The sequence below is a fragment of the Thamnophis elegans genome, chromosome 9 (assembly GCF_009769535.1).
Source record: "Thamnophis elegans isolate rThaEle1 chromosome 9, rThaEle1.pri, whole genome shotgun sequence".
Classification (NCBI taxonomy): Eukaryota; Metazoa; Chordata; class Lepidosauria; order Squamata; family Colubridae; genus Thamnophis; species Thamnophis elegans.
This window is the reverse complement of record NC_045549.1, coordinates 150,523-272,418: the sequence shown is the minus strand read 5'-3', so window position 1 is coordinate 272,418 and position 121,896 is coordinate 150,523. Positions and strand designations below refer to the sequence as shown.

The 121,896-nt window shown below is 59.0% G+C and overlaps 10 protein-coding genes across 18 annotated transcripts; 4 read left to right on the top strand and 6 right to left on the bottom strand.

Moving 5' to 3' along the window:
- Positions 1-355: 355 nt before the first annotated feature.
- On the bottom strand, positions 356-15,061 carry RTKN (rhotekin). 3 transcript variants are annotated; one of them, XM_032224488.1, is made up of 12 exons: positions 14,547-15,061; positions 6,939-7,138; positions 6,256-6,317; positions 5,110-5,163; positions 3,938-4,055; positions 3,415-3,636; positions 3,233-3,327; positions 2,952-3,058; positions 2,681-2,806; positions 2,107-2,272; positions 1,721-1,825; positions 356-1,099 (listed from the first exon to the last, which is right to left on the bottom strand). In XM_032224488.1, exons 1-12 carry the CDS (start codon positions 14,655-14,657, stop codon positions 723-725), a joined length of 1,743 nt encoding a protein of 580 aa, XP_032080379.1. In that variant the 5' UTR covers positions 14,658-15,061; the 3' UTR covers positions 356-722. The 3 variants fall into 3 exon arrangements, 2 of the variants coding, with proteins under 2 accessions (XP_032080379.1, XP_032080380.1); XM_032224489.1 differs by lacking the exon at positions 14,547-15,061 and adding an exon at positions 9,406-9,547; XR_004255982.1 differs by having other exon boundaries at positions 1,011-1,099; positions 1,385-1,825.
- Positions 15,062-20,554: 5,493 nt separating this feature from the next.
- On the top strand, positions 20,555-23,976 carry INO80B (INO80 complex subunit B). The gene is made up of 5 exons (XM_032224566.1): positions 20,555-21,302; positions 21,375-21,564; positions 21,681-21,802; positions 22,347-22,522; positions 22,990-23,976. Exons 1-5 carry the CDS (start codon positions 21,239-21,241, stop codon positions 23,452-23,454), a joined length of 1,017 nt encoding a protein of 338 aa, XP_032080457.1. The 5' UTR covers positions 20,555-21,238; the 3' UTR covers positions 23,455-23,976.
- Positions 23,977-26,737: 2,761 nt separating this feature from the next.
- On the top strand, positions 26,738-28,237 carry WBP1 (WW domain binding protein 1). The gene is made up of 3 exons (XM_032224091.1): positions 26,738-26,866; positions 26,948-27,109; positions 27,194-28,237. The coding sequence occupies exon 3, from the start codon at positions 27,196-27,198 to the stop codon at positions 27,757-27,759; it is 564 nt and encodes a 187-aa protein (XP_032079982.1). The 5' UTR covers positions 26,738-26,866; positions 26,948-27,109; positions 27,194-27,195; the 3' UTR covers positions 27,760-28,237.
- A 337-nt stretch (positions 28,238-28,574) lies between these two features.
- Positions 28,575-31,600, bottom strand: MOGS (mannosyl-oligosaccharide glucosidase; the record flags this gene model as incomplete). Its single annotated transcript, XM_032224295.1, has 4 exons — positions 28,575-30,472; positions 30,550-30,740; positions 31,048-31,271; positions 31,357-31,600. Coding segments are annotated over 4 exons (2,379 nt in total), but the record flags the coding sequence as incomplete, so codon positions are not given.
- A 1,776-nt stretch (positions 31,601-33,376) lies between these two features.
- LOC116513256 (programmed cell death protein 4-like) lies at positions 33,377-38,676 on the bottom strand. The gene is given in 14 exon segments (XM_032224259.1): positions 33,377-34,216; positions 34,458-34,530; positions 34,533-34,596; positions 34,709-34,725; positions 34,728-34,818; positions 35,028-35,135; positions 35,791-35,905; positions 36,025-36,071; positions 36,073-36,123; positions 36,214-36,435; positions 37,361-37,474; positions 37,786-37,883; positions 37,977-38,259; positions 38,520-38,676. Coding segments are annotated over 14 exon segments (1,566 nt in total). The 5' UTR covers positions 38,589-38,676; the 3' UTR covers positions 33,377-34,002.
- Positions 38,677-41,711: 3,035 nt separating this feature from the next.
- On the bottom strand, positions 41,712-48,565 carry CCDC142 (coiled-coil domain containing 142). Of its 4 annotated transcripts, none has more exons than XM_032223797.1 (10): positions 48,068-48,564; positions 46,334-47,650; positions 45,473-45,559; positions 45,171-45,329; positions 44,917-45,074; positions 44,520-44,660; positions 43,986-44,100; positions 43,550-43,727; positions 43,270-43,478; positions 41,712-42,929 (listed from the first exon to the last, which is right to left on the bottom strand). In XM_032223797.1, the coding sequence occupies exons 1-10, from the start codon at positions 48,099-48,101 to the stop codon at positions 42,685-42,687; spliced, it is 2,643 nt and encodes an 880-aa protein (XP_032079688.1). In that variant the 5' UTR covers positions 48,102-48,564; the 3' UTR covers positions 41,712-42,684. The 4 variants fall into 4 exon arrangements, with proteins under 4 accessions (XP_032079688.1, XP_032079687.1, XP_032079690.1 ...); XM_032223796.1 differs by having other exon boundaries at positions 41,712-42,935; positions 48,068-48,563; XM_032223799.1 differs by lacking the exon at positions 48,068-48,564 and adding an exon at positions 47,855-48,015 and having other exon boundaries at positions 41,712-42,935.
- Positions 48,566-50,683: 2,118 nt separating this feature from the next.
- Positions 50,684-61,532, top strand: TTC31 (tetratricopeptide repeat domain 31). 2 transcript variants are annotated; one of them, XM_032223802.1, is made up of 14 exons: positions 50,684-50,931; positions 51,890-52,140; positions 52,530-52,613; positions 52,696-52,758; positions 53,023-53,157; positions 53,487-53,603; positions 55,014-55,065; positions 56,279-56,369; positions 58,670-58,811; positions 58,897-59,001; positions 59,651-59,720; positions 59,877-59,970; positions 60,433-60,496; positions 61,062-61,532. In XM_032223802.1, the coding sequence occupies exons 1-14, from the start codon at positions 50,817-50,819 to the stop codon at positions 61,170-61,172; spliced, it is 1,494 nt and encodes a 497-aa protein (XP_032079693.1). In that variant the 5' UTR covers positions 50,684-50,816; the 3' UTR covers positions 61,173-61,532. The 2 variants fall into 2 exon arrangements, with proteins under 2 accessions (XP_032079693.1, XP_032079692.1); XM_032223801.1 differs by having other exon boundaries at positions 60,394-60,496.
- An 8,342-nt stretch (positions 61,533-69,874) lies between these two features.
- On the bottom strand, positions 69,875-73,677 carry LBX2 (ladybird homeobox 2). Its single transcript, XM_032224541.1, has 2 exons — positions 73,353-73,677; positions 69,875-70,450 (listed from the first exon to the last, which is right to left on the bottom strand). The coding sequence occupies exons 1-2, from the start codon at positions 73,675-73,677 to the stop codon at positions 69,987-69,989; spliced, it is 789 nt and encodes a 262-aa protein (XP_032080432.1). The 3' UTR covers positions 69,875-69,986.
- A 25,825-nt stretch (positions 73,678-99,502) lies between these two features.
- On the bottom strand, positions 99,503-104,763 carry PCGF1 (polycomb group ring finger 1). 3 transcript variants are annotated; one of them, XR_004255941.1, is made up of 9 exons: positions 103,632-104,763; positions 103,288-103,393; positions 101,991-102,143; positions 101,227-101,298; positions 101,030-101,135; positions 100,623-100,699; positions 99,948-100,034; positions 99,750-99,830; positions 99,503-99,671 (listed from the first exon to the last, which is right to left on the bottom strand). XR_004255941.1 is itself a non-coding variant. In XM_032223528.1 (9 exons), exons 1-9 carry the CDS (start codon positions 103,725-103,727, stop codon positions 99,624-99,626), a joined length of 783 nt encoding a protein of 260 aa, XP_032079419.1. In that variant the 5' UTR covers positions 103,728-104,762; the 3' UTR covers positions 99,503-99,623. The 3 variants fall into 3 exon arrangements, 2 of the variants coding, with proteins under 2 accessions (XP_032079419.1, XP_032079418.1); XM_032223528.1 differs by having other exon boundaries at positions 100,623-100,656; positions 103,632-104,762; XM_032223527.1 differs by having other exon boundaries at positions 100,623-100,659; positions 103,632-104,761.
- Positions 104,764-118,230: 13,467 nt separating this feature from the next.
- TLX2 (T cell leukemia homeobox 2) lies at positions 118,231-120,105 on the top strand. Its single transcript, XM_032224294.1, has 3 exons — positions 118,231-118,597; positions 119,365-119,602; positions 119,889-120,105. Exons 1-3 carry the CDS (start codon positions 118,231-118,233, stop codon positions 120,103-120,105), a joined length of 822 nt encoding a protein of 273 aa, XP_032080185.1.
- Positions 120,106-121,896: the final 1,791 nt, after the last annotated feature.

Sequence of the window (121,896 nt, the reverse complement as noted above, 5' to 3'; positions counted from 1 at the left end):
AGGGAGGGGTGGGGACATCTGCCTCCCCCAGACTGCAGCCCAGGAAAAGGCAGGTCCTACTCCATCCTGGCCTCCCAGACTCCCCTCCCCCAAAGCCTCGGGAGATCGGTTGCTGGGGGGGGGGTGGAGAGCAGGGTTTGCAGCAGGTCGTTCCTACCCCAGAAAGGGGCTCAGGCGGAGGTCTCTCCGCTCTCTGCCCTGGCAGGAAAGCCCAGCCTCGACTGTAACCACCCCTGTGCCCCCCTCCCTCCCCAGCAGTGGAGCAAGCCCTGCAGAGCCCAGCTGCCAAAGCCCCCCCCCCCCTCCCAGGGACTCTGCCAGCCCCTCCCCAACAGACCCAGCCGGCACTACAGAGGGCAAGTCAACACACTTTAATGCATATCCACAGGAAGGGAGGCTGCCGCCCTCCCGCTTCCTCCTCCATGCAAATCCCTGCCGCCTGAGGAGGGGGGGGGGTCAAGGCAAATGGGGACCCTTGGCCCCTGGCAAGGAAAGAGCTCGGCCTCCCTTCTCTTTCAACAGCAAACCTTCCAGTTTCCTTACAGGGGAAAGCAAGGGGCTTTTCTCCTGCAAAGGGAGTGGTCTGGCTGGGGGGCTTTGCCTCCCCACCACTCTGTAGCCAGCTGCTTCTCTAGCCAGGCCGGCCCCCCACTGGGGTCAGGGGTGGGGAGGGCGGCCTTGGCAAAGCAAAGAACAATGCAGACCCTCCATTCTTGGCAGCCTCAGACCTGGGACTGCAGCCACAGGCGAGGGTTGAACCAGGGCCGGGCCGGGGCCTGCAGGGTCCGCTCCGAGTCCGGAGTCGAGCTGCGGCTGCTGGAGGAGCCTGAGCTGGAGCAGGAGGGGCCACGGGCCTTGGGCGAAGGGGAAGGCGGTGGGCGCCCTGCACGCCCCTTCAGCCTGCTGAGCTTGGCGTCCAGCGAGAGAGTGCGAGGCCGGCCCCAGGGGGGCTGCGTGGGGCCGGTGGTGGAGCTGCAGCTGGAAGCGATGCCAGGCGAGGAGTCCTCAAAGAGAGAGAGCCACACGGGCTCACCCAGGTCGGAGACCCGCCGAGCCAGGATCTCGGTCACCACCTCAATGTCATCGGCCGGCTCAATAGCTGCAGGAAAGGGGGAGAGGGGCTCCGTTAGAGGCCCCCGAGGCTCTCCTGGCTCCCTCAGGGACAGCCCCCACCTAGGAGAGCTGCCGTTCAGCACAGAAGCACTCGGGAAACGGCCCTCTGGTCAGTTGGTGGGTCCGGAGGGCGTTCAGCCACCTATCTACTCCTCCTGCCTTGCTCCCCACCCTCCCCGAGGTTCCCTCCAAGGCATAGCAGCCCTCCTCCCTGCGGCTGGGGGTGCTCGGCCCAGCCCTGTCGGCCCCTCCATCGGAACTGTTACTTCACCTGTCACTGTAATAGTTGGACAGAAGTGCCCGAATCTCTGCAGAGACAGCGTTGTCCTGCAACAGAAGCCCCTCGCAGTTGGAGGGTGGCCCCCCAGCGCCAGGGAGAGCTGGGGCAGGACAGACAGACAGGAGGGACATGCAGAGAGAGGAGAGCAGGAGGAGAGCAGAGAGTTACAGACACAGACACTGGATGGGGGGCAAGAGAGACCCTAGAGGGTGGAGCTGGAAAAGGGGGCAGAAAAGACAGAGACCCTCCCCTCCAGATCCGGGAGGCACGCGTGGCCCTCACTGCCCACACTTCTGCCCAAGGGATGCCAGCCCCGGTCAGCCTCACCCATCTCGTGGTACAGGGATCCCTGCTTGGGCAGCAGCGTCGGAGGCCGGCGCGGAGGTGGCACCTCCACCGTCATCACTTCATCGCAGCAGTGCTTCCATTGGCCTGGGGGGGGGGAGCACGGAGGAGTAAAGGGGGGGGTCACCTGGCTTGTGGGGGATGTGTCCTATGACATCATAGGAAGTCTGGCCTTGGAGCCCCCCCCAGTGTTCTTGGCTGCAGTGGGGAGTGCCCCAGACCCAGCTCAGAGGTGAAGGTTGTGCCCTGATGACCCCCAGACACCAGACCCCCCTGTGTCTTTGGACGGCTGCCCCATCCTCGGACTCAGGGTTGCGTCCAGAGAGACCTGGTCCCTTTACCCCCACCCCCACCCCTCCTCCACTCACTCATGTCGTAGAAGTGCTGCCAGAAGACTTCCATCCAGCGCTGGGCCTCCGCGGGGGACTCTGCCTGCAGCGTGTGGGTCACTTCCTCACCTCCGTAGTGGTTGGTGACTGACATGCAGCGGACGGGGCCCCTGGGGCTCTTCTCGCTGGCCCGGATGCGCGTCTCCTGCCCAGGGAAAGAGGCCTGGGGCTCACCCTGGCTGTGGGGCAGATGCCCTGGGCCGTGGGCTGGGCCAGAGGCAGGAAGGGGCCCAAAGCGATGAGAAACGGCCTCCCTTCTCCCAGGGCGTCAGGAAGGAAGGGAAGCCCAGGAATGGGGAAGGCTGTGGAAGGGGGTTCTGAGTGGGGGAGATTAATAGCCAGGGTGTTTTCCTTGATCCGAAACCTGGCGAGGGAGGGTCCCAGCCCGCCAGCAAAGAGGTGGCATGGGGGCGGGCGAGGGAGGGCAGTCTGGGAAGGTTTGCTCAGCTGACCCACATGGACAGTGGACACCAAAGGGCCTGGGGGCTTATTTGCGTGCGTGCCCAGAGGAGCGGTGCAGGGCTGCCCATGAGCCATGGGGTCCCAGCCGAACCTTGTTGATGGCAATGGTGAAGGCAGCCTCTTCCTGGCCCTCCGCATCCTGGGGGCGCCGGTAGCAGAGAAGGTTGGTGCCACGCAGGACGCAGAAAAGCCTCGGCCAGTCCGGCTGCTCCCCCTGCTGCACAGACAGGCGGCAGCTGCCTTGACGTCCCTTCTCCTTTCCCCCAAGGCCAAAACCTCCCTCCCAGCACCCTGCTCAGCTCGGGCGTAGGGTGGGGGCACTGCGTGTCCCCTGGGAGTGGGGGGCTGCTTCCCTCCCTTACCTGCACTTTCAGGAAGCCCGCCATCACCTGCTCCACCATGCAGCTGGGCTGGGCCACCACGCGACAGCAGAGGCTGCCGTAGAGGGGCAGCCAGAAGGAGCTCTCCTCTGGGGGAGAAGGAGGCGTCAGGCGGGGGCCGAACTGGAGGTTCAGTAAAAGGTCTCCAGCCACTGGCTCAAGCAGGTGAGCAGCCGCTCCTCAGCCTCCCAAGACCCCCAGTCGCCCTGGAAGGGCCCCGACACCAGGTGCCAGGAATGCCCACAGCCATCTTCTGGGCCTACCGTTGCCAGTGATGAGCAGGTCATGGGTGCGAAAGGCGTCCTGGACTTGCGGAAGGCCAAGGTGGGCACAGGCCAGCAGTTGATACTTGGGCCCCCTGAAAAAGAAGGGGCGCCCTGCTGGTGAGGCAGCTGGGGGGACGGGGGGCTGCAGGCTCCCCCAGGTAGGTGAGGAGGGTACTCACGCTGTGCTGGGGGCTGGGGGTAGCAAGAGCGGACTGCACCCCCCGTTGCTGCCTGAGCTGCTCCCGTCCAGGGCAGCCCGCATCTGCTTCCCCGAGGAGCGCCCCAGGGAGCTGCTCAGGCGGCTGGCGAGCTTCTTGGGGGTGGCGCCAAGGGCCGAGTCCTCCTCAAGGGCGGCACTGTACAGCTCAATTTTCAGCTCAAAGCCTGGAGCAGCCTCGGTGCTGGGGAGAGAGGAGGAGGAGGAGGAGATGCCCCACACAGGCTCTGAGCACAGCCAGGATCCCAGCTGGCCGGCCAGAAGCGCCAATGCGACCTTCCAGGGGCCTTCAGGTTTCTTCCTGACCCTCCCTGGGGCACCGATTTTGCCATTCCCACCAGGCCCCGAAACGCCCAATTCCACCCGAAAGGCAAAGTGCTGGGGACCCGTCGGATCTGGAGTCGGGTGGGCCCCCTCCTCCCCTTCCCTGCCTGGGACTGAGGCGGGATTGTCAGTGAGTGGTCAGCCAGGGAGGCGAGGCTCACAAGAGCACCGAGGTCTCAAAGCAGATGTCAGCCAGTGTCCTGTCCACCAGCACCATCTCCGTGTCATAGATTTCTGTGCCGATTTGCAGCAGGCAGAACACCGCGCATCGATGCAAATCTGGGAAAAAAGGAGGAAATGGGGCATTTGGTGCCCCAGCTGCAATACACACACACACACACACACACACACACACACACACACGTGTTTGATCAGCTTCTCTCAGAGTGGCTCCACAGGCGCTGGAAGTTTCAGAGGACTCTTCCAAAGTACGGGAAGGGCCTGCTGATCCCTGGGGAGCAGCGGCTGTTTTAGCCCCGAGTCCTGGGACAGAGCTTAGAATTGCCTTCTGCCTCAGACGGCCCTGTCTTAATTGGCAGCTGTCATTTCTTTTTCCCGTGCTGCACCCATCCCCTCCCTCTCCACTCCTATTCAGCGGCATTCCAACTGAGCCAGCGGGGCATAAAATGCAGGAAAAGCAAAAGCCGCATTAACACTTCCATCCACCAGGGGGCCAAAGCAACCTGCACAAAGTGGACTCTCTACAGCCGCCTTTTCTCTGCCCTGCAAACCCCCCCCCCCCCCCCGCCAGGAAGCAGCTGTCCCAGGCATGGGAGGGGTCCGTGGGGGAAAAGGCCCATTCCCGGGCCCCTCCGCAATGGGACCCCCAAGGGCACTGAGCCCTTCAGAAGGAGCAGGACCCCATGGAGACCCTGAGATCAGCTCCCACAGCCTCCTCAACCGTAATTCACACACACAGCCGTCTCCTTGGAATGACGGGAGCCGAGACCACCTGAGGGGAGCCTGGGCTGGGAAGGGCCACTTCTGCGCACCCTCTTCTGTTCAAATGCCATGCCAAGTCAGACAGCGGACAGAGCAGGCCGGCCGGGCATCTGCGGCATCACAGACATCGGTCAAATAGGGCCGTCCTTTCTTTCTCAAAGGAGATTCCAGCTAAACTCAGCCTCGTGGCAGCTTTGAATCAAATGCTTGTCTAATCACAAAGTGTGATTTGACACACAAAGGAATTTGTCTCTGGTGCACAAGCTCCTTCCAAGCTAGCAGAGCACAGTGCCCTGAGGGAAGTCTGTGGGCAGCTGCTGGGTTCAGTTGGGGAGCGAACGGAAGGGGGGAGGAGACGGACCATGTGGGGAGCACCAGCGAGGGGACTTACCCCCCTTGTTCTTGAAGTATTCCGTGTCCTTCCACATCAGGGGGATCCGGAGATCTGGAAAAAAGGGAAGAGAGCTGCAGACCACGATCTCTAGGGCCACACGTGGCATTAAGGCCACCGATGATGCGCGGCTCGCTTACGGCCACCAAACCCGCCTTTGAGGCAAACTAAATGCAGCGCGGTGGCCTCGTAGGCCGCGACCGGCTCGCTCGGCTTCTGCTCTGCCTGCCTGCTTTGGGGGAAAAGCTTCTCTCCCGAGTGGCCTCCAGTGGGATGGCTGTGGCGAAATTGCCCACCTTCAGCTCAGCCCCCTCCAAGGGACCTCTGCGCTTCCCTGGGAGCAAGGTAGGGAGCAGATCCCTAGCCTGAGCAGAAGCCGGGCAACCGATCCCTCGGGCGAGGCCAGGTCGGGGAGCTCTTCAGCAGGGCCTGCGGGGGCTGCTGCCCCACGCCAGTCCTGGCTGTGCACAGGCTGCGCTTTGGGCTGGGGGAAGCCTCGCCTGCCCCCTGCCCCCTGCCCTGGCCCCACAGGTCGAAGGCACCGGAAGCTGAGCCTGGCTGGGCGAGATGGAGCCGGAATGGAAGGGTGGGATTAACTGGGGAAAAACCAGCATCTCTGCTGGAGAAAACGCCAGTTGCCATCCCTTGACTGGAAGACGGTTACAAAAACGCCAGGGGGGCCCTGCTGGTTTCAAAGGCTGCCTGAAGGGTCGGGTCCACCTGCGGTGCAGGCGGGAACTGGGGCAGGAGGCGAAGCTTTGCCCGGCTTCCTTAGCCCAGATGAGGGGAAATGAAGTTGGGGCAGTGGGGGTCCTTCCTCCTTCAGTGAGATTCTTCTGTTATGCCTAGCAAACTTTTCCTGATTAGCAAATAGGAATGCTAATGAGACTCTCATTCGACTGTCAGGATCCTCGTCTTTCAAAGCCCAAAAGGTGAATTTAAAAAGGGATTTGTTCTCTTAACCAATTCGCTCTCTGAGGCTGGGAAGGCGTGTGCCGCCTTTAAAATACCACGTCCCATGGAGAGGTCAGTGACTGGGACAAGACCCTTCCTCCCGTTCCTTTTCTTGCCCACCGAGAGGCTGGCCTGCATGGGGGGAGCAAAGCTCGGCCAGGCTTGACCCCTGGAGACCAGCCCCCTCCTTACCCGAGACACAGACTCGGCCCCGACATGGTAAGCGACCGTCCGTGGATCCAGCCTCAGAAGGACTACGTTGTGGGGCAGGATGGGGAGGAGAGAGTGAAAGCAAGTTTGATTACACCAACAACCACCACAATCATGAAAAGCCTCTGATACCAGCACAGAGTTCATGGCCCTGGCTGTCCCCAGGCAGAATTAATACCAGGGGGACGGACGTGGAGAAGGGAGTCGTGACCCGTTTTCACCTGGACGAAGCCAAAGGAGGGACTGGGCCGGGGACTCAGGGCAGGGAGGTGGGTGGGTGGGGGGTTGCTCTGCTGTCTGCCCAGCATGGTGGAAGGGAGGTCAGAAACCCTGAAGCTGCCAGGAGGATAGGCTTTCCCCGCCCCTTCCGCACATTCCCCGCTCCCGGGGCTCCTTCCCAGAGACCCTTCCTTGACTGCCTCCCAATCCCCACGGAAGGAAGGGGCAGGGAGGGAAAGGAAAGGGCCGCCAGGGGGAGGGAGCCAGCCGCCTCCCCTGATGCTGGCAATGGAAGGGGGGGGCTCAGCAGGTTTCCATGGCAACAGAACCCAGCAGGGCGTGGGGGGACTGGCCGGGAGGCGGTGGGGGTGGGTGGGAGGGAGCAGCTCAGACTTTCCAGGCTGTCTGCACAACCGACCCAGCAAGGATACCGGAGGCCAACTCACCGCCGAGCCATGTGCTGCATCACCTGCGCCTCCTTCATGCGCTGCAACTCCGCCATGTAGGCCAGGATGCGGCTGTTGCAGACCAGGAGGCTCTTGGTCACCTCCAGCGTCTGCGGCCGCTGAGTGCATGCCGCCAAGAGCTTGCAGGCCCCCTCCCGCATGCGGATCTCGTGGTCAATTCTCTTCTGGAGGTCTGTGCCCTGGGGGGGAGGGGAGGGGACGCGGCTGAAGGTGCAAAGGTTTTGGGGTGGGAAGGGGGTCTTGGGACAGAAGGCTCTGGAGGTGGGTGGAGGAGGGGAAGCCGGTGAGCTGGCCTGGTGCCCAAAGGCTTTAGGGGCCGGTGGGGAGAGAAGTGGCGGCCCCACAGAGCCCCCTCCCTCATCCGCTTGCAGGGGGGTTCAGGGAAGAGCCTGGTGCCATAAGAGCAGCCCCACATCTTTGCCCTCCCTCCTTTGCCCTCCCTCCTTTGCCCTCCCTCCTTTCCCTCCCACTTACGGAAAGGCAGCTTTGCTGTGAAAGGAGGCATTTCACTGCAGGGGGAGCAGGGATCCGAGCCCCCCCCCCCCAATGTCAGGAAGAGACACTGCTATAAAATGGGGGCTGAGGGAGCCCACAGTAGACCCTCCCAGTGAAAATCCTCACCCATCCGGCAGCCTTCAGCCCCCCACCCCAGTCTCATTCCCAGCCCTTTTCAGACTGGGGGGAGTACCTGGCTGGCCATGGGAGGGGGGCAGCTTTTGCAGCTCACCCGCCTCTCGGCTTGGAATGCTGCGGGGGGGAGGGAGGGGGGCAGCTCTTTTTGGGATGCCCCCTTGGCATAGAGGCCAACCCAGAGGAGGGAGGAGAGCAGGAGGGATCGTGACCCCCCTCCCCTCAGAGCCTTCATTGGGACGTAGAGAGGTGCCCCCCCCTCGGAATGCGCTCGGCCGCCCCCAAAGCTCTGGCTATTCCGGCAGCCGCCCCCTCCCCTTCCCCCAGCCCTCACCATGGCCGGCTTCCCGTTCTCCATGCCGCCGGCTCATACCCCGAGGCCGCCTCCGCCCCGTTCGCTCCACTGCGGCGAGCTTTTTCTGCGGGCGGCAGCTGCACCGGCGGGGAGGGGGCGCCTGGGAAGGGGCTGCGGGGGGGCTGTGACATCACCGCTGCCTAAAAATAGGCCGCCTGGGATCTGCGGGGGCCCCGCGAGGAGGAGGCAACTGCAGAGGGACCCCTCCCAAAGCCCAGAGCCGGGGGGGGGGGCTGCCTTCTCTCCCAGCAGAGAGGGGGACCCTCATGGGGGGGGGGGGTGATGGACAGAGAGGGCCCGATCCGCTGAAGGCTGAGAGAGCAAATGGGGAGGGATCCCCTCGGGCATTCGGTGCCAAGGCACAAGGATTTCTGCTCTCAGGCAGGGCAGCCTCCTCCCCAAGGGGCCCCTCCCTTTCTCTCCAGCCTCATCTGCCTCTATTCACCCAGAGACCAGGTGCCCCCTCTGCTGCCAGGACAAAGGGAAAGCAAAGGGGTGGGGAAGCCTCCTCAGCTCAGGGAGGCAGCAGGGAGACCCAGGCCCAGGTTGAAGGACCCCTCCCCCCCAAGGAGACAGCTGTCACCTCCGGCTCTGGGCCCTTCCCTGGCTCAGCCATGCAGTTGGGGGGGGGGGGGTCTGAAGGCTGGACAGCTGCAAGCAGCAAATATTCATGCCTCTGCAGCCATCATGGGGTCATCCCCTCCCCCGAACTCTGTGGAGCCACCTGATGCCCTCTTAGGGTCCCAGGCAAGGTGTTTCCTGATCAGCATTGCCCCTTTCCAAGATCCAGGAGGGCAATGCGAGAGATGCCACCGCCTTCCAATCCTGCCAGCCCCCCACAACTCCTCCGCTGGGCAGCCAAGCAGAAACACGCGGAGTTCCAGGGCTCCGGCCACTGCAGGGCACACGGCCAGGAGGCCCTGGGCAGCGCCCACCAAGCCCGCATGCCCACTGACCTCTCAGGCCAAGGGGAGCGGTAGAAGTCACGGGATGCAGCAATGTCACCAAGGAAGCCACAGGCAAAGCGCACGGCAGCCGCGGTTAAGAGAGCCTAGCCCAGGGAGCCCCGCGAAGGAGAAGGGCCCCTGCCGGAGGTGCCAAGAAGCTGCCGGCTGAGAACAGCACTGCTCCCCTCGCGTGAGGACCGCTGGGGACCCCACCGAGACCCAGGGGAGTCAAAGGCCCATCCTGGAAGGCAGCCACACGGTTGCCACCGAAAATGGAGGGACACATCTGCAAAGTCCATGCCCTCAGTTTGCAGCCCCTCCTTAGAAACGGGCATCTGCAGGAGGGGGGGCTTCTCCCAGGCCCTCCAGTCCTCCCGCAGGCGCCCCACGAGTCACACTGGCGAAATGGGTGACCCTATAAATTGAAATACACCCACCCACAGGCCGACCCACAACCACAAACTCCCCCCCCCCCACCGGCACCCTCTGAAAGCAGCAACGTCCAGCATGGTACCTCCAGGCTGAGGGCGATCTGCCGGATGTAGAGCATGTTCAGGTCCTCCAGGATGTGCAGCTTGTCCTGCATTGCCCCAGGCCCCCTGCGCGCCCCCCTCCCCGAGGCCCACCTGGAGGTGTGGCTTCAGAGCAAAGACCCCCAAGCCTGGCTTCCCATGGAGCTGGAGCCCAGCAGACCCTGGGGCTGCTTCTGAGGCAAGGTGGAGGGTGGGAGATGCCGCAGCCTCACTGCCCCGGCCCCTCTGTCAGCAGATGCCGGTCTCCTGGGCCAGCTGTGGAAAGAATAGGCCCTTTCTTTCGTGCCAGCCCAGCAGCTCCAACGCCCACCCTGAGAACAAGCAGCCACTGTGCCTGAAAGGGCAGGGCTGGGGGGCCCAGAGGCTGCACCCAGCTGCCAGGCAGGGCACGGCCCTTCCCCTCCAGGCTCTGCAGAGCCAACCCCCTGCCAGCCAGGGCCGGGGGGGGGGCTCCCACTGCCCACGCATGGCTTCACCGAAGGGCCGGTTTGGACTGAGGGGCTTTGGGGTGCCCTGGGCAGGCAGATGCTGCTGCCCCCTGCTGACCAGCCCAGGGACTTTCCTCCGCTCTCCGGAGCCGAGAGTGCAGCAGTGGGGGCTCTGCCCCGCTAGCCCTCCCCAGCTCTTACCTCCTACGCGACGATGGCTGCCTTGCTCCTGTCCCCCTACCCTTACCTCCTGGGTCGTCGCAGGCGCTCCATGCACAGGAAATCTGCCTGGCTCCCCCCTCCCCACACCAGCCTTCCTGTTCCAGCTCATCTTACAAGGGCCGCCCCTCCTAGCTGGCTTCTCCAGCAGCCTCGCCTCCCCTTCAGACACGTCCCTCCCTCCCGCCCACCCTGCGATGGAAGGAAGCAGGCGGGTGGGCGGGCAGCCCCTTGTCCCCGGCGATCTCGGCCAGGGGAGCCCTCTCTGCCCACCAACCCCAGCCAGGCACCGCCTTAGCTCCAGCCCAGAAACTCCTCTGCCTTCTGAGGTCCAAGCCCCAGCCAGAAGCCCACCAGGCTGTGCCAGCCCTCGGCCACCAGAGGGCAGCCAATGTCCCCTCAAGGGCCAAGAGGAGAAGCTGAACCCCCAGGGAGGTGCCAGGGGGCTCCCGTGCCCACCTCTTCTGCAACCAACGGCCTCTTTGGGTGGCTCTTCCTGGGGTGCCATCCTTTGTGAGGCAGGGTGGAAAATGTGGCCTGGGCAGGGGAGGGGCTGCCCTTCTCCTAGGGCTGAGCAGATTGGTGGGAGGGGGGGGGGCGCAGGAGAGATCTGGCTATGGATTCCGCAGCCCGAGCCTCCCAAGGGGGTCCTTGGAGATCATTCTTCAGTTAATTTAACCCCCTTTAATATGATCCAAGTTAATGGCCAGCCGGGATTTCCCCAGGTAAGAGATCTGCTCCACAAACTTCCCTTTCCAGCCCTGGGACTGAATGTCTCTATGGAGCTTCTCAGCCACCCAGGTCATGGTTGCCCCAAAGGGGCTTCTTCAAGAGCCAGCTGCATTTTCTTCTTCTTTCCTCTGAAGACAATTCACTTCTCATCCAAGAAGCTTCTTCAGTTCTTCTCCTCCAGAGCTGAAGAAACTTCTTAGCAACAGACATACATCTTCACGGTGCTTTCCAGCCCAACTCTAAGAGGTTTACAGAGTCAACTTATTGCCCCCAACAATCTGTGTCCTCATTTCACCCACCCCAGAAGGATGGAAGGCTGAGTCAACCTTGAGCCTGGTGAGATTTTAACTGCCAAATTGCAGGCAGCCAGCAGGCAGCAGAAGGAGTTCTTGGATGAGAAGCGAAATGTCTTCAGGGAAAAGGAAAGAAAATCCTCTTGGAAAAGCACCTTTGGGGCAGAGCTGGGACTATGAATCCAAAGAGCCTCACCCACCCTGCCCCCAATGCAGACGGTGGGAGCTGTGCAATGGGGCTGCAGGCCTTGCCCGGGTTTTTCCTCCTCCCGTCTCTTTCCTAAAGCGGCCCAGCCTGCCATCTGCCTTTCTCACAGCTTCCGGTTCCCCAGCGCCTTTCTCTGAGCGAATGGCGGCCCAGTTTTTCCCTGAGCAGTTTTTCCCCCTCACGGCTTCCCCCAAATTTGAGCCGCATCCACCATGCGGCTGACTGGGTGGAGCATTTCAGTCATTCCCAGCTTTGACCATCATGAATGATTTTCTATGATTGGCCAATTCACAGCCCACATCTGAGTTGTCCTTGAGTGATCCACCCTGGTCCCAGCCGAGATCCTCAAGGGATCCAGAGTGAGAAAAGGGTCCATTTACCTCCCTCCACCCGGCAGTTCTTCCTCTTTGCCCGGCTTGCAGCCCAGGAGGGAAGAGATACACACCATGGGCCCAGCCCCCACCTCCTCCGGGGCCTGCTGAGACTTTCTGGGTAGATGGGCAGGGCAACTTCCCCTCCTGTGGGATCCAGCTCCCTGTCCTTCCATCCATGCCCTCTATGGGGTTGGACTAGAAGACCTCCAAGGTCCCTTCCAACCCTATTATTCTATGTTTTACCTGCACTGCTAGAAGAAGTTTGGGCTGGACCATATCAAGTACTTCTTGCGCCTAGCAGGAACCTTATAATATCCCTGCACCTTCCCCCCTTGGAAACGGCACCCCCCCCAAGGAAAACCTAGCCATATTTTAACATTTGCCAGTTACCTGCAACCTGGCTGTTTTTCAGAGCATTTGGGACTTCCTGTTCATCATTTTTGTAACATATACAGCATTTGCCATTTCCCTGCACAACTCAGACAGGCTACTTTGAGAATTCCCTAACTTTCAAGTTCTAGGTTTCATCCTGGATCACTTTAAATTCCATTATTCCATATCTTTCTCTGATCCTCATTTTATGCAGAAATCATTTTCTTTTGTGAATTTTTCTTAGCCCCTTTCACTTTCTTCCACCAAGCCTTCTTTCCAGACCTTCTGTTAGCACAAATCTGCACCCTCCTGTTTTGTTCTGCAACGTAATTTACTATCCAGGTGGGTGTGTCCACTTTCAACTTCCATTATTCAGGTTGTAAGGAGATTTTCAGCATAAATGAATCGAGTAAGGATTTTTTTTTAATTTCTATCGTGCCCTTCGCCATCTGAACATACAAGCAGAGGTTTGCTTAAACAGTGAATTTTCTAAGCAGAAACTCCCTTTTCCAATCATCTTAATCTCTTATGACCCCCAGTGGCTCTTCTTCCTTCATATCCATCCACTTAGGACACTTTCTACAATATATTTTTCTTTTCATGCAATTCCTTCCCAACTTTTTTCAGCTGCTCCCTTAAATGCAAGTATCACCAACCTACAGTTTCCTACGTCACAATGATTTTATTCATTTGTACTTTATAGCCCTTCACTTCAACTCCACTCATCAGGATCAGGCACACACACCCCTGTCCCCTTCATATGTCGTCCTCTTTCTCTTACTTCTACAGACAGACAACCAAAGGGTCCTTCTCTCTTTCACCGGTTAGTTCATGCTGTTTACCGTTGACCCAAGTCCAGTCTTCTATGTCATCAGTCCTCATGGGATCAGCCAAAGACGCTGCCCTCCATGCCCAAAGGGGCCCTGGGCCACGGAGGCTATTATCCATTATCCTTTGCAGGAAGTCAGAAAAGATGCAGAGCAGGTGATTAGTCTCAGTGGCAGCTGGGCTAATCATGCATAATTTCCTGTCACAGAGGGACAACGGTCCTCCTTGGGACTTGAACCAGCATGGCACAATCCAGTTTTATCCCAAGCACGCTGACCTATCTGAGGCAAGCTAAATCCTATTCTAACAGACCACCTTGCAAACCATGATATGCTGCCTGGCTTGTACCAAATGGCCCCAACTGGGCTTACCGGCTTCCATAACTGTTAATCTACCAAGATTCCTGCCTGACCAACGCTGGGCCTCAAGGAGCAGTTGGTTCCTACAACATCCAGACGCTGCTGCCCCATTTTATCCGGGCTTCACGGGAACTGCAGGAGGCGGCTAGGCCTGCCAGGGACCCTTCCGCAGCCCTCCAGCCTGCCTCTCCACCGTGACAACAAGCCCAATGGGACAGATGAGGAGGCCCAGAGACAGCTGCACTGTGGCCATGTGCCTCACACACTGGACTACCCCATGCCCTTTTCTGTCTGTGTGGCTGGGAGCCCAAGATACATTTCCCCCCACAATCAGGTGAACAACCTGCGACTGGATCCAGCAGAGGCTCCTGAAGGGAACTTCCTTAGCCTCTGATGGCAGCAGGGGAGAAAAAGAAGCACCGAAATTTGAACGTGACTACAAATAAAGCTCACATTTAGTACCCCCCCCCCCCGCTAGAATTCCTTCAAAACGGCTTCAGGGTTTTACCACAATGAATCTGCTTCTTTGGGCCTCCTTGTCTGGGGAATTCTTCTGCCAACCAAGGGAGAAAAAGCGGCAGAAGGGAAATGGAGCGGCCACGGCGGGCCAGTGGGATCACAAAGCCATCTCAGGACTTCCCAAAGGCCTGGAAACCTCAGCAGTCACCCAGGCAAGAGCCACGTTCTTCCTGCCCCCCAGCCCTGGAAAGGCAGCAATTCCTGGCGTCCCCACAGGCAGCCCCCTGTGACCACAGCTCCTTCTCCCTCCCGCAAAAGCCCCAGGGACGTTGCTCACCTGGGAGCCAGAATCAGGCTGGGTCGGAGCTCTGGACACCTTTCCAGATTTGGGGTGTGTGTGTGTGTGTGACCACACAAGACCTGCTCACCTTCCTCCCAGATCCTCTCCCCAGTCTAGATGGGAAGCTGGGGGGTCGCTGCATCTGCCCACTCTGCGGCCTCGGATCCCACCCAGAGACCCCCCCCCACTCGGAATCGGCGGCGCTCAGCTGAAGACGCGGATTTAAGCAGGCAAAAGCCCAAGGCGGGGGAAGCGGCGCGGGGGGGGGCTTTTCAGGAGGGGAGGGGAGGAGCTCCCGCGGGTCCCCAGAAGGGCAGACGGGGAGGCGACCGAACCCCTCGCGCTTACCCGGTCCCGCTCCGCCCTCGGAGCACCTGCCCGCCTCCCGGAGCCCCACAGGTGGGCGGCCTCCGCCGGCTCCTCGGCGGCCCTGGCGCAGCCGCCCCAGCCCCACGCTTCCCACGGCTCATAGCGCCGAGCGCCTCCCGGCCGGCTTCTTCCCCGCCCTACCTGCTCGGGCTCGGCCAGGAGGCTGAGGCGGAAGCGGCCCCGCCGGATCTCCATCTCTAGCGCGGAGCCGCGCGCCACCGTCGCCCTGCTGCGGTGGTGCCGCTGGAACATGGTCCGGTCGCCGGGCGCTCCTGCCGCCCCCGCAGCGCTCTCGCCCGGCCTCCGCAAGGACTTGGCCTCTGGGCGGCCCCTCGCTTTCTGCCCGGACAGTCCCCGGTTGCGCCCGCCGGCCCACCTGGGCGGGATCGCGGCTCCTGCCCGCCGCGCCCCAGCAGACGGCGCCGCCCCCGCGAGTTCGGCCCGCAGGGAGCTGAGCCGCCCCGCCGAGAGCGCCTCCCCGCGCAGGGTTCAGCCGCTGCCGGGAGGGAGGGAGGAGGTGCCGGCGAGACCGGGCTGCCTCCGCGGAACTTGGTGGCTGAACTCGCCCAACTTGCAACTTCGGAGTCTCCGCTTGGCGCGAGCAGCGACTCCCCGAGCAACTGAAGCCTGTTGGGCGCTCACCGGCCGCCCCGCCCTGCCCTGCCCTGCCCCGCCCGCTCCGGCCCTCGGAAAGAGCGGGGGAGGGCTGAAGGCCGGTGCCTGCAAGAGAAGGGCCGGGCCGCCTGCCCAGAGCCAGCTGCGGAAAGGACTTGCAGCTGCGGGGGGGGGGGGGCAAGTGAGATGCGGTGGTGGCCCCGCTGGAAGACTCCAAAGTCCCCGCCGACAGCTGACAAGTGGCAGGTGGAGGCTGGCCTCCTCGTGCCCCGTTTTTTGACCTTCCTTGCAAGGCCAGCCTCGGCCAAGGAGATGCCGCTGGCTTCTTTGGCCTTGAGGGAGGGGCGGGCTGGCTGGCCCCAAGCAATGGAGCCCCCACCCAAAGACAAGGGCGCCGGATGACAGGCTGTGGATCCTGCCTTACTTCTGAAGGGCTGCCAGATTTTTTAAAACTGCCAGTTTGGCTGCAACAGGATTAATATGAGACGAAGGATCTGGGTTCTTACAAACGCCCTGAATCCTAGCAATGGTGGCTTAAGGGTGACTCTTTTAAACTCAAAATGGAAGAGTGATTTAGAATAGAATAACAGAGTTGGGAGGGACTTGAAGGTCTTCTAGTCCACCCCCCTGCTTAGGCAGGAAACCCTACAACATTTCGAACAAATGGTTATCCAATCTCTTCTTTAAAATTCCCAGTGTTGGAGCATTCACAGTTTCTGGAGGCAAGAAGTTCCACTGATCGTTCTCACTGTCAGGAAGTTTCTTCTTAACTTCCAGGTTCTTTCTCTCATTTATTAGTTTCCACCCATTGCTTTTTCTCCTGCCTTCAGATGCTTTGGAGAAGAGCTTGGCTTCCTCTTCTTCGGGGCAATCCCTGAGGTATCGAAGATTGCTATTGTGCCTCTCCTGGTCCTTCTGTTCATCAGACTAGGCATACCCAGACCAGCCATTTGCAGGATAGGACCCATGCATGGGATGAGTCGTCCCGGTCTGTGGAAACCTGAAAATCAAGGCAGGGTCAGAACTGCAGCCTCTGTTACCCCCAGTAGCCAACGCAGCTTCTTCTGGGGTTCTCTTTACCCTGAAGCTTCCATGCCCAAACCTGGAGACGCCTTTGGCCTCCGGACACCAAGAGGAGAGGCTTGAGGAGGAGGAGGCCCTGCCGGTCTTCTTCATGGGGCCTGGAGGGGAAGCGAGAGCAGAGGGGAAAAGCAAAGTAACAGGGAAGGGATTCCAGCAAGGCTGCAGTGGATCAGGCCTCCGTCCCTTGTCCATCTGGTGACTGACTGCCCAGCCCTTCCTACCTGCCTGGTGGGGAGAGTGGCCGGAGTTGCCAGGTGGCCTTAACGGTTTAATGTACTGCCCAGACCCAGAAATGGGGTTAACCCTGCTGGGCAAGTCCTTCAAAGGGGGAACCTCCCTTCCCCCCCCCAAACCTCCCAGACCTTCCCAGGTGTCAGGCAAGGAAAGAAAGCACCTGGGAGGGGAGGGCTGGGCTCACCCACAGAGCCCAGGGAGGTAGAGGGAACGTGGCTGCACCTTCCCTCCTGGCCTGTGCTGAGCTGGGAAAGTTCCTCCAGTTGGGAAACATCTGGGCCCAGGGCTGGGGCTGGGGGGTGCGGGGGCAGGACATGCCTGCCACAACTTGATCCTGGCTGCCTCTCACCAGGGGGGGCAAGGAGGAAAAAGGGTGCTGCTTTCTGGGTGGTTTCTTGCCAGTCAGGAGGAAATTGTTTTGGGTTCTGATCCACCCCAGGAGCAACGGCGAGTCTCCTGCAGAATCCTTGTTTTTCTGAATGCTCCTGGGACAGGCCTCCCACCCCCACCAACCAGCGAAAGGGATGGACTTTCCCAGGCCAAAAGGGGAGCGGTTGGCCCAGGGGGCAGAAGGCCTCCCAGGGGCACAGAGGCAACCTTGCTCCTTCGAGCCATGGAGCTTTGTGTCAGGACAGCCATGTTGTGAGTGTGCCCAGTACAAGCTCCAGAAACTCCAGATGTGCTTTTCCCTCTGGAGGAAGGCCTGTACTTCTCCATCCCCACAAGAGTTCTGCCCGGTGGGGGAGGAGGGGCAGAGACCACCTTTGGGGCTCCCATCAGAAAGGGCAGAAGGGCAGCCAGCGGTCTTCCTCTCACAGAGAGACGATGCCCAGCAGAGGAGCAAAATGCCAGGCCTCTGTCAGAGCAGCAGAAGGAACCGCCTCCTCTTCAACCTGCTCACTGATTCCTGTGACTGTCCACGAGGGCGGCTGTCCAGGCTCGGACCTCTCTTGGCCAAGCCCCCTCGCTCAGGCCCTTTTGCCCCCACTGACACCCCCCTAGCTGTTTTTGCCCTTCTGCACCGTGTTGATCCATTGTGTGATTATTCGTAATACTTCTGCTTTGTCTTCTAGGGTGACAGGCTCGGATGATCCAGTTGGTGACTTCACCATCTGGGGAACGGAGAGCGCTTCAGAGCACAAAGCCCAGATTTCAGGAAATTGGAATTCTGCTTGTTTTAACATGCATTTTCACTTGGCATTGAAATGACTCTTTTACACCAGGGCATGTTGCAAGTAAAGACTGAAGTAAAAAGAGATTGTCTCTCTCTTTCCCGTGTTTCCCCTCTCTCCAAACTAAGCCTTCTAGAATTTTTGTAACCATGTTAGCAAGAAATGCTCCCGGTGGCCCTTTGTGCAGGCCTGCCTTGGCTGCGCCCAAAGAAAAGGCAGCTGTAGCCGTTTGCCTCACAGTGCCCTACCACTGCGTGAAGGAATGAGTGAATGGCCTTTATGGGAGTCAATGACGAATAAAACACATCTACATCAAAATACAAAAAGTTTCTGTAGGATGATAAAACAATACTCTGTAAGACAACTGGAAGTAGAAAAATAGCCAAAATATATCAATCAAAAAACAATTCAAGTAACTTGATAAGACACTGGATCTATAAAATGCTTGATTTACCGTAATGCTTAGATCCTTAAATACTATTTTAATGTATCAGTATTTTAATATATTACTAGATGTTTAAAATTTGAAATCCTGGAATACTTAAGACCTGTTGATTGGGAAGATCTATACCCTTTCAATACATTTATTACAATGCATCATTGTTGATAGACACCTTCCTAAAATCCTTATCATGCTACATTTGATGCTCCTCTCTTCAACATGCCGTTAGTATTTTTTCCATTTGCCAGCTGATTTTTTGAATACTTTTCTTCAAGAAAATATTTTAGACAGATGCCATCTGGAGCATCTGGAATTTTGCACATCACAGGTCTATGAGTGTGTTGACACCACAGTACAAAATTTCACAGGCAAGAACTTCCACAGCTCTGTCCCCCAGTGGGCAGTCATTCCTGATGGGGAAGTTTCTTATATCCACCTCCGGGATCGCCAATGGAACAATCTCCAAATATGGAAGAGCAAAAACTCTGAGATATTTTGGGAGACCCTGCGTGAGACGCCCGGCTGCTGCTGGGTTAAGTCCTAACTAGCAAGCAGGCTCCCTTGCCGAAAGTGCTCTGATCTTCCTTTGCCCAGACCGATCAGTCTCCATTTCAGAAGCATCTCTTGAGCAATCAGATCCCCTTCCTAAGAGCATTTGGGAGGAAGGGGGGGGGAGGGATAGCCCACCTTGTGCTGACTTCCACTCTACCCTATTGTTCCAAAAGGCACATTCCCCCTGCCTGCCCATCAATGCCAGCAGGACAAAGTCTCCTGGCAGAAAATTCTCACAGCTAAATATGATGGATCCTCATCCCCTTGGGCAGACCTGCATCCAGGCAGTGCCACATTAAGTGCCCTCTGGGTAAGCTCAGGCAGACACCAGAGTTCATATAGAAACTGGAAGAACTGCCTGCAGAGCTCAGAGACAGGATTATTGCAAGGCACAGATCCGGAGAATGCCACAATGAAATTTCTGCTGCACTGAGGGTTGTTAAGAGCACAGTGGCCTCCATAATTCTGAAACGGAAGATGTTTGGCACAACAAGGATTCTTCCAAGAGCCGGCCATTCAATCAAACTCAGCAATTGCAGGAGATGGTCCTTAGTAAAAGGTGACCAAGAACTGAGGTCACTCTGACCGAGCTCCAGAGATCCTGGGTGGAGATGGGACAGAACTCCAGAAGGACAACCATCACTGTAGCCATCTGGGCTTTATGGCAGAGTGGCTGGAGGGAAGCCTCTCCTCGGTGCAAAATACATGAAAGGAGTTTGCACTTGGACTTTGCAAAAAAGCACCTGGAGGACCCTCAGACTGTGAAGGACAAGATTCTCTGGTCCGATGAAAGCAAGGCTGAACTGTTTGGCCTCAATTCTAAACGTTATGTCTGGAGGAAACCAGGCATCGCTCATCACCTGCCCAATATCATTCCAACAGTGAAGCATGGCGGTGGCAGCCTCATCATGCTGTGGGGGTGTTTTTCAGCAATGGGCTGAGGGGCTGGTCAGGACTGAGGGAAAAGCAGCAAAGTACTGAGGGCTTCAGAGGTTCACTTTTGATTATGAGGATCCCAAGCACACAGCCGAGAGAGCCCAGGAGTGGCTTAGGGACACCTGTCAACGTCTTAGAGTGGGCCAGCCAGAGCCCTGACCTGAACCCTATGGAACATCTCTGGAGGGACAGAAAATGGCCGCCCACCAATGGTCGCCATGTAATCTGAGAGGATTTGCAAAGATTGGCAGAAAACCCCCCAATTCAGGTGTGCAAAGCTTGTCCTGTCATACCCAAAACGGCTGGAGGCTGTAATTGCTGCCAAAGATTTCTTCAACAAAGTGCTGAGTGAAGGGTCTGAGTACTTAGGCCACTGTGATATTTCAGGGTTTTTTTTCTTTTTAGTAAGTTTTACAGACATTTGTAAAATTCTGTTTTCACTTTGTCTAGGCGGTACGGAGTGTGGATTAATGAGGAAAAAATGGATTTCAACAACTGTAGAATGAGGCTGCAGCCTAACAAGATTGACAAAGGTGAAGGGGGCCGGAATACTTTGAGTGCCCTATCCTGCCCCTCTGTAATTGGAAATGGGGAAGTAGGGTAGAGGGGAAGGATGGAGGGAAGATGGAAAGTTGGAGGGGGGGCGAAAGAAAGAGGTGTATGGAGGGTCGAAGAGGTACATTGGGTTTCTATTTTGGGGGGTACTGTTGACAAGAGGAATTGCTGTGTTTATTGTTTAATGCTGTATGGCCCCGGTTATGCACAGTATATATGTGACTGTATGAAAATGGAAAATAAAAAGACATTTTGCAAAAGGAAATGGGGCGAAAGGCCCTTTGTGCCTCCTGGAAGGGACGTTTCTGGCTCCCATTTGACAGGAGGAGCCCCTCGAGCAGCTAAAACAGGCAACCCTCCGAAGTCCTCCGCTCCCACAGTCCAGACTCCACCAGCGCTGCCCACGGGGCGGAATTGGGGAGGGTCCCGAAGCAGAGGCCGGAGCCAGCGCCCAATCCGGCGGCAGGCAGGGCCGCCCTCCATGCTCAGCTCAGCACGGCGGGGCTCCCGGATCCTCCTCCTCCTCCTCCTCCTCCTCCTCCGCCGGGAGGGCTCCTTGCGCTTCCTCCTCCCGAACGGAGCCCCCCCGACACACCCGGGGGGCGGGGGGGGGGCAGGAGACCCCCCCCACAGACACACAGGCGGGGCAGGGGCGGCCCGCCTTTCTCCAGGCCTGGCAATCACGGCGCATCGGCGCTCTTCCTCGGCCCGAGCGGGAGGCGCCCGGCGGCAGCGGCGACCCAGAGCCCGGGCCCCCTTTCGGCCTCCTGCCTCGCCCGTCCTAGGCGGGCCTCCCTGGGGAAAGCCGGAGGACCGAGGGGGCCCCGTTTCCCGCCCCCTCCTGCTGGGACATGGGGAGGATTCACCCCGCCCCCTGTGCAGAAGCCAGAAGGACGTTGCGCGATCGCCCGCTTTTGTCCCTGACCGGCCGCCGTCTCGATCGGCTTTCCGGCCATTCCAGGCTTCGACTCCGGCGGCTCGCCGGGAATTCTGGGAGTTGAAGGCCGGAGCTGTGAAACCGATGGAGCTGGGGCCTCTCCCTCCGCGCCTCCCCTCTCCATTGCCCCGACCTCCCCGGGGGCTGAAGCGGAGCTGCCCTCCCGCGGCACCGGAGGAGGAACGGCCGCAGCCGAGGGTCCCGGGGGCGCCTGCGCCGTCTGGCTCCTGGGGGGCGGGGCCTCCTGCCAGGGAACCTCCGGGTCCTTCCGGCGGAAGCGCGGCGGCGGCGGCGGCGGGGGCCGAGGATGAGCAGGCCCTGGCGTCGCGCGGAGGCCCCGGGGGGCGGCAGGATGGAGGGCGGCCGGCGGGGTAAGCGGGGCCCGGCGGGGCGGTCGGGGGCGGCGCTGCCCGGCGGGGACCTGAGCGGCTCCTTCTCGGCAGGCGAGGCGGCGGCGGCGGCGGAGGACCCGGCCGCCCACGGCGCCCACAAGAAGAAGCACAAGAAGCACAAGAAGAAGCACAAGAAGCGGCACCACCGGGAGGAGCCCGGCCTGGAGCCCGCGGCCGCCCTGCCCAAGCCGCAGCTGAAGCTCAAGATCAAGCTGGGCGGGCAGATCCTGGGCACCAAGAGGTAAGCGGGGCTCCCTCTTCCCTACCGGCCGCAGGAGGAGGAGGAGGAGGAGGCCCCTCCGCCACCCCCGGGAGCCTCCGGGCTGAGCTAAGCGGCCGCCGCTCTTCTCCCTGCAGCGTCCCAACCTTCAGCGTGATCCCCGAGAAGCCCCGGTCCCCCTCCCCACTGATGGGGGCGGAGGAGGAGGAGGAGCCCCCCATGGAAGGCGTGCCCATCGAGCAATACCGGGCGTGGCTGGGTGAGAGAGTCTCCTTTGGGTGGGAAGGCGCGCAAGCGGCGGGTCCCTTCCATCCACCCGGAGGGGCTGCTTAGCCTCGCTGGCTCTCCTTGTTGGCTCTGCAGAGCCGCCAGAGAAGCTTCCAGGTTTCACCCCCAGTCAGATCGTGATGGTTTTCCTCTTTTGTCCTTCCTGGCAGGTGCCTGAGGCCTGCCAGGCTCTTCACCCTCACAGTCTGAGGCCTTCTTTGCTAACACCTAAAACCAAACAAGGGTTGAGGGTTGAAAGGAGGAGAGAGATTGAAGGGCTGTGCAATTTGCCCAATGAGAACAGCCCCTTTTAGAGTAGAATTCCAGGGACGGTTATTGCTTGTTGCAGCTGATTGAGGAAGACTTACTGATGTGGCTATTTTCTTAATAAACTTTCTCAAAGGTTTGCTGCCATCTTGGCATCTCCTTGTTGTTCTTTGGTACTCATCCCACAAATTCTGAATTAAACACCAACATACAAATTAGCATCGACACCTCCCTAGCCAGACTCGAGGTGAATCCTCTTCTCTCCGCAGATGAAGACAGCAACCTGGAGCCATCCCCGTTGCCAGAACTTGATCCAGAAACGGGCTTCCCAGCACGGGAGGAAGAGGAGGAACAGCGGTGGCTGGATGCCCTGGAGCGGGGGGAGCTGGATGACAACGGGGAACTGAAAAAAGAGGTGGATGAGTCCCTGCTCACTGCCCGGCAGGTGAGGAATTAGGCCTAGTGCAAGAATTTCCTGTGACCAAGAAGACCGCTGAGCAATGAAGAGGCCCTTTATCCACAGCAGCCTCAGTGAGTTCTCAGGTGGGGGAAGGAAAGGGGCTCTCAGGGGCCCAGCTACTTTACTCGGCAGCATGTCCCCCTCTGCCTCCTAGCGGCCAGGCAGGTGGCTCTTTTCCAGCAAGCCAGGTGGGAAGTCAGCTTCCTTCCTTCTGAACTTCAGGTCCACATTTGATCTGTACCTTCCTTCAGCCCCATGATCCCAGTTACTAGTTTTAAGAGCAGAGGGACATCCAATCTGGGTTGGGCCCAGAAATGAGGATATAGGGTGCGTAGCCAAGGAGGATCTGTACCACACCAAGAAGGCTTTAGTGGAGGCCCTTGGTTGGGATGCCATAGGGCACTGAGTCCTTCCTCTTACCTCTGCATCCCTTCTCCTCTTTCTGTCCACAGAAAGCCCTCTTGCACAAACAGCAGAGCCAGCCCTTGCTGGAGCTGCCCATGGGATACAAGGCCAAGGAGCTGACAGAGGAGATGCTGGTGAAGCGTGAAGAACGGGCTCGTAAACGACGGCTCCAAGCTGCCAAAAAGGCCGAGGAGAACAAGAATCAAACCATTGAGCGCCTCACCAAGACCAGCAAAGCCAAAGTGAAGACGCTGCGCGAGCGCAAGGCCAAAAGCATGGCAGTCCCCACCGTGAGCTACCGCAGTGCTGCCTCTGGGACCACCATCTCTTTCCCGCTGGGAACTTCCCTGCCCGTGTTGCCCTCCCTCCCAAGGGCAGTGCCTCCCCCCATGCCGTGTGGGGTTATTGGCTGCCCCAACCTCAAGCGGTACTCCTGTTCCCGCACTGGGACCCCCCTTTGTAGCCTGGATTGTTACAAAAAGAACCTGCTGCTTCAGGAGGTGCCAGGATAGTCACTCTGGTGGACAGTCGGTGCCAGGGGGTCACCCTGAAGGCCTCCGTGGAAGAGGAGTGCCAGCCCTGTTCCCAGGTGGCTGGGCAGAGGGGCAAGATGTGGGTGTCCAAACAGCCTGGGGACCTGTACGGCGGCCAGTTCAGCAAGAAGCACATCTCTGGCTGTGCACAGTGTGAGCCCCTTGGACAGCTCCTCTTGAGGCAGCGACCGTGTCGGAAATGGAGGCTCTATTCCCTTTGTGCCACTGCAATGGGGAGGAGAGGACAGGACCATGGTGTGTGTGTGTGTGTGTGTGGACTTGGGAGATGGCGCCAGTGGTGACAGGCATTGTTTCTTGCCTTTGGGGGGGGGAGGGGGGGGCTGCTGTTGCTTTTCAGGACAGATGGAAGCAGAAGTTATCTTTGGCATTTGTAAGAAAAGTGGCTGATTACTGGCAGGGCTTCACTCAGTCAGGAAGCCTGCAGGAAAATTGATTTATTGTCAACATTAAAGATGCCCTGGAACTAACTGGAGAAACCCAGATGGGCTCCCCTGTCTTTTCTTGCCCTGCACAGGAGAACGGAGCTGGAAAGCAGGTTAATGGGGTGGGAAGGGAATGGGGAGTTTGCAGTATCCTTCCCTTGCCCAGCCATGCCACACCCAAGTCATCCCATGCCACGCCCACAGAACCAGTAGTAAAAAATTTTGAATCCCTTCACTGCAATGGCAGTGGCTGCAGGGCCATCTGCTTTCCCCCTGCCCCAGGTACCGCCCAGCCCTTTAGTCTAGCATTGCTGCGAGTGGCCATAATCTGCACCCAAGCACTGGTTTCTCTCTTGTGAGGGGCTTTGGATGACCCTGAGCCCTCTGGGTAAAGTTGAGTGTGGTGTCCTGGATTGATGCCAGAGTGGTTATGGGGAAGGAAAGGTTGAGCTTGGGGCGCCCCTTGTATTAATCCTCTCCCTGAACTGTTTCCCAAAGTTGGGGAGAACGAGGCAATCCATGAGGCTGGTGGGAAGGTCCCCTGAATGCCAATGGCAGCTGGTTATGCTTTCTGAGCCGAGGGGTAGGGGAAGGGGCTTCAGACTTGAAACCATGAGAGGTTTACTCCGAATCCCACATCTGCAACAGCACAACTTTGTCTCTGGTAGGTTTATTTAAGGCACTGCTAATTCCCATGATGCCCTGGGTTGCTTGGGGTAGAGGCTACCTGCTGAGGCAGCTCACCCATCAAAGGAGGCAGGAGGATGAAGGGGTTGGGGGAGGCATTCTCTGGGGAGGAGTAAGCTCCAGTGTAAACCTGGCCCACTGGTGAGAGTGGCCTCTTCATTTCCAAGAAGGGATAGAGATTCCTGATAGAGATTACCTTCACTTTTCCCAAAGAACCCCTTTGCTCTGAAATAAATTGAAACTTATATCAGTTTAGGTCAGCAGCTAAGGCAGTGGACTAGAACTTGGCAACTGTGAGTTCTAACCCCGCCTTAGGCACAAAGTCAGCTGGGCTAGTCACTTTCTCAGGCCTAAGAGGTACTTGCAAACACTCCTGAAAAACCTCAGGAAGACTGTAGACAGTCTCAGAGAAGGACGAGATTGGAAGAAAAAAAGTGGAAACTGACACAATATGGTGCCCCTCCCCCACACTATTCTTAATTCCATAGCCCATTTCTCAAAAGAGCCATTTGGACCCATTTCGCACACACAACAACACCAGGATCCGAGGCATGCCCAGCACCAACAAGGGCCGGAAGAAGCTCCACAAGAGTGAGGCACCAGTGAATCAGGCCGGGGCCCCTTTCCATCCCTGCCGTTGCCCTTACCTTCCCAGGCCAGGCAGGGAGGGGAGGGCAAGGGGCCTGTCAATGATGGGACAGTGAGCTGCAGCAGAGGGCCCAAAGAACCACATGTGGCTCTGGAGCCGCTGATTGCAGACCACCCTCCATAGTGCATAGTCAGTGTTTTATTGCCCCAAAGGTGCTTTTTCAAAGGGCAACTGGACTTTGTTTTGTTTAAAGCTTTTCAGTTCTGAATGAATGGTTCCCTTTGGGACAACCATGATCTGGACGACTTAGAATCTCCATGGATGCTTTTGTTGCATGACTTGATATATTTTTATAATAGGCAAACGAAGGAGACATAATTATTTGTATCCCTTAGGACAGGGGGGTCAAGGCCCGTGGGTGCGTAGATCCAAAGGCCCGCCCTGCAAACGGCGAAGGAGCGGCCGATGCCTCTGCCAGGGAAGAGGGAGCTTGGCAGGGCCAACCACGCCAAGGCCTCCTCAGAGATCCCCCACTCAGCCGGTTCAGGTGCCCAGAAGGTTGAGATCCGTGGGGAGGTAGCCGGGCCGCTGCAGGGGAAACCTGGCTGCAGACGGAGCAGGGCCTTTAAGGAAGAAACGAGGCGGAAGGAGATCCTTCTAGCTGCCTCGTTTCCACCGGCAGCGCACCAACCGTCTCTGACGGGAAGCCCCGTGGAGGGAATGGAGCAAAGGCGGCTCTGGGAAACCGGGCAGGCAGGGAAAGGGGCGCCAACTGGGAAGATCGCGGCGGGGAGAGGGGAGCGGAGGGGCGGCCCTGCTCTCCGGCGGCGTCTCTGCTTCAGGTCCCGACTGTCGGCGCCCTCGGGCGTCCGAGCGCCTCCAGCCCAAGGCCGGAACCGGAGCGGCGGTCGGCGGGGGGGGGGGCATTTGGAGCACACAAGGCAGAGGGCCCGGAAGTGGGGGGAGCCGGAAGTCTTGCCTTCTCTCGCCGTCACGGGGCGGCCTGCGCATTCCTCCCTTCCTATTACGTCACTGCCTCTCCTCCGACCGGGTGGCCGGCGCGGCGTCAATCTTCCTGGCCCCGCCCACTCGTCGTCGCCGGAGGGCGGAGCCGGCTGTGAGTGGCGCAGGGCAGGCAGCCGTCCGCGGGGCGGGCCCTCCGCTCGCCTTTGTCTGCTGTTATTAGGGGCGAAGGCGCCGCCGGATTGGGTGGCGGGCGAGGTCGCCGCGCAGCCGATTGGGTACCGGCCCACCCGGGAGAAGCCCATTGGCGGCGGGCGGCGGCGGGGCGGGAGCCGAGCCTGCAGCTATGGCGGCAGCGGCCCGGGCGACGAGGGGAACGGGGCGGCCGAGCGGGATGGTCGGAGAGGCGGGGCGGCGCCCGGACCGACCGTAGAGCCGCCATGGAAGCGCCGCGGCCGCCTCCGTCGGGCAGGGAGGCGCAGTCCGGGTGGGCGCGGCGGCGCTGCTGGGCCGGGACGCGGCAGGTGAGGCGCGCGGGAGGGGCGGCGCGGGGGGGGGGAGGGAGGGAGGGAGGGAGGGGCTGACGGTGCTGCTGTGTCCCGGCAGGCGCGCGAGCTCTGTCCCGGCGTGAGGAGCCAGCCGTACGTGTGCGAGACGGGCCACTGCTGCGGCGAGACCGGCTGCTGCATCTACTACTACGAGCTCTGGTGTAAGCGGGGGGAGGGGGGGCGGTCTGGGGGGGGGCAGCGGCCTCCGACCCGCGTCCGACTCACCGCCCCTCCCCCCGCAGGGTTCTGGCTGCTCTGGACGGTCCTGATCCTCTTCAGCTGTTGCTGCGCTTACCGGCACCGGCCGCGCCAAGTTGCGTCTGCAGCAGCAGCAGAGTCGCGGGAGATAACCTGATTTGCCTCCCACGGTGCCTGCAACTACCCGCCCTCCGCGGGGGAGCTCCGTGAGTGGCCCGCCCTGCGCGCCCGGGAGGGGTGGTCCCCCGGTCCCTGCCGGCCCTGAGCCCCGCGCCTCTCCTCCCTTGCAGGGATGCTGGCCTCCTTCAAGCTGCCGGCCTACGAGGAGGTGACCTGCCGCCCCACCACGCCGCCACCCCCCTACAGCACCGCCGCCCTCCTGGGGGGCTTCAGCACACTGACGCTAACCGGTAGCTCCTCCGCGAACTGCACCAGCTGCTCCTGCGAGTCCAGCTGCCTGACCTCCCCCGGCAGCTCTTCCCCATCGGCCACCGAGGCCAGCAGCCCCAGCCAAGGGGAGGCTGAGAGCGACGGGGGCTTTGGCCGCCCCACGGGGGTCGGCTGGGAGCAGGCGGCTGCCTCCCCCAAGCAGGCCCTCTTCTCCGAAGTGGAGCTCTTTGAAAGTGACTCACGGTGCCTCTCTGAGGGGTCCGACGCCCTGGAAGAAAGTAGCCACACGCGGCACCGGCGCCTGACCGGAGACTCCGGCATCGAGGTGGGCCGCGGCCAAGACGAAGAAGAGGCTGCCAGCAAGGAGGAGGAGGAGGAGGGAGCCCGCTTGTTTGGCAAAGGGCCGGTCTGCAGTCAGCCCGGGGAGTCCCCGGAAGGGGCCGCCTCACCACCGTTGCCTGTCTGAAGGGGGCTCCTGTGCTCGGCTGCCACCCCCACCCCCTCCACCCCCTCAGGGACTGAGCGGCCTCTTGTTCACTGTGGAGAACTACCGCCTTAGCCTCACTTCTCTGCCCAGCCACATGGACGCCTCCTTGGTCCTCTCCTGCCGCTCTGCTTGGGAGCCTTCTGGGGACAGGAGCCCAGAGAGCTTGGCAGCCGCTGGGGCAGGGAGGGGAGCTTCCTGCTCGATCATAACTGTAGTGATAGTGTGTGTGTGTGGTTCCTGCTGTGCTCCAGCTTTGATGTAAGGCATGGCGTAGGCGAAGGCTCGGTCCCTCCCCATTTCCAGGCTGCACCGGGGTTTGCTAGTTGCATGAAGAGATGGCCGTGGCCAACACAGGTTCTGCCCTGGGAGCGGGGAGCTGGCCTTCCCGTTGGCCAGTGTCCTGCCAGCACCTGGTAGCACTGTGTGCTTCTTATTAAACAGACATGGAAAATCCTGACTCCGAGGCACTTTCCATTGTGTGTGTGTGTGGGGGGGGGCACCAATGTAATATCCAGCCACTGGGGGGCTCTGGAGGAGCTGCTCTAAACAGCATAGAACCCATTCCCTTCACCTGCTGGATGAAGCAGGCCATCCTAAGTTGGTTTCAGAGATTCTGTGGAAGAGCGGCTGCTGGGGTTTTTCTCTTTTGGTGTGGGCAGTAACCCACCCACCCACCCACCCACCCATTTCTATAGGGCCATAGGGAGCTGCCTTGCCACCCCCACCCCCTCCTGTCCAGCCATTCAAAAACTAGGGATGCCTTTGCTGCCAAGGCTTCCAAAGGAGGGGAGCTAAAGGTTTTAAGCTTCTCAGCTTTATTTCAATATGAAATTTCTTACATTTAGGCATTGCCACCTCGCTCTCCCAGTTGAATGCCAGCCCGTGAAGCAGGGCAGAGAGAAAGGTCAACAGCCGCATCCCTTTGCCATTCCAGCTGAGCTGCCCAGGGATACAGGAGCATCAGCAGGCTAATCAGTATTCTTCTGCCATCATCAGCACAACCAGAGCTGACCAGCCTGTGAAGGGGTAACACCCTTGCCCCCGGCCTGTGCTGTCGTTATACTGCTCCCAGACGTAGCCAGAGTCCAGGTACTGCTGGAGGACGTTGCCAATGACATTGGTGCGCAGCTCATGGTACAGCCTGGTTGCCTCCTCCCGGTAGGGCCCCTCGACTTGGCTGTAGTGATGCAAAGCTCGCACTGCGAGGTAGTTCATGTTGATCCAGACGGCTCCCCTCCAGTAAGGGGGGTCATGCTCTGTGTTGCGCTTGAGGTAGAAGGGGCTGCTACGTGACAGGGAACGCAAGCCGAAGGGCGTCCACAGCTTCTGCTCGTTCTTCATGTCTGCCAGGAGGCTGCCCAGCCGCTGGGAATCGGGGCGCAGGAGCTGCAGCAGCAGGGGGAAGAGGCTCACGTAGCCGAGGGCCCCTCCCACAAACTGCAACCGCGGTGACTTGCGGACCACGCGGACCAGCCTCGGAAAGGGTGAGGGTTGGCCAGGAGGAGGGGGCCGAAGGCGCTCGCGCTCCAGGGTCACAGCCTGTGTGTGGTTGCCATAGTCTGCAAAAGTGCTCAGTGCCTCCGACCAGTGATGCTGCTCCAGCATTTCATTGTCTGCGAGCCAATTGGCCATGTGCGCGTAGTCGTCCTCCGCTTCTCCCACCCGTGTGGCCACCTCGGCCATCACAGCGGAGGCTATGGCCATCCAACAGCGCAAATCCAGGTGGCGCTCATCTTCCGAGGGGTGGGAGGCCCTGGGATAATCATCCAGCCCAGAGGTCAGGGTTTTAGGGTTTAGGAAAAGCTGAGTGTCCTGGTCCCGGCCACGCCATCGGAAGGTGTAGGGCAAGGGTCCTGCTTGCGTGTGGTTGTACCAGCCGTACCAGCTTTGCAGGCGAGGATAAATGCGGCGGAGGTAGTCCTGCTCCATCGCCCCTTGCCTGAGTAGCTGCTGCAGCACTAAGAAGAAAGTGGGGGGGTTGCCCCCCTGGCTGTGCTGCACCACAAACTCCGGGGGCACCTTGGCCAGGGCTTCGTCTCCCAGGATCTGCTCGCGCGGGATCCAGCCCTCGACATTCATGAGGTCAAACCAGTGAGCTAGCACCTCCTGGCTCAGAGCTGGGTCCCAGCGCGCGAGGAGGAGCTGGTGGAAGCCTTCATCCCACAGGAAGCCCCGGGGAAAGAAGGAGCGGGAGGGCACCGCTGTGAAGAGAGATCCCGCAGGGTATAGCTGGGGGCCCTCTGTGTAGGGGGACTGCACCAGCGAGTGCCCATAGAAGTAGCCCATCCCACCTAGCATGTTGCTGAGAAGAGCCCGGGCAAAGTGCTGCTCCTGCCCGGAGAAGCCCTTGCGGGAGAGGCCAAAGGTCTCCTCAAAGCGCTGCTCAAAGGCGGCCACGTGTTTGTCCAGCTCTCGCGTCAGCGTCTCTGCCAGGAGCCGGTCTGGGCGGTCAGCCACACTGCCCGACTCAAAAGCCACTTCCACGCGGCAGGGCACGGCCACTGTCACCTGGTGAACTAGGAGCTGGCTGCGTAACTCTCTGTCCCCTGCTTGTCCCTGGTACACGTCCACGCCGAAGTAGTGTCGCTTGGGAAGCCCAGGTGGGGCGTAGGAAAACCGCGGACTCAGGCTCGATTTCACCACGTCAGTCAGGCGATGCAGCCCTTCTGCCTTCGCCTGCAGGTGGTTGTACCTAGCGGCAGAGAGAAGGGTGTGGGAAACCTGTGGGAGACCCTGGCCCCTCGCTCCCTGAACAACAACGTTCTGTACCTGGCATAAAGCGGGGTGCCGGCCTCCGTGGTGGGCGGCTTGAATGTCACCGTGAAGTTCCCCAGTTCTTCTGTCTGTCCTCTTATCGACGCCAGCCGACTCTTCTCCTCCATCAGAGGCTGCAGTGTTCCTTGCCCATCGGTGGCCACGTAGAAAAGGAGGGAAATGAAGGAGGGTTTGGGCCCCGTCCTCTAAATGCACAAATACCACAAAAGGAAACAGAGAAGCCCCTTAATTTCTTGCTTCCCTGCAACTGGACCCCCAAGAGGAAAAAACACCCTTTAATCTCTTCCTTTTACTCGGTGTGGATAAGCTCTTTGAGTCACCCGAGGCTGCAGGCTGAACTTCCAAGACCTGGCAGGGCAGCAGCCACGTCACTCAGCCGGAAGGCCACGCAGCCGCCCGCCAGTCAGGCAGGGGAACAGCTGCCACACCAGAAGAAACGTCTCTCTCGGGAAACCCGCCCGAGTGGAACGGGGCCCCTTTCCCCCCACTCACCTCTGGGCGAACCGTCACTCTCCAGCTCCAGTCGCCGCCGTGCTGCCCCCCCGGGCGCTTCACCACCTCCGTCTGCAGGCTGAAGCCCACGTCCTGGATCTCCTGCACCCCGAAATGGGCGCCGTCGTGGAGCAGCCAGCCGTAGCGAGGGGGGCCGTCGCTTTGCTCGCAGGTGTGCCGCAGCAGCACCTCCCTCCCCTCCAGCTGCTGCAGCCACATCAGCCCTGCGGGAAGGAGCCACGCGTGACGGCCGGCGGGTCAAGGGCCGCCACCCCCCCCCCCAAGCAGCGGCCCCTCCCGCCCCCTCACCGGCCACCGGCGAGCGCGGGCTGCGCGTCTTCATGCCGAAGTAGACCTGGGGCCGGTAGGAGCCCCAGAAGCGGGCGGGCGCGGCGGCGGGCCCGGTGCTGCCGGGCGGGAGTGCCCGGGGCGCGGCGTGCGGGGCCACCAGGCGCGCGGCAGGCCCCCACCGGCCGTAGAGACCGCAGCCCAGCAGCAGCAGCAGCAGCAGCAGCGCCGGCAGGAGCAGCAGCGCCGGCCCCGCGCCCCCGCCCGCCCCCCGCTCCCCGCCGCCCGGGACCCCCGCGCGGCCCCTGCGCCCGCCCGCCCTCGGGGGCCACCCGCCGCCGCCGCTCGCGCGCCATCCGCTCGCCCGCCCGCCGGTCCACGCGCCCCTCCGGCTCTCCCGGCAGGCCCCGCGCCGCCCCCGCAGCACTCTGGGAAGGCGAGTTCCTGCCGCTCGGGGCGTGGCCTCGCCATCGCTGGGTGGGTCTCGGAGTCCGGCGCTCTCGGGGTGGCTTCCTCGTGGCCTCCCGTCCCGCAAGAGCGGGCCCTAAGGCCGGAGACGCAACCGACGCTGGAGACGAGGCGGGGAAGCTGCGCCCGGGCATTCCCTGAATCGGGTGCAGGGCGGCGCCTGTCTCCTCCTCCCTGCTGGTGGCAACCTCGGCTGTTGCTTCGGAGGCCAAGGCGGCTTGTTCGGGAGTAGCCCCGCCTTTCTGGAATACGACCCCCCCCCCCCCCGGCCGCCCCCGGTGTTTCTCCCGATGATGCAGGAACAAATCTTAGCGCAGCCACTGATTGACAAAGCGACTAAATTAATGAACTAAGGAAATAACAAAATTGGAAGGGACTCTGGAGGTCCTCTAGTCCAGCGTTTTTCAATCTTTTTTGTGCAAAGGCACACTTTTTTCATGAAAAAAATCACGAGGCACACCACCATTAGAAAATGTTAAAAAAATGTAACTCTGTGCCTATTTTGACTATATATAAAGTAATTCCCACGGCACACCTTCACTATGTCACGGCACACTAGTGTGCCGCGGCACAGTGGTTGAAAAACACTGCTCTAGAGTCCAACCCCTGCTCAAGCAGGAAAGCCATACAATTTCAGACACCCGACTGTCTTCCATTGAGTTAGGAGGCCGTCACAAAAGAGAGGGAGTCACACCTATTCCCTAAAGCCCACAACACGACAAGAAGCAGATGGAAACTAACCAGAAGATTGAGCAACCTGGACTACCTGGGAAAACCATCCGTGACGGCGGCCTTCTCTCCAAAAGCTGCGGGTGCTCCAACACTGGGGGATTTAAGAAGAGATTGGGAGCCATTTTGTCTGAAACGGTAGAGGTCTAGCTGTGTGGAGTCAGGGGCTTGGAGAAGACGACCTCCAAGGTCCTTCTGTCAAGATCACAAGTGATAACATTGCTTTATATCACACTGTTGAGACAGTTTCTGGCCACAATGCAGAGACCCTGGAAAGGATGCAGATAGAAGGAAGCCGGCAAGGGCCCGAGGCTAAATTGTCTGTTGAATGGCATCCCTGGTTGGAGAGGACTAGGGGGAGGCATGGTAATTATCACCCAGGACCTGAGGAATCCTCATAGAGGGCTTGTTCTCCAAAGCACCAGACAGCAGGAGAAGAGGGCAGCAATGGGCGGGAGCTTCTTAGAGAGAGATTCAGCCTAGTGGTATGAAAAGAATGAAACCGCTCATCTCCTGGAGCTGTGGCCACCGGAGGCCTTCAAAACAGACTGAACCCTTTGACTGGGATGGTGTAAGGCTCCTGCCTTGACCAGGGGGGTGGACCATTAGACTCTGGCGGCCCCTTCCAGCCATGTGATTTTATGTTCTAAATCTGTAATTTCACAACTGAGCATTTCATGTGAAAATGGCGTTTCTTTGAATCCAGTCAGAAGTTCCAGTTACACACTGAATCCTGTATTTTGGGGTGGGGGCGTTTCCTTATGTTTGCGAGATGCCACTTGTCCCTCCAAAAACGAATGACCAAATAGCTATTCTGTTTGCAGCAAGAGACAAGATGCCTGAGGCCTTTTGAGTAAATCGTTTATTTTAATTTCTCATTAGACTCACCCATCCCTACCACCTTTGCCTGCAAGACCATGAAACAGTTTGGCACGATTCCCTCCCACACTGACCTCCACTTGCTCTCTCTCTCTCTCTCTACCAGTTGTGGGCAGCACCAAGCAGTAGCAGCTCCCCTTTAGCCAGGGAGAATCTGCCCTGCGGTGCTCAGCTGCTCTCTCAACCCAGCCAACGCCCCCGCCTGCATCTGTGGGTGGCAAGGGGGCTTGAAGGGGTCCTGGGAGCAGGAGATTCTTTGGCTGCAGGGAGTCCAGCTGACTTCCTTCCCCACAGGGCCGCTCTGGGCTAGCCAGAGGTGGCTGCGAGGGAAGGGGCCCCTCCTCTGCCTTCTCAGCCCTGCTGCCGGCAAATGCAAACAGCCCTCCCCACCACCACCACCACCACTGCGGCAGTTCCAGCTGGCCTGAGGCTTCCTGAGATGCATTGCTGGTGGCAGCCGCACTGTGGGAGTAGGCATGTGGCTAATTCCCTGCGGGAGAGGACCCTTCCTCACTCTCCTGCTTCTGCTGAACCACCGGCCCCCATCGGTCAGGCAGAAGTGCAGCCCAGCCTCCCCCCCCCCCCCAGCCTTCAACTGCCCGGACAGAGACCTCCTCCCGCCTTCTGGACAGGCTGCTCAGAGGGAGGGGGGAACAGTGGGGGCTCAGCAAAGGTTCTGGGCTCCTGTTGACTGGCAGGTCTGGCTGGGTTGAAGGCATTGCTGGGGGGGAGGGGGGGCTGAAAGCTTCCAGTTATTGCTTGATTTTGGCCGCCGTCTCCCTCACTGACAAAGCGCTTCCGGCCCCTGAGGAGAAGGAGGGAGTTAGAGGCCTCCTCAGCTGTTCACAGGACCACCTGACCCTCTCCCATCTCAACTGGCTGCTGCCACTTTTGCCCTCAAGCGTGAAGAACACCTGGACCCAACACTTTCGGAAGCATGCCAGGAAGCTGTGATTTTTTGGGTGGGGGGAGGGCGGGGTGTGTCAATCCTTCCCTGAAGCCAACCTGGTTCCCCGTCTGGGCAAAGAGGCTTGGGTGGGACCTACCGGGCAGGGCAGGTGTCTCTCAGCTGCCTGGTGATGACACCCTCCTCAAAGCAGAGATCCACCATCTGCTCGGAATGCTGTGGGCCAGTGGCACGTCCAGACTGATGTCTCCAAGCTCACTGTAGACCCGCTGGAAGCCCTGAGACAGGTGGGGAGGGAGAGGGGGAAGGCTTGTGCGGCAAGGTCTCAGGAGCCACCGCCCTGCGGGGGGGGGGGGCACAAAGGCTCAGTTGGAGCCCTCCGGGTCTTACCCGGTTCATCTGGTCCAGGTCACCAGACCCGTCTGCCACAGCACTTTCAGCAGCTTCACCATCATGGCCACGGCCGTATCTCCGAAGGACTCCATCACCATCACCACAGCCTGGCACGAACATGGGGGTGGGGGATGCATGAGCACACAGCAAGAGTGGGCCAGGCAGGGATTGCCAACCACCAGCCCAGAGGCTGCAAAGCAGACCCCTACGGGCACCGGCGTATCAAGGGGGGCCAAGCTCCCTGGCCAGCCCTGGTCGCGGTCTGCTCCCTCCCCACCAGCTCCAGAGCAGGAGAGCTCCTGCCCCGCTTCTTTACCTCATAGACAAGTTCGTGGTGAAAGTGGGTCACCTCAAGTTGGCGCAGGCAGCGTTCGGCCTCAGAGACCTCTCCAGAGAGCAAGTATTCCCGAAGCAGGAGGTTCATCTGGGGAAGGGGAGTAAGGGGCTGAAGTCCAGCAAAGTCTCTGGTGGAAGTTCTCAAGACTTTTGGACGGCAGAAGACCCCAGGCTGGATGGGTTCTGCCTTCAGGATCCGATTGCTGGAGTCTCACAGCACCCCGCCTCTTTCTAGTTCTTGTGCCCCCCTCCCACTTCACGAGCACTCCGCTTCCCTGCCCAGCCCCTCCTGAGCGGCCAAGGCCCCTCTCCTTTCTCCCAGGCATTTGAGCAGCCCTTCCTGGGCAGGGAGCTGCTCTGTGCTTCACCAGTGCACTTTAACAAGAGATAAACTGGGTTTGGCGCTTGCCAGTTTAGCTATTTCCAGTCTCAGGCTTGGATTCATGAGACAATGAGAACCGTTGCAGGAATTGGTTTCTTATTCCCCTGCAGCTTTGCACTTCACAGCCGTTGCTTCCTAATGCCTGCAGCTCCTTTGTGTGCTTCCCTGAGCCTGGAGCAGTCTCCCTCCCTCCCTCCCTCCCTCCCTCCGCATGCCTGGCCCCAAAGACCAAATTCCTCGGTCAGTCACCCCATCCCGAACTCCATGCACTTGGCAGATGGCCAAGCACCCAAGGGCCACTGGAGAACCCCCGGAGAGGCAGCCAAGGGCAGGCCAAGCGTCCCCACTTCCAGCTCTTCACCTCCTTGGTCAGATGCTTGACTGGCCTCTGGCCACCCCCCACGCCCCACACATTGTCCAGCCGATTGACGTCTCGCTTGATGCGCAGGAGGACGGCAGCCCGATCCAGGGCAGCCCTGCAGGGAAAGGAAAGCACATCCAGCAACCGTTTTATGTGCGTTTTATGTCAGCCCGGGGGGTGGGCCTCCTTCCCTCCCCCCGAGGGCAATGGCATGCACGAGGCCGGCCCTCTCACCGTGCGTGCTCACAGTCCACACGGCCCTTGTAGCGCTCGAGGAAGTTGAGGGGGGAGCGCGTGGTCGGCCACAGCCCGGGCAATGAACTGGCCCAGCATCTGCACAGGCAAGACAAGGGGGCCGCAAGGTCAGGGGCCACGGTGTCCAGAAGAGGGAAGCCCCCCTCCCCCTTCCTGGACAAGACTGACCTGCGGCGCCTCAGGGGTGTCGAGAATGAGGTCGGGGAGGTCGTGCAGCATCCCATCAAAAGCAGCCGCGATGTCCTCAGCACTCAGCACCTTTCCCACCAAGTCGGAGAGCAGGCGGGAGGTCAGCTCGCGATGGCTGGCTTTCCCCTCCAGAGAGAGCACCACGGCCAGCGAGGACACGGCCGCCTTGTGACCCCCCAGGTTCAGATTCCGAAGCAGCTCCTGAGAAAGGAGGGAAGAGGGGCCAGGTGAGGGCTGCGCTTCCGCCACACTAGGTGTGGCCTCGCTGGGACCCCGGGGCCCGTCCCATATACTTCCCAGGGCTTCTGCAAGCAGCAGGGAGATGGAGTTTACTCGTCTTGTGGAAGGCTGGCTGGAGCTGCACTTTTAGTAAAGGCACATTATCTTCAAGATAATCTCACATGATTTATGAGGCCCGTACGATGCAGGGGGACTCATTTCAATGAAAGCCCAAAACACACAGCAGATCAAACTGCTCCAGAGAGTCAACCCGATGTAAACAAACAATTTGTGTTAAAATTCTATCCAATTCTCAAGGTATAAAATAATTTAACTTTTAAAAATAAACCTGTCAGCCTTTTGTGAAGCTTTGGTGTCAGCCAGAGAGCTCCTAAGAACAGCCCCCCCCCCAGAGCCCCCAGAGCCAGAGAGCTGCAACTCAGCTCATTTCAGAGGCCGGGAGGGGCTGCTTCCATCAGCCCTTCTGCTGGGACCCTGCCTGGCGCACGCCTGTGCCAGGAACGCCACCCTGAGCAGTTCCTGACTTCCCTCTCAAGCAGACTCCAAGATGGCTGGACCCAAGCGAGGGGAAAGGGGCTTGGAGGAAAGTCCTCCAAGGCAGCCCCCTGGCCCGGCCCAAAGAGCGCCCCTCCCCCCTCCCCACTTTCATCAAGGTTTTCACTCTTTCCTTCTTCTGCCATCTCAGCTGGCTTTCCAGTGGAATCTCCTGGATCCAGTGGCTGACGGAGTGAACCGGAGTTCAGTGATATCAACTAGAGACAAGCATACTCATTAGAGCCTCTGCTGATTAGACAACCCAGCCCCTTCTTAAGGCTCTGGGGGGGGGGGGGTTCCAGAGGCTCCCTCTTGCAAAGGGCGGGGAGGTTCTACTCCTGCTGAGACTCACCACCACTTCCAGAGTGTCTCCGTGCTCAAAATATTCCATCACCATCGGCTGCACAGTCTTCTCCAAGTCCTCTTCTTCCAGCTCAGGCACCACCGTGGCATAGACAGTCTTTCCCTAAAAAAGCCCAGCAGCCATTAAAGACCCCCACACACACACACCTTCCTGGGCTCCCTCCTGAGCCTCTGGGCCGCCCCCACCGCCATGGCCCAAGCCTGCTTCAGCCGGGGTCTCCAAGGGGAGAGGCCAGGAGCGCCAACCCTGCTGCATAAGGAAGAGGCCAGCAGTGGACTTAAAAGAGCCCCCAATGCAAGCCAAGAGGAGGGGGGCTCAGGGAGGCGGGGGTGAAGGCCGGCTGGGCCTTTTCATCCCTTTCCCCCTCTGGGCCTGGGAGGCTCTTGAACCCCCCCACCCCCCCCAGGCGGTACCTGCGCAGCCTCGTCATAGTTGGGGTCGCGGGCATCCGGCTCTTGGTAGCTGTAGACAAGCCCCGGCGCTCCCCAGACGCCTTTGCCCCCTGCCCCACCTGGAAAGAGGGAGGCGGCCGTCAGGACTGATCTCCGGGCAGCAGCAGCAGCAGCAGCAGCAGCGCCCGAGCTCCGGGGCCCGGCCGACCTACCTTTCTTGGGCAGGCCGCGGCCCTTCCCCATGCGGGACTTGCGGTCGTGGTTCTTGCCCTTCGGGCTGCTGGGCTCCGCCTCCGCCTCGCCCTTTTCTGGAGGGGCTTCCCGGGGGGCGTCGCGGGAGGAGGTCCGCCGCAGCCGCCGCTTCCCCTTGGCCTTCAGCCGGGCTTCGTGCAGCGCCTTCTCCTGCGGGCTCCACGGCGGCGGCGGCTCCCCGTCCAGCCCCTCCGGCTCCTCCGCCAGAGCATCCTCCGCCTCGCCGCCCGCTCGCTCCGGGACCTGCCGGGGGTTGGGGGCGGAGGGGGGCAGGCGGGGGGTCAGGTCGCGGGGGCTCCTGCACGGGGGGGGGGGCGGGGGGGGGTCTTTGGGGAGGGGGGAGCCCGAGGAGCTTCCCGCCCAGAGGCTCCGCCCACCCACCGCTGGCCTTCGGGGGGGGGAGGGGAGGGGGCGGCCAGGAGAGCGGCCAATGGCAGCGCCGCCGAGGGGAGCCGCCCCCGGCCGGACGGGGCCCAGGGCGCGGGGAAGGGCGCGGTACTTGCCGGCGGGAAGGTGCCGCCGTCGCCCCGCAGCAGCTCCCCCGAGCTGGCCGGGATGGCCGAGGCCGACATGAGTCGCGCGCGCCAGACAGACAGAGAGGCCGCCAAGCCAACAGCCGCCGCCACCTCCGCGCCGGAAATGCGGCCGGAAGAGGCGGGGCCGAGGCTGCCGGGATTGGTAGTCCGGCCGGCGTGGCGCTGCCGTGGCTGCCCCGGAAGCCGCTCTCCCTGCGGGGGTTCCTCGGCCTCAGACGCGGAGCGAGAAGGGCTGCTCCGCCGGCTCCCTCCGGCCCTGGTTGCGGCACAGCCTGTTTCCCAGCGCTCTGGGACGCGGTTGTCCCAAAGGCGCTTCCCCCTCCCGGCCCCTTCAAAAGCAGCCAGCTGGGCCTTCCCCCCCCCCCCCCTTGGCGTTTAGCTTCTCATCCCAGAAGCTTCCTCGGTTCTTCAGGCAGAAGGCGAAGGGGGGAAAGGGTGGGCTCGCCCCCCCACCCCGCAACCCCCCCCCCCAGGCGGCCCTGGGGAAAAGCCTGGCGGGCAGCCTCTGTCTCCGGGGCGGTGGAGAAAGCGGGGCCGCCTTTAGATTTAGATTTAGATTTTAGATTTTATTAATATTTGTAGGCCGCCCTTTTCCCTGAGGGGACTCAGGGCGGCTCACATAAAATCGGGGAAGGGGAATACAGACATTAAGATGAGACATATAATAAAATAGTAAACAACATACATTCATCATTCGGGAGGGGAATTATCCTTGTCCCCAGGCCTGACGGGCGAGCCAGTTCTTCAAGGCTGTGCGGAAGGCCTGGACGGTGGCGAGGGTGCGAATCTCTACGGGGAGCTCGTTCCAAAGGGTCGGGGCTACTACTGAGAAGGCCCTCCTCCTTGTAGTTGCCAGCCGACACTGGCTGGCCGATGGTATACGGAGGAGGCCTAATCTATGTGATCTTATTGGTCGCAGGGATGTAATTGGCAGAAGGCGGTCTCTCAAGTATCCAGATCCACTGCCATGTAGGGCTTATGGGTGACTAATAGCACCTTGAAGCGCATCCGGAGATCGACAGGTAGCCAGCGCAGCTCGCGGAGGATAGGTGTTATGCGGGTGAACCGAGGTGCACCCACAATCACTCGCGCGGCCGCATTCTGTACTAGCTGAAGTCGCCGGATGCTCTTCAAGGGCAGCCCCATGTAGAGCACGTTGCAGTATTCCAGCCTAGAGGTCACAAGGGCCCGGGTGACTGTTGTGAGAGCCTCCCGATTCAGGTAGGGTCGCAACTGGCGCACCAGGCGAACCTGGGCGAATGCCCCCCTGGTCACAGCCATTAAATGGTGGTCAAACGATAGCTGTGGGTCCAGGAGGACTCCCAAGTTGCGAACCCTCTCTGAGGGGTATAGGATTTGACCCCCCAGCCTGAGTGATGGAATATTGGTCGAATCTCTGGGAGGGAAACACAACAGCCACTCGGTCTTTTCTGGGTTGAGCACAAGCTTGTTAATCCTCATCCAGTCCATAACAGCTTCGAGGCCACGGTTCATCACGTCTGCCGCTTCATTGAGTTGGCACGGGGCGGACAGATACAGTTGAGTATCGTCCGCATATTGATGGTATCTAATCCCGTGCCTGCGAATGATCTCACCCAGCGGTTTCATGTAGATGTTGAATAGTAGGGGGGATAAGACCGAGCCCTGAGGCACCCCATAAGTTAGGGGCCTAGGGGACGATCTCTGCCCCCCCACTAACACCGACTGCGACCTGTCCGAGAGGTAGGAGGAGAACCACCGCAACACGGCGCCTCCCACTCCCACCCCCCGCAGTCGTCGCAGAAGGATACCATGGTCGATGGTATCGAAAGCCGCTGAGAGGTCAAGGAGAACCAGGATGGAGGAATGTCCTCCATCTCTGGCCCTCCAGAGATCATCGGTCAATGCGACCAAAGCGGTTTCTGTGCTGTAACCGGGTCTGAAGCCTGACTGGAAGGGGTCTAGATAGCTTGCTTCCTCCAAGGACCGCTGGAGCTGGAAGGCCACCACCTTCTCAACAACCTTCCCCAGAAAGGGGAGGTTGGAAACTGGACGATAATTATTAAGGATAGCTGGATCCAAGGATGGCTTCTTCAGGAGGGGTCTCACCACCGCCGCTTTCAATGCGGCGGGGAAGTTCCCCTCCCGAAGTGAGGCGGTGACAACCGCCTGGATCCAGCCTCGTGTCACCTCACTGCAGTTAGTAACTAACCATGAGGGACACGGATCCAGTACACAGGTGGAGGTACTTACAGCCCTCATGGCCTTGTCCACATCCCCGGGGGTAACGTCTTGAAACTCAACCCAGAGTTGTTCAAATTGATCCTCCTGTGCCTCGGCTGGAGCTGCAGGGGTGGAGTCCAAGTCCGACCGAAACCGAGCAATTTTGTCCGCTAAGAATTGGGCATATTCTTCGGCTCTGCCCTGCAGGGTTCCCCCGCTTCCCTTTTGTTCAGTAGGGAGCGGGTTATCCTAAACAGGGCGGCCGGGCGGGACTCAGCGGACGCAACCAAGGAGGCTATATGGGATCTTTTTGCAGCCCTAAGTGCCCTGGTGTATTCCTTGGTGCAGGTGGTTACCATTGCTCGGTTCGCTTCGGACTTATCGGACCTCCAGCGGTGCTCTAGGCATCTCCTCCTCCGCCTTTCCCCCCCTTCGCTCCCTGCCCCTCCCCCAACCACCCAATTTGCCCCCCCCCAGGGAAACAGCTGCCAAGAACTTTGGGGAGAACTTCTTCCCGGAGGGAAGGAGGCAGGACCCCCTGAATGCACCCCCGGGTGGGACCTGGTGCTGCTAGGACCTGCTCGGCCTCTCCTGACACAGAATCCTCCTACCTTTTCCTCCGAACGGATTAAAAGCCTTTTTCTCTTTAAATTCCTAAGAGAAATCTCTCGAGAGATCTCTCCTTTCCCTTAAACTCAGGAAAAGCCTGGTGCTCCTGCATCAGTGACATTGGGGGGATTTGCCAGGTCCAGGCTCGGAGGTTGAAGAGGGCTGCGCTTGTATACTTAACAAATTTAACCCATGTTCTATGTCCGCACGTTGCACCAAACCATAAATTAACCACAGGCTGACTTCATCTAACAAACTCAGCCAAGAAAAGTCAACCCCAACCCCAGATGACACCAGGTTTCCCCAGAGAGAGATGCTATCTATAGGACAAACCACCTTGGGAAGCCGTGAAGTATCTCATAGCCTTTATTTCTTTAGCCTTTCGTCTTTCACACAAGAGGAACGTAGGAAATCAGTGATCCGCTTCTGCCTGGCCAAGATCTCCAAGGGGGATGACTGACAGGCAGCCTCTGAAGCCGGGAAGGGGCTTCCCTGAGTCCCTCAGAGCTTCGGGACTCCTGCCTGAGCTGCCACCCTTCTGCTCCTCCGGCTGCCCAGCCAACAGGGCAGGACAAATGGCGGCCAAAAGTTTCAAACGGACCAGGAACCACCCAGGGCTTTTCGGTGTCCGAGAGGAAGGCCAAGAGGCTGGATGGTCAGGGGCAGGTGGCTCAAAGAGGAAAAGGATTTTGAGGGCTGGGGACAAATGGCGCTCCTTCAGGTCCCTGCCTGAGGAGAGGAAGCCGAAGAGAGGATCAAGGCCGCAGCATCTCTGCGCCTCCTGTAAGGCAGGTTGGGCAGGTGGAGTTTGCATCACCTGTGCAGGGCCCTCCTCCCCCTCCCAAAGACCCCAAGAAGTGCCCCAACTGCACTCGCTAGCATCCCAGGCCCAGATGCCCCCTAAAGGGGAGCGGGTAACAGAACCAGAAGGGGGGGGGGGTCGCCCTGCGGGAACAGCCCCTCCCCTGGCTCCCTGCCCTTCCAAGCAGCCCAGGAGCCAGACCAGTGGTCCCTACCCTGTGCTGCAGCCCAGACAAGCCTCCCTCGTCCTGCAGAATGCCCAGCCGGGACCAGGAATGGCCCCGGCTCAGAGCAAGAGAGAGGCGGCTTCTTGTGAATTTGCTCCTGTACCAAAGTCGGGGGTTGCCCATTGCAGGATCTTGCTCAGAGCAAGGAAGGCCTCCTACGTGGGGCTCCTTCCCACCCCTCCACCCCCACTTCCAGGGAGGCCCAGCAACTCAGGTGCCCCCCAGAGGAGGGAGGGCAGGCGCAGGGCAGGTGCTGGAGGCCCAGCTGGATCCAGGGCGGCTGCTGCTGCTGCTCAGGCCTCCGAAGGGGAGTTCATGCAGGAGAGGGCGGGCATCTTCCAGGGGCGAGCCCCACGCAGCCGCAGTGCCAGCCACTCCTGCTGGGCCAGGCTCAGGTAGGTCTCGGAGCTTGTGCCACCCCCTGGGGCAATGGGGCTCAGCACGTCAGCTGCCCAGCTCTCTGGCCCGGCTCTCACTTCCAGCTGTTCCAGGTTGCTGAGGCTGCCTGGGCTGCCGTGCCAGGACCGCATCCCATCACCTGCGCCTGGAGCAGAGGGGGGGGGGAGGCTCAGCTCAGAGGCAGCAAAGGCCACCAAGCAGAGAGAGAGAGAGCCAGCCAAGGGCAAGGACCCTGGGCAGCATGGATTGGTGGGCACAAAGAGTTCCTGCACTGGGCCCCTGGCTCTCCTTCCCAGCCACGCCACGTCTCCTCAGCCGAGACCCTTCTGTGGCCCATGGCTCCAAATCCCAGTCCGTGGCCCCTTCACTCTGGCCAGTCCACAGTGCCCCCTTCCCCTACAGGGCCAGGCGGAGGAGAGGGTGCCCACCACCCTCCTGCACCTCTGCCCCCCCTCCCCTCCCCACCGGGCGGCACTCACAGCACTTCTGCAGGGCCTCCCAGCTGAGTGAGGACAAGGCGCCCCTGTGGGGCTGCTGGAGGAGGCAGGCGATGGCGTTGTCCGTCTGTTGGAAGACCCGAAGGGAGAGAACCAGCTTCTTCACCTCTGCGGGCAGCTCGTACTTCTCCGACTGCAGGGTTTCGCGCACCAGATCAAAGTCCCGCTTCAGCTGCAGAGCTCCCTGAAGGCTGAAAGGGTCAGTTGGCAAAGGGCGCCTGCCGGCCGGACCAGAAAGGCATCCTCCGACAGGTCAACTTACCTGAACTTGATCTTCTGGGCCAGAATGTGCTCCATCCAGGCTTCCAAGGCGGCCGTTGTGACCCGGCTGAGGACCAGAGCCTGGGAATCCTGGGGCAGCCACCGGACGCCTTGCAAGGCTGGAGCTAGGATAGCTTGAGCTGCAGCCTGGGCATACTCGCTGGCAGCGGAGGGCGGCTCTGCAAGGGCAGGGCGGGTGAGGGCAGGTGCAGTCAGAGGCAGGCAATGGCTGCTCCCCCTCTTCAGCGCCCTGCCCCCCCCCTCCCGAGCCCCTTTGGGTGATCTGCAAATCCCTCCCCACTGCTGTTTGGAGGAGAAGTGGACGTGGAAACCCTCCTGCTGGTTGGAGGAAGAGGCTTGGTCAGCCTGAATGAGCCACCAGTGCCCGGCCTTGCAAAGAGAACCCTGGCCCTCTGCCACCTTCCATTCACGCATACCTGCCTGGAGGGCGAGGCGCCAGTATTTGCCAAGCGGCATGGCCTGTCTGAAGACCTCTGCTGACACGCGTCTGCAGTCCGCACAGAACAACTCCAGCACGTCATTTGCAAAAAGCTGTGGGGGGGAAGGGTGGCATGGGCAACCCTGCCTTATGGCCCTAACACGGCCCAGCCGCAGCCCCGGCCATGCCAGGAGCCCAAGGGCCCCTTTTGTCTTCTCCTTCCTTCTCCTCCTCCAGGCTCAAGACATCACTGGGATCTTTAGAGCCCCCCCCACCCCACCCCGTTGCTCAGGAAATAAGCCCTGGAGAAGGAAGTGGAGAGGACGAAGGGAAGCAACGTGGAGTTCCTGCCTCTGCCAAAACAGCTGGGAGTTCAAGCCTCCTTCTGGGCCTGCTAGGACCAGGGTTCCTGCACAAGAGGGTGGGAAGCCTATGGCAGCATCTCCTGACCTTGCTGGACTCCTCCATGGCCCCACTAGGCTTGTCCAACAACCTTCCTGGGCCACAGTCCCCTCCAAGGCCACAGGCTTACTTGGATGCTGGTGGCTGCCAAGTGGAGTTGCAGGCTCAGCTCCCGCTCCCGATGAGAGGCCACGGGGCCCTGCTTCCCCCCGTCCTCCAAGGCGGCCCTGCTCACCAGCACCAACATCTTCCTGGCTTCCGTTTTCAGCAACTGCAAGAAAAAGCTTCTGTCCTTGCAGGTTACAACAAGGAGCTTCCTTTGGGGCTCCCAGGCCGTCCTCTCAACCACCAGAACCCCCTCCCTCCCTCCCTCCCTTCTTCAGGGACGCCTGGATGTCGAGGCCCATCCCCAACCCCTGTCTTTGGAATGGTGAGTTCCAGGCTCCGTTGGATACGATACAACAGAGGAAGACGGAGGCCAGCTTCTGTCAGCTGAAGGCCAGGAGGGCGCAGCTTCAGCTGCTCACCTGCAGATCCCCTTGGGCCACGAGGAGGAACTGGCCAAGGGACCAGGAGGCCAAGTACTGGTAGGCTTTGCTCATGGTCCAGTAGGAAGAGGCACGGCAGGTAGCCACCGCAAGGGAAAGCAGGTGCAGGTGGAGGCTGGCAGGGACCTGGCGCTGCCCTGTGAAAGATCAACCAGCTCAGCTGGCAAAGCGCCCTCCCTGCCTGCCCCCCCCCCCCCCTCAACACCAAGGCAAGAAGAAGCTGAAAGACCCACCTGGGCCACCAGGGAAAGGCTGGCTCTCCAGGCATCTCATGCTGAAGGCCAGGAGCAGGAAGAGGCTCTGCAAAACCTGCCCTGTCTGGCTGCAGGCCACAGTCGTGGGCTTGGGCAAGCACCTGTCCACAAGGCTGGCGCCCAGAGCGTGGCAGAATCCTGGGCAAAGAGGGGTCGGAATGCAGCTCTCCCCACATCAACAACCCTGATGCCCCCCAAGCAGGATGGGGATTTTCCCGTCCTGAGCCATCCCAGCCCAGGCTGCCCACAGCCCCCCTCCCGATTCTCCCCGAGGACCCTACCTGGGTCCCATTGCCACAGGGCATCACGCTTGAGCAGGCAAAGTGCCCCCTCCTTCAGTGCCTCTGCAGCCTCCGCAGGCAGGCAAGCTGGAAGCAGAAACCGGGATTCACGGTGGCCTCAGTCTGGCAGGGAGCAAAGCCTTTGCCCTCCCCGGGAAAGACGGCGGAGGGCAGGACTTCATGGGGCAGGCGGAGGGTCTAAGAGCAGGCAGGCGGGGCCCTCCCAGGGGACATTCCCTGGCATCGGGGCGGTGGAGGTGGGAGGTCAGAGAGCTGCCAAATTCTAAAGTGTTCATCAAAATGACCAAGATGCGTAGCTCTACAAACTCCATCCTGTCCTTCACAAAGCACACACAAAGGGCCCTGCGTGGATGTCGACCCACACAAGGCGTCAACAGCTCCACAGTCTCCTCCGTGAAAGGCCCCTCTGCCACCCGTAAAACAGGAACTCCGGGCGGAGAATGTCCTTGGAAGAGGAACCACCATCCCCCGGCCAATGGAAACACCCCAACCGAGGGACAGGCATGGGGCAAGCCACATCTCCTCCAGGCGCACTCACTGGGGCTAAGATGGCAGCAGGAAACGTTTTGAGCGTCATATGCTGAGCAAGGCCAAAATCCAAGCAAGAGAAAAAATCCCGTGAAGAAACAAATCTCTCCAGGAAACGGGAGCCCTGCTGCCCAGGCTCCATTTCTTACGCTGTCTGAGTTCTTGAAGGTCCAGCCTTCACCTGGCCAGGGCAGACCTCGGATGGGCAGAGCCAGGGCCCAAGGAGGCATTTCTCCAGCTGCCTGCATCTCCCCCCGCGCCCCCTGGAACCGCCCAGCACGAAGCACTCATCCCCCCCCATGCCTGACTTACCCTCCGCCAGAGCGTCGGTCACCCGTTGGCCCAAGGCAGCCCCGGCTCCCCTCTGGAACTGAGCCCGGTGTGCTTGGAGCTCCAGCTGGCGCACCCAGGAGGCCGACGCCGCTTTCCAGAAGAGGGGCCGGTATTCAGCACAGAGCATCGTGGCCGCTTCAGTGAAAGAGGCATCCAGCCAATCAGGAGACTTCCCCCTGGGCAGTGCGGAATGGGCCAGGCCCTGAGCTGCCTCCGGGTGACCCTGGGGCTGGTCCCACTTGGGCCGGTGCAGGAGGCGGTGTCTCAGGCCGCCAGTGGACGCAAGCAATTCTGGCAGCAGCCCTGTGACCGCCTCCTCCTCCTCTCTGCACAAGGCCTGAAGGTGTGCAGGGTGGCCCTTGTCCACCCCAGAAGCGACAGCAGCTGTGGGCCTCCGATCGCTGGTCCCTGCCTGCTGCCAAGGGAGCAGCAGAGACAGTCTCTCGCCGGCCAGGCATCCTCTTTCAGCGGCCAAGACAGCCAGCACCCTCTCCACAGAGAAGGCCTGCAGCCCCTCTTGCCCTGGAGCCCCAGGCCCCGGCTTGGCTCTTTGCAGGCCCCACTCGCTCAGCCCCTGGTTGTAGCTCTCCAGGCCCCGGAAGGCCTCCGAGAGCAGAGGGGAGGGCCCAGGGGCTGCGTGCCGCAGCAGGGCATCCAAGCATCTCTCCAGCAGGCAGAGGGCCTGCAGGGCCAGCAGCTGGAGGGACCGCTTCATGCGCTGCAGCACCTCAGGCTGCTGAAGCAGCAGGGGCCTCAGCCGGGGGTCCCTGCGCAGGTGGCACTGCAGGCAGCCCCAGTGAGAGGTGTGTACCCGCAGCTCCTGGCAGAGTCCCCGCAGCAGTCGTCCCCCGTCAGTGCTCTGCCTGCCGGCCGGTGTCACAAGGCACCACTCGGCTTCCATCAAGCGGCGCACAAAGTCAGAAGCCGCTTTAAGGCGCCGGCAGTAGTGGCGAGCCAGGCGCAAGCAATGCTGGTGCTGCAGCAGGGCGTAGACTGTCTTGCGCTGACGGGCCGCACTGCTTCCCCTGGCCCAGTAGGAGAAAGCGCCCCTGGCCGGCTCTGGGGCCGCTTGGAGGCCTGTTGTGCGCAGGCAGCAGCTCATCCCCAGGTAGGTGTTGTCCGCTTGGGCCAGGTGGGCCAGGCCGCCAGGCACCTCCTCCTCCTCCTCCTCCTCCTCCTGAGCTGCGGTGCCAGGCTGAGCCAGGAGCAGGTGATGCTGGCCGGGGCGCAGCAGGGCAGGTAAAGGCTCCTCTGCTTCAGGGAAAGGCCTGGCGATCTCTGCCCACAGACCCGACCCTGTGGGGACAAAATGGGGTGCTTACAGCCCCTCCTGGGTTTCTCACCCCACCCCAGACCCCCCCCCCCCGGCCTCCCCGAGGGTGAACGCTCCGGCCGAGGCCCTGGAGCAGGAAGGAAGGCCCCGGGGGAGACGCCCCTCCTCGCTGCCCCCCACCCCACCTCTGCAGGGGGGGCCTCCTGGACAAGCAGCCCCTTCCCCACCTGGCGGGGGAGCCTCCCTGGGGAAAACATGGGGGAGCCCCGCGGAGAGCAGCCCCGGCTCCGTTGCCCTCCCGGCAGAGCCCGAGAGGCGGCCAAGGCCAACGCACGCACGCCGGGCGCCTTCCAAGGTGGGAAGGGGCCGCCCCGGAGTCCCCGCCGCGCTTCAGCCGGAGGCTTCTGGCCCGCCTCCCGCCAGCTTCCCCCTCGGCCTACCAGGCTCGGGGTCCCGCCGCCCGCGATGCTCCATAGCCCGGCGCTCCCTTCCGCGGGGCGCTCCGGAGGGAGAGGGGCGCTGGAAGCCGCGGGACGGCGGGAGCCGCTCCTTCGCCCGGAGCGCCGTTGCCGGGCGGTTCGGCTCCAGGGGCGGGGCGGGCGGCAGTCACGTGCCCGGGGGAGCCGGGAGGCGGAGGCGTCCCCCGGATCTGGGGCGGGCGGGCGGGCGGGCGGGGGGCCCCGGGGGCCCGGCCTGAGCGCGGCTGCCTTCCGCGGAGGTTCCTCCGTGCCCTGAGCGGAAGTTTCCAACGGAGGCTCCGGACAGGCGGAAGGCCAGGCTGGGAGGGGGCGGTGGCGGGATCCCCCCTCCCGTAGAACGCAGCAGCGCCGCCGCCTTCGGAAGCCCCTCCTGCCCCCACTCAGTCCAGGGCCCCCCGCGGTCACCCGGCTGCTTATTTGTGCAAGGACGCCGCTTCCTCCCGTTTCCCCTCTAACCAGCACCCCGTGAGGAGGCCCCCCCCCTCCCTTCCCCACCGCTGCCGGAGCAGCAGGACCTCGTGCATCTCATGCCACGTGCAGGGTGGGCCGAATAACGGTGCCAATCGCACTGGGCGCCTGGGAAACGACCGCTGCTCCTGCAGTTCAGACCCACCTCAAGGATGTGAGCAGGAGCCGCTGAGGCAGGAACCCCCCCCCCCCAAAAAAAAAAAACACACCTCACTTCCCTTGGTTTTTTTTTTTTCCTGTTGGTGGCTGAGTGTTAGGTAATCCCTCCATCTATTCAGCGTATGCTGTGTGCTATGCAGACCCTTTAAATTAGGTAAAGTCCCCAATCCCCCCCCCCTATACCCCCCTCAGTTTCAGAGGAAGCCCGAGAGTGAAAAGACTCTGGGAATCCAACTGGAAGCCCCAGCCTCTCCCTGGGCCTTGAAGGACACCCACTTCAGAGCATCTCTGCCTGGCCTGAAGGTAGCCACTCTCGGAGGCTCCTGAGCAGATGATAAGAAAGGACCTCCTGGTTTCCCTGAGGCTGGCTTTAATGAAGGGGCTGGGGAGGGGGAGTCCCCCCAAGTCCTTTCCCACCAGCACAATTGCTCCTACTTTTGCTCTTCGTTGGATTATCTGGCTCAGTTGTTTCATATCTGTTTTCTTTTGATTTTCATCCTTCACAGTGCCAATTTGAGTTTAACATTTCTGTTCTCACTGTAGTTTAGTATGTTTTCATGATCGCTTGGCATAGGAATATTGTACTAAGTTATGTGTTTTAATTTTATGTATGATGGAAATATGAACTGACTCAGCAGAAAATTGGAGTAGTGTAATTAACAAGGTTTAATCCCGTTACAATAGAAACATGTGAAACATAGGAGAAGGAGAACTCAAAATATTAATATATTCATCTACTAAACACACAGAGCCAGAATGGTGGAGCGATTGAGGCGCCACACTAGAAACGGGAGAGCCTGAGTTTTACTCCCACCTTAGTCCCAAAGACGAGCTGGGTGACCTTGAGCCAGTTACCCGTACTCCCTCCTGTTGCAGGAAGCAGGCAGTGAGGAACTCGGTTAACATAGTGATCTGTACAATCACAAAATAATTTTCAATGATCAACATTTTTTATTCTCTCGGCATTTTTCAGACTAGCAAGAAACAACAAAGCAGGATACTAACTTCCCACACAGATTTTACCAAAAAATAAACATTTGAAACGGCTTAAGGGTTAAAAAAGATGCAGTAAGTCCAAGCAGTCTCAGCCCTGTTTTTCACCCAATCTTCTGCTCCAATGAAGCATATAAACCTCTAATCTAATCATATATTTCAAAGAAAGACAAGAAACAATGGATGGAAACTGATCTAGGAGCGGAGTAACCTGGAATTAAGGAGAACGTTCCTGCAGTGAAGCTGCGGGTGGGCCATCATCACTGGAGGCTTTTAAGAGGACAGCAGCCGCCTCTTTGGAATAAGGGCTCCTGCCTGACTATTCTGATTGAAATGGATCCTCATTTACAAAAGAAAGCGGGGAAAGCCAATGTACAGAATAAGCCCCTGCACGAGGCCGCCCTTCAGGGCCCGCTCTTCCCCTGCATTCAGGCAACGTCGGAGGCAACTGGAGGCAACTGGAAGAGCTGCTTTGCTGGGCTGGCAGCGGGGGCAGAGCAGGGGGCGTCAGTCCGGGAGGCCCTTCGGTTCCCACGCAGGGAATCGGGGGCTGCTGCGGTTGAGGCTGCTGGCATAGAAGTAGCCGGAGGCCCTTCCGCACGCAACACTCCGGGAGACCCTCTTTCTCGTCCGCCCACTAGGAGTGGCGCCTCCGGGGGCTGAAGCCTTCCGAGGGCGCCGCGCCCTCCCGGGGCGATGCCGCCTGTCCGCCCCCCCCCAGGGACCCCTGAGGAGCGGACCCGGTCGGGTGTTCGGGGGAGGAGGAGTAGAACCGAGGGCCGCGCCTGCATCCGCGCCCGTTGCTCTAACGGGCTCCTCTCCTGGTTCTTGCGGCCTTTGCCCGCCCCCCCCCTCCCCTCAGGCGATCTTTGCGCATGCTCCCGCGAGTTCACGCAGTTGGCCCCGCCACCGACCCAGACGGGCGGCCTCTCGCTGCCTGCCGGAAGGAGGCCGCGCCTTCCGCTTCCGGAGGAAAGGCTGCGGCTGCTGCTGCGGCTGCTGCTGCTGCTGCCCGCGCCGCTTGTCTCCGCCAGGGGGACCCTCGAGAGGCGCCGCGCTGCCACTGGCCGCTTCCCTCCTCCGCGGGATCATGGAGCGGCTGGCGGTCGGGGAAGGAGAGGAGGAGGAGGAGGAGGAGGAGGGCGAGCGCCCTGTCCGGCGGCGGCGGCAGCAGCAGCAGCAGCGGGGCCAGCCTTATTACCCCTGTGAGCGGGGGAGGCGCGGGGCGTTCGCGGGAGGCGAGGCGGGCAGAGCAGCGGGGGGGAGCCGGGCGGAGCGGAAGAGCGGGGGCGGGAAGGGCCTGGCCGAGACAGGCGAGACCGTCGCCACCAGCAGGGAAGCCGCGGGGAGCCGAGCGAAGGAAGCGCCGGCAGCGTCTCTTGGGGACGAAGGTCTCGGAAGGCGCAGGGCTGCGGTTGCGAGGAAAAAGCGGCGGGGTGGCAGCCTCAGGCTCGGTAGAAAAGCAAAGGAGGAATAGAAATCGGTTCTCCTCCAACCCTCCCTGCTGAATAAGGCCGACTGGCAGCAGGCTGGGAACGGGGCCCTGGAGGCTCTCGGGCCTTTAGAACCGGAGAAGGTGGGCAAGAAGCCAAAGGAGAACGGGGATAACCCGGGAGGGAGGGAGGGAGGGAGCGAGGTGACCCCGGTGCCTTTGGAAGCAAAATAAAATGCCTTCCGGCGTCTCATTCGCAGGCCAAGAAGAATGTTTGACTGCCCACTTTTGGGAAATGCTTGGCTTGTTTCAGCCACCCAAAGTAACCGGAGGGCCTCTTGTGCGGAAAGACTATAATGTTTCTGTGTCTGCATTCAACTTTATCAATGAGGCTTTGAATATTGATACAGACGTTACAGTTAGATGTCTGCCTTCCTTCAAGCAAGGCCAGGCCAAGAAACAAACTGCAGGGACTCCAGAAATGCTCCTTATGGTTGTAGGGAACCAAATGAGACAATCTTCTCCGGGTTTCTGTCTGCCATAGTCCCCTAAACAAAACAAAGGCAGGATTATTTTGACTGACCTTCCTCCTCACGCTTTCCACCTTCTAGGGATCTCCGTCCCTCTTCACTGTCCAAGGTCAGATCCACATTCCTTTCTGCTGGGCAACACTGGACAGCTGAGGATGGCCTCCGTCTTGCTTACTCGAGCCTCTTGTGGTCCCCTTTCAGATTTGAACGGAGAGCCTTACTGGTATAGTGTAATTAACTATGCGACGTATGAGGACTGGGAAGACAGCAGTGAGGAAGCAGAGGAAAACGACGACAGTGAAGAAGTTCAGGATGGTCCTTACACCACATTCTGCGGTTTCCGGAGTGCCTTTCTTTGCCCGCCTTCTGCATCTCTCCCTCCCCTGAGCAGCCGTCTGGACGTCACCCTTTTGGGCTTCACTTTGCCCCAGAAACCGCAACTTACAGCTGAGGTGAGTCAGGGCTCATTTGACGCGCTTCACCTTTGGAAAGCTCCCAGGTCTGAATGACCACATTCCCTGGTAGCTCTTGATCTCAACAAAGCCGCTTCCCAGAGGGTTCCAGAAACTGAATCAACATTGTTAAAATGTGAAACATTGTGGCCTCCCTAAGGAAGAATCCCACTCGTCGTTCTGGTTTCTCTAGTGAAGTTAGACTGTGTTTATTTCTGTGGTGCTGCTGCTTATTTATTGGAACATTATCCTTGGTGCCAGGCAACGGCCAGAGGTAGCCCTCGGCCCGTGGGGTCCCTTGTCTTCCCACCTGCTCCTGGGAGACAGCCGTGTGCCGTGATGGTGGGCGGCTTGGTGGATAAGGAGGCTGTTCCACTGCTCTCTTTCAGGAGGCTGAGCGGAATGCAGAATTGCTGGTCGCTGAGGAGGAAAGGCTCAAGAAGAAGGCTGAGAGGAAGAGGATGAAGAAGAAGGTAACCGTGCCAGTGCGGCTCGTTTGCCTCTTGGAAAGGGGGGGGCTGAGTGGCTGGGAAACTGATGCCCTCTTATCCTCAGAGGCAGAAGGACCGGAAGAGGCAGGAGAAGCGGACACTGGAGCTAAAGGCAAAGGGTGAAGCCGTGAGTCTTATCGTCTGGCTGCGCCGGCAGCTGTTCCCAGTGGGCCTCCTGCCTGCCGTGGGCGGGTGGAGCTCAGCCTTCATCAGAGAGTAGCCCCAGAAGTTGCCCTCAGTCCCAGCCTTGTGACACTCCAGCCAATCACTTTGCTCAGACGGAGATTTGAGCAGAATGTGCTGGTTTCCAGCTCTGCAAATATCCCGACTCGTTTGTCCAGAGGGCAGGTTAGTTCCTAGATCCTCCAAGGTTTTATTTTCCTCTCCATAGAATAAATCTTCAGCTGGACAAGATGAGGGAACTTTGGCCTTGGATGATGGCAGCCCTGACTCAGAGGGGAGCTTCAATGAAGCCTCCCCAGGCGGGAGCCCCAGCAGGAGCCTGGAGGAGGAAGAGGCGGCAGAGGTGAGCCTGGGCCAGTGAGCGGACAGGGGAAAAGCAGCCCACGCGGAGGCTGGGAGTCTGAGATTTGATACAGGAGGCATATTTGGGGCGGGGGGTGGGGGTTGAAGGTATCTGGTCCTGTCTGGCTTCTTTGTTGGTTTGTCATCCCGGCTTTGGAGGCGGAGAAAATGCTAATCCTCCACCAACCATTAGAACTGCAGCAAGACGGCCTTGGCCACGTTCGTCCCTGGTTTGGGTTTCCTATAAGGCGGGGGCAGTGCTGGTTCCGTTTTCCTTCCAAAGGGGTCTCCGGGCTGTCTGAGCTGCTGCCTTCCATCTCTTCCCCACAGGAGGAGCTGGATTTCTCCAGCACTTTTGTTTCCAAAGCTCGCCGCAAGGTAGATGCCCAGTCGCTGCTCCCAAGGAACAAGAAAGGAGGAAAAAACCCCAGGGAGAGAAAGGCAGAGGTGAGAGGACTCGTGTTCTGGTGCCGGGCCAAGTGCCCTCCAGGCCAGCCCCCTTTTCTGAAGGCTGTCAGTCTGGCACGCGCACACACACAGACACACACACCACCCTTCCTGTTTCCCACACGCTGATCTGAAGGGAGCATCTCTTACTGGCAGCCCTCAGTGTCCTTTTTTCCCATGACCCCGTTTTCTGTTGCAGCTGGCAGAGCCCTGTCTTTTAGGAAGGGACTTTCCATAATCACTGTAAGATTTCACCTTAGCTCATATGCTCTGAGCTGGAGGAGGGGGGAGGGGGGGAGGAGGCTTTCCCCATGCCACGTGTACATTGATCAACCAGCCTTTGTCCAAAGCTAAGAATCTAAAACGTGGCTGTTTTTCCCCCCGAGAGCGATGCTTCTCCTGCCCCAGAAGCATTTTACTTGCTCTTTACGTTCTTCAGTCTTGGAAAATCCTTGCACGGTTCTCCGTGGATCTGGCCTATTGTGCTGCCGTTGCAAAGCAAACCGATGGTTGCAATCGGCTACAAAGCCAAAGTTTCTCTCTCTTACCAGCTTGCAAGATTTGAAAGGAAAGGTGCGACTGCGCCAGGGAAAGGCCAGTTGGATGCAGACTTTTGAGTCTTTAAATCCATGCTGCCTTAATGGCCGGCCAGCCCTCGCTCCCCACTCAGGTCTGCGGCTGGTTGGCAGAGTTTATGGTGGGAGGGTGTCTCTCCCTACCCCGTTAGGGCCGGTTCATAAGCTCCTCCCTGATTCCGAGTAGGGACAAAAGGAATACGGGTGGTGACGGCATCGGGGCAACTGGGAGACCCGGAGTTCTAGCCCCATCTTAGCCATGAAAGTCGGCTGGGTAACTGAGCCAATCCCTCTTTCTCAGCTCAACCCAACTTACAGGGTGGTGGCTATGGGGAAAATAGGAGGAGGAAGAGGGCTGTGTATGTTGGCTGCCGTGAGTAAAGTAATAAAGACGAGATAAAAGCAAATTTCAAAATTCAGCATTTGGTGAATTATTTCCTGGAAGCCAGCCTCCTAATCTGATGGTCTCCAGGTGTGCCTGGACTACTCGGCTACCTGTACAGGGTGAAAATACTCGGTCTTCCTTTTTTGTATGGCGCCCCCTGTGGACATTCTGGGAGTGAAATCTGTTCAGCAGAATTGGGAGAAATGTATGATTTCAAGGGCTGCTCTGACTATCTTTCGTAAATTTGTGGGCCAGCCATCTCATACACATGACAACTGTGTGCCTCACAAAACGGAAGAAAAACCAGTAAAACAACCTAAGCCCACAAAAATAACATAAAAATAGTAGCCGGGGAAGCTTACGACCCCTCATGTTAGCCATGGGGCAGGCTGGATGGCAACGTCAGGCGTCTCCTCCTCCTCTTCCTCATCCTCCTCCTTCCATCTCCAGAAGCCTCCAGAGCTCCAGTTGACTCCAGTGGAGCAGAGCCTGGTGCTGGCAGGTGAGCGGCTGGAAGCGCTTTCTTCTCTCCAAAGCTGAGCTGCTGCGGCCTTTCCATGCCTGCCCAAGCAGGCCGCAGTTCCTCCTCATATTGGAGAAATTGGGGTGCTGCAAACTTTAATTCTGGGTCCCTTAGGAAATAGATTGAAGCGACAGGAAATGCTTTATGTTTTCAGATGACGTAAAATTAAGGGAGAGAATTCCTTAGAAGACAGAATGAGGTTTAAAATTACTTAGATAAGATAGGGAAGTGAGCTGTAATTGGAAAAAAAAATGAAATTTAGACAAACCCTCCACGGAAGGAACAAAAATCAAACACCTGCTTGCAGAGTAGAGGTCCAGGCTTGATAACGATGCTAGTGAAACTGTTTTAGAATAGTATTAGATGGCAGATGGAATATGAGCCAGTCATGGGATATCACTGTGAAGAAGCCAGCGGAGGTTTTGGCCGCCTCTGCAGAAGGACGGCTTCTACCGTGCAATCCCAGAAAGCTCTTGCGTCTCTGCTGATTCCGCCTCAGTCAGACACCTTTGGCTCAGCTACCATGGCCAGTTCTTGACGCCAAATAAAAGAGAGTCATAGGAACTGGAACCTGTTCAGAGGGAGTCAATGAGGGTGATGGGGGGGGGGGGCTTAAAGCTTAAGTCCCACCAACAGATTGGGACCAGAGGGCTGTGGGCGATAATGGCCCCACTTCAAGGGGAGCCAGAGAGTTACTTGGTCAGATTTCAGATTCCTGGGCTTGATTTTGGGGGAGAGGGGCTTCACAGTCCCAATGAGAGGGCTGTGTGTTGGAGGGGCGCAGGCTCACGTGCCCCACAGGGTTGCAGGCCCCTCCCCGGAGGTCCTTTGTGGGCCGTCTTGCTTGCAGAGTAGAGCCTTGGTCTGTGCCAGGTGAGGGCTGGGCAGGACATTTGGGTAAGCCGGAGGGATGCGTGTAACGGTGGTGGGGTTCGTATTCAAAGTGGATCAACCCGGGTGGATTCCTGAGGATTTCCTGTGGAAGCCTGTTTTTCTTTTTCTGAAAAGTCTACTCGGGCGTCCACTATGACTGCAGGGCTGTCCTGCATTTCCCATCTGGAGGACTGGGGGGGGGGGGGGTCCTGGAGCTTCTGCAAAGGCATTGGGGGAACAGCTTTCACCTAAACGGTCAGAAGGTTAATTCCACTTCTGTGATTTCCTCATTTTAAATCGCCCGTTTCTCCTGCTCCAGATTGTGGAAATGAAAGTGCAAAGGAGGGGCTCTTTCATGAGGCTGTGCGCCTCTTTACCGAAGCTATTAAGCTGAACCCCCAGGAATACAGGTGAGCTCGGCTTGTTGGAGGGACTGGGCTGCCTTGCCCCCCTCCCCCCCCTGCCTCTGCCGCCGTCCTTGGCCCTGGGCTTGAATTCAAGCCTTTCCCTTCTCTCCCCAGTGCAGGCAGCTGTTCAGGGCGGGAAGAAGCTTTGGCTTCTGGGGCCATCTAGCCCAGGCCAAGGGAGGCTTGTGTGTAACACACTTTGTGGATCAAGCAGCTCCTGCCTGTCTGTAGACTCGCCTGGGCTTTGCTCCTGCCTCCCACAAGCCACGCTGAGCCCTTCGCTCCTGGTCCAAGTGAGGTGGGATTCCTGTCCACGGCCAGGATGAGGAGGATGGTGGTGGCAGCAAAGTCTTCCTCGGGCATTCTAAGGAAACAGTTGTGTCGTCCTGAGCACAATTCAACTAAAACTGCCCTCTTGCTTCGGACCTCCCCTCCTGCCCCTCCTGCCTGCCTTGGGAAGCCTTTCTGAGCACACCAGCCGGTTCCTTTGGGGCTGCAGGGAGGATGGAGTCCGCTTTGCTCGCCTCTCTGAAAAGGTGGGCAGGAAGACCTGCGGCCTGGAGGGGGCGCTGGCGGGCTGCTCTCCACTCCTGCTGAGTGTCCCAGGGATGGGAGCAAGAGAAGGGGCCCCGGGGCCTGTCTCACCTCCCTCCGACCCAGTGACCCGATTGGAGGGGATTGTCCGAGGGGGACTAAGGGCCTTAAGAAGCGGAGGGCAGGGACCAGGGTGCCTGGCGTGGTTGGCTGGGCTTCAGGTGAGGGATTTGGCTGTTTGGCAAACCCCAGAAGGTGCTTTGCAGGGAGCTTCTTTCCATGGTTAAGGCACGTTGGTGTGGGCCTGATTTAGCTGCACGTGTTTTGGTGGAGGTTCATAAAGTGGCAGCTCTGTTGGGAAACGGAGGGAGTTCCTGGAGGGGGTCGGTATTCTGCTTGTGCTGGGTGGATCCAGGGGGGGCTGAGGAGGGGCTCCCTGGAGACGGGAGGAGGACCCAGCGGTGTCAGACTTGGGAAGGACAGATGGAGAGTCCCAGGGAAAGCTTGGCCAAAGTTCAGGAAAGAATCATTTCCCCCTTTCTGGGCTGGAAGAAAGCCAGGCGTGGAAATGCTGAAAGGAGCTGGAAGCCTTTCAGGGCAGTGAGGAGGCCTTTGTGTCATCTAGCCAGGGAGGGGATAAGGGATCTCGCTGCTGCAAGGGGACTCTGCATTTGGGGTGCTAAGAAATACAGATAAATAAAAAGGCATCTAGTTTGTTAAATGAAGGATGCTGCCACTGGAATCTGTTTATTGGAAGAGCACTTTAAGAACTGTGATTTAGAGAGGAGAGTGGTGTTTCCCCCCCCCCTTTTCCTTTCCCCCCCTCTGGGAAAGCTCCAGGAAAGGGAGGGGAGAGGAGGAGGAGGAGGAGAACGTTCCTGATGGTTCAGGAGGAGCAGCTCTCATATCTGGAATAAAAAGAATTTCGGCCTTGTGCAAAACAAGGGAGAGGAGAAAATTCATCCAAGGAAATCCAGGGCTTGGAGCCAAGATCTTTGAGGCTGGCAGCCCGTTGCTCTCCTTGCAAGTGGGCTTCTCACTTGCTGAAAGAAGAAAGGGGGGGGGGGGCTCTTCTGGCAATGGGGGAAATGCTTTGCTTGCTAGGACTGGGTGCGAGACTTAGCCCTGCCGATTGAGCGCCCTGCCCGCTCCCCCTTCCTTTTGTGCTGGCAGCAGCCCTGTCCCGGGTGGCCCAGGGCAGTGGCTGGTGGCGTGGATGCTCCCTGGGTGGCCGTCCAGCACAGAAGGCAGCTGGGCCGAATCCACATGAAGGCTGGGTTCGACCCTGGCCGCCCTGGAGCATTTTGCCCTCCTCCCTCCTGCAAAGGAGTCCGTGCGCTGGCGCTGCCGTTTGTCACTCCTTTTCACAAGGACCTGTGCTGGAGGCAGGACTGAGGGAGAGTGATGGGCATTGGGTGCCCAGGGAGCCTCGTTGCACAGCCAGGTGATCTCCCAAGCCCCCCCCTGCCTGGGCTATTGGGGGAAGGAGAAGGCTGGGCCCCCACGCCCTTCCCCAGTCCCTGGCCTCGGGGTCTTTGGGGCAGCCTCAGGCAGACCTTAGGGGGAGAGGAAGGGGCTGAGTCACTTGTGGCTGGTTTCTGCTTCCGACCCTGAGCCCCCGGGGGGCCTGAGGGAGAAGCAGGCTCAGCCTGGAGAGTCCCCTGTGGCGGCTGTGACACCAGCTGAGGTGAGAGGCCGCAGACGGGGCTCCCTGGGAGGAAGAGCCCTGCCTGACCTCCCTCCCTCCCTCCCTCCCTCCCTCCCCCCAGGTTGTTCGGGAACCGCTCCTTCTGCTATGAGAAGCTGCAGAGCCATGCGGAGGCCCTGCGGGACTCCCAGAGCGCACTGAGCCTGCGGCCGGGCTGGCCCAAAGGCCTCTTCCGCCAGGGCAAGGCTCTTCTGGGCCTCAAGGTACTCCCGGCCGGAGGGGCAGAGTGGGGCGGCGAGGGCCCTGGGGGACTCCGGCCGACCCTCCTGTCTGTCCCCTAATCCCCAGCAATACGCGGCGGCAGCCAGGACCTTCCAGCAGCTCCTCCCGTTGGACGGCTTCTGTGGCGATGCAGCCCTGCAGCTTCAGAAGTGCCAGAGGCAGCTCTCCCTGGTGAGCCCGGAGGGGCGAGGGGGGGGGGGGGGGCTTCCTTTCCCAGCTCGGCTCTGAGGCCAAGCAGGGTCCTTCTGCTGCAGGCCTGCCTGGACGGGTTTCCCAGGGCAGGCAGGCATTTGGCCCGGGAGGCCTTCCGTGGAGGAGGAGCCTTGGAGGAGGCCTGGAGGGGCCCTTCCTGCAGCTGTTTCCCTTCACCAGGCTCTCGAGGCGAGAGGCGCCCTCTGTAAGTGAGCCCATCCTTCCGGCCCCCATAGCTGGCCGGGCTGCTGGTTGCTCTGATGCCGGATTTTCTTTCCTGCCTTCTGGGCGTGGGCAGCTCGCAGCCTCCCCCAGGGGTCTCTCGAGGTGGTCAGTGGGATCGTTGCCTTGGCTTGACCAGTGAGCCACTTTGGCTGCCCTCAAGCCACAGTCACTGGGTCTCCGCCCAGAGCAAGCCAGCCATGCTGAGCTTCCAATCCTGTCCCTACCAGGCAGGCTGTGGGATCCAAGAACAGCCGGCTTCTCCGGACACCCAGGCACAGCCCCCACCCCCACCCCCCCTCTGAAACATCTTTGGCTTGTGGTGGTGGTTGGTTTCACCAATGGGCGAATGGCGGCTGGTGTGGAGGAGCTGCCCGAGACTCACCCGCTGCCCTTTCCTTGGCAGGAGAGGCGGCTGGGCTGCTCCCACCGTGACCGGGACCTCCTGCCTGTGGAAACGCAGCTGCCTCTGCCTGGTAAGTGGGAGGGGCTCCGGAGCTCAGTCCCCGGTCAGTGCTGAGCCTGGCTGATGATGGGCACAGGGTGGGCAAGGGCTGCCTGGCGGGGGGGAGCAGAGACCAAGCCATCGCTGGCCCTCACCCGCCGCTCTCTCTCTCTCCCTGCCGGTCAAGGAAAGCAGCCAGGGGGGCGGCGGTGCCCAGACGGCACTGCCCAGGCCATTGCCACCACCCAGCGGGCACCTCCGGCTGCAAAGGCCCCAGTCAGGTGAGGAGCAGGGAGCCCCGGGAAGGGGGAGGAAGCGGAACATGTGGGGGGGGGGGGTCTCTCCCTGCAGGCGAGCAGAGGGCAGCAGCCAAACACTCGGCCGGCTGGGCTCCAAGCTTGATTGCAGAGGGGTCCCCAGGCCCTGGAGGCCGGGTGGGTGAGGGGGAGAGACCCCGGGGTCAGTGGAGGCTGGCGTGGGGGTGCCTGGCGTGCTCCCTTGCAGGGAGTGGTTTGCTGGCACCCAAGGCCCCCCCAGCAAGCACTTCTTCTTCACCATTTTCAGCCGTAAGGGGCCCTGCTCTTCAGGTTGGGGGGGGGCTTGTGGCTCCTTCCCCCCTCCTGGCGACCGGGGGGCACCCCTTGGAAGAAAGGGGGCCGCCAGGGCAGACCAACTTTGACATCCACCTCCCTTGTCTGGGGCAGGTTTGGACCCATTGACTCCATCCGGTGCCTCCCTCGCAGGTCCTGCGCCTTCGTCAACTACAGCCACAAAGAGGCCGCCGAAACCGCCTACGCAGCCCTGCAGGTGCGGCTCCTCCCCCCCTCCCTCCCTCCCCCCTTTGGCCCTCAGGCGGAGGTCAGGATCGGGCGGGGGGGGTCGCCTGGGCCTCCTGGGGTCTTAACCCCCACTGGTGCCGGCCGTGGGTTGGAGGGCTGCCTGCAGAGGAACCCCACGTGGCCCCTGGCACTTCTGCATTGATGTCGGGAATCTCCCCTGGTGGAACCTTGGGGCAGGAGGGGAGGGGGAGACCAGCGGCGTCTCCTCTTGGCTGCTGCTGGCCTCTTCAGGGCTGGCGTGAGAAGCTGGTTCAGGCAGCCGAAGAGGCGCTCGGAGGGGGGCTGAGAGGAGGTCTCTGGCGGGCCCTTCCCTGCTTTATGGAAGCCTGCAGGGGTGGGTGGGGCTCACTGGTCAGGTCCTCTCCCTGGTGGGCATGGCAAGTGAGGCTCTCTTCACGCCCTCTGGGGTGCCCAGGAGGGAAAGGGCAGAGGAGGGGAGGGGCCTCCCGTGGGGATGCGGTTGCGCTCCAGGCACTCGCCTGGCCTTCTCGGGGCGCCTCCCTCACCGTGGCCCCCTCTTGCCTTTCTCCCAGGGGGCGGAAGAGGAAGGACGCCAGCTCATTCTGCAGCTGAAGCACCCCGCACACGCCACCGCTGCCCCCTCCAAGGCGGCCCCCACCGTGGCCTCTCCTGGGCTGGGGTGAGGGCAGAGATCACGGCTTGCACAGAGGTCCTTGGGGGCCCAGGACCCTCCCTGGCTGCCTGCCCGACTGGGAGCTGCCTTCCTTGGAGGAGCCTGCTGTGGACAGGAAGGCCCCTGAAGGCAGCCCCAGAGGGAACCGGGGAGCATGGCCGCTCCTCCTTCCTCGGCCCAGTCTGCTTCTGGGGCTCTTCCAGATTTGGCTCCCTCCCGTAATGAGGAGCTGCAAACGCTTATGCTCCGGGGCCCCTCCGAGAGGACTTTCCCCGGGCCTTCATGGAGGGGCCCCGTCTCCCCAACCTGCTCAGGAAGGGATGTCGGTTGCCTTATTTTTATATGGTTCACAATAAACGTATGAAAAGACGTGGCTTTTCTCCCCTCGGGGCTGCCCTGTGGCGGAGGGTGCTGGTCCCCCCAGCAAGTCCTTTGGCCGGCTGGCCCCAAGCTTGGTCAGAAGCTGGGCTCTCCCTTGTGGACCCCCTTCAGCCCCAGCTGGACCCACCTGGTCCTCCCTCCCCTGGGGACAGGGCCCACCATTCCCCCCTTCCCAGACACGGTGGCTGCTCTGGCAGCCCCCTCCTCTCCTCTGGGCCTCTCTGCTGCGGCTTCCTCTGGCAGGCATGTCTGCTGTCCCGATCAGCCTGGGTGGCGTCCACTCTCCCCTCCCTGCCCCACCACCTTCCTCCTCTGCGGCCTCCCTCCTTGTGTCAGTTGGGCTGAGACCCTCCCTCGCTCCTGAGCCTCCCTTTCTGTGAGCCTCCGCCGGGCCTCTCTTCTCCGGCAGGACTAACCTCGGCCAGCCCTCCTGCCGGCCCTGCTGCTCCTCCTCCTCCTGGGGCTCTTTCTGCCCAGCGCCTGGCACTGGGCCAGGAAGGCTTGCCGCCCTGTTAATCCCCTCCGGAGCTGCTGGGCCTTTGCTGAAAGAGCCGCCACACACCGCTGCTGCCTCCCAGGGAACCCTTGGCCACCCCAGCAGGCCTGGGAAGGAGCAGCCCAGCCCTCGCAGGGTCCCAGTGCTGCTGGGGGATGAGGAGGGTCCTGCTGCTTGACCTGGCAGCAGCTGCCGTTGCCTGCCGCCAGCCCCCCCCCCCCCCCACGGGTCCTGCCTTTCCCACCCCCAATTTCATGGGTCTCCGTTTCAGGTATCCGAATTTCCGTTCCCAGGATGTGGATTTCAGGCAGCTGGGGGAGGGAAGGGAAGGGAAGGGAAGGGAAGGGAAGGGAAGGGAAGGAAGGAAGGAAGGAAGGAAGGAAGGAAGGAAGGAAGGAAGGAAGGAAGGAAGGCCGGCATCCCAGGGAACACGGAGACCGCCTAGGGTCCTGAGTCCCCTGAGGGAGAGCAGTGGGCCAGGGCCATGGGGTGATGGGCCAAGCCCTGCTCTGGAGGGCCTGCCCCTCAGGAGGAAAGCAGGGCAGACCCAGAAGGGAAACACCTCCTCTCTGCTGCTCCTCCGACTTTCCTTGTCTGCATCTGCACCGAGGCCAGGAAGGAGGCTGGCAAAAGTGCTCCTGACCTGCTTGGGGGTCATTTGCCAGACGGGGTTGCTGGGGGTCCCAGAGATGCTTTCCCACAACTGCCGTCCATCGCGCGTGGACTGTGTCCTCACTTCTCATCCCTTGGCCTGAAGGGGAAGAAACTTCCTTTTTCCCCCTCATGAATATTGAAAAGGGCATCCCGGTTGCTCTTGTAAGCCTTTCATGAGGGCTTCCTCCCCATTTTGGTCCCCCAAGGAAGGCTTTAGGGCCCCCCGCTTACCTGATGGTGAAACTGGGACAAGGCCGATTCAGGCCCTGCCACAAGGCTCCCTCCGCACTTAGTCCATTTGCCTGGCTGGTTTCTGATGGCCTTTGGGGGGGGGGGAGTCGCCAAACGTATTTCTGTGTCAGGCTCAGCTGAAATCTGATCGTCCTGCCTGACTTCCCGAGATGGAATTTTATTTCTTTCTTGTCCCCTGATGATTTACATTTTCAGCTACAGTATTAGCTGTAAGGTCAGTGACCTGGGAAAATCCAGGATTATGGGTTCCCCACGTCTATTTTCAGATTTTGAATATTTTTTTTTTAATTTATGTACCGTTTCCCCGAAAATAAGACCTCCTGGATAATAATCCCAATGGGGCTTTTGAGCGCATGTGCTAGAATAAGCCCTCCCCGAAAATAAGACCCTGTGTGTGTGTGTGTGTTTAGGGGAGCTGAGGAGGAGGAGGAGGAAAGCCCTGTGCGCTCAGACCCAGAGAGAGGTGAGGGGTGGGGAACATGAGGCACATGTGCGCACACAAAGCTTTTCTACCTGGCCTTGGGGAGGGGGCGCAATTCCTTGTGGGTGGCTGTACCTCATTGTTCACAAAGACAGATAGACCAAATGCATGCTTTTTGGGGAGGGGTGAAGGGTGAAGCCCAAGAGACCCCCATCCGCTCCCCTTCCTAAGAGATCCTCCCGAGGAACTCGGCAGGTGCACAAGTAACAACAGACTCGCAGAGTCCCTGGGTCAAATTACTCTTCAACTTTGACCAAGGAACAGTTGGTAGGGATCTTGGAGGTCTTCTAGTCCAACCCCCTAACCACGCATGACCCTCCCCCATTCACTTCTTACGAATCTACAGGGTTGAAGCACCGGCAACGAATCATTGCGCTGCTGAACTGCTCTCCTCCGTTCTAGCTTGGATCTCTCTCTAGTCAGTTCCCCTCTGTTACTTCTTGTCCTGGGGTCAGTAGGTCTCCCCCTCCTCTCTCTGGCAGCCCCGCAAATATTGGGGAACTGCTGTGTGACCCTTGGTCCTTCTCTTGCTTAGCCTGGGTGCAACCGTGGTTTGTGGACTGCTGCAACCTAGAGGTGGGGCTCTGGCCTCACAGTCAGGAGGTTGTGGGTTCAATCCCAGGTCGAGGCAGATGTAGAGTCTCCTGCTTGGGCAGGGGGTTGGACTAGATGACCAGCCAACTCTGTTAATCTGTTGTCCTGACACGATTCTAGCGTTGGCTTCCTTCCCACCCACCCATCCCACCCATCCCACCCACTGCATCCCACTTAGAGAAAGGACTGGGCAGCCGATCTGTCTGGAACTCTCAGCAGGCCTCCCTAGGAAGACAAGCGCCAGGGCCAGCAGCCACCAGGCAAGCCCGGGGCATAGAGCTACCCTGGTGGCCACCTAAACCCTGCACAACCCTCCCTGCTCTGCTTGGTCCAGGCTGGTTCAAGGGAGGCAGGGACACAAAGGGTCCCTGGACAGACCTGATCGGAGCAGGTCACGCGATCCCACTGCGGACACCATAAAGGGGATTCTGCTCGGAGGAGGAGCTGGTGTATTGCAAGGATCACGGGGCGCCTCCTCCCAAAGCAGCCAGGGGAATGAGGGATGAGCAAAGGCTCTGTGGCTGTTGAGGCCTGCAAAGCTGGCCCTTTTGGGGAACCTGGGCACCATCCACCTCCGTCCCACCTGGAATTATTTCTGAGGTTTGGCAAAACTGGCCTGTCAGGAGGGCAGCTGGGCTGGGGAAGCCCCTGATGGAGAAGGGAAGGTTGGGCTTCCCTAGGCGGCAATTCCTTAGGTAGGGCTGTGGCAGGCGAGGAAGCTTCTCCCGCTCAGATGGGCCCCTTGGGGGGGGAAGGGAGGGTCAGCGAGGGCCTGATGCCCTCGAAAGATGGGGGGAGGGGGGGCTTCCATTTATTGCAACTACTTCACCACGGGGGGGGGGGCGCATCGTGCCTTTGCTGCCCCTAGGAAACAGCAGGCGGGGAGGGGGGAGGAGGACGGTGCCCTCCTGGAGCTAAGCTAGGTGGGTCGGGCTTCCCGGGAGCCGTCGGGTGAGGGGGCTGGAGAGCCTGCCCTTCTCCGGCTATCGAGAGAATTGGATTAGCATGCACGTGACGGAGGAGGCACGAGAAGAAGAGTAATTAATCACCAGTTAGAGAAAATTAATACCAACCGCGAAGGGTGTCTGGAAGCAGCCAGACAGCTAATCAAGCGGAAAATTAGACAAGGAGCCGGGCTGAGAGCGGAGCCGCGGGGCGGCTCGGTAGGCAAGCGACGGGGTGCTGCCTCACACACACGCACCCCCGATCACATTGCTGATCGGACGCCCTTCCGAGGCGGCCGGTTCCCAACGCTGAAGGCAGCGATTCCCGCACCCTGCGCTTCTTCCCCGGGGCTCTTGCCGGAGAGGCGCTGCGGCCCGGGAGCATCTCGCCTGCCGCGTACAGAGGGCTTCGCTCCTCCAGCTCGTCTTCCGGGCTGCCCGTCAGCTTTCGGCCCGGGGGGCGTTAACATCCCGGGAGGCAGAGCAACGACTGAATGTCTGTCCGTTGGGCTTTCCTTTCGCCTGGCAGCGCTCGCGGGTGTTCCTGCGCACCCCAGCAGTCTCCCAATATTTGAGGAGCCGTCACAGAGAAGAGGAGGAGAACGCGGCTTCTCCAAAGCAGCTGAGGGCTGAACAAACATAATAGATAAACGCTCATTAAAGAGAGATCGAGCCAACCTAAAATCAAGGAGAAACCTCCCTCCAGAAGTTGTGGGGGCTCCAACACCGGAGGCTTTTGAAGAGGCGATCGGGCAGCCACATGATTTCCTGCTCGAGCAGCGCATTGGATTAGAAGGGTCCCTTCCGAGTCCTTATTGCATTTAGTTCAAGATTTTTTTTCAGTTCATTCCTCCACCACCTGCTTCATCTGATACAAAGGGATTAATATCAGTCATGTGACCAGACTTGCTCTATGACTGACAGATCCACTCAGGAGGGCCCTGTTTGGTGGAACAATGGGTGAGCTTCAGACGACCCCGGTTCTCCATCGAGGACAAGGCTTCCTGTACCGCCTATCACAGCCTTAAGGAGGCATCCCGCAAGGGCTGCCAAGGGCCCCTCCTGAGGAAAGACTCTGGATAGCCGAGGACTGGGGAGACAACAAGAAGGCTGTGGCTGCCCAGACGCCAAGCCTCTCGACAAAGTGTAGCCCTTGGAAAAAGCACCTGCAGGCTAACGTGGCTCTCCCCCCCCTGCAGCCCCCCCTCCTTCCGTGGTGACCTTGGGCCCCTAACTCCTTCTCAGCCCCACTCCTTTCCTGGGCTACATTAAGGATCGCGCATCAGGCAAAGCGTTGCTGCCTTCGTAGGGCTTCCCTCCTATTTGGGTTGCCATTGCCGAGGGCATCCTGGCCACCTGGGTGTGCAGGTGTGCTGTGCAGATGTCTCAGCAGCCCTTAATGCCAGGCTAAATCCAGGGAGCATCCTGGAGGACAGGCCCCTTCTTGGCACCCGTCCCCCTTGGGACACACCTGATCCCGGGGCCATTCAACTTCTGCATCAGCTGGCAGAGGCTACAAGTGTTCTGGAATGGCGCTCCCATCCAGTGAAAGAGTTAACGCCTTGGAATGCCCAGCGAAATCCCCCCAGGGATGTAGAGAAACAGGTGGCCTTGATTTCAGAGGCAGGTCAAGGAGGTCCTGGCAGGGCAGGCTCCTCCTTGAAAGAAGGCCGGGAATTTGGGCACACTACTATTTCTAGCCACGCAGGTCAGCAGCTGGGGGGAGGGCTGTTTTTGCCCACTTTCACCTGGCTGCAGCCCTTCCTAAGTCCATTTGATTTAGCGGAGGTCCCTGTGCCCTCCAGGTATCCAGTTGATATGGCCAACCCGAAGTTGCGAGTCATGCAAAATTCTGCTCTTAGCCAGTTAACCGGCCAACTCTGCATAGACAACTTTAAAGTCACTTCCCCCCTCCCTCCCGGTGACTCAGGGCCTCACTGTCTGAGGGATCCAAATGGAGAGGGGAGCCCTCCCCCAAGGCTGTCCGAGACCCGTTTCCCTGTCTCAGTGAGGTGTCCAGGTCGGGGAACATCCGCACTCTCTGGGAAGCTATGCTTGGCCCTCGGAGAATTTGTGAAAATCCACCTCCTTCTCATTGCAGGAGGGCACAGAAGTCCCCGTCCCCCCCGCCGCTAGTATTTATCTTTATTTAAGCATTTGACTTTTTCTAGCCTGCTTTTGCTTTGGGCCTTTGCTAGCCAACTAAGGACTTGCCAGGGGAGAATCAAAACTATTTTAGGACATTTGGCTCATTATTAAGAGAAGTGAATAAGGAAATAATGGGATGTGGCCAGTCTATTGCCAGGCCCTTAGGCCAGCAGGAAAGGGGGGGATTCAGAGGGTCCCCGAGCTGTCCAAAGACCCACCGCTGTCCCACCATTCCACATTCCAGCAGTTTCACAAGAAGGCTGCACCTCCACACACACACACACACACACACACACACAGACCTTTGGAATCCTTGAGTCAGGCTGCCTCCTTAAGGAAAAGGACGGGCATCTGGACAGATGCCTATGTGCACCTGTGTGCCAGGCTCATTCCTGCCCAATGAACATCATTTACCTGCAGGGAGACCGCCAGGAGAACATTTTGCTTCTGCTGAGGGCAAAACCATTGTGGGACAAAAAGACGCCTAAAGGCTTCCCCCACTTGCCCCGTGGAACTCCTGCTGCTCTGCCTCACCCCCTTCTTCTTCGGGGGCAGCCATGAGCATCCGAGGGCCTCGACCCTGCTCCGCGACCCCTACCTCCCCCACCTTGCAAGCAGGAGGAAGAAGCCTCTTGGCCGGAGGAGCCGGCCGGGGCCGGTGATGCGCTGACCCCAGACGCCCTGAACGTCGAGGAAGGGCCAGGCAGCCGCCTCGAAGGAGAGCCCGACCCGGCCCTCCCTTGGGTCTGGATTGTGCAGCTTCTCCCGGCAGTTCTGGGTAGAGAACCCGGGCGCTTCCCTTGGCCGGACAATTCGAATTATTTCAGAATGTTCACCTTTGCTGTTTCCATATTTTGGGGATCCAGGCTGAGCAAACGACTTTGCCTGCCTGCTTGCCTTGCAACCCCTCTGAGGGGACGGATTGTCTGGACAGGCGAACCGAACCGTTGGCCCGGGCCTTCCATCTCTCCCCTCACCCCCCGCAGTTCTATTGCCAAGTCCGGCCTCGCTTTATTCCGCCCCGGCTGCTCGAGCCGGACTTTTTATTCGGGAAATTCGGCTTTTGGAAGCCCTCCCCCCCCGCCCTCGTCCTTCTGGCGGAGGGCTATCCAGAAAGGCCTCCGCTGCTCTTGACCGGGGGATTCTCCGCGCCGCTGGGCCTCCTGCGTTGGGACGACGGCGACGGGGAGCTCCCTGCGGGCGATGGCGGGGTTGGTTTCTGAGGCAGCTGCGGCGTTCCTCCAGCCCTCCCCACCAGGCATTCCCTTCGATTGCAGCCGACCCCCCTGGCAACCCTCCGTGGGAAACGGGGGAGGGGGGCTTCTAGCGCAGCCCTTCTGTCGGCCAGGTCGCAAGCGCGGATGCCGCAGCTTTCCCGCCTCGCCTCCAGCTGCCTAGCCCTGACTGGCCGGAAGGCCCTCCCGTCCAGCATCCCCGGGGCAAACGTCGCCCGTCCCGAAGCCCCTGGCGATCCTGTCAGGGAGGGGGACATGTGGGGCGGACCAGGGGCCCTTTGGGGCTTGCCTTCGCGGAGTAGGCTCTTGCGTTCCGGGATAGAGGCTGGTTGGCTCCCAGCTTGTGGCAGTTTGCCCACCCCGCCTTTCCTGCGGGAGTCCGCCAGCAATTTGGGTCGTCTCCCCCTGCCTTCTCCGTCCGCGGCGGAGCAGATGGCAGAGGCGGCTCCCGGCTGCTAATTGAATTGTTCTGGGCGAAGGCGCGGTGGGGAGGAGCAGGAGAGGAGCCCCGCCCTCTCAGCTTCTGTCGGGGCCTCAGCTCGGCTCCATCTTTCTTCATTAGGGAGCCCTCCCCGCCCCCGGTCCTCTGGCTTCCCGCGAGGCTGCTTCAGTTCGGAACGGTTTTCCGCCTGCAAACCCCCCAGCCGGGATCCAGGCCAACCCTGAGGTCGCAAAGACCCCGAGACCTTTTCTCCAAAGGCTTTGAGCCCCTCCAGCTGAGCCAGACGGGATCCCAGACCTTTCCTCTACCGACACCAAGAAAGAATCGAGCCCCCCCGATCTCCCGGCCGCTCCCCAACGGCCTGGCTCTGGCCTCCGCCATTTCCTCGAACTCTTGCAGCGCTTCAACTAGTCTTTCGGCTCCCCACCCACCCCGACCTCCTCCGTCAGCACACAAACGCTGGAAGCGGGTTTGGCATCAAGTATGTCCTTTTATTCCAAATATGTACACGCACACGTGACCGAAAAGGGGGGGGGAAGCGGCGGAAGGGCAGAAGGCGGGGTGGCCATCCGTTCCTGGAGGGGTCTCCTGGCCGGCTCGGTAGGCTGGGATGCACACCCAGCGATGCCGGCCTGGGATCTCTCAAGAGCCCGCTTCTTCGCCCCACCACGGCTCCGAAAGGACGCGAGCGGCTCCTCTAGCTCGGGCCGCCATCTGCTCTATTGCCACCCGCTCTCCTGCTCCGCAAGTGCCCCCTGTGGCGCCTCACCCAAGGAAGGACACGAACTCACAGATAAAATAGCCGTGGCCACAGGGACAATGGGGCGCTGGAATAATAATAACAATAACAATAAAATTAAAATTTTAAAAATTGCACCAAAACATTCCCTCCACTGAAAAAAGGGGGCGGGGAGGAGAGCGGGAGGGGAGCCGCGGGGAGGGGAGCCAGGCGACCGTCCACCACATGCGGAATTGCGGATCAGGAATGGGAGGAGCGCTTAAGGTGCGGTGCAGGGGGGGCGGGATGGACGGGGCTGCGGGAATCCGGGAGAGACAGATCCAGTCCGGGGGAGGGAGGGGCGATAGGAACGGTCTTGTAGCCCAGTCTTATAGTCCTCAAGCGGCCAGAGGCAAGAAGGGGGAAGGCGGCAGCTGGAGGAGGCAGTTCTCCCTCACGTATTGCCCCCTCACCGGCCCTCAGTCTCCCACGTCGATCTCTTCCTCCTCCTCCTCTTCCTCGCCGTCGGAGAAAGGGTCCGTGGTGTGGCGTGAAGCGCTGGGTGAGGGCGGGGGCGACGTGCGGGAGAGGTTGCTCCCGCGGGCTCGGGCAGGTCCGGAGACGCCCGGGGGTTCCAGCTCGGGCATGCTGGCCAGTTTCTCCAGGGCGGCGGGGGGCAACTTCTTTAGCGACTCCACGTCGGCCTTCATCTCCTCCAGGTCTCGCTTCAGTTTGGCGCGGCGGTTCTGGAACCAGGTGATCACCTGCGCGTTGCTCAGGCCCAGCTGCGCCGCGATGTGGTCTCGGTCGGCGGGAGAGAGATACTTCTGGTAGAGGAAGCGCTTCTCCAGCTCGTAGATCTGGTGGTTGGTGAAGGCCGTGCGCGACTTGCGCCGCTTTTTCGATGGAGGACGCGGCCCAAAGGCGCCCAGCTGGTCCCGGCCTACAGGAAAGGCAAGAAGAAGCCGCCGTTGCGTCAGATAATTTGGCCGCCTGGCTGGTCAACCTTCTGAGCCCGGGCTTGGTCAGCCCGCGCTCTCGGCCGCGCCAGGGCCAAGGCAAGCGGAGCGCGGACTCAGAAGGGCGCTGGAGTGCCTACACCAGCTGCCTCTCCTCCTCCTCCCTCCTCCTCCTCCTCTGTCCAAGACCCCGGGCCCCTGCGGGCATCGCCTCCCGGAGCGAAAGTCCCCCTTCTGTTGTGTATGTAACTGTGGGGGGGGGCACCTGGGCAGGAAGGAAAAAGCACCGTCACTGCACCCTAATTCCAACCCCACCGAAGACTACAATCCTTTTCTGTTTCAAAATGAAACCCCTTTTGGGGAGCGCAGGGAAGGGCCCTTCAACACATCTCCTCCGATATTGCGGGGCCGGAGCGGTCTGGACGCGAACATTTGGAGCCAAACTGAGGCCCGAGAAGGAAGGGTAATCCCCACCAGTGGTCTTTGGCTTGGGGAGGACGCGGAGAGGCCCTGCCCCCCCCTGAAATCGATGTTTTAATTGCACCCCCCCCCTTCCTGGCAAGGACTCGAAGGCTTGAGGTGAAAAACCCGGGAAGGCCCAGGCATCCCTTAGGAGGCAGCAGCCCCTTCGGAAGCGGAGCCGGCGAGAATCCCTTGCCTCTACCCACTGGTCTCTCTCCCCTTTCAGGCGGAAGGGATCAAAGCCTTCCCAGGTCTCCCAGCTTGGCAGGATCCCTCCGCCCCGCTGCTAACCGGGCAAATGTTTTTGTCGCCGATCCCTGGGAACCCGATCCTCCAGCGGGGTTAGGGGTCCGCAGGAGTTAAGCCTCTCCTGGATGTGTCAAGAGCGCCTGGAGAAATTGATTCTAGAATATGAAAAAACGCTCTCCGAAATCTCCAAGCGGGATTCAGACCGACAGGCAGCGATTTTCTCGCTCGGATTTCCTTGTTTTCCGAACCCCGCACTTGCTCCGAATGTAAAGGACTCGAAGGACTGGCCTCTCCCGAAGAATTTTTCTCCACCTCCTGACCCGTGTCTGAAATGCTGGGTTCTCCAGCTAATCGAAGTTGTTTTTGTGCCTTCTAGTTTCTAGCAGTTTCTAGGTGGAATAAATGCAGAAACGCCGCCCGAGACAGCGTTTCAGTAGCGCCTAACGAAAAAACAGAGATCTTTACAATAAGCTTGAAGTTAAAAGCAACCGACTGATTTGATTGACTGACGAAAAGAAGCGTAAATCAGCTGATTTTGCCTGCCCCTTTTTTTAACAACCTCCCCCCCCCCAAAAAAAAAAAAAATAACTGAGCTCAGGAATTAATTTGGGAGGCATTTTTCCATTTGCACTTTTGGAAAAAAAAATAGCGGAAGGCTAAATAATTATAAAAGCAGATCAGGGAAGAAGAAGGGTGCAAAATATTCCTTGGTTTAGTAGGGAAATAAGGGTTTTTTGAAATGTCTAAAAAGTTAAGGTAGAAAAAGGGGAAACAATTTAAGATAAATAATGTAAGATGAATACAATTTAATGACATGTAATAAATTCTTAGGATTAGATGTGTTTGTGTATTATATTTTAATATAGAATGAAATTAAAACCATAATAAAAATGTGTAGAGTTAACTACATGGTGCAAAATGTTATATATATCTATATTTGTACTTATAAAATAACATTATTAAGATTATACTAATTATAGTTACGGCTTCAGTAAACTCTCATGTAGCTCACAGTTGTCTTTGCAATTTCATCCGTATTTTGGGAAGGAGATTTTGCAGGGAGAAATCTCTCAATTTGACTGCTGCCCAAACTAATTTCTGAGCACCGCTGCTGTTGTTAATTATTTTGTTTTATTATCTTAAATTGTACATCGGCCATATCCAAAAGTTCTGAAATAATATTGCTTATTATTAAATTAAAATACTAAATATTATTTATTATTGTAATAACTGCGATGATGATTTTAAATGAAATAAACATCAGGTCTTTTTTAAAAAAATTACAGTCAGGATAGACGATTTAAATAAAAAAAATTAAAACTGAGATTCAGGTGGAAAATTGTTTTAGAGAACAAAAAGATTATAAACAGTGGATGTAGATTCTGGCTAAAAGTGGGAAGGACGAATTGATCCCGGACGGATTTGAGCTGGGCGTGGATCGCGAGGCCTCCAAGCTGTGGCCGGGCAGGATCCACGCTCGCTGGATGTGGGAACAAAAAATCAGGGTCCTTGCAGACGCCGGGCGGAGGGTCGGAAAGCGGGCAGCGGCGGTGGGGAGCAAGGGAGGCCAACTCCAATACCTAGCGGGACTTGCATGCGAGCTCGGCAGCTTGGATTACCGGATACTCCCGCTGAGACCGGACCGACCTTAACGCGTCTGTTTCTGGCCGCCCAGCGGGAGCGGAGAAAACGGTCCGGTAGGAGCTCCAGAACCAATTGCCACAGCGCCTTGCTGCCCGCCCGCCGCCCGCGGAGCTCCGCTGGGAAGCCTGGAGCGGGATACCGTCGGAGGAGGCAGGGCTTCTGGGATTCAGCCGAACGAACAGATCCGAACAGCGGCCTGAGGAAATCCGCCGGCTACCGGCTGGGCTTAGAGCAGAAATGAAGACGCCGCCCGGGCTGTTTCTGAGGATCGGGACGTGGGAGAAATTCTGCGGCCACAAATCACTAGTGGGGCGACGGGCGAGCCACCCTGCGCTTCTTCTCCAAACCCAGAGCTGCCGCGATGGGGTCTTCCAGGGCACTGCAAGGTGGAAGCAGCCCGGCTTCCTTCAGGCATTCAGGCCCTTTGCAGCAAGAGACCCCCGGGTTCCCGCAGAGCGAGTAGGGAGCGGAACTGACGGCCTGACCCACTCGGCTCTTCCCGCACCCCTTCCCGTAGTCAGCCGCCCTTACCTTCGGCCGCCTGAAGCACGTTGAGTTCCAGCCCCTTGAACGTCTTGCTCGCCAGCTCCTCCAGGGCGCAGAGCGGAGAGTCGGGAGCGGGCACACCGTTCCGCGGGGTTCCAGCTGAGCCGGCAACCTTTTCCAGCAGGCGGGCGGAAGGGGCTTTGTGCCCGGAAGGTTTGCTGAGAATGTCTTCGATGCCGAAGGGGGTTAGAGGTTTGCTGGAATTGGCAGGGGGAGGGAGGTGGGCCAGGGGGCTCCGGCGCCTCTCTTCTGCTGCGCCCAGAGGCTGCCGCAGCGCGGGAACAGCCTTCCCTTCCTTCGCGGATGTCATTGCCGGGGGAGGGAGGGAGGGAAGGGGGAAGGACAGGCCCCGGCTTGTCCCAAGCGCCAGAGCGGGCCGGGTGAGGATTCAGCACCCCCTGCGGGTCATTAAGAGGCTGCCCTCGGGCCTCAAGAAACCAGACGCGCCAGCCCTGGATCGCGCTGAGCGGCCCACCACCAGGCCTGGGCGTTCAGAGTGGCACAATGCCCCCGCCCATCCCCCTTCTGGGTCGCCTCTGTTGCGGCGCGGGGTGGGGCGCCCGTCGGGTCTCCTGCGCGTTGGCGAACCCGTACAGTCGCAACGAAGCCCACTCGGGCGCTCCAGCCTTAAAGGCGCACAGGCTGGACCGTCGGCTGGGCACGGCGTAGGAGGAGCCAGCGGCGAAGTGCTAGCAAAGTTCCTGAGTCTGAGGTGGGGGGAGGCGTGGGGGAACGGGGGCGGGAAGGGAAGGGGATCCCCGCTTCTCAGGCCACCGTCGCTATCAGGCCACCGACTCGTCGCTCTCGAAGGAACCACCGCCCCGTCGCTCTTCCGGAGCTTGCAGGTCGGCTCGGAATAACCGGCTCAGCTCCGGCGCCCCAACCCTGGCGCTCCCAAGGTGCAGCGGTGTGCTCGAGGGAACAAGACCCCTTCGGCCGTCCAGGTAGCGCCTTCCATGCGGACTCTGCTTATCCGGGCAGTCCCGCCAGAGCCGGCGGATCGGGCACCTCCCCCCTCCCTCCCTCCCTCCCTCTCTGCGGGGGAACGGGCTCCCTTCTCCGGGGCTCTCAGCGCCCGCAATGCCCTCGGTGAGGCCAGCGCCGAGTCGCGTTCCAGGAGGAAGCCCCTGAGGCTTGGCAGCTCGGGTCCCGCCCGATCCACGTCTTTAGCTCTGCTGGAGAGGCGGAGGCCATTCCTAACGCCCTTAGCCTGCAGCGGCGAAGCCCCCTTTCTCCCCCCTTCCTTTGCAGGAGGGATCGGGAGGGGCGCGCCGTTGTTCTGGGGTGTACCGTGTTACAGCCTTCCAGCCCTGTCTATCGCCCGGCCTTACAAAGGAGTCGCTTGGCGTCGGAGAGATCCAGTTCAGTTCCCAGCAAAGGTTTCCTCGGCCTCGACCGGAGATCGGTGCGGGAGTGAAGCAGGCAGAAGTGCCTCTCTGGCTCCAGCCTTCCAGAGCCGGGACTCCTCCGCTTGTTGCCCAAGGGTCAGTTATTGCCTGCCCCCCCCCTTTCTTGTTTAACGTTTGTTATTTTTAGCCGCGCCGTCGTTTCCTCTCCTGAGGCGGAGTCAGAGGGTCCCGTTGCCGACCCCCTGCTCCCGCTCCTTCCCTCGCAGGCTCCGCCGATTCGCCTCTCCACCGGAACCTCCGCTCTTACCCTGGCGGATCCCGGACAAACTGAGGAGAGGACCCAGGCCGCACATTTGTTTACGCCCTGCTGCCCTTTGTCGCCCAGCCTGAGGCTCCCGCCGCCTTTTCGGTGTCCCCCTTGCGCTGTCCGTTCGGGGATCTCGCGTTCTTGCGCTCCCTGACGGCCAGGCCAAAGACTCGGCCCGTGCTACTCAGGTTCGCGGGGATGAAGCCCTCCTTGCCTGGGTAGCCTCGCCGCCTGTGGCCCAGCTGGGCGCTCAACCCTCCCCCCTCCCGCCGCTGCTAATGCAAGGCAGACGCGCAACATCCCAGTAAAAGGGGGTCATAAAAAGCGACTCCCCCCCCCCTTCGCCATAAAGAGCCTTTCAAAGTCCCCCCGGCCGCCTGCCTGGAGCTGAGGGCGGCTGGGCGGCTCCGGAGCTCTTCGGCGGTGATGCTGGGCCAGCCTCCCCGAGGAAGGGGCTTCTTGGGGCGCTCCCATCCCACCGGAGGCGGTACCCCGTGTTCCTCCCCTGCTCCGGGCTCTTGCTTGCCTGCAGTTTTATGGGCTCCTTCGCTCTAAATGGCCCATAAAAGCGCAGCGTCTGGGAGTGATTAAGACTCGCAGCGCAGGATTCTTGGCAGGTTTTGGATTTCACCGTCCCGGCAGGCCGTAAAAACCTCAGACAAATAGCTCCATGATCCCGCAAGCTTGTAAACCTCTTCCTTTGCCGGTGCCCTCCCCGGCCAGCTGCGGAGAGGCCGCGTCTTCCGGGAGCAGGAAAGGCAGCGATCTGGCAGGCTGGAGAACCGCCGGGAGGGAGCAGGGCAGCCGACAGCAGGCGAAAAATTGAACGCGGGCCTGCAGGCCCCCAGCCAGGCCCTCTCCAGGCCAGACGCACCCTTCCCCTCCGGTCCTCGGGGCAAATGGAGCTTGGGCCGCTAGCTCGGGGCGGGAGAAGCGACCCTTCCTTCGACCTTCCAAGGGAGACGCGGGCAAGTAAGAGACGCAGGCGCCCTTTCTCCAAAGGTCCCACGGCACGGAAGCTGCATCGTCCTGTTCCCTTACAGCCCAGCCTGAGCTGTTGGCGCTGCACCCGAACAGGGCAAGACCGGCTCAGGGCAGCCCGTCCGCATTTTTCCGACTCCCCACCCCCATCCCGTAGCAGAACAGACCAGCAGGTCCAGCAGACCCCCTTCTCCCCTGCCCCCCTCCCCGCCTCTATCTTCTTCAAAGGCTCCTTGGAAGCACGTAGAGACGAGATCCGTGCACGGGACGGCGAGAGGGGCGGGGCCCCTCCCGAGAGTCTTCCGCAAAGACCGAAAACTTCGCAGCTGCTGTCCCGGCTGCAATGACTCGAAGGGAAGAGTGGGAAACGCACGTGCAGTTTGTACGCGTGTCTTCTCCGATTTCTAGTGCCCGAGAGGTCCTACTTGGGTTCTAGGACCGTCTTAGTCAGGCATCGGGTTTGGTCCGAAGGGTTTCCCGTCTAACATTTGCAAGACACGCCTAGGCTTCCCGGCTTCCTGCCTAACCTCTGGGCCTCAGCCTCCTGCTCTGCTCTCTATCTGCTCTCTATTCCACAAAATTGCGGAGACCGGCGAGAGAAGTCCCGAAGGCCGAGGCGCCTCTCTGGGCCCCGGGAGAAAGAGCAAGAAGACTGCGGAGGCCTCGATCCCGCTCAGCTAAAGCCCAAAGGCCGCGTACCGACGTTCAAGATAGCTGCACGTTTCCCAGCCGGTTCCCCCGGCGCTCTCGTCTCAAGGTGCCCCCAGTTATCTACACGACTCGGTGCGAGGGAGCCAAAGGCCACCGGTCCGCTCTCCTCGCCTCCCTCCCTTTGCTTCGCCCGTCAGGCTTTCGGGGGACTGGAAAACGAGCCTCTGCTCGATATTTTGGCCGCGTCGGAGACCGGACCGGATTCTTCTCCTTTTGCCGAGACAGATTCCGGCAGGAGCTCTGGAGCTGGTCCCTTGCTCGGGCCTTCCCCGCCAAGAAACGTGTAAAGGGCCCGGGCGCTTTCCTTCGGCCACGAGAAGAACAGCCCTTCCCAAGCCCTCGGCCCGCCGCTGGCAGAGAAAAGCGGAAGGGGCTCCATCTCAGCGCCGCCCAGAAAGACTCCCGCCCTGGGACGACGCTGACAAAGCGGCTCCCCGCGTTTAGGCCAAAGATCATCCGGACAAGCTCCGACGACCAGGCCCGGCATCTAGCGCGATACAGCCTCTCGGCTCTCGCCTAGGTTTCGGGTAGGGATTTCTCGCCCGCCAAGATGTTTGTCCCAGGCCGGCGGCGGAAAGTTAAACGCAGCTGTCACTCTGCCTGGGCTCGCTCGCTTCCCCAGGCCGGAGCCTTTAATCCCCGCGCTCAGTGATAGATGGGCCGTTTACACGAGCGATTAGGAACGCGCGGAGGCCGCCGCCACACTGGCAATGGGGGAGGGGGGAGCGTCGCGTAGATGACAATTTTCCTGCATGGACAAATCCCAGAGCCCCGCTTCAGCTGCTGTGGGGAGGGAGCGGCGGAAATGTGTGGGGATTTTTGGTCTGCTGTGCCCGAGGTGGCCCCGCGAGACGCCTCGATCGAGGGGGGCATATCATCCGCTGAGTGGGATTGACGGCCCTTGGGCATCTCGGGGCCAAGGGTTTTGCTCGATCTCTGACAAAGGCCAGAATGGAAGGGGGTGAGGAGAGATACCCTCCCCCACCCTCTACCTCCTTCTTTTTCCTCCCTCTGGCGACCCATCTTCGGGCGGGGAAATGGCGATGGGGAAGATCTGCGACCAGCGGTTTGGCTCTGGTTGGAGAGGCATCCCCCGCCCCCCGTCTGTCAGTTTAGGCCAGGCCGGGGCCTAGCAATGCGACAAACATTTCTGACGCTGAAGCGGAGCCAATCCCGAAGTGCCCGATGGATCGCGTCTCTCTTCCTTCTTGCTGGGCACCATCTTTGGCAAAGTTCGAGCACTGCCTCGCAGCCCACGATCGTCGGTGAGGAGTGAGGGCCAGTCCTCTCCCACTGGCGCTTATTCCAGCTGGATGGGGCAAAGGAGGGCCGGGACCCAGGCCAAGATCCAGAGGGCGCGGGGATTGGACCCAGCCGAGCTGTCGCCCCACGCGTCATGGAGGAGGCCAACGGGGCAGGAGAAAAGGGCCGGAGGCGCAAAGCTCTTTTGGCCCACCCCTCGGCCCAGTCGCCCCTCGCGGGACCTGCGGAGGGAGGCGCCCGCCGGGCTCTTTCGGAAAGAGGCGCTCTGGAGAATTGGGCGGCGCTGTCGGGGCTCGGCGGCCTACCGCGGTCTTGCCGTTTCAGAGCAGCGCTGCAGGGAGGGGGGGTTGAATGCTTGGGCGCTCGTTGCCCAGGCTGCCCCCCACTGCCCAGAGAGGCCTTTCCCCCGCGCGCACGGAAGAAAAGGCTCCTGGATAGAAGAGAGTATCCTTTTCGCGTTCCGCCTCAGAGTCACCCCGCGTGTTGCTATAGGATCAATGTAATCCTTCATGAGCCATTGGAAGGAGGGCCTGGATCCGGTCGTCTGAAACGTCCATCGCTTCTGCAAGTTGTTGCCACGGTCTGCCTGGAGTCCCCCAGCGGAACAAAGCTTCGCCGCCCCGTTCTGGAATAAAGGTGAACCCCCCACCCCCCCTGCCTTCGGGGGTCCTTCTCCTGTGGTGCGCCAGCCATTATCCTACCAATTTCTTTGGTAATGGATTTTAGAATCCTGTTAACGTTTATTCCTATTTTTTTTAATCTCAATACCTTTGGCTTTGGTTTCTGTTGTGCAAATCGCTCCATCTCTTTCCCAAGGTTTCGATTTCAGCAGCAAGAGAGGATCGTCACCAGCTCCTGCAGTTGCCGCCCCCACCTCCCGGCGCTCAGTAGACAACGGGGAATGTTAGCCAGGCTGCTAGTAAGTAGCCTCCAGGTTTATTGTCTATTTATTAAAACGATGCCCAAGCCCATATCCCACTGCCAAGCGAGTCTGGGTGTACAGTAACCTTCCGGTTGAATTTGTTGCAATCTGCTCTTTGTGAGGGAGCCTTGAAGATAGTCTGCAACCCCCAAGTGACCCAGCCAAAGACTGCGCATTTGGGGAGGTGCCCTCCTGTCCCACAACGGCTCGTTGTGGTTTCCCACTTTTCCCCGTGCAACGTGTTTCCCGGAGCCTTCCTGCCTTGAGTCAGGAGGAGGCTCGAAAGGAGGGCAAACCCGAGCAGAGGCCTTGGGATCTTGATGGTTCCGTTGGGAATACGCTGATCGCCAAGCCTGAAGAAGCCCCGGAGCGTCTCCCGCGGCAGCCAAGCTCACATTGTGTCATAGAGGAGGAGGAGGAGGAGGAGGAGGAGGAGGAGGAGGAGGAGGAGGAGGAGGAGGAGGAGGAGGAGGAGGAGGAGGAGGAGGAGGAGGACCTCACTGGGGCCTTGTTTTCTTCCGGCATTCCTTCCGCATTTTATGATCTCAATGGAGTTAACTGGGCAGCTGTTGGAGAGGGATCCATATAACGTTGCTGAAGAAATTAAGTTATGGGCACAGTCTCAAAACTCACCTCTTTAATGTGGCCAATTATTAAAATAATTGAGCAGAGTCCACTGCTGTGCTCCACGGGATGCTCCTTACTACCGCAGCATTTCTTTGTCGTGTTTTGGGGGAGAGAGGAACATATTTATAAAGAAACAATTGGACTCCGAGTAGCCACTGCTTTATTTTTTTCAGAAGCCCCCTAGGATCTGTGCACAAATCAGGGAGACTAACCTTGTATTGGCCAAGAACCAGGTGCTGTTATTCTTAAATAGCTGAGGAGGCAAAATAATCCAGTGGCAGTTATAAGACACGTGGCTATTAAAATAAACCAGACTTGCAATTTTTACAGCAAGTAAGAAGGACCCAAAATAATTTAAAAATTCACTAGAAAAAATATAACAGTAACTTAAATCCTAACAAACCATGTTACAAATCAAGATAATGGTTAAAGCACCAGGCTAGAAATCAGGAGACGGTGTGTTCCAGTCCTGCCTTAGACATGAAAGCCCGCCGGGTGACTTAGCCCATCCCACCTCTCTAGGCTGTTGTTGTGATGAAAATGGGAGAAGGAAGAGTATTAGGTACGTTCTCCGTCTCAAGTTATTTCTAAAAAATAATAAAGGCAGGATAAAAAATGCAGAAGTAATCCTGGTCTGTGAACCATAAAAAACAGACTGGCTTCGGCAACCTGTTCTTGCAGCATCCCAGCTCCCCATTTCGTCTTTTACCCGAAGCTGAATTTTCTTCCGCAGGACATTCTCTCTCGCTGTGTTCATTCCTCATCTGTGAAATGGGAACATGCCCGACCCTCCCTGTGGGGGGGGGAGCAAGTGCTGTGGACTCTGAACCTGCAGAGAGGAAGCCCCACCAGCCAGGGCCCGGGGCCGGCAGAGTCAGGCCAGGGGCTGGCTCATCCCGGCAGCTGCCAGGGAGGTCCTGGCAGGGGGGGCTGTAAGAGAAGGGGTGCTCTTGAGAGGGCAGAGTCTTCCCTCAGGGCAGCCCTTGCCCTCTGCTGGGCCCTGGGCCTCCCTCCCTCGACGCTCTCCCTGTGCCACCATCCTGCCCTGATGAACTGATTTCAGCAAATGGTGCAGATGGCAAAAGGCTCCCCCTCCCCCTCCCCTGCTTTCCCAAAGTCCCTGCCTCTTCCGTTCCCCCAGCAGAGGTGAGAAGCCTCTCCTGGAGCCGCTTTGGAGAACCATCCCTTCTGCCAGGAATGAAGACGGGAGGGGGGAGGGGGGAGGGACTGTCGTCGATAGCTGTGCTTCCTTCCGTTTGATTCCAGGCCTCTGCCAGCGGCCTCCCAGCAGGCTGCCCTGATGAAATCGGCCCTTGTAAACATGGCAGCAGCACAGGTGTGTCTGACAGCAGCCCTCACTGGAGATGCCATGTTGGGGAGCTGGGCGTAGCTGCCTGTGCCCCACAGTCTCCTCGGGTCTCCTGCCAGCAGTGGGGGAGGCTCTGCACATCCAGATGGGCTGCAGTTAGCAAACCTCCCTCCCAAGGCAAAATGTCGGGGTCGCGGGGGGGGGGGTAGGCCTGGCAAAAGGGCTGCCATGGAATGGGAGCTGTAGCTTAACCAAACACAGACAGATGAAGGGACAGGCTTACCTGGTGAAGAAAGCCTCCCAAAACAGAGGAGTGCATTGAGATGGTGGGAAAGAGAATTAAGTCTGGATCTTAAGAGAGATGCCCTCTGAGAATCCCATCCCCTCTTTGTCTTTGCTCCCATCAGATTCTAATGGATTCTCCCCCACCCAGACAGCCCCCCCCCCCCCACAAGCATCTCTGAAGGTAAGAAGAGAAGCCGCTTCCCCAGCTCACAGCACTCAGCCCAAGGACCATCCCAACACAGCCGGCTAAGAATCGAGAAATGCAGGAAAGAAACGGAAAGCAGGAAGGGAATTGCAAATGGTAACAGGAAGAGAACCCAGAAGTTCCATCCATCCTCCAGGCCACGCCCCCCCATTCTCCCAGTATCCCGTCCTTACCCAGCTCAGCTGCCCTCCCAAAGGGCCCCTTTGCCCAGCCAAAGACCTCGCCCAGCTACCTGGCCAGGACCTGCTGAGCTTCCCCAGACTGGCCAGACAGTCTAGGATTTTCCACTTTATAGCCCTTACCTTCGATAAAAATCTTCTTGTGGTGCATCTTGGTAGTAAAGCAGGAGCCCAGCAATCATTTATTTATTTACTATATTTTTATTCCATCTTTATTACTTTGTAAATAATTCAAAGCAGTAAACATACCTAATGCTCTTGCCACCTCCCGTGTTCCTCGTGAAGTTTGTTGGGCTGAGAGAGTGACCGACTCAAGATCAACCCAGTTTCCTGGCTTCTAGGCCGGCACCTTAACCACTACACTAAATTGGACGTATATGATTTAAACAAACATTGCCATAAATATGTCATGTTCCCTCTTCAAACAATTCATGAGATATAAACAAATAATAAGTAAAATTTTTGTCTTACAAATCTATTTATAAGACATAATTACGCAAGTTTCTCATTTATTGCTTTCTTTTCTCTCTCTTCCTCTTAGTGATTTTTTTTTCTGAAATTCCTGTTGGGGAGACAAATAACATGGCTGCTTCTAAGTCAGGCCTCGCTTCCCTGAGCTATTTCTTTATTAAAAGTAATGTGAAAGTACTAAGGTTAAAGCTTTCTGCATTTCTCCTCTTTCTAGAAGTGTTTGAAACCATCACAGAGATTCAGAAAACGACTAGACACCCATAAAGATTTGTCACTGAAAGCTGCACTGTACCACCGTGTGTGGTTTCCAAACTTTTGATAAAACCAAGAAGTTGCCCAGCTGTCAATAAGCACAGGGATGCCGTGCAAGTGTGCAGAACTTCCAGAGAGCAAAGAAAAGGCCGGGGGCCCCTTCCTCCTCCTCTTCCTCCAATCCCACTCAAAAACGAAAAAGATGGAGCTGTAGAAATGGGTACCTACTTCTGTGGATGGGAGATTGTGTCAAATTTTACAACTTTCCATTTCCAAATATTTGGGGTGCTCAGAAGTTGTCATATGCCTTGGGGATTGTAAATATATGTTGGTTACTTTAATATAATTTAAATGTGCTTGATAAATAACTACATAAATATCCTTTTTAACATTTTGTTTGTTTAATTTCACGGATTCAGCTGTTTTTCTCTTTTTGTTAAACGTTATTTTGTCTGGGAGTGTTAATACTGCTGGCATCGTTTCCTGTGAGTGAGATAACTGATCTGTAATGCCTTTAAAAAAAAGAACATTCATGGCAGAGACTTGTCGCCATCTGAACTCCCAACACTGCCAGGCCTTCTCAGATAGGGCCCACTGTTAAGAGACCAAAGTAGTGATGATGATGGTACAAACTGCCCAGCAGCCAGTCTTGCAAGGGGCATATATCAAGAAGTGTTTGAAACATGGGACCAAGCAAAGAGTTCTTTTGTGACCCCGGTGTAAATTCACAAGTGACGATCTTGAATAAGATCCAAGAGAGCTGGGATCAAGCCAAAAACGTATCTCTTGGTAGAGGAAAACTAGATGTCAAAGAGATTTTCACTGTGAAACTTGACAAACTGTTTGACATGCTCAACCGCAAGTGTCAAATTGTTCTGTGTGCTGAGTTGCCCTGCTGGCTGCAAAAGAGAAGCTCACCTTAGTTGCACCTGCCCTAAGGAGGCGAAGATGCCCCTGAAGGAACCTTGCTTTCATTAAAGGCCAGAGAGAGCAGACTGGCTCTTTTGGATCCCACCGGGTTGGTCTGCCAAATGTGCCTGAACAAAAACCCCTAGGCGAAGGGCCAAAGGGGAAAGACGATGGCAGACAAAGGCTTGCTAAATATAACCAGAGACGTTTTCCAGACATTTCGATACCGACAAATGAAGTAATTATCCCTTGGACCAAAGAGGGCCCGTGCCCTCTACTTCAAAAGAAAAGACAGAATACAATAGATTAGAAATAACAAATGTCGCTATGCAGATCATAAGATACGCCATCACCACAGCCACCTTCTTAGATGCCGGCTTGATCACCAAAGAAGACAAGAGACTTGTAGTTGACCACAATGAAGTCCAGAGAGCGGAGGAAAAAAATATGAAGTCTCTAAATCCGTGATGGTGAACCTATGGCCCACGTGCCACAGGGGATGTGCGGAGCCATATCACATGAGCTGTCAGCTCCAGCGCATATGCGTACACCAGCCAGCTGATTTCTGCCCTTCCAGAAGTCCAGGGCAGGCTGTTTTCACCTTCCCCAGGATTCAGGAAAACCTCCGGAGCCTGGGATGGGTGGAAAATGGACCCAACGGGCCTACTGGAAGTTCAGAAATGAACTTCCAGTAGGCATATTGGGCCTGTTTTTTACCCTCCCCAAGCTCTGAAGGCTTTCCTGGAGCCCGAGGAGGGCAAAAATGTTACCCCCCCCCAAGAGGAAATACTAAGCTCAACTTGGACGCGAGCAGTGTGGGGTGTATGTGCGCATGTGCCTGTGGGGGGTGTGCTTTGCATTATGGCTGCCTGCACGCACTATCACACACTCACATTTTTGGCATCCAATGACAAAAAAATTAGCTATCACTGTCCTAGATCAGTGGTTCCCAAACTTGGCAACTTTAAGACTTGTGGACTTCAACTCCCAGAATTCTCCAGCTAGCTCTTCTGGCTGGAGAACTCTGGGAGTTGAAGTCCACAAGTCTTAAAGTTGCCAAGTTTGGGAACCACTGTCCTAGACCAAGAATATGATGAGCTCTGTAAGAAGGGTGAAATGGAATGCGCCTTTTTCAATAGATGCAACTAAAGTTATGCTGAAAGCAAACAGTTCAGACCAGCATTTCCCCAGAACCATGAAAGAAGGACATGATTCTGTGTGGCCCATGTGGAAGATTCCCTTCAGAGAAAGGCTCAAACACAGGAAAACCCTCACAAGTGATTGCAGATAATCCGGTGTATTTCATAAGGAAGAAAGGCATTGACAAAAGGTTGAAGGCCATTGGAGGATATTCCACAAATACTGGCTGGGAAGGTGATGTCATGCATTGCCTGGAGGGCAAGCTTGATGGGAGGTTGATCTGGTTGGTGTGTCCCCTCCACATGGACGTGTTACCTCAGCAGTACTTAATGACAAAATTCTATGGGGAGGAAGACCTTGTCTGAAGACAAACAGGCAGGTAAAATTGGCAAGACTGCAAGAGGGCTTGGCATTTGCCTGCACAGACATCGAAAGGGCCAGACGAAGGGAGTCTTTGGGGTCCCTCGATCTGAGTTTAATTTGGATTGAATAGCCAAAGGATTCCATAGTCTAAGTGGTCCTTTCTAATTCTAGGGTTCGGTGGGCATGCAGGGAACTCCCATCCCCAATTCTTGTCTAGCAGTCCAGATGCCCTGGGGAGGCTCCCTCAGCCAGACAAGGCCCAGCAGGGAGGGCAACCAGAGCAGCCTTTGCAGGCAGCTACTTTGGGAGGGGGGGGGCTGCCTGGTTGGGGCAGGTCCGTGTTCCTCGGGATGCTCCTGTTTGGCTCAGCCCAGCCACCTCTCGGCCAAAGGTGGTCTGTCCTCAAAGACCAGCATTCTGGCAACCAGCAGGAGAGACTGCTGTACCAGGACCCCTTGCAGACAGTTCAGAAAACGCACCCCTTTTTTTGGGGGGGGGAGGCGTTCTCATCTTGACAGATCACCACCTCGAAATGGCCAGTCTTTGGGGGGGGGGCAAATCTGGGGAAGCTGGGAGGGGGCATTCGAAATCCCATTTGCCCTTCCCAGCGTGACACCCCCCGCAGAAGGTGCCCAGCAGCCCACATTTGCTGCCTCCACCGTTTCGCGGTTCTGGCCGGGTGGGGGTGGGGCAGCAGGAAGGGGGCTGCGGCGTTGCTGCAATGCACCCGCGCGGCTCGTCCTCGTCCATTGTTCCGCGGGTCCCTTTCAATAACGCAAATCCGCCGGGAGAAATTCAATTAAGGGGCTGAAGGGAGGGAGGCAGGGCGGGCGGCCCGAGCCTGTCACAGCGGAGATGCTTCCAAATGAGCCCCCTTTAATAAGCGGGGGGGGGGGCCTGGGCGCAAAATTAAACTGCCCAGAGACCCGGCGAGGAGAAGCCCCTTCACGCCTTCCAGACCGTCGGCCAGGCGGATCAGCTCCGGCGGAAACCGCGCCGCCTCCCCGCTGGGCCCACAGAAGTGGGGTCCCGAGAGCCGCTCTATCCCTCCCCTCCGCCCTTCGGTGGCGTCCCCATCTGGCTGGCCTTCTGAGCCTGTGCAGAGAGCTGGGCTGGCAGCCTCGAGGATGGGGCCCTTTTCCCGCGGCTGATCTAGGCGGCTTTCTCGGGAGGGGCAGGCAGGGATGCGGCGGCTCCGTGGCGTTGAAAGGACGGCGCTGGGCTGCTCTCGCCGCTTCCTGCCGAGCGCCTTCCCGGGGAGCTGAAGGCGATCTTGTCCCGGCAGGGAACGACCGTCCCACCGTCTTAGCCGTGGGACCGAGCGTGGGGAGGGGAGGCCGTGCCGAGGCCGCAGAACTTTCCTTGCCCTTCAATCTCGCCAGTCAGTCAGTGAAAAGAAGGCCGGCCGGCCAGGACGAAAAACACCAGAGTTCGGCTCCCTGCCGCGCTTAAGGCCCGGCCTTCCAAAGCCTCCCCGGGACCGCTTGCCTGTGCTGGACGGAGCAAGCCGCCTCAAATGCATCGGCTGGAGCGGGGCGCCGGAGGAGGCGGTGGGGGGTCTCTTAAGGAGCCCCATTGCAGAGATGGGGCTGGCCTGCTTGTAACAACCTCCCAAAACCCACCCACCCATTATAGGCTGGTTAGTGCAGCTGGTGTTTCTGCAGCTCCAGGCCGTTTGAGGAGCTGTTTCCACCCTGAGCCACACAAGGGTCCTTCAGCCTTTTCTGGTGGGTAGAGAAATCCTGCAAGGATCAGATTCTTAACATCCAGGAGATCCGCATCAAGACAGCGGCCTGCTTGCCCCACCCCCCACTCCCACCCGGCTCCTCAGGCTGAACCATCTCTGGCTTTGTGCTCACGTGTGGCCCAATTGTCTTCTGGAACATTTGCCCCTGCCACGGGCATCATGCTGACCAGCCCTGGTTGAGAGACAGCTGTGCCCGTGGCAGCCAGAGAGTGGCAGCCCCCTGGGATGTTTGCGTGCCCCCTTGAACTCCGAGATGTGCCAAACGGCCCAGCAGCCCCTCCCTCGGGCTTGGCCTTTCCCAAGGTCAGGGGCCCATCCATCAGTGGGCAGGCCAAGCGGGGCCGGTTTCTCTGAGCTCCCTGCTTGGCTTTGAAATGGGACACGGCTGCCGCTCCTCCGCCTCCCCCCTCCCCCCATTTGGCCTCCTGGACCATCTGGGGGCAAGCAGCATTTGTTCTGGGCCAGGTGTCAAAGAAGCCACTGCTGGGCTGGGCTGGTAGACATGGCAGCCCAAGGACTGTGTCTCGGGATTTCAATCAATCAGTCAGAATAGAGCTGGAAGGGACCTTGGAGGTCTTCTAGTCCAACCGCCTGCTCAAGCAGAAGCCCCCATGGCATTCGAGGCAAGTGGCTGCCCAGCCTCCTCTTCAAAGCCTCCAGTGACGGAGCTCCCACAACGTCTGAAGGCAATTTCTCTTCCCCTGGTTAATTGTCCTCACGGTTAGGAAGTTTCTCCTTGGTTCCAGGTTGCTCCTCTCCTTGATTCATTTCCCTCCATTGTTTTTTTGTCTTGCCTTTTGGTGCTTTTGACCCCACTTCCTCTTTGTGGCAGCCCCACAAATCCTGGAATCCTGCTATCATGCCCCCTCTAGTCCTTTTCTCTAGACTGGCCATTCCCAATTCCTGAAATCGTTCTTCACGTGTTTGTCTCCAGGCCCTGAATCATCTCAGTGGCTCTTCTATGCCTTTTTCCAAAGTCCCAACATCGTTTTTGTAAGGTGATGACCAAAATTGGATGCAGGATTCCAGATGTGGTCTTACTAAGGGTTTATAAAGCTGTAGTACAATACAGTAACAGCAATAGCACTTATTTATATTGCTTCCCAGACCCCTCTAAGCGCTTTACAGAGCCAGCCTCTTTCCCCCAACAATCTGGGTCCTCATTTTACCAACCTTGCAAGGATGGAAAGCTGAGTCAACCTTAAGCCAGTGAGAATTTTTTTTTTGCTTATTTTAACTTTTATTTCTAGTCTGTCTTTTACGGTTCTATTTTTGGTAGGTTGGATTATAAATTCTTTTTGTGTGAGGACTGATGCAAAAAAAAAAAGAATTAAGCAGCTCTGCTTTCTTTCTGCTGCCTGTTATTTCCCTGCCGCCTTCTTTCTTTAGTGGACCGAATGTTTCCTTGATATTTTTTGTTATTATTTATATGTTGAAATAAACTTTTTTAAAATTATCTTTTACTTTTGTTGCAAGTCTTTGTTCACTCTGAGCCTTTGCTTTCCTACTTCGTCTTTGCAGAATATTCAGCCTTAGCTATGTCTCCCCCTTTCCATTTATTGTACTTTTTCTTTTTCTCCTTCAGTTCATCAGAGAGATGTTTGCGCTGGTTTCTTCTGGAACATCGTGGGTCTTTTTCCTCAATGGTGTTGTGTCAGACTGTGTCTCAAAGAGAGGGCAGGGGGGGTGGTGGTCTGTGGCGGGCCTTGATTCTACCTCCAAAGAAAAGGAGCCCCTTCCAAAGCAAAGGGAGGCTTGGCTGCAGCCCCCTGAGTGCCTTTATTCCTGGAACAGCAACCACAGTTCTTCTGCAGCCGCGGGTGTCAGGTGGGATCAGGCGCCTTCCTGGGCCTCAGAGGACTCAGCAGCATTGGCAGAGTCTCCAAGGGCACCCTTGGCACTCTGTGGTCAGAGGCCGGGTGGGTCAGACCTTGGAGTAGCTTGGGGAAAGATGGTGGCTTCAGGGCTATGTGGTGCCCCCTGCATGGAGCCCTGGGCTGGAGGGCAAAGTGGGCATGAACCGGGAGACTGGCCAGAGGCCGCAGGACAGAAACAGAGGCTGCAGAAACCAGTTCTCTGCAAGGGCTGGGGAAGGATGGCAGGTCCTGTGGGCAAAGGAGCATAGCTGGCCGGAGGGAACCCGGGCAGGACCCCCTGCGCAGGAGGGAAAGGGGCTGCTGCTTCCTGCAGCGGGAGGTGGCAGTGGAGCAGCCCCTCTTTACCCCTCTTCCTTCGTGCCCTCTTGCTGCTCTGCTCCACATGCGGCTTCAATTAGAGTGGTTGCGGGACCTCTCTCTCACCCCTTCGCCCGGGCAAGGGAAGAAGGAAACGGTTTGTCTGAGCTGCTGACAGCCTTGCGCCACACGCAGGAGATGGATGGCCTGGGAGATTAAAGGCTTGCAGGCGCTCACCTGAGGAGGGGGAAGGCATCCCGTTGCAGCAAGGATGACAAATTGGGGGCACTTCAGGGGCAAGCCAAGCACGGACTATGGGGGCCTGGAGGAGAAAGACCACAGAGCCCCAAGCCCCTGGCACCTCCCAGGGCTGAGGGCCTGGGGAAGAGCTGTGCCAGAGACCGCAGCAAGGCCTCCACCCCTCCTCTGGCCAGCAGGAGCTCTGCCCCAGACCCCAGAAGGTGGGCCTCCTGGGCCAGGACCGAGTCTTGGAGCAGCCGGTGGAAGACACGTGGCAGACTCAGGGACTGGCCCTCTTCAGCCATTGCTGCTCCGGACAGGACCTCAGGTGTGCAGGGACCGAGGCTGCAGGGGCAAAGGAGGTCCCTGAATAGGGATGGGCAGCTGAACTTGTGAAGGTGCCGCAGGAGCAGCTAAGTGCCCCATAGCAGGTGGAGGGATGTTGTGCCGCTTCACCACACCGTAGCCCTCCTTGTGGGCTCAATTAACTTCTTCATTGGGATATCGTTTTAGAGTAATGCATGCCCAGGGCTGTCTTAGCACTTGATGGGCACTTGCCGTGGGCCCCCTGTACTAATCTGTGTATGTTAACCCTTCAATGCACCTTGTGTCATATAAACACAGCAACTGGGAGGCTTCCTGGCTGCTATTGTGTTTTTCAAGCCTCGGGTATTGTTCAAATGTTCACCATGTTGATTAATTGTTGCTGCACAGCATGTTTTTAATGTTTCAATGCTGATTTTGTTGGGCCAATAAAATAAATATGTTTAATTTTATCAATCATTTACATTTTTATTCCTTTGGGTAGTTGTCGTAGGGGCCCCAGAACACTTCTTTGCCCAGGGGCCCCATAATGCTGTCAAGTCGGCCCTGTGCATGCCAGCTATGGACTTGTGCCATAGAGGATGCCAAGAATGTGTGGTGGAGGCTGAGGGCACCAGTTCCCATTCCTGGCCCTGCCATCTCTTTGACCCACCAGCACACCCAGCATGTCCGTAAGTGGGAGAAATTGAAAAGCCCCTTAGCCCTGCCAGGAACAGGCCTGTGCCCCACAGGAAGAAGAAGCACACACAGTGCCAGGCGTCTGATCTCTTCCCAGGCAAGGGCTGGCACAACAATGGGACATGCCAAGGCTAGGAACCGCCCTTCCCACTGGACTCCCCACACCAGAGGAAGGGCCCCTTGCTCTCCATCCCCTGGATTGGGTGGGACTGGACCAGAAGGCCTTTCCTGGAGAGAAGGAGCCAAATGCAGCACACAGCAAGGGGTCTTGGGACTTTGGCCGTGTGTGTGTGTGTGTTTGTGTGTGTGTGTGCGCAAAGCTTGGACTCTTGAGCCTCTTGGCTGGAGAACTGGTTGGAGGAGGCACCTGGTGTCCAGCTGTAGCCTTTCCTGGCCTTTCTCCTTAGCCGGAAAGAGAAACGGTGGGAGGGAGCCTTTGGGCCGGAAGGGGAGCCAGGCCAGGAAGTCCCACCCCCCATCAGAGACCCCTGAATGCACCTTGCGAGGTCGTCTTTTGGACCAACCTGTTGCAGTTTGGACCCACAGCAGGGTCCTCTGGTACTTGCTTGTCCTCCTGAGCTGCTGCCAACATGACCAGCCTGGCAGCAGGCCAGAGAGTCACGGTGGCCGAGGTCTCGCTAGGAACCAGTGGTTGTGGGTTGAAGCCTCCTTAGGAGCCTGGGGGGGCTTTGAGCCAGACCCACCTCCTCACAGGATCATTGGAGTGGAGGAAAAGGAGAGGTGGGAGTGTTAGGCATCTACGTCCCCTTGAGTTGATCAGCAGGAAAGGCGAGGTAAAAATCAAATCCATTGGCTACTGTTTACTCTGAAATAAATGCACAACATCTCCTTCCTCTTGGCTCCACTCTTCTGCCCTTTCCAGCTGGGTGGGGGGGGGGGGTTCCCCAAGCAGCCTCCCAAGAGGCAGTTCTGCCCCCTCCCAAGTTCTGGATTCTGCCACATTGAAGGAGCTCCAAAATCAGGAGCCACTTCAGGCGCCTGAGTTGACAGCTCTGGACCACCAGCCTTGGCGCAGCAGCAGCAGCAACAACAACAACAACAACAACAACAACCCCTGTGGAGCCTCAAGTGGGGGGGGGCTTGCTGCAGGCCGAGCCTTTGATGGCGCCCCCTCCCCCCTCCATGGCCAATGCTCCAGGCCCAGCCAGACTCATTTATCTCTGCCTCTTTTCCCAGGGGCAGCAGGAGTTAATAACAATAAAGACGGGGGCCTCTTACTGCAGATTTACTGTTATTTAATGGTGACCTTTCTTGAGGAGCCAAGGCCGGAAGGCTCCGCCTGGGGTTAAGTGTCAGGAGGCAAAAGTCAACATCTCTTTACATCTTTCAAGTCCCCCGGGACCTCCGCATTGTCTGTGGGTGTGTTTGTGTGTGTAGGTGTGACAGAAAGAGGGAGGGCCTGCATTTGCGCATGCACATGCCTGTATGTGTCCGTGTCCGCAAGTGAGCTGGAAGGAGGGGCAGCAGCCCCGTCAATCCGTGCTCCGCAGGGCAGGAATGGAAAGTCGGGTCAGAGCAGGGGGGCTTTTGGGTCCAGCCCAGATCCACTGAGCCAAGCATCAGAGGGGCCTCCCGTCAGAGGCATTTCTTGACCGTTTTGCCGATGCCTTCATGGTCCCAGAGCAGCTCTCCAAGGCCAGGCTGGACATCCTTGCCATTTGCAAGCTCCTCCAGGCCTCAAGGATGCTACGTGAAACGAGGACTTAGCGGGTTTCCTAAACATGGTACAGGATGGGGTAACCTTGCCCAGAGGAGGGGAGTCCTGGTAGGAAAGAGCGAGGATGCCAAGCCCAGCCGTGCCTGGGGACAGGAGTGGGGTTGAGGCTTGCATTCATGCCCACCTTTCTCCCTGCAGGGTGTTGCCCAGAAGGCACCTGAGGACGCAGGCTGGAAGGGCTCCATCCTCACCCAGCTGCACAGCTTGAGAAGGGAGCCTCCCTCCAGCCCCCCCAGGCCTCCTGCCTGCTGCTCATTATTGGCACCCCGGGTGCTGCCAGTGGGGTCTGGAGCCCAGCCGCTCCTTTGGCATCTCTTTGTCCTAAGGGTTCCTGCAGCTACGCAGCACAGTCAGAATTGGTGCCTTTTGCCTCCTGCAGGTTCCATTTTGGGCTGTGATGTATTTTATTCAGCTGGTCTACATTATTTCTGTGCTTATATATCCAGTCTCCTTTCTGACCCCCCTCCTTTTCCAAAAGGCCCCCCATCTCTCTGCCACCAAAGGGACAAAGTCAGTGTGTTGTTGGGCTCTCCACAGAAGGGGGCGCCCCTCCCCACATCCGGACCTGGGCTAGGTGTGCCAAGACCTGGTGGGGAGGAGCTCCACCTCTCCAGGCCTGAATGCAAGAACGGGAGCCCCCCCTGAGCCCCCTCCCCCAGGAGCAGAGCCTGAGGGAGGAAGAGGCTTTTGAGGGAGTGGCAGGGAGTGCTTCCCCCCTCCTTCCCATATGGGACCCTTGGGAGAAGGAGCCCAGATTCAGCCTGCCTGGACTTCTTCGAGGAGGCCTGCATTGCAGGGCAGGTGGTAAATAAACAGTGTTTCCAGAAGTCTGGGGGGAGAAGCACAAAGCTGTGAATGCAGCTATTGATCAGCCTGCGCAGTGGGTCAGTGATGCCATTAACCCCGATGAGGCTGCTGAGCTGCAACACCAAGAGGTTAATTAAAAATAAAAGTTCAGCTAAATACTCCGGCCCACTGGTCCTGTGGCAGCCTGGAAGGGGGGGGAGGTGGCAGTAGACCCAGCAGCTGTCAATCAAGTCCTTTCTCTCCATTTCACTCCTGTCTTCCCATCCCCTCCTGGCTCAGATGGACAGAAAGGAGAGCGGGATGGGAGGAACAGCTCCGCAAAGCTCCTTTGCCCTGTGCAACAGGCACCTGTTCTAGGGAGGGAAAGCACTCTGCACATGGGCAGAGCTGCTCTATTTCTTCCTTCACCCCTGGTTCTTTGGCTTCAGACTGAACCCGGCTTCCCTGCAAGAGAACCTCCTGGTTTGGCTTCTCCTTTGGGACATGGACCCAGCCGAGAAGGTCCTCTGGTGGTCCTTCACCTGCAGGAACTCAGCTGACCCCCAAGTGCTCAAGGCCCTGGTTTGAGAAAGGGCAGGGGGGCAGAAGAGGCTCTGGACGTCAATGAGGAAATGCTGGGTTCTGAAGGCCACCCTGTGTCTCTCCCCCCCCCCACAATTCTCCCCTCGCAGGGAAGAGAGGAGCGCCAGAGGCCCCTTTCCCCCGCCTCCCCCCTCCCCGCCCTCTAGGAGAAGCAAGTGGGGGCCCGACCAGAGCAGACAGGCCATATTGTGGGGAGGCGGGGAGCCTCTTCCTGGGCTCCCCTCGGAGCTGCTCAGGTGCTCCCTAAAGCAATTTCCTCCTTATTGAAATGTTCTTCCAGGCCTAGGAGCTAATTGCAACCGACGCTTCCTAAGGCAGGGGGCCGCAGGGCTGAATTATTCATGTTCTCCTGTCAATCAAGAAGGGGAGAGGGAGGGCAGGTGTGGACCCTCCCTCTCTTCGCTTGCGGTGGCCAATGTGGGTGTTGGAGGATTGCAAACCCCGCAGCCCCCATGGAGGCCCATACGCTCCAGGGGGCGAGGGGGGCGGTTCCGGGGACTCCCACTGCCAATCCGGGTCGCCCCCACGTCTTTCAGGTCCTTGCAGGGAAGCGGAGCCGCCGGTGCCAAAGCGCCGGCGTTCCAGTGACTCAATCTGTGGGCGAGAAAGAGTCTTCGGAGGGTGAGCAGAGTAGCCTCCCCCCCCCCCGCAGCCCTGCCTAGTTTACCGCGGCCACGGGGACTCCGGATGCGCGGAACAGTGGCCACTCTGCCTGTCTGGACGCCCCTCCAACAGGCCGACAGTCTCCTCTCCTCCTCCGTGAAACTTCGCCCTGTGAGTAGCGGCCTCGGTTCTCGGCTCCTCGTGCCCTTCCTCGGACCTCGAGGGCAGAATCGATTCCACCAGGACGGGCTCCACGGCTGCAGCGCGGAGGCGAGGGCGGGAGTGGACTCCGCTAGGATGCCAAGAAAGGGTGGGCTGCCCCCGACCAGAACGACCCGCTGCCCCTTCCTGTGGACCCCCAAATCGACCAAAGAAGCGCTGACTCTGCGGGCCGCCGGGCTAGCTCCTGGGGGGAAATGGCGGCCGGGAGACACGGGGCTCTCCTCACGCTGCCCAGAAGGAGCCCCTCCGCCCGTTCTCCCCGCTGACTTGACGCCTCGACTCTGCGCGGTTGCAGAGATGCTAATTCCTGAACTGGGAGCTCAGAAATGGTGCGATGGAGGAAATATCGGGGGGGGGATGCTGCGCCCCCTCGCTCGCTCTCAGGCTTTTCTGGCAGGGGGGGGATGGCAGCCAAGGGGGTGGGCAAAAACGACACTGGCAATAGCGATGGCCGTGCGGAGCCGAAAGCCTCTTTCAAGGAGGGGCGAGGCAAACCCCCGGCAGAAGAGACCTCAGGAGGGAAGAGGGACGGGCGAGGGCGGATCTTGCCTGGTGAGACTTTGGGGCTTCAAGCAGCACCTGGGAGTGCCCCGTGTCCAGAGTAGCACGGGAGCCGGGAAGGGGTAGCCATGACCTGAACTGGGGCCTAGGAGACCCCAGGCCACCCCCTTCAGCCTATTTGGTTGCAGGTAGAATTTGCAGAGCTGGAAAAAGGGCACAAAAGTGCCATCAAATATCGGATGGGTGCAAGAAAATTCTCCCCGAGGAAGGGCTGAGAAGAAGGCCAGAAACCCCCGAGGGGATGGAGTGGTGAACGGAAGAAGACGGGGTGGTGAAGTCCCCCCCTCCTCCCGCTCTTGACCCTGGGAGCCTTTTCTTTCTGGCCAGGAGGAGGTCCTGGGGTTGCCCTAAGAGGAGCGGGATTCCCCACATGGCTGCTCTGAAAGGCTGGCTGAGCTGCCAGCTGAGCAGGGAGGAGCGCAGGCCGAGCCTGGATGGTGGTTTCCTCTCAGCTTCTTTGCTAGGGAAACGCGGAGGCCTGAAGGGGATCTTCAGTGGAGCTTCGTTTAATCACACAGTCCAGGGGGGATCTGCTTGAAGCATCACATGGAATCAGCTGGTTCTTTTGGATCTCTTTGGAGATTCAGTGGCTTTTCAGCTGATCCCTCCATCCTTCCAATCATCTGTTTAAATCAGGGCCCCCCAAACCTGTCCACAAGCCTTAAAGTTGCCAAGTTTGAAGACCTCTGGTTTAATCGGATGATGAAACGGATGAAACACTTGGCCAGCCTGTTCCTGGAATGGGGTCTCTGTCTTCATTCACATCCATTCACATTCAGGCTAAGGGATTGATCAACCATGGAACCAGCTTTCTCCACAACAAATGCAGGCCACTGACCGCTGTGAAAGGGCAGAAAGAAACTGAGCCAAAGTGCCCACTGTGTGAGTTGTGAAGTGCAAACATCTTCACGCTATAAATTGTTATATGCAATAAAAAAACCGAATAAACAAGCTGGCGGATACATCTAGTGTACCTGCCATTTTTGCAGTCGGTCTGAATGGCCTTGATCAAGACTCCCACCCTCACGCAGATCATGGAGAAACGAAGCACCGGGAGCCAGAAGAGATGGCGCCGGCATCTGTGAGCCGCATCCTCCTGGAAGCGTGCAGGAAGCCCAGCACTGGGCTCTTCCTGTCCTCGCAGCGCCGGGTCCTCTAGGGAGGGGCTGGGGAAGCTGCAAGGCTAGGCGGGCGGAATGAGTCATGCGTCTTCCCACCGCCCATCCCCCACCCCCAAGTCATGCGGACGGCAGCGCGTAGATGCTGCTCTCCCAAATGGCCTCCTCCGTTGGGGCTGCCTGCAGGAGCCGCTGCTTTGCCCCAGGAACCGAATTGCTTGTGCCCGGGGCTTTCGGTAGCCTCCCTGGCCTGAGAGCTGGTGGTCAGTGCCTAGCAGCAAACACTGTGCGGGGCTTCCCCCGTCTTCAGCCTCCCCTATGTGCTTGGCTGTTCACACGAAGTGGCCTGTCCTGGGCTGGGCCATGCCCCACCGCACCTCCACCCTCACCCGCTCAGTATGGCTGGCTTGGCTCGGGCTGCTCCCGCACAGTCGTTGCCGGCTGCCAATCGGGCCACAGAATTCTGACAGAATTAGCTTTAGATTTTCTTATTAGCTTAGTCTCCAGCGGGCTCGTTATGGGGAGCCTCCATCCCGCTTCTGCTCTGACAGCTCTTCCACCTGACAGCCGTGTGGCGGTTTCCTCCGCTAGGGAGGGGAGGGGAAGCACAGACAGGCTGGCCGGGCTCAGCTGCCTTTCTACGGGATGAAGCCAGGAGTGGTCCAGGGCTCAGCCGTTCTCCTCGACTCCTGAGCTGGCGGAAGCAGCGCCTATGCCCGGCCTGAAAGGCTGCACCTCTTTCTCCTTCAATCAGGCCACCTTATCTCAGCCCCGCCTGGCTGGAGATCTTCTCCCCCACCCCCACATGCCCTCAGCTCAGCGGCTCTGGGCAGGTGAGTATCAGATGGCCCCTCCTGCCAGGTGATTGGGGGGGGGGTGTTGTTACAGGGGGGGTTTCAGCTGGCTTGGGAAGAAAGCAGATCAGCTCCTTGGAGGATTGGAGAAGGCAGAGCAGGGATGCCCCCCCCCCCTCGCTTCTGTCCTGCTTGGTTGGGTGGTGTCTGATGCCCACTTATTGGCGCCAAAGACCAGAGGGCCCGGTCTCGCCAGGTGTGTCAAGGGGTCACCTGCCACACATGGTTTGAGGCTAATCTGGAGGCTCGGCCCTGGTCCTGCCCCAACAGCCCCCTGGGACTTCTGAAAGCTCCAGCTGCTGCGGGCAGGAAAAGCTGGCGAGCCATGTTCCCTGCTTCCCTTCCCACTCCAAATAGTACTTCCTGGGACAACGACGCCTCCATAGTGCATGAATTCCCCCTTCTGGCTTCCCTTCCCTTCAGCAGCACCGACACCGATTTTCTTGAGTCCAGCAGTTTTCCAGATTATTGGCACATTCGTAACTCTTTAGGATTTAAATCTTCAGCTAGCGAAGTCAATTGTACAGACAGCAGCCCCACGGTGACGCCCCCGGCACTTTCGCTATGGGGTCGCCAGCTGCTGATCTTCCACCCCGTTTCCTTGGCAGGATCTCCTGCGCGGCGGGCGGCGGCGGCGCGGAGTTCGGAGCTTTCGCGCTGCGCTGAGCCCCGAACGTAGGATCCGTCTCCCACTTCCAGCTCCATCTGGGCTGCACCTCCTCCTTCCCATCAATGTTGGCAACTGCCCCCGCAGCTCCGGCGGCTTTGCCGCGAGCGAGAGGCCGAGAACCGGGACAGGGGGGCCAGTGTCTGGCGGCAATCCTTTGGCCGCGCCCAAGGAGGCAGCGATGGCGGAGGAGACACACTGAGCTGGCCCGGATCCAGAAATCTCTCCGCGTGGGCCTGAAGGGCGGAGACAAGGCGGGGCTGGGAGGTTCTGAGAAAAGCTAAGAGCCGGGCCCGATTTCTCGGTTCGGAGGAGTCCGGAAAGTTGAGGCTCTCCGTAAGCCGGGGATTGTTCTTGGCGGGCAGCCGAGGAACGTGGAGGAAGGGCCTCGATAGCGCCGATGCCTCAATTACCGCCTGGGGCTGAGACGAGGGTTCGCTAAGCCGAACTAAGCCAGTCCGACCTGCTTCTCGCGCGCCGGGAACGGCTGCAAGTGGGGGGAGGAGGGTGGTGTGTGGTGTAAAAGTTCAATCCCCAGTAGAGTCTCTGGAAAGATTTGAGTTAGAGGGCCGCTGCCCCCCCCCCCCCCGAGATGGGAGGTTCTGCAGTAGCCCTCGGGGAGAACAGCGGCGCCCAGCGCGGGTGTGCTGTGGCAGCTGTCCCGGGCCCCCCCAGCCCCGGCAACTTTGCACTGGGAAGCATGCAGCGCCCCACGTCCGGGCCCCCTCCCGCCACAGGCTGCTCCGCTGGCGGGAAGAGAGCCGGCTCGGATTACCCTCCTGGAGCCTCCGGCTATTAGCAGCCTGGAGCATGACCGGCCCTGTTTGTGTGTGATGAAGGATCTCTCGGCCCCCGTTTCCCCTCCCTGGCGCACATTCCAGAAAGGGGGGAAGGAAGGATTTCTAGGGTTCATGTTTTCCAATCCAAGAAAAACCAGACTATCCCTGAGCATGTATAAAATTCTTTCTGGCCCCGAGAAATAAAACTAAGATGGCCCCTCTCAGCTTGCAAGGCGCATACCCCCACGCAGGCCCCAGGCCCAGACTCCCATCATTTCCCCAGCTCCATAGCAAGGGCTTGGGGGGGGGGGAGCAGCAGCCCAGCCCAAGGGCTCTCCAGGGGTGGAGTGAGAACTGGCAACAGCTGGCCTTGGCAGGAAACCAGATCCCTGCAGAGTGGCTGCAAGGCCGAAGGCGGCAGGAGTGGTGGTGGGTAGCGGTGGCCACGGCTGCCACCAGACCAGCTCAAGGAAGGGAGTGGCTGGTCAGCCAGCTGGCGGTGCTCTGGGGAGCAAGACCCAGGCGGCTGGGAGGGAGCCAGCAGAGTTCCCACCCAGGCCAGCCACCTCTGTGTGAAAGGAAGATCTCCTGCCCAAAGTCCTCCATGTCTCACCCATTGGCGGCACAGGTGGGGCAGCTTGAGCAGACATGCAACCAGCTGCCCTTTAACTAGGGAGAGGAAGCGGAAGAGCTCTCTGGCGGAGGAGGGCAAGGATTCCAGCAAGGAGAGAGTTTCTCCCAGGAAAAGGGCTGCACGGTTAGGAAAATGGGGGTGGGGAGCATGGGACGATTGCAACCTCTGGCCAAACACAGCAGCAGCTTCTGTCCAGCTGCAGGGCTGGGCCCACCCAGGGACACGGTGGGGGCTGTTCAGAGCTGCTTGATTGATACACTCAGCAGGTGTAAAACAAGAGGCAATTGCTGGCAATTGTAAGCCAGCAACCTGACTGGCCAAGCAGGTGGCTGTGGGAAGAGGCGCTGGGTTCACCTCTTGGCACCCCTAAAGGAGGAGGAGGGGGTGGATGCAAAGCGGAGATGCCCTCCAGGGGGAGGAAGCAGCCCTTTCCTCTGCCTATGGGAGAAGCCCCTGGCAGCAGATGAGCACCAGGAGGGTGGGGGTGGCGTAGGGACCCTCAACTGGTTCTGGTTATCAATGCAGGGAAGACTTCTAAAGAGTGAGCCCCCTCCCCAAACGCTGGGAAGAGGCCCCAGAGAAGAGAGGTGGGCATCATCGGCGCAGGGACCGCACTGTCGTTTTCCCCTCTTCCAACGCAGGGCTCCACAAAGCTCACGGCCCCCAGGGGCAGCCCCCAGGACCACAGCAGGGCTGCAGCACAACCAGGCAGCCTATCACCACAAGGCCAAACTCCAGTCTGATAGCAGCCCAGCTTGGGGAATAGGAAAGTGTTGGGGGTCCCGGATGGGTCCTGACTGGCTGCCTGGGGGAAGGCTTTCCAGCCTCAAGCCTTCTCTGGGAGGGAGGTGGACAAACTGCAGGGGGGGGGAGGTCCTTCCTCCTCACTCCTGGGGGGGGGGGGAGGCTTGGTGGGGATTAATTTCCCCAGCCTGACCCACAGCAACTGCGGCTTGGTAAAGAGGCCTTAGCCGAGGCACATTAAACCACCCCCCAGGGACTGGGGAGAGGGGGAAATCCATCCTCCATGCCAGAATGGGCAGGAGCGGCCCTGCCCCCAGCTGGCCAGTCTGGAGAATCGCAGCCTTAGCTTCAGCAGTCACACACACCCCACGCCCCCAAAAGAGACTCCTGTTCATTGAAGGAGCCAGAAGGCCTCCATCAGCCTTTTTATTACAAAAATAAACGCCCACGGAAGGGCCGAATCCTTAAATTAAAAGGGGGGGGGAAAGGGTACATCACGGTCCATCGCCCCCTACCTCCTCTTCTCCTTCACACTGTAGTTCAGGTGCAGCGGGGCCGGCTGGAAGACAAGGGAGTCGAGTGAGTGCTCCGCCTGAGGGTGGGGGGGAGGGCAGCCCACCCCAGAATGTGCCCCCACCTTGCCAAACCAACGGGTGAGCCAAAGTTGCTTCAAAGTCAGGTGATCCGGAAGCACCTCGTTGTCAAACAGGATCTGTACCTGGGGGGGGAGAGTTGCCCAGCATACCCATTAGCAGAAGCCAGACCCCCGCCCTCATTCCCGGACCTTGGCACATGGCCTGCAGGCCCTCCTGGACCGGGTGGGACCCTCACTCACATATTGCAAGGCCAGTTCCAGTCGACAACACAAAACCCGGCGGAGGTGGCGGATCTGGGCCCGCACGGAGCAGCGGACGTACTTTTGCTGTGGGGGGAGGGGGGCGGGGGTGGTGGTGAAGAAGGCAACAATGAAGCCAGCAGGACGAGGAGACGCCCAGCCCTGCAGGGCGTCCCGTAGTAGTTTCAATCGGTTCTACCACAAAACCGCGGACGACAAAATCGCGGTCGACGAAAGCGCGTATGTGACGTCATCACAGCGCGACGAAAAAGATTGAAAAAGATCGAAAAATGTAAAAATAAAGCTAAAACCTTCCCCTAACCCCCCCAAACCTAACCCTAAACCTAACCCTAACCCTAACCCTAACCCTAAACCTAACCCTAAACCTAACCCTAAACCTAACCCTTAACCTAACGCTAAACGTAACGCTAACGCTCTAACCCTAACCCTAACCCTTAACCTAACCCTTACCTTTATGTGAATCGGCTTGCTGTAATTTAATTTTTATTTCAATTTTTCGATCTTTTTCGTCGCGTTGTGATGACGTCACATACGCGATTTCGTCGACCGCGCTTTTGTGGAACACGCTTTTGACGGGTCACGGTTTCAATCCACCTCGCCCTTCCCCACAGAGGGATGCACCCACATGGGGAGGGGGCTCCAGGGTCTCCTCACCTGCAGGACGTGTTTGCTCTTCTCTTTCCCAGAGCTGCTGCAAGAGGAGAAGACAGGAGAGGCTGAATCCGGCCCACCTCAAAAGGGAGGGAAGTCAGGAAGCAGCTCAGGCACCCAGAGAAAGGAAGCCCCCTGCCAGCCCCCAGGGAGCCCGCGAACCCCCGGGGCTTCCCCAAGAGGCTCACCCTGCATTGGCAAGGAAGCAGTGATGGAAAACCCAGAGGACTCATCGCCTAGGAGGCCCGCCCCCTCCCACTGCCTCCAAACCAGCCAGCCCCCCTCCCCACCATTGAGGCAACTGGGCAGCAAAGTGTGGGGGGGAGATTCCCTGTCCATTGCTCTTTCCCTGCAAAGGCCCTGGGGGCAGCCCAGGGGGACGAGTCCCGATTTTCCCTTTCCTGCCTCACCTCTGCTTCTCCAGGCACAGCGTGACGTGCTCGTCAAAGCGGTAATAATGAGCCCGTGAGTGGTCGAAGGTGGTGTAGGGCAGGCCCACGCGGTCCGAGGCAGGGTCTGGGATGGAAGGCAGGCTGTCAGGCACGGGGTCTGGCCCACCAAAGTCCCCTCTAAAGCAGGCTGCGTGCAGGAGGAGGGAAAGCCTTACCTTCGTGGCTGGCCTGGCTGCCCCGCTCCAGCCCTCGGGACTGGTAGAATTCCCGGATCCTCCTCTCCTCACCTGTGGCATTTGGGGGGGGGGGGAGAAAGAAGAGAGGCAAGGGATGAGGGGCAACTTGCTGGCACAGCAGGGAACACTCTGTGTGTGTGTGTGTGTGTGTGTGTGTGTCCGTCCGTGTGTGTGTCCTCAACACAGGCAGCTGAACCGTTTTAATCAATTGGCTATTTAAATCACCCTTTCACAAAAGTTTCCTGAATGACTTAAGTAAACAATAAATGTTGTTAAATAAGATTCTATTCAGGAAAAAAGCACAGGACTATTCTAAGATGTTAAACCTTTAATAACATTTGGATCTAAATCTAAAAATGTCTAATATTACAACATAGTAGCAGAAACAGGTTGCTGGGGAACTTCTCTGTCTGTGACGTCCAACAAAGACTCAGGCCACCCCCACCCCCCCAGAGTGACCTTTACAGGAAGAACCGCAGGTGGCTCTGTCTCAGGAGCCGCCACGTTCCTTGGGGATGAGGGGTGGGGAGGGCAAGGCAAGCACCCCCTGGCCAGATGAACGCAGGCAGAGGTCGGAAGCCCCTGCTACTGCTTGCATGCGACTGGGAAGAGCCCGTTACGAGGGGCTTCCCATTGGCCAGCAAGGTCCTTCCAGGGCTCTCCCGCCACTGGCCATCACCAAGTGCCCAAGAGGCACCTGAGAGCGGAAGGGCCGAGAGTCCCCCCCCCACACACACACTTACTCTCCTGCAGGCCAGGCACCAGCTTGTAGACAATGTCCTGCATGACGCGGTCCAGCTTGAGGTTGAGCAGCGGCTGAGTCTCGTGGATCTTGGTGCTGCAGAGCGGGCAATACTTGCTGGTCTGCAGGAACTTCACGATGCAGCTCTTGCAAACTGCAGGAGGGAAGCACTGCCATGAACGGCCACTACCAAGGCCCTGGGGGACGGGGCGAGGTTGGCCCCACCGTGCCTCTGCCCCCACTGACTAATATGGCTCATACAGCCGGCATTATGAGGACGGGGGGGGGGGGGAGGGGGCGCAGGGACAGGATCCAAGCGCTGCATTCTGCCTCTAGAAAGCAGAGAGAACCATGCTGTTCCCCCCCCCCTTCAAAGGCTGCCTTTGTGCTCCTGAACAGGTGAATAGTTTGAGCGAATAATCCCCATAGCATTTGGATGGCTGCCTGGCCTCACCCTCCTCGTTGACAGAGTCTCTGGCTTAGCAGAGGAGGGGAATGCCAGAGGCCGGGAGCATCTGGAGGTCATGAGACCCTCTCCTTCAGGAAATAGCCAAATACGGACCACATGAGGGCATGTTCCAGGGACACCCAGCTGGCCACCCCCAGGAGCAGCAGTTCTGCTTCACCTCTAATAGGATCAGCAGGGAGGGGACTCTTGTGCTATTCTAAATCTCAATCCACGAATGGAGGGGAGAAAGCAGGGGACCTCCGCAAGGCAGAGCTGGGTTGAAATGAAGCAGAAACGGACCATTTCAGGGTGATGAAGTGGCGATAGGAACCGGCTCATCATAACACACAATACAGGAATCTGGGTGGCCCCGTCCAGCAATAGCCGCAGTGGCAGAGTGGAACAGATTCCAGGGCAAGAAACGGCTGCTGCTCCCCCCCCCCAACTTTCTCGTCGGGCCCAGGGCAGAATCCCGTGGGCAGCGCAGAGCAGCCGAACTCCAGCAGCAGCAACCTGCGGGAGGGCGACCATGGTGGCACAGGGGGGCTCCACTCTCTTTCCTCTGCGCACCTTCAGCGGACGGGGGGGCGGGAGTGGGGGGGGGAGGCGTCAGGAGAGCAGTCGAAAGTATCGGACAAGCCCTGAATAAGCCGGTGGATAAGAAGACTCTAGGAGGGAGGAGTTGCGGGCAGCCTCTGGCAGATGAACCTCCTGAGCTTCCCTGGGGGGGGCAAAAGGGCCGCCTGGCAGGGGCCGGTCGCGGTTGCTGCTGCCCCAAAGGGCGGGAGTGGAGGCTCCTGGAAGCCCCGGGGGGAGCAGCGCCGCTTTCCCCCCTCCCGCCCCCACTCACAGGTGTGCAGGCACTCGGTGATGGTGGTGGCGTCGATGAAGTAGCCGGCGCAGAGGAAGCAGACGATGTGCTCGTTCAGCTCCTTCATCTTCACCTTCACCTCCTCCTGCGGGCGGAGGGACGGTCAGAGTCGCTGCCCGAAGGACGGGCGGACAGAGCCCCCCCCTCCCCTCCCCTCCCCTCTCCCCGACCTCCCCACTGGCGGCCCCGGGCTCGCCCGCCCGCCCTCCCCACGCGCGCAGGACCGCCGCCGGCGCGGAAGATGCTGCTGCCGCCGCCGCCGCCGCCGCCGCCCCCCGCGGGGCCCCCGAGCGAGCGGAGCCCCCGCCGGCCTCCCGCCTCACCTCGTTCCGCAGCGGGTCCATCTTGTAGACGGCCTGCAGCTGGTTCCGGAGCCGCATCGCGATCGCCATCGGGCCCCCCGCGGGAGGAGACGCCATCTTGGAGTGGCCAGCCCACTTCCGGGTGGGGGAGGGCGGGGCCTGTGGGCGCCCGAGAGAGGAACTACACTTCCCGCCCTGCCGCGCGGCCCAGCCCGGACCACGTGCGCCGCCCGGGAGGCTGCGGGGGAGGAGAGGATCGCGGTGGTGGTGGTGGGGGGGTCCCTGGGGGGCTTCGGCGGCTTCCCCGTGAAAGGAGCTTCTGGGGGCGTTGGGGGAGACGAGGGTGAGCTATTAGCCGCCCCCACCTGTGCCAGGATCTCCCCGGAGGCGATTGGGCCCCGTCGGTTCTTCGGCCGCCCTTTGCTGGGACTCGTTCTGGGCGATCAGAGGGAGGGGCGGCGTTTTGCTTGGGCTCCTTCTGTGGGTCAGGAGGAGGAGGAGGGATCTCGGGGGCAGAGGGGACGTCGGGATCCCCGCCAATAAGGGAACCGCTGGATGACCACACGGCTGGCATCCGGAGAAGGCAGCCCAACGCTGCCGACCACTCCCCAGTTTCGGTGGGCCGAGAGCGCCTCTCGAGGAAAGGGACCCTTCGTAGAGCTGCAGGACCGGCAGGGGGAGAAGACTCAAGCGGTGGGGCGCTCCTTCCAGGCCCCGGGCAGCTCCAGCCAGCCTTGGCCGCAGAGACCATGCTCCAACTTCTCGCAGCTTCATGTCACCCGAGTGGGCAGGAGGCAAAGCTGGATGCGGCCCGGCACCGCCCCCCCAGCCCCCTCCCCGGCCTGGCTGGGTTCCGTGGCTGCCAGCAGCTGAAGTGGGACTTACGTTAGACCTCCCTCTTCCTCGGCGCCCTTCCCCAGTCAGGGGCATCTAAACGGGTCTGCTGGGAGTTGCTCTCAAGCTCAGTGCCATTTAGAAGCGAGGTCTAATATAAGTTTATTAAATTACGAATTGGGTCTCCCGACCGTGCTTGCCCAGCAATTCTGCCAACCCGAAAAGAGGCAAGGGTCCCCGCGGGCCCCTCAGCCTGAGCCCGCAAGTGCTCCAAGCAAGAGGGCTGCGAGAGAAACCGGGCGGGCCAGGCGATGACTGCCCCCATTCTGCCAGAGGGCGATCGCCTCCGCTGAGGAGGCAGGCAAAACCGCTCATTGCCTGAATGCGTGGATGTGGCACCACCAGGTGGCCGAGGAGAGCCACTGCAAGGGCTCGTCGCTTAGAACTCTCCTGGCGGGAGGGAGGGAGGGAGGGGGGGGGAGGGGGCGTCTGCCATCCACAGAACCCGCCTTGCCGGAGGAAACGCCTCGCGCTGGTGCCCAGCCAAATGGAAACAACCGGACTCTGTGGACTAGGAAACAGGAATGAAGCAGGGGGAAGATTTATTAGCTTCTGCCAATTAGTCCTTCATTGTTAACAGTTTTCAAACAACTAAAATGAGGCTGAGTGAAGCTAAAGAAGAAGAAAGGCACCCAGTGTCTGTCTGTGACACGAGCTCAACATTTGCCCACAATTTTCAAGAACACCAAGAATTCCTTTGGAGTCCTGAGTCTGGCTGAGAAGGAGGCAGAGGAACTGAGCTGCTGATTGAGTCACCTCTCATTCGGGGACAATCTCCTGCCTTGGGGGCTGCCTCGGGGCCTCTGTCGCCTAGAAGCATCCTGCCTTAGACCTCGTATTAAGATGAGGCTGGGCAGCCACTTGTCTGGAAGGGTGGAGGGTCTCCTGCTTGAACGAGGGGTTGGACTAGAAGACCTCCAAGGTCCCTTTCAGTTCTGTTGTTCTGTTAAATGATCTAGAGACGGATGGGCTTTTTATCACCTGGTTGCTATGGTCCAATCGTGCCCTGACCCAGCTGCAATTAAGAACCACCCGTGCCCTCCGTGGGGTGGTGGGACTGATCCAGACGGTGCCCAAGGCTTCCTGTGGGGGGTCTTTCCAGCAAGCATTTCAAGGTAAATTGGGTGTGGACCTTTATCGCCCCCATGCGGCCTTTTTCTAGATTCAGTTCCTAGTTGGTGCCTTGATTAAGGAGACCATCCAGAAAGGAAGGTCCAGTGCATGCACTGATGGCGGAGAAAGATAAAAAAAATGAACTTCAATGAGTTAACTTTTCATTTTCCTCCAGCATCAGAGCAGGCATCATTTCTGGAGCTTCATTTTGGCCAAAACTATGGTGATAAGCAAGGCTAAATGGCCTGGCCTTGTCATTAACAGCTCCTCTATAACTCATCTCCCACCATTGGCACAGCCCTTTCCCAATAGAGTTCCCGGGGTTCACAGCGGAACTAATTCCATCTAGGCAGAATCCATCGTACGGATGAATAGAGAATAGTCCCAGGCTGAACTGTGGGGGTCCTTGGCACTCTCTGGGCTTGACTGTTTTCTCTCAAACATTTTATTAGAGTTTAGAGTTTTATTTCATTTGTATGCCGCCCTTTTCCCTAAGGGGACTCAGGGCGGCTCACAACTCAAAAAGGGAAGGGGGGATACAAACAGTTTAACAAGAACACAAAACTATACATAGTTAAAAAGCACAACCATCATACCATTTGAGATAGGGGCAGCAAATCTTTAGCCCCATGTCTGTCGGAATTACCCTCCTATGTAACATCTTCAGTGCTATTTCAATGTTGCCTGGTTTGGTAATAAAACATCTACAGGAAACAACCAAGCTCAGAGAGCAACAAGGACCCCAGAATCTACAGTGGTGACTGGGACATGGACTCCGAGAAAGTAGAGAGACCACTGTAGAGTCTAGACCAGGAGGGCCTGCAAGCCGGATCCAGTGCTTAGATCTGGCCCAGGGGCTGCCCTGGAAACAGCAAAAGGCCGTCCTGTGGTGCCTCTGCCAGCAAAAACGAAGCTCTGGCAGGGTGCTTGGGCCCCCACAGAAGTGACACCAAGCTGACCATGCCCCCCCTGCACCCACCCCGAGGTCAAACACAACCCTGATGTGGCCCTCAATGAAATAAAGTTTGACACCCCTGGTCTAGATTGTCCTCTCCTCCTATAGCCGCGATGGGAAATCTATGGCACGCGTGCTACAGGTGGCACACGGAGCCCTCTCTGCGGGCATGCAAGCCGTCACCCCAGCTCAGCTCCAACATGCATGCGCGCCTGCCTCCTGACGGCCAGCTGGTTTTCCGGTCTCTGCCACGCATGTGGGAGACATGCCTGCATGCGTGGGGGGCAGGCATTTTTAGTCCCAGGAGGCTTCAGGGAGGCCTGCTAGGCCCAAAACGGGGTGGGGCCACACGCACATGCATGGGGGGGGGCGGGGATTTCAACATGCAAGGACAGAAAGGCTGGCCGTCACTGTCCTCTAGGCTGGAGTCCTGCCCATCTTGCTGCTATGAGTGACCACGTGGACCTCTGAGGTTGTGGATGCTGTTTTTCCTGAAGAGCAGCTGGGTTGCCTTGAAGGCAGCTTTGGTGCTCTGTAGGTTCTGCCTCCTGGTTCTGCATTCTTGAGTAATTACCCTCCTCACCAACCTTCCCTAGAGGGGGTGGATTACCTGCACGCTTCATCTGGACCAAGACTGCATTGGTGGCTCTCCCGAGTGACCTATGTTGAGACCTGGATGGGGGACCCACAGCTCTCCTTGGCCCTTTACACTCTTGGCAGCTTCTGACCCTGTTGGTGGTCTTTCACTGGGATGCCAACGCAGGCCAGGGGTTTAGGGCAGTGGCGGTTCTTCTCCTTCTTCTGTGAATGATTTCAGCAGGTTGTAGCGTCAGGATCCCCAGTGGCTCCCCACTCAGAGTGCGCCACAGGGCTCAGTCTGCACCGCCTGCTTTTTAACATCAATGCGAAGCCATTGCAGGAGGCCAATACCCTGCGGATGAAAGCCAGCTATGGACGTCGCTGTGGGGGTTGTGGCGGGTCTTCTGGTGCTTTCATGAGAGGGGGCAGCCTCAGTTGACCCAAGCGAGGAGGAGGTGCTGCCTGTGCTCTGGGGTCCTCCTTGGGTGGCGGGTTGTCCTTGCACAAAGAGGCAGGAAGGATGCAGGAGGGGATTGTGAAAGCAGCAGGACAAATTTGAATCAAGAGTAGCCCCTGCGAAGCTTCAAAGCCCCTCCCCCACACCCTTCTGCTCAGGGGCAAAGGGTCTTCCTCCCCTGCAAGCTCTTTCACAGCTTGGCTCCAGAAGGGGCACAAGCAAGCAAAGGCTGCCCGGCCAGCTGGGGCTCCCAGTTCAGGGCTGTCTTAAGGCCCGATGGGCACTGGCCTGTGGGCCCCACGAGTATAAGGGCCCCATACTAATCTCTGAATGTTAAACCTTCAAGGCACCTTGTATCATACAAATACAGCAACATATTTATTACATTTTACTGCATTTTAAAATTAATACTAACGTGCAAATATATACAGTATTTTATCCACCATTTACATTTTTATTCATGTGGGTAGTTGTCGTAGGGACCCCGGTACACTGTTTTCCCGGGGGGGGGGGGCGGATAATGCTGTTAAGACGGCCCTGCCCCAGCTCGCTCGCAGCACCTGCTGAGCCTCAGGCTGCTGCGCTCGGCCGGTGCGCGCGAGCCGGAAAGAATGGCCGCGAGGGCGCGATTTCTCGGCAACGTCCGTCTTTGCCCAGCGGGTTTGCCCAGAGTGGCTGGGTCTCCCTGCCCCACGCTGGGCAGGGAATGCTCTGTCTGAGCCCCCGCGACGGCACCTCTTCGCCAGGCCCTCCCGGTCCAGGCTCGGCGCACTGCGACTTGCCATCTTCTCGGCTCAGCTGCCCATCGAAGCTAGCGCGCTGGTGCTCTGGACTGCGGGGCGTCCTCGCTCACGATCCGCGCGCAAGGGCAGTGGCGCCCCTCTGAGGATCCGAGGCCGACACCCCCGCAAGCCCTGGTCCTAACTAGCGCCCGTCCTTGGGTGCCGCGGCCCGGCAGCGTGGCTTTTCCGGCTCTTTACAGGGCGGATGGAACCGCCGGCTTTTGGGGAGGAGCGACACACCTGGCTGCCCGGGCGCGCGTCCCAAATCCCGGAGGAAGGGGACGGCGGAGCGAGCGCAGGCTCGGGAAACAACCGGCGGCGCGGGGCTTTCCCACCCTTCCCTCTCGCCAGGTCTTCTGCCGCTCCCAATCCAGCAACAGCGGCAGCTCCTCATTCCCGAGTCCCACGCCTTCCCATCCCTGCTGGCGGACTGGCTCCTTCCCCGAGCAGGGATGCCAGACTGCCTCTCCGCGGACCCGCTCCAGCCAAGAACAGTGCCTGTTTCTCATTAGCCGCCTGATCAAATCAGGGCCATTAGTGCGGCTCCAGGCCGGGCGTAGGTCTCGGGCGGCGGTGGATCCCGAAGGAAGGGCCGGAGCAGTCCTTGCCGCTTAGCGCCGCCTCGCGATCGGACCTATCGAGGCGGCCGTCAGTGCCAGGGCCCGGTGTGTGGGTGGTGGTGGTGGTGGTGGTGGTGGGGCATTAGCGTTGCGCCTGGAATGGGGCCCTAACGCGGGAAAAGATTGAAGAAGACGACCTTGGGCCGCGGGGGACTGGAGGCGTCCTGATTTGGCGCAGTGGATGCCCAACGCCTCCTGCTGAGGCTGCTCCCCTCGGAACGGGCTGACCGGCGAGACTGCTGCAGCCCCCGACGGCCCGTTGGAGTGAGCTGCTCCAGAGGAGCTGCCATTCCTCTTCCCAGGACCCTCCCTGAGAAACTTATTAAAGAGCTGCAGATGGAGGAGGCCTCTCTGAGCAGAGGCTGAGGGGTAGCTGGGCTTACTGCACTCCCCTCCCCCCACAAGGCCCCGTCCCGTCTCCCAGTCTTGGGTTGCCCAGGAGAGAAAGGGGGGAAGGAGGAAAAGCAAGGAGGAGCAGGGAGCTTTCTTTGAAAAGGAGACGGGGGCTAAACCTGAAGGAGGCAGCCTCCTACCAAAAGTTCATCTGGCTGCCCCAGCGTGGCCCTCAACGGCCAGGAGGAAGCGGGCAGCTGCTGTGCCTGCCAGTCTCGTGGGGCAAAGGGGCAGCGGTTTTCCCATCTGGGATCCCTAGAGAAATAAGAGGGAGCCGCTTTCCTGCTGTTCTTCCCTTCAGGCAGCCCTGGGGGATTCTGGGTTGATCACTGGGAGCAGGAGGCAGGAGAGCTGAGGTAGAAGAGGGGGACCTGGGCTCCCGAGGGAATTTTCCCACCCACCCGCTCCCAAACCCAGCTTCAACTCCTTTCCTTTTCCTCTGTCTGCACACCGGAAAGGCAGGATCCAGGGGAAGGAAGTGCAAGCTAGTGGAGTCTTCCGTGGCCATAGATCCCCTCTGGCCACAACCGTATCAAATGATTTGCTAAAATCGCGATAGTCCATGTCCCCAGTACCCCCTTTGTCCTAACGCTTCTGACATAGTTTTAAAAAAGTTAATTAAGTTAGTTTGACATCATCTTCCTTCAATAAAGCCCCGAGTCTGTTTCAGGTTCATCAAGTTGTGCGCTTTTAAATGTTCATTCATCTCTCCCCCCACTAGTGATTCCATTAATTTCGCTACAACAGTGAAGCTCACCAGCCTATTCTTTCCAGCTTCTTCCCTAGCCCCCTCGTTGTGGATGGGTACAATACATTCACTGGGGGAGGCCCTCACCTGTTAAAAGAGACAGGTTAAACAGATCAATTAATGGTCCAGTGAGCACATTTAGAAGTTCCCTCAGAGCTTATGGGCTGAACGTTATCTGGACTCTTTGCTTCTTGCAGTTCATCTCCGTCTCTAAAAACCCTGGGAAAGAAACCTGCGCTGCTGTGACGAGTGTGAGCCTCCACCCTGTTTTTGTTCTCTACCTCTGAGAAGGCGGAGACTAAGGAATGCATAGGTAGGGTCAAGCCGGCCATCTTCGACCTCCTCCTGGCTCTGCATGGCAGCCTATCTTGGTGTGGCTTCGGTGGCTGTCCAGCACTTCAGCCTCCTTCACAAGCCGGGCTCTCTCGGGAATCTAAAGAGCAATAAAAGGAATCTCCTGCTGGGGTAATTTCTTCCTCCTTTGGATGCTTCTTCTTCTTCTTCTTCTTCTTCTTCTTCTTCTTCTTCTTCTTCTTCTTCTTCTTCTTCTTCTTCTTCTTCTTCTTCTTCTCCTCCTCCTCCTCCTCCCCCCCCCCCACAGCTGCAGGTACAGGATGTAAACGCTTGAGATGGTAAATAAACACAAGTATTTCTTTGGATGGTTTGCTATAGCCAGGTCTCCCTTAACGTAAGAATTGTTAGCATTCTTTATGCAATGGTCATCATACAGGGTTTTTTTCTCCTCTGCCTTAAGGAGCCCAAAATTCAACCTTTTAATAGATTAAGCCAGTTTCTCCTCTTTCTGTGGTTTAGGAGCACTAAGAACTTGCTGGCTTCCCCCTGTAGCTTCTTGTACATCAGTTACATTTCTGCTATTCTTATATCTGCTATATGCTAGTTTTTAAATCTCCTTTACTATCTTATGTGCATCTGCTGTGAACCAGAGTGGGTTTCCCTTTATTTGACTTTTACTAATGTGCCTCGCATAAAGATTAGTGGCCTTCCAGATTTTATCAGCGTCCACGGAGCACTGACTCCTGTCAGTTTTCTGTTTAGTGTGTATCTTGGTACACTTATATCCCATCATTGGGATCTCTGAAGCAGTTTCTATATTTGCAACAAGGTACAAGTTATACCTCTGTATAACAGATGTTAGTTAACAACGTTTGTTGTCTAAACTGTGAGCATTAGTACACATGATATGGCACACACTATCAAAATCTTGATTTTTCTTAACAGCAATCTTAATATTATTAATCACACAATCATCTATATTGGAAACACCAACAATATTGCTGGGGATAGAAATATTTTGAATCAGTTAACTCTCTGTCCCCACTTTTCACTCCAAATGCTTCTCCAGAAAACCCCTAACAAGCTCCCTTCCTTCCTCTTCAGCAGGGAAGCTGGTGCAGGAGCCAGGCTGCCACTTTTGGAAATTATTTCAGGTCACTTAACTGAGCAGCTTCTCAAAATAAGCCACGAATAAGTTCCACTGTGAGGTGACTAAACCACAGTGACTTGAGCTCCTAGAATACACTGAGGAGATTGGGAGACCCCCAGTTAACAAGCCCTAGACCGTTAGGGCTTTATAAGTTAGAGTGGACCTTTGGAATAAGCATACTTGTAACCAGAGCAGAGCCAAAAAGTAGAATCCTCCCCCAGGTCCCTCGCAAGGATTTTCATAACTAAAGACCCCATTTAAGTTCCACTTCATGCAGCACACAAGGAGGGGCGTCCAAGCAGCCACGGGATCGGCCTTTCTCTGGTTGGTGGCTCTTCCTTGCCCTCACCGGGCCCCCCAAAGGCCCTATTCACTGTCCAGGTCTGGACTTGCTCGCCAGAAGCAGAGTCCGGAAGAGACCAAAGGCAGCAGTTAGGGGGAGACGGCGCCAGGCGAGAGGCCAGGCTTGCAGCGACCAGCTGCCCAGAACAAGGCCCACTGGCCCTTGGGTAGACCCAGCCCCCTCCCGCCGGCTCTTGGTTGCCCCGTCCTGCCGCATCTCCAGCTGCCCGGGTACCCGCCGAGGGCGCAGGTTGCTGGGCGGGGGCGCGGGGCGCTTCCTGCAGTTACGAAGTGTCTGATTGAGGCAGGAGGCGCCAGCCGCTCCCTCGGGAGGGCAAGGACCCCGCACAGGGCCGGGCTAATGCAATCAGCGGCCGCCGCAATTCAATTAGCCTCGAATTAACCCAGCAGCAGCAGGCAAAGCAGCGAAGGAGAGAGAGCCAAGGCGCCCAGCAACACGCTCGCCCTTGGGGAGGGAGGGAGGGAGGGGGAGATTCCCGGGGAAGAGGTGCGCTCTGGGCTCGCTTCTGCTGCAAGAGAGCCCCGGAATTGGGAGTACCCTTGGCCACGCCCGGAATGGGCTGAGAGTAAGCGGGCCGCCCCGCGTTTCCCTCCCCTGGGCAGGCAGGTACCTGCCACCGCCCAGACAAGGGGCCGAGAGGCGCACCTAAGGCCTTGGCGGGTTTGCATAATTGGCGCAACCAAGGCTCGCCCTTCTCCCGTCTAAGCCTCTTCCCTCATTTGGCCAAGAAAGGCTTCGCCACCCCCGGCAGAGGAGCTGGTGGGGGCAGGCCGGACGGCCTCCCGGGATTGGGACGTGGCTGGCTGCAGGTTCTCTGAAAGTCCGTCTCCCGGGTCCTCTCTCTTCCGAAAGCGCGACAGGCTGGTCTGGCTGGCTTCTCGGGGAGGCCCAGCATACTTCGAGCTCTCCTAGGCCCGAAGGAACAGTCGCCGTCGCCTCCAGGGACCGCAGGCTCCCCCGCGCCCAGGCTTTGCTGAAGGAGAGCCTTGGTGAGCTCCGGGATCCCTCCCGATTCTTTCCCTCGGGAGCTTCCGGCAGGCGCCTGGCGGCTTGGTCGCCGCTCGTCCTGGCCTGCCAGTCCAGGCGGCCGAATCCCGCCTCCGGCGCGTTCACTAGTTTCGGTGCCAGCCGCTCTCGCCCCAGTTTGTATCCACGAAAAGGTGGGGGGGGCGGAGCGCCCTGGGGCCGTTTCTGTTCCTGGCCCTTTGGCTTCCTGTTTGAGGCGCGTTGTTGCTTCCCAAGCGCGGAATCCTTGAAAGTTGCGCCCCCCAGGCGGCTTTCTTCCCCAGCTGCGCCCGAGAACCATTTTCATTTCTGTCAAGTGGATCCCTCGTTCCCTGGGCATGATGCCCTGCTGCCGGGGCTGCGTTTTCGCGATTTGTGAGGCTAGCTTGCCCTCACAGGATTGGTCCTGTTGTGAAATCTAGCTGTAGGTTTGGTAAAGTTGGGCGAACCAGAAGAGGCTCCTTTGCTTTGGCTGGGAGGGCGCAGAAACGGCCTTTGGTTGGCCCCGTATTGTGTGGAGGCGGTTGAGCCGTCTCTGCGAGGGCTTAGTAAGGGCAGCCGCGGGGCGGAGGGAGGGAAGAGCGACTGATCCTAAACGGCCTTTTCTGGGCACGAGTGAAAGGTTTCCTGTTGTGGGGCATAAGCCGGTGTCCCTGGACACTCTCTTCTTCGCCGGCCGTTCTCTTGACCGGAAGGTTACTTGCAGAACAGGCTCCGCGCAATTTTTAATGGGTACTTTTGGAGGGTAGTTCAACCACATCCCCATCCTGCCCCCCAGCCGTAGGCCAGCTCTCCCCTCGGCGACCACGGCGAAGAGAGACGTCGCTCGCCGCTGCTTAGTTCGACCTGCTGAGGAACTAGGCCATTTCCTGAACGTCCCGCCAGCTTCCACGGGTGGGAGCTGAATCCCCGGAAAGAACCTGCTCAGCCTTCTCCTTCTCTGGGGCGCAGCGAAAGTTCAAGACAGGCCAAATGAACTGAATTTTGCAAGAATCAATGTGGCTTCTGGTGCGCTTCGCATTACCGAGTCAACGTTTGGCCCTGGAGAGGGGAACTCGACCCCGCAACTCGGCCTCCTCCACCGTTAAAACCACAAAGAAGCCCTCGCGGGTCGATTATTTCTGCGTCCGGAGCACAAGAGCGAAGCCTTTCCCCGAGGCGGCTTTTCATACCTGCAAACAAGAGACGAGTGCGCGGCGATTTCCCGAGCAGCGGGCTCCGCTGGGGCAGCCCCTCCTCTGGGCGGTTGATCGGGAGATAGCAGCCTGGAAGATTTACTACCCTCCAAGCTTCAAACCAGCGGAGACTCTCCGCTGCCTGGGACTGCGGTTTTCTGACCAAGCGCTTCCAGAGGGAGACTTCGCAGCACAAAAAGGGCCCGAGACACCTGCGGATCACCGTCACCGGTGAGCAGGTGCTATGGGGAGTGTTTTGTACGATTCCCCCGCTCTCTGCACTGCGGTTTGACGTGCGGTAAGGAGAGAGGGGGGAGGCCAAGAAAGCCTCTTGGTTAGCGTCGCCGCTCCCTTTTTGAATAAAGCAGAGTGGAAGAAAAAATGCGGGGGGGGGGAGGCGCCGCACAAGGCGGTTGTCCAAAGACCCCCCGAGACGCCCCCGCCTTCCAATCCACGAGGAAAAAGGGGCCACGGATAAGAACACGTGGGGAGAAAACGACCCCACTTTTTCTGAAACAAGATTTGAGCTTGGATTTTAATTGCCTTTAGTAAAGTAAGGGAACAATCCTTCGGTTTCAGTGGTAAATATTTGCGCCAAATGTAAAACAATAAAGACATAAAGATTAAAAAGAAACTTACAAGAAAAAAAAATGCTTCGTGACTGAATGAATTCAGAATGTTGAGGAAGGAGCCACTTCCGGAAGTAACTTTGGCAAACTCTCAAAGCAAACTGAATCTTAGACTAAAATAAACGGGCTTCGAAATGTTCACATTCTGCATATAATTGGCATACAAATTAATACAAGCTGGAAAGTGATTTGATCCGACTTGATCGTGTTGACAGCAGATGAGGAAAAGGGACACCCTCCAAACGCCAGATAATAGGAGACCAGCAGCTCCTCCTATCACATGCACCAGCCAGGCAAAAAGGGGGGAGAGAAGTTCACATAAAATCAATGTTTAGGGTGGAAAAACTTTCAAAATTCAAATGTTTTTATAATGTGCCATTTGGTTGCCCGTATCACGCCAGTTCACTCGCACCCAGAAGCCCAGGGAAAGCCCATCGCAAACTGCCCTGGAGAAGAAGAGCCCGATTTCCGTGGAATCCCACAGCTGGCACTTGCTGGCAGAGGAGCCTTTATAGAGGCGGCACCAGCCAAACTGGTGAGAGAGAGAAAAAGGAAACCAGGACGATTTATACAGGAGGTGCAAAGGGGGGGGGGAGATTTATCAGTGCTCGGGGCCCCAGCGAGCCTCCCTCCACCCCTCATCGGGGCCCCCTGAAGCTCCAGGCGATCTCAATGCCAAGAAAGGGCCGCATCTTACAACCTCTGCGACGGTTTTGGCCTTCTCCTCCCCTCTGCCATTCCCGACCCTTCTTGATTTGCAGGGAGAAGCCCGCCAAGCTCCTTCCCGAAATCTCTCCCTGCGGTCGCTCCTTTTCCCGCCTTGTTCTGGGAGGGGAGAGCAACGAATGGCGATCAACTCCCGTTAATTGCAAACCACCAGCCGCGGACTTGCTCTTTTTGAACCCGTGTCTTCACCCCCCCCACCAAGGACTGTGGGTTACAGACCCCCCCCTCCCCGCCTACTTTACTTCCCTTATTAGGAACGAAGAAGGAAAAGGGTTGATAAGGAGAGAAAACGACCTTTCCTTTACCGCAAACCACCGAGGGAGGGGCAGGAGCTGGGCCAGGCTGCCTCAGGCCAAAACGGACCCCCCCTCTCCCTTCTGGATTCTTTCGGGAGGGGGGAGGCTAATTCTCTCCTGTGCATCCCCTCCGGACACGCGTGGACCCGAGATATTGCAGGGCTCTGGCGTTGCCGCCTCCCTCCTTCTCTCTCTTCTTGCCCCTTCTTAGGTGAATCTTTGCGAGTTCCATGAATTCCCAGCGGGAATATTTTCCTGGGCGCCCATCCACACCCCAAATTGACCGTCCTGGGATCGCTCTAGAAAGGGCCAGGGAGGGGGCAGCTGCTGCAGCAGTTATATTATAATTATTTGCTGGTAATCTACAGTTAGATTCACGGTTTAAGACTGGCGGAAACTTAGTAATTCAAGTCCCAACCAAGGACCTAAGATACCCCTCTAAGAATTATAGGCAATTCCAAGCAGGGCGGGTTACTCTTTGTAAAATATTAGTTTTGTAAAATTATTTTGATATTTCACTATTTCAAAATCCTTTAATTATGACTCTGAGGGCTCCAATCAAGCTTAGTAGAACAACGAATTTCTTTTTATTATCATTTTCTTTATTACTGAAAGTAATACTAAGTAAGTATTTTACACACTATTGTAAACCGCTTCAACATTTACATAAATGAGAAACTCAGAACCACTGACCGCAGCCGCGATGCCTCCCGAGGCTTCTCTGGCTCTGGCCGCTTGCTCCGAAGTCTCTATGGAGGTTCTCGGCCATCCAGGCCATGGTTCTCCCAAAGGGGCTTTTGCAAAAGACAACTATTTTGCCTTCTTCTGTTCTGACCCCGCTTTCCTGGCGGCCGCTGCGGGCCTCGCCAAGGTTCAAGGGCGCCTTTCTGTAGCCACTTGGGCTTCTGAGACGGGCAGCTCATCCGACCGATAATTCCGAATGACCTTTGGGGCCTTTCATGTCACGCCCTGCGCCGTTTCGTCGCTGCTGTTCTGACAGCAGAACGGGAAAAAACGGTTTCGGATGTTGAACAGGTCAGGAAGTTCACCGCCGATTCGGACCCGCCCGGCAGCCACTTGCTGTTTCTTTTGTTTTTTGTTTGTTTTGTTTTATTTTGCAAGGAAAAGATATTTCAGGCTGCTGAAAACGAAGGGGGCATCCGGCGAATGCAAGGAGCCTGCTGGATAGACAGGTGGCCCAAGCGTCTCGGGCCTGTTCCACGCTCACCTCCTCCGAGGTTTCGCGGATTCTAATGCGGAATTTCCTCTCTCCGCCCGCGAAGCGGCCGAGAGGACGGCGGGGCTCCTCCGGGACATTTCCGTTCAATGGAGGGAAAGGGCGCCTTCAGCCTGGAGGCGGAACCGGGATCATTAAGGGCTGGGGTGGTGGGGGCTGATGTTCCTCCTGCGCCGTCACTACTGCATCGACGACAGAGAGGGCGAATCTGGCTTGTCCCGGGATGGGGAGAAGAGGAGGGAGTTTCCTCTAACGCTCGGCCTTCCCCAGGCCTTCGAACCAGCGGCTACTGGCTCTGCCCTGGGATTTCAGGTGGGGCTGAGGGAGCAAAGGCAGCCGCCGCCAGGACTCCTGACTGGGGATTTGGGAATTGGGCGCAGAGGAGCGGGTGGGAAGAGTCCGCGTCTCGCTCCGTCTCCCGGCCTTGACTCGGCAGCGCCCTCTGAGCCGGGAAGCTTTTCATGGCCCGGGGGGACGGTCGGTCCGGGCTGCAGCAGAAGGCGGCTGCTTGGCGTTGAAAAGAAAAGCGCCCGTAGGCCTCTGTGACAAGGGGGCTGCTGATCCGGGCTCTGGAAGCAAGAGAGCGGCTGCAGGCAGAAAGAGCCGCCAAGGCCGGAGAGCAGCCCCTGTAGCCGAGACTGGGTTTTCCCAGCCCCACGTCCCAGCCGAGGCCAAATGGTCTGGATCAATGGTCTGGATCAAGGGCAGCGTCTCGCTGTCCGAGTGGAGCTTTTGGTTCTGGCAGGCGGAACTGGGGCCTTGGGGAGGCTGGGAGAATGGGAGTCACCTCCTCGGCTTCCCTAATTGGGAGGGAGGAGAAAACCGAGGTGCGGGCGGTTTCTCCTTGATATGACACGCGACCCGCCCCCTCTCCCTGGCCATGGCCTGTCAATCACTGCTGGCAGCCACCAATCAGAGGGCTGAAGCCGGAGGATTTTGGCAGGCGGAGATGGCTTCTCAGAAAAACGCCTGCAGCTCAGCCCCCGCTCCCTGCGGTCTCCGGGAGCAGCCCGTGCCTCTGGGTTGGTCCGGGTAGCGCTCCGACGGGCCCCCTGCAGGCCCCCACCGCAGAGCGATGCTGCCTTCCGCAAACGTGGGGTGGCCTGGCTCCTGGCGTAGCGCCCGAGGAGCGGCGCGCCTGAGTACGGAAAAGGGTTGCCGGAGGGCTGCTGGAGAGAGTCGCGCTAACTGCTGAGGGGCGGGATGGAAGCCCTGGGGTTGGAGCGGGAGACGGGATCCGCACCGCCACAGCCCTCCGAGCCCATTCGCTTCGGAATCGATCAGATTCTGGGCTGCCCGCCGCCGCAGAGCTGCGTCGGCGAAACAGCAGCCCTCGAGGGCCACGGGGAAGCAGACCTTGCCCTCCAAAGCAGCGGCTACGAGGCAGAATATGGTCCCGCGTGCTCCCTCGGGGCGTACGTTCTTCCGGAGGCGTCGCCGGGCGGGGTGATCCGAGTGCCCGCGCACCGCCCGATTCCCTCCGTGGCCGTCCATCCTCGGCCGGCGGGAGCCAGCCTTGCCTTCCCTTGGATGGAGCACAGCAGGCGACTGACCAAGGACCGGATGGCAGGTGAGTGGCAGCCGTGGCTCGGAGCCCTCTGAGGAAGCCATGGCCCCAGCAAATTCGGCCAAAGCCGCGGGGCTCGGAGGCTCAACTGTACACGAACGCTCGCAAATGTGGAGAGTGGCCGTGGGTTTCCAGCACTGGGGAGGAATGACGCCCAGGCCCTTCGCACACCGGCCCGGAGGATTTCCTGAGCGCAAAGGCTCGGCTTCGCTGGCCGCGGAGGGTCGCGGAGGGGAGATGGCCATTAGAGGAAGCCTGTTCATACAGAGAATCTGGGACTTTCCCCCTAAGCTGCCCTACAAACCAGTTTTGGGAGGGGGCGGGAAGAGGCGACCCGAGGAAGCTGCTTTTGAGGCTCTTGGGAGGAACTGAAACCGCTTTCTTGGGGGGGGGGAGGGGGAGGGCGCGTTTCTCTCTCACTCCAACTAGTCTTTGCTAAGCAGACTCGCATTTGGGCGAGGGGCGCTGGGACGGCGCTTGGCTCAGGCTCTCCAGGCGGCGACAGGAAAGTGGGGTTCTTCGAGCACCCCCACCCAAGAGTCCCAAGCGCCACCAGTCTAGGGAGCCAAGGAGCAGTTTGTAGGTCGAGCCGCTGAACGAGCGTAAGGCCAGCCGCCGAGACTGACCGCCCGTCTCTCGTTCTCGGGGGCAGAGGGGACCTCGTGGGGTGCCTCCTGGGGAGGATCCTGGAAGCGGAGGCCTCTGTAGCCACCAGATCTGTTTCGGCGCTTCCGGATCTCAGGAACTCCGCTCTCTTGCTCTGCCCGTAGCCGCGTTGCCGCCCTTCCCCGTGGCCAGGCGGGTCGGCCACCCGTATCAGAATCGCACGCCGCCCAAGCGCAAGAAGCCGCGGACGTCCTTTTCCCGAGCGCAGATCTGCGAATTAGAGAAGCGGTTCCACCGGCAGAAATATTTAGCGTCCGCAGAGCGAGCTGCCCTGGCCAAAGCGCTGAAGATGACCGACGGCCAGGTCAAGACGTGGTTTCAGAACCGTCGCACAAAGTGGAGGTACCGGGGCGGGGAAGGGGACGCGCGGGAGGAACCGGGGGACGGGCGATCGGATGGCTGCTTAGAGCGATTCGGGCGACCATGCCGGGAGGGGCTGAGTTCGGAAAAGGGAGCACCGACGCTCCAGCACCGGCAGAGGGTTCGGGGTGAGGGGCGGGGGGCGGAACGGGCGCTCTCTTCTGCTCGTGCTCGACGTTCCCTTCCCCTTACCGCTTCCAAGCAGCCGACTCCGGCGTCTGCTCGTCGGTGCTTTCAGGCGCTGACGCCATTCCGGTCTCTCCAACAGGCGACAGACGGCGGAGGACCGCGAGGCGGAGCGCCAGCAGGCCAGCCGGTTGATGCTGCACCTCCAGCCGGACCCCTTCCCGAAGAGTCTGGGGCAGCCGCTGCAGCAGGACCCTCTCTGTTTGCACAACGCCTCACTCTTCGCCCTGCAGAACCTGCAGCCCTGGGCAGAGAACCACGAGGTTACCTCAGTCTCCGGAGCCGCCACGCTGGTGTGAGCAGAACCGCGCACAGGCAGCGGGGCTCTTTCGCGCGCTGGCAGAGGCGTCCTGCACTCCCGCGCCGCTCGCTGTCAGGGAGCAGCTTGCTGGGAACTGAGTGGATTCTCCCGAGGCCTCCGCCCAGACCCCGGGTGGCAAGGAGGCCTGCAATAGTGGCCGGATTGCCGGGCAGCTGGACTGTAGCCAGCCTCGTGTGCGTGCAGACCGCACCCGCAGAAAAGGTGGGGCTTGGAGAGGGTTGAAAGCTGCACGTCCCCCGGCATGGGGAGTGCAGGAGGAAGTGGGAACCCCACGCAAAGCAGGCGGGGGGGAGACGGCCAGCCCATTCCTCCGCCAGGCGCTTCTGACGATCTTCCCTTGGAATGCCTTGGGGCGTGAGTGGGGAACGTCCGCATCTCCCCTTTCAAAGCCGATCTCCCCCCGCCAAAGTGAGCCGTTCTTCCCGTGGAACTTCTGCCCAGGGAGCCAGAGGCAGATGAACGAGCCCGCCCTCTTTGGATCGGCGCTAGCTTGCAAAATGACTGCGCGGGAGGCAGAGGCGACCTCCGGCCCACAGCACGGAGCCGCTGGAAACCACGGCCCTGCTGCTCCTCCAGTCCGCTGCCGTCCCCTTCTTCGCTCTTGCTTGCCTGCTGCTCTGCTGGATTTGCCCGAAGGGGCCTCGGGGGTCCTTCGCAGCGCGTATCGCAGAGGAGGAGCTGCCTGTGCTGTAGACCCCCCCCCCCGAGGTCGCCCTCTCTGCCCCGGAAGTCAGGCAGCCCGGAGTGGCGTCCAAGAGGCCCCCCACCCTCTTCCTGATCTCTGGGAAAGCACCAGCCCAGCCGCCCGTCCCAGCCCGCGCGGAGTGGGCTGCCTTCGGCGTCACAGCCCTCCCCTCCTGCCAGCTTCACTCGGGGAATCCGCGGCCGCTTTGGGTGTCCCTGGCTGGGCAGAGGCTTGGCAGGGAGGGCTCGGGGCCACCGGCATTCCCTCCTTTCGAGCTTCGCCTCTTGCGGGCCTGGCTATTGGCCCTCCAGCGTGGCTCGCTGACTGAAGACTGAACCCGCAGAAGGAGCCGCCGACGGAGCTCCCTGGGCTCGTGGACTCCTCTGGGGAGCGAGGCAGGATTTCGGGGTTGGGGCTGACTCTGTCCCGCAGCCGCAGGAGAGAAAAAACGGACCAGGCGGAGTTGTTTGGGCCTGGTGCGCCCCCTGGCGCCCAGGATAAGAGCTGGGAGGCAATTAGGTTACACGGAAAAGTGGCACCGCTGCCCATTTGCTGCTGCCAGCTGATTGGCCAGGAGGGTGAGATCCTGAGGCAGCAGCAGCTCCTTCATTCACGCCCCCTCCTCTGCCTGCCCTTTGGTACAAGAGGTGGTGTAGGGGTGCCCTTCTGGGCAGTCCCACCATCCTGCACAGAGACAGGCCTCCTCCTTGAGGCTACAGGGGCAGCTCCTGGGCATTTTAGGTGCTCAGGGACCATTTCCGCTGGAGGCTCTTGTGGATCCAGTTTGAAGGAGAACCATTCCTGTATTGAAACCATCAATCACTGGGTTCCCCCTCTACCACAACCATGGACCCAAACAAGGGGAAAGCCAAGATTTTTACTGAAGGTGAGGGCTACAAGGTGGAGCATCCTAGCCTGGGCGACCAATCTGGGCCATCTGGGCAGGTCCTGCCTGGTACCTGGGTGAGGTCTGTGACTGGGCAAAGGGGAGGCTTGGGAGGGCAGCTGAGTTGGGGAAGCCCCCCTGAAAGAGCGTTGAGTTCATCAGCTGATGAGGGAAGGGAAGGTTGGGGTTCTGTGGGT

What these genes read in the sequence shown, in the direction of transcription:
- INO80B (XM_032224566.1), top strand. Translation starts at nt 21,239, where the DNA reads ATGAGCAGGCCCTGGCGTCGCGCGGAGGCCCCGGGGGGCGGCAGGATG. An exon ending in GCAATACCGGGCGTGGCTGG is followed by an intron (nt 21,803 to 22,346) that starts GTGAGAGAGTCT and finishes TTCTCTCCGCAG; the next exon opens with ATGAAGACAGCAACCTGGAG. An exon ending in CCCTGCTCACTGCCCGGCAG is followed by an intron (nt 22,523 to 22,989) that starts GTGAGGAATTAG and finishes TTCTGTCCACAG; the next exon opens with AAAGCCCTCTTGCACAAACA.
- TLX2 (XM_032224294.1), top strand. Translation starts at nt 118,231, where the DNA reads ATGGAAGCCCTGGGGTTGGAGCGGGAGACGGGATCCGCACCGCCACAG. An exon ending in GACCAAGGACCGGATGGCAG is followed by an intron (nt 118,598 to 119,364) that starts GTGAGTGGCAGC and finishes CTCTGCCCGTAG; the next exon opens with CCGCGTTGCCGCCCTTCCCC. An exon ending in AACCGTCGCACAAAGTGGAG is followed by an intron (nt 119,603 to 119,888) that starts GTACCGGGGCGG and finishes TCTCTCCAACAG; the next exon opens with GCGACAGACGGCGGAGGACC.
- RTKN (XM_032224488.1), bottom strand. Translation starts at nt 14,657, where the DNA reads ATGTTCCAGCGGCACCACCGCAGCAGGGCGACGGTGGCGCGCGGCTCC. An exon ending in TTTGAGACCTCGGTGCTCTT is followed by an intron (nt 3,637 to 3,937) that starts GTGAGCCTCGCC and finishes CTCTCTCCCCAG; the next exon opens with CACCGAGGCTGCTCCAGGCT. An exon ending in CGGGCTTCCTGAAAGTGCAG is followed by an intron (nt 2,807 to 2,951) that starts GTAAGGGAGGGA and finishes CTGTCTGTGCAG; the next exon opens with CAGGGGGAGCAGCCGGACTG.
- TTC31 (XM_032223801.1), top strand. Translation starts at nt 50,817, where the DNA reads ATGGAGCGGCTGGCGGTCGGGGAAGGAGAGGAGGAGGAGGAGGAGGAG. An exon ending in GCAGAGCCTGGTGCTGGCAG is followed by an intron (nt 55,066 to 56,278) that starts GTGAGCGGCTGG and finishes CTCCTGCTCCAG; the next exon opens with ATTGTGGAAATGAAAGTGCA. An exon ending in GCTGCAAAGGCCCCAGTCAG is followed by an intron (nt 59,971 to 60,393) that starts GTGAGGAGCAGG and finishes TGTCTGGGGCAG; the next exon opens with GTTTGGACCCATTGACTCCA.
- LBX2 (XM_032224541.1), bottom strand. Translation starts at nt 73,677, where the DNA reads ATGACATCCGCGAAGGAAGGGAAGGCTGTTCCCGCGCTGCGGCAGCCT. An exon ending in CGTGCTTCAGGCGGCCGAAG is followed by an intron (nt 70,451 to 73,352) that starts GTAAGGGCGGCT and finishes CCTTTCCTGTAG; the next exon opens with GCCGGGACCAGCTGGGCGCC.
- CCDC142 (XM_032223796.1), bottom strand. Translation starts at nt 48,101, where the DNA reads ATGGAGCATCGCGGGCGGCGGGACCCCGAGCCTG. An exon ending in GACCGACGCTCTGGCGGAGG is followed by an intron (nt 45,560 to 46,333) that starts GTAAGTCAGGCA and finishes TTCTGCTTCCAG; the next exon opens with CTTGCCTGCCTGCGGAGGCT. An exon ending in GCCTTTCCCTGGTGGCCCAG is followed by an intron (nt 45,075 to 45,170) that starts GTGGGTCTTTCA and finishes GATCTTTCACAG; the next exon opens with GGCAGCGCCAGGTCCCTGCC.
- PCGF1 (XM_032223527.1), bottom strand. Translation starts at nt 103,727, where the DNA reads ATGGCGTCTCCTCCCGCGGGGGGCCCGATGGCGATCGCGATGCGGCTC. An exon ending in TGGACCCGCTGCGGAACGAG is followed by an intron (nt 103,394 to 103,631) that starts GTGAGGCGGGAG and finishes CTCCGCCCGCAG; the next exon opens with GAGGAGGTGAAGGTGAAGAT. An exon ending in CTGTGCCTGGAGAAGCAGAG is followed by an intron (nt 100,660 to 101,029) that starts GTGAGGCAGGAA and finishes CTCCTCTTGCAG; the next exon opens with CAGCTCTGGGAAAGAGAAGA.
- WBP1 (XM_032224091.1), top strand. Translation starts at nt 27,196, where the DNA reads ATGCTGGCCTCCTTCAAGCTGCCGGCCTACGAGGAGGTGACCTGCCGC.